Genomic DNA, 144,179 nt, shown 5'->3' with positions numbered 1-144,179 from the left:
ACTAGTTCAGGTGTTGTGTCTGCTGCTACAAACTAATTAGGAAGCTACTTGTACTATTGTGCTGGGTTTGAGGCTATTATTCTAGGCATGGAGCTGTAGGATTTTCTGTACTTGAGGCTATATAAAATGCTGGAGAGTTGGGTGCACTATGGACAATGTTTCTCTTTTAACCACACCATCGCAAATTATAGCAGATAAATATATTCTTTTTTTTTTTCTCCATACCATGATAAGAATCGACTTATTTGTCATATAGTGAGGCATTCTGAGACTATACGAAGTCTCAATCATCATCATCAGCAGCAGATGCTATTTATATAGCGCCACTAATTCCGCACTACTGTACACAGAACTCCCTTACATCAGTCCCTGCCCCTTTGGCGCTTACAGTCTAATTTTCCTAACATACACACAGACTGAGAGAGACTAAGGTCAATTTAAAAGCAGCCAATTAACCTACTAGTATGTTTGTGGCTTGTGGGAGCACCTGGAGGAAACCCACACAAACACGAGGAGAACATACAAACTCCACACAGATAAGGCCATGGTCAGGAATCAAACTCGCAGAAGTGCTAACCACTAAGCCACCGTGATGCCCACCAATGTCACATCTTCTTTATAAAGCTACAAATGTCCAAGGGCACTTTAACACACTTACTATTTTCGGCTGCTGGTATTCTATTCTGTGTAATATGTGTGTACAATAAATAAGTGTGTAATTGATACTGAAATGCTGATGATATTATTGTATCTGTTACTCATCTAATCTATTCTAATAATGTAAACCAGGACCCGTTTATGACACAAAGCTTGCTTGGTCCATTGAAGACACTTACACTTTAAAGACTATTTTATATCTAGTAATGTAAATGTTACAAGCAAAATGGCGTTTCCACGTTTAAGATGGGTTTACCCAAGACATAATTTCCCATAACTAGTAGACCCTTTGCATAAAAACTTCCTCCCCCACAAACAGGGGAGGGCTGACAAATTTTAGCCCAGGCAGCAAGACTAGACGCAGCAGCCTATTAGGAACATTTTAAAGGAAAAACAATGCAGGTGGCCCAGTGACCCATCCCAAGGTAGCTCTCTATGGTACCGGCCCGGGGAGCAGATGCCCCCGTCCCCAGCCCAGCCTGCCCCTGCCCACAAAGCATCTGTCCGGACAACATCAAAGGAAGTTTTTATATCCAGCACACGTTGTGAAATGACTGGTGGCATTAGACTGGTTGACACAACTCTCCAGACAGCTGCCCGTAGAAGAGGTTTGTGAGGTGGAGATTATGCATGAAGGTAATGGCTCCCAGAAGAGCTCACAGAGACTACTAACAAGGATGAGACGGGACAGTCTGATATTCCCAAGTATTTCATGCCTGTAATTTTTCCAAAATCAACTGACTATATTTTTGCACTTAGATTTACACTGGATTCTTTTTCACCCTGTGTATTCTCAGAAGATCTCTCCAAAGTTGCATGTTCTCTTCACTGAATTCAGCAAAGCAATGTACTGTGGGAAAAGTACTGTCCTTAGAGCTATCAATCACACCCCTAAAGAAATCTTCCAGCTTTTCCTGTTTCCAGCAAATTACTCTTCACTCATATTAAAATGCTAATACATAGCATTCAAACTCTGTGTCTTACCTGGATACTGATACTCCTAAAGATCTAGGCCTTCAACAACTTCACAGGCCATGCTTACTTCACACTCTGGTTTTGAGAACTCACCACAGGAACAGACTTTCTCATCTCAACAAGAAGGGAATTTTACACCTCATCCCAGACCTGGAAAATAAAGATGTTTAGAAGGAACATTGGTGGAGGGGTCAGGCCCTTTATATAGCAATATTGCTTTCCTAAAACTTTTTTTAGGAAGAGTATACAAGGTCAATGTGTTGTTTTAGGGGCAATGGACAAAACAAATATTAGCAATGCAGCTGCTATCGCACAACACTGTCCCTTGAGGTACTCTCAAACCATGGTTCCCATATTTGAGTGAATTTATCTTCTTTGTCATATACAAGACATGTAGGGCTAGATTTACTAATCTGCGGTTTTGGAAAAGTGGAGATGTTGTCTATAGCAACCAATCAGATTCTAGCTTTCATATATTTAGTGCATTCTACAAAATGACAGCTGGAATCTGATTGGTTGCTATATGCAACATCTCCACTTTTTCAAATCCGCAGTTTAGTAAATATACCTCTTAATCTTTCCCATAGAAGCTATAAACCTGTTGTTAACAGCTTGAATAGGACTACTTCTACTTTTTTTCAAAAATGACTTTTAACGATAATGGAATTAAGGCCATTTCAACATCATTTGTTCTTTTTTCAGATAATGTGATCTTTACAATTATTTAAAAAAAAACACTTAGAAAAATGGATTCATTTTTTTACCCTATAAACTTGTCTTATTATATGCTGTGAGCTTTAGTAGACCATAACATTTTTTACTCCACTTTTAAATTACACAACGGTCAGAAATACTTCCAATAAACAAGCCAAGTAAGCGACAAGATATCAGAGCAATTATCAACAATAACAAAGCGAGAACATAGAGTTGTGTGACTGCATGGCAGCACACGCATTCTGCAGGTACATTTACACAGCGAGAGCAATAACATGCATGACTATTCACAGTGGGAAGCTCTTACAGGCATTGACAAACAGGGGGAGGCGAAAATATGACAATTATTACAAATATGTCATTTACTCAACATTATTACATTATTCACGTTGGGGACTATGACATGGAGACTTATTATGGGTCTACATCCCTGCCTGGAAGGGTGCTAGAAAATGTTTCACATTCTAAGGTTATTGTTATTATCAAGCTGTCTTTTTTGCCAGCATCAGGATATTAGAAGTTTGTTTGTGGCGTACCATAAACAAAGATTGCTGTTTAATTGCAGGTGTCTTATTACCCATTGCTTTTTTCATTATATGTATAAACATTTTATTACCTGATGCACACAATTCTTGCTTTATTATTGTTTCACAAGCACAAAAAAGTCTTGCTTGGCTGAAATAAACCCTCTAAACTTTATGACATGGATTAGTATGGCGAATGGATAGCTCAAATGAAGTCAGTTTAAAAAGTTAAATATATTTTCTGCATTAAACATTTAAGTCATACTATAAAGTTGATACTTGTTCCTTCCAAGACTTTAGCAAAGACGAGACAATTTTATTTTAGGCAGATAATGCAAAGGCTTAGAGAAAACAGTACGTGCATTCTACACAAAGTATTGTCTTCCATTGTATTGTCTAAAATAGTATGGTTTACAAAACAAAATGCAGATAATAAAAATTACATAATTAAATTAAAATATGATACATTTATATTAAGGAACCAGATACTTTTGAAAGCCAGTTGTGGAGTCCATAGAGTTCTAGATATCAGACCCAGAAGACAATTTAAAAAATGAAAGGTAAGATTGTGGTTTCCCGAAAAGTCAAGAGCCACAGAAAAAGCCTTTACTAGTCAATGGACTGTTTTCTGGACCGAACAGTTATCTGGATTGGATTACTGTCAGGACTGGACTACTATAAGGACTGCACAGTTATCTGGATTGGATTGCTATGAGGTCTGGACTACTATAAGGACTGCACAGTTATCTGGATTGGATTGCTATGAGGACAGGACTACTATCAGGACGGCACAGTTATCTGGATTGGATTGCTATCAGGACTGGACTACTATCAGGACTGCACAGTTATCTGGATTGGATTACTGACAGGACTGGACTACTATCAGGATGGCACAGTTATCTGGATTGGATTGCTATGAGGACTGGACTACTATCAGGACTGCACAGTTATCTGGATTGGATTGCTATCAGGACTGGACTGCTATCAGGTCTGCACAGTTATCTGGACTGGATTGCTATAAGGACTGGACTGCTATCAGGTCTGCACAGTTATCTGGATTGGATTGCTATAAGGACTGGACTGCTATCAGGTCTGCACAGTTATCTGGATTGGATTGCTATCAGGACTGGACTGCTATCAGGTCTGCACAGTTATCTGGATTGGATTGCTATAAGGACTGGACTGCTATGAGGTCTGCACAGTTATCTGGACTGGACTGCTATCTGGATAGCTCTGGTCCAGTTTAAATTGCTTGCTTGTGACAATGCCATTAAGTCATAACTATTGTTAAAAGAATAGATTGACAGCTCTCTACAAGATTGTATTACTTATAAGCTTCATACCTTTCATTCATTTAGTATTTATAGTAAATCATTTCACAAATGCATTGCTATAAATTCAAGACTTTTCTGAATATTTGTATTCTTGTATCTTTTTGATCAATATTTAAAAAAAACATGTAAGGTTATTAATAGACTCACTGCACAGCAGCTTCATGTTTGCAACAAGTCAAAATATTTGGGATGTGGTAACTATGGCAACAACAACTCCACATCTGCCTTCTAACTTCAGGCAGTTGTTAGATATTTCCTGTGCCAAATACAGAGTCACTCAATCACTGTTTTCCAAGGCACTGGAAAAGTTCTTGAAAAATACTATTGTGGTAACATTGACAACTGATACTTCTGTGTCTCTATTTCTACTTTGGAAAAAAGTTTAAAGTTTACATGAAAATGAAGATGACATTTTCATTTGTATGTCGATATACAGTTTACATTTGCTTGCCAAATTTACCACACAGTGTTAACTGATCATTTTACAGGAGTGATGCCTTATTGGTGGCCCTGGGGAAGAATGAAGGAGCTTAGTCTATAAGTGGATGCTGATGTCTCCTCGACAGATTAAGTCCTTCTTTATTTTTAATGTCACATCTGTCACTGCCGCACTGCATGGTGGCGTATAAAAACATATTTGAAGAGATTTTAGATCACACTCCTGCACAAACCCCATCTATAAACTGTGGCTGTCAAAGACAGTCAGTGGATCCAGTAATGAGACCAGCAGCAACTATTTATATAATTCTGCAGAGCTGTACAGAGAACTCACTCACATCAGTCTCTGTCCCATTGGAGCTTACAGTCTAAATTCCCTAATATACACAATAACAGACCGAGAGAGACTAAGGTAAATTTTAGTACCAGCCAATTAACCTACCAGAATGTTTTTGAAAAGTGGAAGGAAACTGGCGCACCTGGAGGAAACCCCACGCAAACACGGGGAGAAGATACAAACTCCACACAGATAAGGCCATGGTCGGGAATCACACTCATGACCCCAGTGATGTGAGGTGCTAACAAATAAGCCACCGTGCTGACCAAGAATCGTGTTGTTCCTAGTGATCTATAGAATCATTATTTAAAGTGCAATAATGTTTATACAATGCAGAAACACCAGTATGAATTGTCATGGGAAGTCCCAGTGAAGTCACTATATAACATCATCAGGGACTTTCTTCTAAATGGCAGGCTGTTGATCTTGGATGGCTAAACCAAATTCAATTGCTTTGGATCTATCAGTAGCACAAATAGGCAACAACTATGTGAGTCTAAGATAACTGAAAGTTTTCCCTAGTTACAAAAATAATGGGGGAAAAAGCTAAACGTAAAACCCAAAAAATAAAATAGATGTCCCAGTTCTGTCCCTGTACCATCTACAATCTTGATTAATTGTACATACATATATTTGGTATCCCTATATTTGAAAGTGATACCTTACTCTGACATGGATAATACGGCTATACTTTGTCACGTTATGCTCTTTATTATGGTACACTGCTCCACATTACTCTGCAATGTTCTGTATAACTGTTTACTCTCTCTGAAATAGTTCTTTTAGCTCACTCCCTATTTACCACTGACCATTACCACTTGGATGAAATCACATACATTTCATGCCTCATACCACCTCTCCATATATTTGCTAATTTTCCCTTATTCTTTCTCCAACTTACTTCCTCCTCACCTCTCTATGAGGTTGCCCTTACTCTCCAACCTCCTTTTTCCCAACATCGCCTGAGGCTTAACATGTCCAAAGCTGAGTTTATTACCTTTTTTCAACCTCATCAACTATGTTACTATAAGAAGGGAGATGGGTGAATTGATAAATGATACTAAGGAAAAAGCAGAGGTATTAAACACTTTCTTTTCTTCAGTATTTACCAGAGAGAAACAAATGGTAGGAGTAATAGATAAAAATGGAAATGAAACCATGCCATTAATTAATACTTGGTTGTCAGAGGAAGAAGTCCAAAGGCGACTGAAAAATATTAAGATAAATAAAGCTCCAGGTCCAGATGGCATACACCCAAGGGTCATTATGGAGTTAAACTCGGAAATAGCTAGACCGTTATTCTTAATTTTCAGAGATTCAATCTCATCAGGCTCAGTACCAAGGGATTGGCGAATAGCAGATGTGGTGTCATTGTTTAAAAAGGGGACGAGATCACAACCAGGGAATTATAGACCTGTAAGCCTGACATCAATAGTGTGGAAACTACTGGAATGTATTTTAAGGGACAGTATTCAGGATTACTTGTTACGCAATAAAATTATTAGTGGGAATCAACATGGATTTGTGAGGGATAGGTCATGTCAAACTAATCTAATTAGTTTCTACAAGGAAGTTAGTGGGAACTTAGACCAGGGCAGCAAAGTAGATGTGGTCTACTTAGATTTTGCAAAGGCCTTTGATACAGTGCCACACAAGAGGTTGGTTTACAAAATAAGGGAACTGGGTCTAGGAAACAACATTTGTACTTGGATCGAAAACTGGTTAGAGAATAGGGAACAGAGAGTTGTGATAAATGGAACATTTTCTAATTGATCAAAAGTCTTAAGTGGAGTACCTCAAGGTTCCGTGCTGGGGCCACTCCTTTTTAATATATTTATTAATGACCTTGGTGATGGTTTAGAGAGTAAAGTTTCTTTCATCCTCTCTCTCATTAAATACCACAATCTCCTCCTCTCACCCATCAACACCAGCTGAAATCCAGCCAAAATTCCATGCTGGGGCTGATCTTCCTCAGTTGCCACTCCACTACCATTACACCATTCTATCAATCACTACACAGGCTCCCCATAATCTCCAGAATTAAAATAAATTACTAATCTAGAAAATATCCTTAACAACACCTTCCCTTCATAGATCTCAAAACTCAACTTGATATACTATCCCTTTAAAATCTGCCTCCAACCTGCACCTCAACTCCTCTCTGATTACCACCTCTCACTCCTGCCTCTAAGATATCTCCCATGCTGCTTCCCCCTTATGGAACTACCTACTACACCTGATCAGTCTCTGCTCCAAACTTCAAACTTTCAACTGCTCTTTCAACATCTACTTCTACACTAAGGTTTATCCCAGTCCCACCTGACACCACTCACACTGGGTACAACTTGCTACTATCCCACTATCCATTCTGAGTTCCACTCACGCTGCTTGTCTCCACACTGCCTTCTCCCTCAAGATTGTAAGCTCTATAAATAGGACCCTCTCTATGTTTTTTTAAAGACCTTTTTGTCAAACTTGTACAGTATATCCTCATCGTCATCATCAGTTATTTATATAGCGCCACTAATTCCGCAGCGCTGTACAGAGAATTCATTCACATCAGTCCTTACCCCATTGGAGCTTACAGTCTAAATTCCCTAACACACACACACGCACATGCACACACACAGACTGGGTCAATATTGTCTGGCATTGCAGTGTTTAGTACACGTATAGTATGATAATGATAATTATGATAACATATGATAAATGAAAATATATATTTCTGATTTTTTTTCTGTTTATCTCTAGCTAACAGCCATAAAAAAGCTGTTTATTTGAGTATATTACTGAAAGGAACCCCTACACATATAAAATTTGCTTAAATATATTACAATACCAATGCAAAATAAATGTAAAAATAAATTGATATATTTTTAAATAGTTGTAGCTTATGAGGATGAATTTACTGAGCCAAGGTGCCCTTACATCGATATTGGCAAACACATATGGAATTGTGATTTCATTATTATGCTCACGCCACTGGTTTCCTACACTAGTCTTATCATACCCATAGGGAGTTATTAAGAGTTGGACTTTATTAGCTCGTTGCAATAATGCATGGCATGTAAAATTTGTAGTACTGCACATGCATTATTATGAGCTGCACGTATCACATAAGGACGTGCAGACACAAGTTAAACACATCCCTTTCAGATGTTTCTTATTTTAGTTTACACATGTCTTTGAAATATGTCCCATACCAAGCGTAAATTTAGTGCCTATAAAAAGAGGGAGTTTACAAGTTGTTAATGAAGATTTCCCCATATTTACTCTGGACACATGTGCAGGACTTAAGGTTGCATATATAACGCAAAATACAGACGTGAAAACATCACTCTGCAGACACATATCTGCACAAATACAAACAGGCAATTTATGCATCCATCTGTATTTCACGACCTTAGTAGTCACTTTTGCCAGCATATAACACTTTCATTTATTAGCATGAGCAAACAGCTCACAAGTGATATAACCTATAGCAACCAGGAAAACATTTACAATTGATATTAGTCTGATCAAATCAAATATCTGGTTGCTGCGGATTACAGCACATTTGGAAGTAAAGAGCATGTCTTCAAATGATTAAATATAGATTTACTACAATGTAATGCATCAATGAAACATTACAAATAAGGTAATAATCCCATTGCTATGTCTGAAAGATATTTAGAGTTTCTTAAATGTAATGCTTTAATGTAGGTCATTATTTTATTTTGAAAATGATCTGTTATTAACTTGTATTTGTGATTAGTGGATACTTGTGATAGCTAAGTAAAGTACTTCAAATTGTCTTATTAAAATTTGAGTATATTAGACACGCTCACATATTTGTACAAGCAATATAATGAATAGTTTTGCTCCGGGCAAACAGTATGAGCAGTTTTCCTTTGGTGAAATATAACTCACATATTTGTGCACAATGAAACTGAGAGGGCAATTTTGTTGGAATATGTGCTACCATGCAGGAGTAACGATTACTAGCACCCTTGTCAGAGAAGTCACAAGTAGATTCATAGAAAGATCTGGAAAGAGCCTGCCTCTTTGTTTTTGGAACCCAATCAGTAGGTCAAAATGAAGTTGAATCTAGGGAAGAATGAAATCCATACAGCCTGGAATAGTAAAACAAATATTTGGCATCCTGAAAGTACTCAAAATGTTTATGATCTATGAAGACTGTTAATGGAGTAATGTCTCCATTCTTCCAAAACCAACCTCATTGCTTGTAGCTCACAGTTGCTGATATCATAATTGCGGCAGAAGAGAAGTATGTGCTGGGTGAACCTTGCCAGAAGATTCTTTGTGCTATAGATACATCAGGGGTGTCTACTTCTACTGTATTTAAATGTAGAATAACAGGGGTAGATTGAAGGGCACCTTTTTAATGAGAAAAAAGCATCCTTGCCTTCAATAGGCCACGCTTTGGGATTGGAATTCTTCTATGTCAAATTAACTAGGTGTGGTGTAACGGTAAGGTATTAATTGTCTAAAATGGGTATCAAAATCATGAAAAATAATACATTTTGGCAGAGAAGAATAAATAAAATAGCCCAGAGAGGGTCCTGAAAGATCTTTTACTATAGAAGTCGCTAAAGACAAAGAGCTCTTAAGGCAGTTGGAGTAGCAGTGTTACCCATTCTGATACCCAATCCCCTTGAGGGTTATGGAGATACAACCAGGGTAGGCTAAGAATTATAGGAGAAGATGGAACGACAATGAGCTAATGAGAGATCTCAAATATAGTATGTGTCACGCGAAGGACAGGCAAGAAAATATTTTAACAGACAAATAATATAAAGATTGGCCCAGCTAAGACTCTTCATTCCTCCCTATGCTTCTGCTTGTATTTTGGCCATTTTCACCAAAATACAAGCAGAAGCATAGTTACTGATGATGAGGTAACACCCAAAAATAAAGCATAGTTTTACTCAATTGCATCGGCTTCTCAGGTCTGGAGGTTGAGGGAAGGTAAAGCATTCCAAAAAACTCTGAAGTTAAAGTGGCTGAGGAAGGTATAAAGTCTGATTGCTCCTTTTTTCATAATTTTCTCCCTGTCATGGAGGTCAGTTTTGATACACAGAACTATTAGGTGTTTCAATCATTCTGATAAGTCCCAGCTAACTAGATCCTACTTGATTTAGTCTCTAATGTCTTAGCAGAAGTCTGATGTGAGAGTTATTCCATTCAGTCTTCAGGGGTAAAGATCTGAATTTATTGGCCATCACTGTGGGTACCCTGGGTAAAAGTGAATAACCTAATTAGAAGCTGAAGTCACCCTCCAAAGATGAAGAGCTTCTTTTTTCCATATAGGACTGTACCGCCAACCCCCATGACACAGTGTAGCAGGAACTCAGCAAGTGGGTAATACAGTCGGCTGAACTTAGCATTTTTTTAGTGCTGGTGATACTCAATGGTTTCGTTTTCCTGTTTTATCTTCTCATCCAACAAATAGTGTATTTTACAATACAAATTGCACTGAACACAAATACTGGTATGAATAGCAATTTTATTGTCCAGGTAGTAGTGAGTGGATCCCAGTGGCTGGTAGCCAGGAACATGGCCGCCATCATGGGGTTACAGGGAGTACAGCAGTATAGGGCCCAACAGCAGAGTGTTGCCCCACCAGCCCTGGACCCAAATTTATTAAGAGAGGGGGCCTGCACAGTGAGATAAAGGAGGTAGTGGGCGCAATTTCTAGGCAGCAGCTGCTCCTGAGATGTAAGGGGTGGTGTGGGGAGAGACCTCTGTGTATAATTAAGTATGCGGCAGCGGGCCCCCTTGTAGGCAGCATGTCTGCCACCACTACCAAGATGTCAGGGCCCTACAGCTGCTGCCATTTGCTCCAGTCCCAGCCCCCTGGGTCCCCAGCTCCCAAGCAGAGAGACTCCCTGCAGCATCGCTGATGTCATGTAATTAATAATGTCACAGAGCTACCAATTGAGAAGAGACAAAAGGATACAGCAAGAAGACGTAGAGAGGTATGTAAACTACTGCAGGGGTTAGATGGAACCGGGGATGGCCAGGAACATCAGGTAAACTGGAGAGGCTCAGATACAGGGAGCAGTACAGGCTAGTAACAGGCTTGAGGAGAAGTAGGGTGCTGTGGTAGCTGTAGTGCGGGCTGAGATGCAGGGGACAGCAGAAGTTGGACACAGGTAAAAAGGTACAATGGGATGGATGCTGTGGTAGCTGTAGTATGGGCTGAGATGCAGGGAACAGCAGAAGGTTACAGGTTTGAGGTGCAGCAGAGTGCTGCGTTTGCTGCAGTGCTATTGGAGACCCAGGGGACTGCAGTAAAGGGAGAGACCCAAAGAACTGTGGAAGCTGGTTACAGGTTTGAGGTACAGCAGAATGCTGCATTTGCGGCAGTGCTAGTGGAGACCCAGGGGACTGTGGAAGCTGGTCACAGGCTGAAGGTGCAGCAAACTGCTTTGGTAGCTACAGTGCAGTTGGAGATCCAGCGGGTTCAGTAGACAATATAGTCAGGGACAAAGCAGAGGTCTGCAATCCAAAACACAGAATATTCAATATACAAGCCGCATTCAGGGGTGCCAGAAATTAATGTAGTTTAATTAAGCTGGGGGTCAACTACAAGAGGAAGGTCAGCAGATATCAGAAAACAGGAATTGAATATGTTGGTACATATTGTGTATAGACCACTCAATTACAGAGCATTGAATGTGAACAGGGTAGCTCCCTAAATAGGACTATAATTATAGAAAACCAGGGACAGCTGGAATAAGGGAGGAGTATGGTAAAAATACTGAGCATGCTCAGGGACTTAGTTGCTGGAAACTTTGGGCCTCATTTAGAGTCGGACGCAAAGTCCGATTTAGGCGCATCAAACCAAAAAACACTACCACGCATGTGCAGAAAGCTCCAAATCCGCCTGCATCTTGGACGCAATTAACACTTGCGACTCACTACGAGAGAATGGGAGGAACGCGGAATTGTGAAGGCGTGACCATGTAAATGCATCCTAGTCGCAGTGAGGCGCAGACGCAACACACGTCAAAACAGGGCTAAAGCTGTGCAGCATGAATTAGGTGGCACAAGCTTTAGCTAGCTGCAGGAACTGCTTGCAGCTCCATAGGGTATTACGAGTGGGACGTAACTGGGGTTTGCTTGCAACTCGTAATACCCTACCAAGCTGCAGCACACTCCCACTTCTACACTCCTTACACAGACTTTGCATCCGACTCTAAATGAGGTCCTATATCTTCATCTTGCAGGATTTTGTTTTGCAATGAATATTCGCAGAGGGGATGGCCTTTGACAGTATAGCAGGTTAAAATGACCATGTTCATTTGGGCCTAAGTAGAATGCTACAAACTTCTGGAATAAACATTCAAAAACTAGGGAGAGACCATAGTCTTGCTAGCGTAAAAAACAAAAATAAAATGGAACTTGTTATGTGGCCTTACGCATTCCAATATAAGACAAAGATGAGGCATGTGACACAAATGGGGAGTGCACTCCTTGAGAACCAATGAAAAAAAATCAAGCAAGACAAAAAAACCTGCTTCTTGCATTAAGTAAGTCAGCAATTTTTTCCAAGAAAAAACATTATAGTACATAGAGGAATATCAGCAGGGAAAACAGAATGATTGTGACAAAATTGTCTTCTATTATCACCTCTGTGATCCTGTTTTCTTTGTTGTGGATAACATAGCCTGAGCCTTTTTAGATGAAGAGCATTGAGATTTTGTCAGCCAAACAATAGTCTGTCACCCATTTTATTTTTCACCAAATAATTAGTCAAGCATTGTGGTGGATTGATTATAGCGCACACCTCCCAGTAACAGAAGAAACAATATGACAGTGACAACCTTTCATGCTCATTTCTCCTATTTTGATTTATTATGCATGCAACGTTCCCATCTTAGCGGTTAAGTGGTACACTGACAGGAAAGATGAAAGGATTGCTGTTATCCACTTGACCCAGAAGCAGAATCACAAAGTGCTTTGTGAGTCCTTGTTTTTTCCCCCCCTCCATATTTATGACACAGAGGAGATGGTACAGATCATATTAATCTACAGCTTTATTAAGATGAGCAATTAATTTAATTATATAACACAGACTGACTTTTAAAATATGCAGATATTATACTGCAGGCTGTAATGATTAATAGCATCTGACCATAATGTGATGATTCGGGTTTGCCTACATCAATTCATCTTGTCAACAATTCTTGTAACCAATTTTCTTTTTTATATAAAACCTGCTCAAATGCCTTTGACCTCTCAAGATTGCACAGGTCATTAAAGCAGACTTGTTAGATCCGATCTCTCTGTGGATTCTGTCTAATTCTGTAAAAATGTTTTGTTCCACAGGGATACCATTTTTGTATGCACTGCAGACTTCTTATTTAGAAGTTCTGTTACGAGGCTATTGAAAGTAACCTGGGAATAAAAGCTGGTAAAGTTAATTTTACAAAGAAAGCTGCTCGCAATGGGCTAGTAATTGTAAATGATTTCCTTATTTATATGCTCCTACAAAGTGACTGGTCCATGCAGCTATATTTCACAGATCCTTCCTGTTTTCGATTTCACAACAGTAGAATTTCACTGTCTTATTGATTTTGAATCACCCATGTGTACTCAAGTCACTTGTATTGTTGGAATTCTTACAAGAGATTGTATGTGTAGCTATATTAGAGGACATTGTTGAGTGATTTATACAGGAAATGTATCTGATCACTATATCGGGGTCAGAAAGCAATGATTTCACCCTCTGAGGCTAAATCGACAACTGCCACACTAGGGGTTTTGTTTTGCCATCCTTTGGATCAGCAAAATTAGAATAAATGAAGGGTTGAACTTGATGGACCAGTGTCTTTTTTTGACCTTGCTATGTATGTAGCAGACTTGCACACAGGGGCTGGCTGAGCTGGGGGGCAGGGGGCATATGCCCCCCGGGCTGGTCCCATTATGGACTGCTGTCAGGACCATGTGCCCTGGTGGGTTCTTTGAATATCACCTAGGCGAATTGTTGCAATCACAGTGTAGTTTATCCAGCAGATGACAGAACAAGTGAGTCGCTGTACAGATACGAGGCAGAAGAATGACAGAAGCGAAGCTCCTGGTCACCACAAAAGCAAGATCTCTCTCTACAGCCCAAAGGCACAGATTATATAACCCTTATTATTCCCACAGGGATGGAACTAACAGGGAGGGGGGAGTGTTAGGGCGGTAACTAACTTCTGATAGGTGGTAAGATGAATATGGCTAATCACAGAGTGTTCTACCCTTGCTGGCTGGGGACTCGAAGTCTGGGCTAGGGTACTAATATGCAATGACCTTGCTGGCCAGATGACAAAGTGAATGAGTGTTTATTTTCATTGTTTAACCCAGACTTCTTGTTCTTGTAACTATTCTACCTGGCGACATTTAAGAACCAATCTGTTGAACATATAACTGACAGCTTAAAGTACGCATGGAAAATAATAGCGTATGTTAGCAAGCACATATGAACACAAATTACAATAAACTAACACAGCAAGATGAGGGCAGTTCAGTCTGCAGAAAGAGGCTATGGGACGCAAATGTCCTTTTGTCTTATTTGCTCGAGCCCAAACTCTCAAAGTGGTTTACACAGCTACCTTGGGCTGGATTGCTGGGCTAACTGCTTTTTTTTCTTTAAAATGTTCATAAAAAGCTGCCGAGATTCGCCCCCTGGGCTAAAAATTTCCAACCAGCCCCTGCTTGCACAACAGATTATTCTCACTTTATGATATCTCAGGCTCCAATCGCAAATGAAGCCAGGTTAAGGCTGGGTACACAGTACAGAAAATTTCTGCTGATATGATATCATTAACATTTTTATCAATGACTAAAGGTCCAGATCAGTATGCCGATTCACACTATACAAGTTTTACAACATTTACCTACAGATCTGTGCTCTGCATCTCTCATAACCATGAGCTGAAAAGATTGTGACTCTGTAAACTCTATGGAGATCTGCCTACACTGCTGGTAGTGAGTGCATACACACTGCAGAATTGCCATGACTTTGTTCCATCGTTTGTAGAGATATTTATTCCATTTATAAAATCAAACTAAACAATACGATGTACTTTGGAATGATGATCATTTATTGTGGTAGCATACACACTAATGTGATATCGGGCCAAACGGTCGTTTATTTTATGATTGGCCCGATAATGGGGTGATAAACCAGTATTTGGTACCCATCCTAAAGTTTACTACATTATAGACTATTAGCACTGTCAGTTAATTAGTGATAACACTAATGGGCTGATGCTAAGTTGGGTGTATGCCCACATGATTATCCTAAATTCCGCAATTTGCCACTGAGTAAGTCCACACACAATAGTGGATGCGCATGTCTGTATACAGAGTTGGCACTTGCCCATTTTTATGACAGGGGAGACGGAATGGGGGAGGAAATGGGCATGCAAACACAGGCCAAGTACAGTAAAGACTTGTTCACCTAATTGCTAATGATGCTGATCCGTAGGGACATGCAGATAATCCTGTCTCTCCCCTAATCTCAATGATCTATATTGTATCAATGTATCAACTCCATTGATACAGTATAGCTCATGACAGTTGGAGGTGAGACCCACATGGAATCTCACCACTGTTAACCAATACACTACAGCTTTCCCATGATCAGACCAATCAGTGCAAAGCCACTTGGTATTGATTAGAAATGGACAGTCTTCCATGCCTATCAGTTGCGTTTCTAGACCTGCAAGAAGAATGAATGTCTTCATCGCTCCACATAGCTTTTTATTTATTCCAATTGTATTGCAAGCAGAAAGAAAGAAGATCCCCGTGGATTTATTTGAACAATAAATTGGAAAAAGAGGGTTTTTGGGGGAGTTTTTATCTTTAATAAACTATTTTTTTCATGGTGTCTGTGTGTTATTTTACATTATTTATTTACAGGTGCACTACAGCCCAGTCTGCCTTAGTCTGGTGCTTGTAGCAGCTTTTTTCAGAGAGCCTCATACTTATTGTCCCCCCAATTTTGCCATTACCAGCCCTTGCTATGAGCGCTAGTGCTGGAAACAATTAGGAGGGGCACACAGTAATTACATGCTTAATAGCGTATCATCATGCTTTACACATACACATGCTTTCTTAAGATGTATTGGCCTCAGCAAATCAGTGTAGATACTATTTTTGTGCAACTTTTTAAGCAGAAATTACGTTCACAATGCGTACAAGCCCTGTGTCTACTGTTTGCAATGAGAAACGTGATTTATGATTGAGAGAAAGCAACATTAACAGCAGCAGCTCTACTAATAAAAGCAGTAAAGATTGAGATTTTTCATTCAACACACAGTAGCTATCAACTATTTATTTCTGGTTTCTGTGCCCACATACGAAAATAAATGATACAGTTTTGATGATACATTGTTGCTGAAATAACTTATCTGCAACACAACTCATTTTCTAGCAGGGAATAAAAACTGATGGATGAATGTGTATTGATGAATTTCGGTGTCACTCCAAAACACAGATGTCTAGATTAAATATTGTTTTTTTAATGTACAGAGAATCAAAATATGACAACCACTTTTTAACAAAATCATGATTCCTCTCTAACCCTATGGAGACTTATTGGGTGTGGGAATATATATATATATATATGCTTGCGAACTAGAGAAGAAAATGTCTCAGTCTGCTCTTGATTCCTTTCACATACTTTAGAGTTCATGTTACGGTTATCGGAAGGAATCTATGAAAAATGAAACTGCATACAACTGTGTATCATCAGCATGGCTTAACCTTGTCAAGTTTGCTTGAAACAGGAAGTGCTCTGTGACACTCACTGCTACAAACACAAGCTGATGGGGAAAACACACCAGAAATCTGTAGTAAAGACAGTGTCATGGTGCCGATAATGTAAAATGAAGTCAAGTATTTAACCTGATGTTAAATCCCAGCCATTTATCATCATCTTGTTGTTCCAAAATAATTTCCTATGTAACAGCTTTCAACTTGCAAATAATTTTCTCTATGGCAAAATCGGTTAAAACGTAAAGTGTATAGCAATACTTGTATGAGTGTCTTACATATAAAACCTACATGATAAAGTTTTAGTGTAATTTACTTCTCTCTTACATAGTTGTATTAAAGATCTTCCAGGCATGTGATGCTGGTGAGTGGATGCGTCTATGTGATACTTTTTCGGGAGAACCATAGTTTTTTTGAATTTCAAAATCATCTCAAAATAATTATTTACGCAATAAGGTAAGAAGAAGTGAAAAAAGAATTGGACCAAACATCTAGAAAAAGATGGAGTTTTATGATTACATTTGCTACTACTGGAAAATGGAGACATTTTCAGGGATACATCTTTAAGATCCGGAACTGTCCTTGGCAATGTGATAGATTCGGGAGCTGTGCATTTAGATAAGGTTCTCCTACAATGGGTATTTTCAATGCTCATAGAAAGATGTTATACAGTTGTGGATGTTACAAAAATGTTAACTTGTATTTACCTATAGTTTTACATACAGAAATATAGTTTTACATACTGTACAAATCTAGACACTCTAAGTATTAAGCATTAAAAGCCAATATTATGCCAAAGGAAATGTTAATGAAAAAAGTTCTGCGATGTAGACCACAGCAACCATGTACACCTGGATAGAGGGTAAGTGAACTTACATTGATGTATCTGCTGTACTGTATTTGGTTATGCAATAAGGACAGTATAACAAGGTAAGTAGTTTAGATGTTAGTACAAGTTCTTTAACACCTTTTACTATGATATCCACTTAGATTTGCTTGTGTTTGGGTTTGTGTATAGAGCAATATGGTGTTGTGGAAAGAGTTTTCTCACATTACTGTACAGCTCAAAATCAGCTTTAGGATCACCCACACTTACACATGAATGGACTGATACAGAATGAGTACTATGTCTGTTTTCAGTGGCGTATTTAAGCGTATTCATTGTCATTAGTTTTTAGCGCCCTGCTCCCTCCTCCCTCCTTCTCACTGACTGTTGAACGGGACGTCAGTGAGGAACCATGCAAAGAGGAGGCGCTGCCAGAAGACAAGAAGACAAAAAAAATTAGACCATAGGAAGATAAGCTGAGAACTGGATTAGGAAGGGGGCACAATGTGGTAATGAAGAAGGAGGTACTGTGTTGTGATGAATCAGGGTCCCACAGTGATGAAGAAAGGGGCATACTTTGTTGATGACGAAGGGGCACAGTGTGGTGATAAACAAGGGGGCACAGTGTGGTGATAAAGAAGGGGGCACAGTGTGGTGATGACAAATGAGGCTGTCATGGTCACTAGAGTTCTTGACCCAGCGTTCTGCTAGTTGTTATCACTACTCTCGAGGTGCGGAGTCTAACGCAGCGGCTGGTCTTCTCCAGGAACCCCCGCGAGAGGGTTTGGTTTGGGAGGCAGGTTTTGCCACGGATATTGCTGAGAAGTATCCGGCCAACAGGTGAGAAGCAGCGGTCACTACAGCATTCAGCGGGAGGCAGGTTTTACCACGGATGTGGCTGAGAAGTATCCGGCCAACAGGTGAGAAGCAGCAGTCACTACAGCGTTCAGCAGGAGACAGGTTTTACCACGGATGAGGGAATGAGGCTAAGAAGTATCTGGCCAACAGGTGAGTAGCAGTAGAAAGTAGTCAGAAACCAGTGCAGCGGTGCTGGAGCGCTGAGAGTAAACGAAGCCACAGGAACGGAGTACACAGCTGACACAAGGAGATGAGAATCAAGAACAGACAATCAAGGAGAGATCAGAGGTGCTTAAAATAGGGAGAAGGCTAATAGATAGCCAATACCAACAAAGGAAAGGTTATAAAAGACCCTCTTGGTCTGCACATGCGCAGAAGCACAGTCAAGATGGTTGACAGCCACGGCGCAGCACAGGCGCTGGCAGAGGGGTGAGTGGCCCGACTCTAGGTCTAGAAGTCTGGTGAGTGACAGGGCACAGTGATGAAGGGGAGGACGGTGTGATGAAGAAGGTGAGCAGTGTGATGAAGAAGGGGCAAAGAGATGAAGAAGTGGGCACAGTGTGATAAAGAAGAAGATGTCACAGTGTGGTTATGACAAAATGGGCACAGTGTAGTAATGAAGAAGGTGGCACAGTGATGATGGGGGGTATAGTGTGATAAAGGAGGGGAGCAGTGGGATGGAGAAGGGAGAACACTGATGAAGAAGGGGGCACAGCGATGAATAGGGGAAGAGTGTGATGAAGGAAGGGAGCAGTGTGGTGAAGGAGGGGAGCAGTTGGATGAAGGAGAAGAATAGTGTGATAGATGGTTCCTATTGAACAAAATAAAAGTTTACAAAATAAGGTGCTGATTTAAGATGCTGATGACATGTTAACATCTACTGTGGTCTGTGATCATAATAGTACCCTGTAATGGCAATACATATGAGCTTTTAATAAACTGTGTCTATCACCTATATATTGTGGGCAGCCATTTTATGGGATGAGCTAATATTGCAGCCTCTCTGTTCATGGCCTGATTTCCCTTGCTGCGCCGGACTCTCAGCTCTTCCTTTGCCTGCGCCGGACTCTCTGCTCTTCCTTTGCCTGCGCCGGACTCTCTGCTCTTCCCTTGCCTGCGCCGGACTCCCTGCTCTTCCCTTGCCAGCACCAGACTCTCTGCTCTTCCGTTGCCTGCACCTAGACTCTCTGCTCTTCCATTGCCTGCGCAGGACTCTCTGCTCTTCCCTTGCCAGCACCAGACTCTCTGCTTTTCCCTTGCCTGCACCAGACTCTCTGCTCTTCCCTTGCCTGCGCCGGACTCTCTGCTCTTCCCTTGCCTGCGCCGGACTCTCTGCTCCTCCCTTGCCTGCGCCGGACACTCAGCTCTTCCCTTGCCTGCGCTGGACTCTCTGCTCTTCCCTTGCCTGCGCCAGACTCTCTGCTCCTCCCTTGCGCGGATGAGCTAATATTGCAGCCTCTCTGTTCATGGCCTGATTTCCCTTGCTGCGCCGAACTCTCTGCTCTTCCCTAGCCTGCGCCAGACTCTCTGCTCTTCCCTTGCCTGCGCCGGAATCTCTGCTCTTCCATTGCCTGCGCCGGACTCTCTGCTCTTCCCTTGCCTGCGCCAGACTCCCTGCTCTTCCCTTGCCAGCACCAGACTCTCTGCTCTTCCCTTGCCTGCACCAGACTCTCTGCTCTTCCCTTGCCTGCGCCGGACTCTCTGCTCCTCCCTTGCCTGCGCCGGACTCAGCTCTTCCCTTGCCTGCGCTGGACTCTCTGCTCTTCCCTTGCCTGCGCCAGACTCTCTGCTCCTCCCTTGCGCGGATGAGCTAATATTGCAGCCTCTCTGTTCATGGCCTGATTTCCCTTGCTGCACTGGACTCTCTGCTCTTCCCTTGCCTGCGCCAGACTCTCTGCTCTTCCCTTGCCTGCGCCGGACTCTCTGCTCTTCCATTGCCTGCGCCGGACTCTCTGCTCTTCCCTTGCCTGCGCCGGACTCCCTGCTCTTCCCTTGCCAGCACCAGACTCTCTGCTCTTCCCTTGCCTGCACCAGACTCTCTGCTCTTCCCTTGGCTGCGCCGGACTCTCTGCTCTTCCCTTGCCTGCGCCGGACTCTCTGCTCCTCCCTTGCCTGCGCCGGACACTCAGCTCTTCCCTTGCCTGCGCTGGACTCTCTGCTCTTCCCTTGCCTGCGCTGGACTCTCTGCTCTTTCACTGATATGCTTACAAATAAAACAGATGCATATGCGTGAATGCAGATTTGAACACATCTGACACTAGATAAGTGGACCAGGGGAAGGAATAGGTTAAGTACAGTAAAGGCAACACAAGTGGGGCTCATGCTCAGAAGCACATATATGAGGCATATCTTTTGCACCTGCTTTAGGGCTGGTGGAAATATACATTGATGATGATGGTCGCAAGCACTACCTAGCTGCTTCTGATTGTCTGATTGTGAATTCAACACTAACATTGCTTTCTGCATTGATCACGCATGTATTATAAGATTTTGTGGGAGTATTTAAAAAAAAAAATTTAATTCATATGGGAGAATAGATATTATATCTGCTGCATTATATCAAGCCTAATAGTGAATGCATTTATCGCTTTCAAAACAATTGTTAACAAACTTTCCATGAGCTTATGACCTGGTTGTGTGCTTGTGTATTTGATGGTATGTAAGCCTGAAGTAAACCTCTAATACCCTATTTTTATGTGCACTTGTTACTAGTGTAAATTATGTCCATTTTGCTACCAACTCAGCATTAGACCCAAAAGTCTCATAGCTGCTCACACTCAGTAGTTGATTATAATAATAAATAATATTTGTGTAAATAATTTATCAAGCCTCAAGGTTTGAATATATTAGTTAGTATTACTTTTTATACACAAGTATAGGATGAATTTTCCATACTTAAAACTTATGGTGTTCCAGATTACTACTGTAATTTCTGTTACCATCTCTAAAATCTGCTATAAAACTTAGTAGTCAGTGTGGATATTTAGGTCTATAAAATAAAGACTAAAGTATGTTAAACTAGATCTCACTTAAAGTCAGTTATTGTGTGTCTTCTATGAACTTGCAGTGTTACCGACGCTGTCTCATATACCACCTGTTTCTTCCTTTGTGGACACATCAAGAACCAAGCTATAAAACCGAGTAGTTATTCAAAGTGTTAACCTTTGAAGTTATTAACCAAGTATTATAGATTAGCAGCCGAAAGCCGTGAGCCCTGCTGTGGTTAAATAAGGGAGTAGACTGTTGGCTTTAGTTTACTGAATTATAAGAGTGGATTGAGGTACATAAAAAGTGATTTTGCAGCTTCCTGCTTTGTACCATGCAGTTTAATAAATGATTTTTTCAGTTTCTCAAGCTCAGCCCTGTACTAATAAAAGGAAAAGCCTCTTCTAAGAAACTAGATTCTATTGTAAATACATCAAAACCAGGAATAGTAGAGCGTTATTTGCTGTACTACACAGATGGCTATGCAGTTTTATTGGTTAGACATAAAAAGTCCTAAATTGACACAGAGATTTTTTTACAAACAATATGAAATACAAAAGATATTTTATAAGCTAAAAAGACTTACACTCTATTTCTGAAACAATAATGGCTGAAAAAATGTAAAAGAGTAAAAGCTGAATGATTAAAAAATCATTTGGTGTTAATTATGTTTTGGCCATTAGGTTTAGATAGACTACAGCTCAGCTTGGACAAGAAATTTGTATTTCAACTAATATTATCACTGTGCTATAAACTGAAATTTATTATTGTAGAGTTTAAAATTTTATGCAACATTTTCTTTCACAATCTCCAAATTAATCAAGATTTAATCAGATTTTATTGCCCAAGGGAAAGAGGGACATATGGTGACTCGTCCACAGTCACAAGCTGTCTCCAGCAAGTCTCTTGTCATGACTTAACGCTGAGTGCTTTTAGCCGCTGTGTGTTCTGCATTCCTTTTCCAACACTTTACCCTTTAAATCTAATTTCCATGTTTCCGCTCAACAAATATTAAAATCTATTTGAACAGATCGTATTATCTGATTGTTTCTCTATCCTTCTGGCCAGCTAAGCTTCAAATCTCCTTCAATGCTCTCATATTTGTCTTTTCCATTTTGTGTTTTAGCTCTTATGTCTTATTTAAGCATAGTAAATACCTTGATCCTTGATTATTGACTTGTATAATCAATAGTGATACAGAGGGACTGCTTCATTAAGGATGCCGATACGTTTCAGATTTTGTGTTAAATTGCACTGTGCATGCCCAGAAGTGAACTATTCACCAGAGAATGCAAGTGTATGCCATTCATCTTTGAGAGCAATGGACAGTTTAAACAGCTACAATTTCATGTGCAGAACAGAGAGGGGAATGGGGGTTTGCAAGTAGTCAATGTACAGTAAGGGCTCGAGCACAAACAGCAGCGCCCGAATCAAGCTTTGAGTATCTTTAAGGTATGTGATTTTCAGTCGTATCACTTGCACCAGCTACAGGTCTTGTGTAAGTGCTGAGTTAAAGTGATGATGATCGTGTATGCATGCTAGATCATGTGTTTGCAATCAAGACCAACTGTAGAAATGTATTTTATGTACAGGAGACATTAATAACATCCTGATTAATGTATTCCATGGGGGGTAAGGGGGGAGACTTTTTAAAAAAATTCATTAATGACTATATTATAGGGCAGCACGGTGGCCTAGTGGTTAGCACTTCTGCCTCACAGCGCTGGGGTCATGAGTTCAATTCCCGACCATGGCCTTATCAGTGTGGAGTTTGTATATTCTCCCTGTGTTTGCATGGGTTTCCTCCGGGTGCTCCGGTTTCCTCCCACACTCCAAAAACATACTGGTAGGTTAATTGGCTGCTATTAAAATTGACCCTAGTCTCACTCTGTCCATCTGTCTGTGTGTGTGTGTATATGTTAGGGAATTTAGACTGTAAGCTCCAATGGGGCAGGGACTGATGTGAGTGAGTTCTCTGTACAGCGCTGCGGAATCAGTGGCGCTATATAAATAAATGGTGATGATGATGATAGGTGACCATAATTTAATTTTTTTTCCTGTGCGTTCTGCTGGGGCTATTCCACATATGTATTGTACATATTCTGCAGTGAATTGAGTCTGTCAGTGTAGAACATGCCTAGATCCGTATTCCACAAGAGTTGTTTCTTCAGGTCCACTTGTAGTTGAATACGGACGTGTGTCCGGCCGATTTATGTGCATTTTTACAAAAAATGCATATTACCTTTGTTTTGCGTTCCTTAATGAGTCAGGGCCAGAACGGTAATAGCACTATAAAAATGTTGGAATTGGGTTTTAGCTTGATAGGCTGAAGTTCTGTTATAACTTTACTTTACTTGGATTATTATTATTATGTACAGCTGTAAGGTGGGGTTATGAATGGGGGCCTGGGGCGGAAAAGGAACTCACACTTACACTACACACCGCGCCGGTCTCTGTTCGTCCTCGGGAGAGTCTCCCTTCTCCTCAACAGCGTCTGCATGGAAGAGGGGAGGATGTCCGAGTACCCAAACGCAACAGGGGAGAGAGCCCCTTGTCTCATATGCCAGGCACTGGTTTTGCTGTAAAGGGGTGGGGTGAAAGGCGGGGAGGACAGTTCCGCAAGGTGAGTGCACCGCGGGGAACAGCCCTTGCCAGACTATACTCACGGAAGCTGGTCCACTACGGCGACTCCCTCTGTCCCTGCTACTCCAGGGGGTTCTCACTGCCTAGGGTTTTACAGTGTCCTTGTCTGCTGACCGATGCCTGTCAACGGAGCACAGACTCCCTACCTAGACTGTCCCTATTTTACGTTTCTAAACTCGCTCGCACACCAGACTCTGACAACTATCTGGCATGCACAAATCGCAAAAAGAGATACACAACACAGCAATGATACAGCCAAGAGGACAATAGGGATAGAGGGAGAGGGTACAGTATGCAGTTACAATACAGGGTATAAACACTAGGCGATGCAATAAAACACACTCACTATAGGCGTTAGGCTAGGAGTGGCCTACTAAGGTGTTCCTGGGCTAGGGGGTACAGGCCGAGAGACCTGTGGAGGCCAAGGGGCTGAGGTTGAGGCCTAGGGGTAGTGGTGGTGACCTGTGGCTGTGAATCAGGCCTGTGAGCAGTGGCTCTGGCCTAGGACTAAGCTTAAGGGAGAGAAGAACAGGGATGGCCGGTCTTAGGCTTAAAAGGCCAGGGATGGGAGTTGGAGGTGGAGGCCTGAAACTACACTGGGGCACACACACAAAGAGCACTTACCTGTTTCTTCCTGGTCACTGAAAGTCCTTCTGCAGCTGCGCTCCCCTGTGGACCGGCTGTACAGTCTTTTTCCTTCCCTTGTGGCTGATGCTAGTGAGGCACTCCTTCAATGCTGTTTTTTAATTCTTGAACTTACCTTTGCCTGGAGCAGCTGACTTCTGCATCACATGGCCATCTCTACATCATGTGACCTCCTCCACACAATGCAGTAAGTCACTCAGCAGACCTGAGATCAGAGAAGAGAAGAGGGGAGGTACATCCTGCACCATGTGGACTACTTTCTTCCTCCATAAGAAAGAGATATGTGAATTCTGCTTACTTTATTAAAGAAAGGCAAGGACTCTTTTTGGCAGGTCCCATTATGTACCAGTGTGCTGCAAAGTGTTACTCTATTTTTGGTTTCACTTATAATGTGAACAGACATATTCTATCAACGTGCACATTAAAAACAACAAGATAACGGCTGGAAACCTCTCTACAGAGTTGCATAGTGTTTGTTCCAACCTTACACCTAACTTTCAAAAGCTGAAGCAAAACCTGGTTCCCCAGAAGTCAAATTGAATTGTCAGATTTGCTAGCTTGTATTATAACTTTATCTTGCATTAAAATGTCTGATGATATGTGTGACAGGATGGACCGCCTATGCCACCATGTCTGTTGTTGCTGGGAACCTGCTGGGCTTACTTTGCCACCGCTCCCTGTCGTTATCCCATATGTGGACTCTAACTGCAGTAGGAGGGGCTTACAAATTCTGCCACCCCTGGACTTCAGTACCGGGCTACTTCTGGGTAACTGTCACTGCTAGGGTACCACCTCGCTGGTACACCTGTGCTGGTACCCCTGACCGCCGCTTACTATGGATCAGGGTTGCTGTGGATGGATCCTCCCTAGCCTATCACACTGGCCAGAGCTGCTGGGTGGTGCTTGGAAAGCTGGGTCCAAACCACAGACAGACGGAAACGGATTAGATTTTGTGTCTAAGCTGTAGGTCACAGGATTTTCAGCATGGAAGATGTTTTCAAGCAGGTCTTTGAAGCAGGTGATGTTTATTTGCAGTCACACTGATTGAAAGTACCAGTGATCAGGTCAGATGGAACAAGAATGATGATACATTTCAGTGTACAAGGTCTCTCTTTTTAAACAGTTTGGACACAGCCTCAAAGGGTAAGCCAGCCCCCTAAGGTCTGAGTTATTTTTAGTGTCAGGATACGATATATGTTTCCCAAACATGGATTTACCTGTAGTGCAAAGCTAACAATATTTACACGACTCTGTTATGTGCTAAAACTTGATGCTTGCATTATCTGAGATGCAGCCATGCCAGATAGCCAGGCAGCGCCCCCCTGCTGGGTATACAGGCTAAACAGGTGTTTGTCACTTCACATAAAGACTAACTTAGCATTTCCTGCTATTAGCAAACAGACTTTCTCTAGCAAAGTTACAAACCCAAATAATGACATTTCCATACAAAACACCTCCCAATGTAACATAATAAGTGCATTTCAAATTATACATTGGTGCCTGCACCTCTGATTGAAATACGTTTCTACAACAAATTATTTCTACATGATCCAGTCACAAATAAGTTATTTATAAGTGATCCATTCACAATATATTATTACAGAATGGTGTCTCTTCTTTAATTGAATGTAACTTTAAGTCATTACTGAGATTAAGGGTGAAGTGTTGCCCTTTTGAAGGTTAAGGGCTACACATATGGAATTTGAAGTGTATTGTTTTGCCTATCACTGTACTACAGGGAAGGACTGCATAGTTGCCTACTCTCCTGGAATGTTCGGGAGACTCTCGAATTTCTGGGAGTCCTCCAGGTGCTTTTGAGTGACAATAAACTGAATAAACTAATTATAGAGAATTGTTTGCTAAAAAATAAAGTGTCAGCAAATCAGCAAGTAGCTTTAATTCATCTAGTGAAAATTAAAGTAACTACTTAACTGGTTACTGCACAGTCAAATAATATGTTGGACATCAATAATTTAAGTGTTATGGTTAATTCACATGAGTGATTTGTAAGTGTTTTTCATATTTTCTCCGGACACTTTCCCTGATTGAACACCAATGCAAGGAATATCACAATTCTGCTGACGTGAGGCTCATTGATAGGTATGCTGCAACATGAATGCTGCTCACAGGAGATTAAAAGTGTTGACATAAAAACTATGCATGTACTATTATTCTTTTGTCCATGGCGTGTTTAACATTGCCATATGTGTGCACAATACATGTGTGCACTTTCCTTGTGTCATCATTCCATCTGGAATAGGAAGCAAGAAAATTAGGGGCAGAACTTGCAAAGCTCTTATTTAAATGAACTCTTATTTTGCTGTTTGTCAGAGACCTACACATAACTGTGTCTAGGGACCATTACTAATAACCAATTAAAAGTATCTACTGACAACATTGCTCATGATTCATTCTTTTTCACACATTTCAGCTGTAATGATGCATTAAATAAACAGCTGCTTTGATTAGTTTCTGTAATTACACCTTGTACCAAAACACATAAGTTGTTCCTAAATGATGATTTTTATACATTGAGTACAATGCGTTACACATTATAACATAACATACAACACCTCATCAGAAGAGACCTAATTGTGAAGCTATCTTCAGGCTATACATATATCATAGGAATGCGAAAAATGTTGTTTTGGAACCTTCGTCGAGGATTAATTAAGAAGTAACAGAACGTTTGAGAAGTTGCTAGAGAAAGCAGACAAACTATAAGAGTAGTCAAAGTGGGGGGGTATATACTCAGGGCAGCACGGTGGCGTAGTGGTTAGCACTTCTGCCTTACAGCACTGGGGTCATGAGTTCAATTCCCGACCATGGCCTTAACTGTAAGGAGTTTGTATGTTCTGCCTGTGTGCTAACAAATTGATGTGTGTGTGTGTGTGTGTGTGTGTGTGTGTGTGTGTGTGTGTGTGTGTGTGTGTGTGTGTATATCAAAAGGGCCTATTTAATCTGTATATCTATAAAGGGTGTGTTTAATTATATAGCTATACACACATGATATATATATTTATATAGTACAACTAATTCCACAGCACTGTACTCATTCACATCCGTCCCTGCCCCATTAGAGTTTACTATCTAAATTCCCAAACATACAGACAGAGACTAGGGTCAATTTTGATAGCAGCCAATTCACCTACCAGTATGTTTTTGGAGTATGGGAGGAAACCGGAGCACCCGGAGGAAACCCATGCAAACACAGGGAGAACATACAAACTCCACACAGATAAGGCCATTGTCGGGAATTGAACTCATGACCCCAGTGCTGTGAGGCAGAACTGTTAACCACTAGGCCACTGTGCTGCCCACACAGTATACATATTATATATACACACACACATATATAGATGTATATATAAGTATATATGTATATACACACACACACACATATATATATATATATATATATATATATATATTGATTGATTGATTGATTGATTGATTGCTGCATTTCTCATTAGATTATTGATCTACAAAACTCCTCAAAAGTTCAGATTCTTAGTCAGCGCGGTCATATCAGCCTTTGCAGCCTTGTTGCTGCTGCACATGCAGAGAAAGCCTAGATATTGTCAGTTTACAACATGTGAGTGTGAAATGGAAAAGAAATGTGTTCTGGCATATACTCAAGCTGAGTGGCAGAGACAGACAAATGGAATACATGAGATCACAGAGCAGCATACAACAGCACAAGTCATCGCTATAGGATAGCATTAGGTGCGGTATACAGTGTCATATCACAGTAAGTAAATAATATGATATACACCTCTTCTGAGGCTTTCTCATTCTCCCACATCCCACTTTAATGCTTATTTATTACCCCATACCTAATTTCAGCTGATTTAATACCTTACATGCTTCAATTTAACTGCCTCTATCCATCCCCCCCAACTATAATAACACTAACGCACCTACCTTAAATGATAGTGTCAGTCAACATTTTTACTCCATTTGATCCAGTCGCTACAAATAAACAGAATATATTTTATTTAAGTTCCTTCTGCTTAAAAGTATTATGAAAGCTTTGTTTTGGTTTCAGTTTGGTAAATCTTGGTCTTGGTGCATCTCTAATTTTTTTGCCTTGTTTGCTCTTTAAATTTCATTTAAAATGTGATATAGAATATAAAATATGACTTCGTATATAATGTCAAACAAGGCGTTGACTGGGAATGAAAACTTTCATACAAAACTTCCATAGCAGGAACACAGATGGGACAGTGGGATCGCTGGATGTGCTTTGATTGACAAAAGACAAGTAGAAGTAAAGGGACAAAACCCTCCCCAGCAGGCACTGTGATAAAGAATAATAAAGGGAAGGGGATTTCTCTCCAGAAGAGCAAGGTCATCCAAATGATAGGAATAAAATAAACAATGTTTGTGAAGTGCGCTTTTCAAAAGCATTCTGGGCCTCCTGCTTCCATGGTGTGTGCAGTGTTAGGAATGTTTGATATCACGCTCTTTGAAATTATGATATATTCATCAGTTTCTCCTGTATACTCATGAACAAACTTTCTAAACAGCATCAAAGACCGAATCAAAGGGCCAGATCGGAGGCTTTTAAAGGTAATAAGGGATGTTCAAACACAGTACCGAGTTTAGATATTTTCAGGCGTCCATAGAATCGAACTCTGCAGGAAATAGCGTGAGAAAGGATTTCAGTGTTGGATTGCTTGCTGCTTATTATGAATGATGCTGCCTAACTCATTATGTGCTTTTTTTTACTGGTTTGCAAGGACACTGAGCTGTACATGAAAGGACTGTAAGCTGAGAAACATGTCATTCTTCTCATCAGTGAAGCAAAGTACAAAATGAGCTAATTTTCTTTCTTTTCCTTTTGTGGCAGAGGTAGCTCTAAATACCTCTGAATAGCTAAAAAGACTGGTTGTTTTCTGAAACAGGGTCAAGATGTCTCTGAACCCTAGGTACCGGTTTGGTTTTCATCCAATGCATCTGCATGTGGCACACATCAAGGCCAGAGAGGCCTTATACGTTGTGTTTGGTTTGTTGTGTTTTGTTTTCTTTTAGTCTCTGGTGTCCTTTTTATTAGTGAAACCAGAACAGCAAAGACGAACAAATCAACTCAGCAGGAATATATGCAGCATATTATAGAGATATTTTATGTTGAACATATATTTTAGTACAGATCTATACATATCTCCTAAAACAGATATGCAAATAACCCTGCTATAAAATAGTAGGAGCATGGGAATGCCATCTGCTTTTAGAGGGCTATTACTCTATGTTATGTACTGTGGATTTTGTTGTCCCTTTAAGCCTAATTCTCTGTAGCCTTAAAGAGCACATATTTCTCAATTTTAAAAAAAATATTTTATGCAACGATCAAACTAGGCACAATATTAATCATATGATTTGAGTTTTGATTAAGTGGAATTAACAATCTCATTGGTAAAATCTGCTGATGATTTTTCCCTGCTAATGTCACTGCCTTTCCCCACATGTCATCACGGGTACATTACCCTTTTCCCTGTTCCCCATGCCCACTGCCTTGGTGTTATCCTTCAATCCACCCTCACCTTCAATTCTCACATCCAGTCCCTCTAACAGTCCTATCGCTTCCTCCGACAATACAAAAATAAGTCCCTTCCTCACTCAGGAATTAACTAAAACCCTGGTCTACTCGCTTATAATTTCCCACCTTGAATACTGTAACATCCTCCTCACAGGTAAATTGTGTAATGCATTATTTACCATAAGACAAGTAAAAAAAAAAGGTACATATAGGGCCTAATTCATTAAGGAAAATAAAGCAAAAATAATGAGTAACTTTGAACCTTGGCAAAACCATGTTGTTTTGGAGGAGGAGGTCAATTTAAAATGTGAGGATAGATTTATAATTGGGGTAGAGCATGTCCTAGATCAACTTTTAATGTCAGTGTAAAAATAAAGCTATCAAGTATGTGTGTCCTACATGAAAAAACAGCCTGTATTTTCCTTATGTGCAAAATAATAAACTCATTTGCACCCCTTGCATTGTTAAATGGATTTTCCAAGGTTCAAAGTTACTCATTTTTTGCTTTCCATTCCTCAATGTATCAGGCCCATAGAGTATAGGGTTTTTAACACAAGAACAAAGCTTGACAGTGTGATAAATAATAAGCTTTACTTGACAGAACAAACTGTGCAATGTACAATGTACTCCCAAGTATGCATAATTATTTCACATTCATCAACAAGTGGATGACACATAAAAGTAGTTGGTGCAATAAAATGAAACTCCAGGGTGTACACATACGCAATACAACATAATACTAGAGCACCCTAAATGGTAATGATTCAGGTCATGCAGCTTATCCATCAAGAAATGCAGCGCCATACTCTCCAGACAAGTAATATGCTACATACACTTCCTATATCATGGACAACATGAGAAAGGCTAATGAGATTAGGTACGTGAAGTTTAATGGTGCAAAATCACAATTAGCCCATATTCATATTTATATTGTGGGGGTTTTCCTCTGTGACTCACAGCATCAAAACTGGGCTTATAGCCATGAGACGGAATGGGAAAGAGACCTTGGACTCCTCCAGATAAATCCTGTTGGGAAGAAGTAAGAGAAGGGATTGCCATAAGCTTTATTTCCACACAATTTAAGGAAACGGCATACAAGCTTTACTATAGGTGGTAATATACCCTAGATGATTCTCTAAAAGAGTGTTTCTCAAATCCAGTCCTCAGGACCCACTAACAGTGCAGGATTGCCAGGTGACCAGTGAAATAATTATACCACCTGCTACACTGTGTCAGTCAGTAATGAATACACCTGTGCTCCAGCAAGGAGATATGGAAAACATGTACTGCCTGGGGGTCCTGAGAACTGGATTTGAGAAACACTGCTCTAAAAGGTTCCCTAACTCCACTCCAAGTACATAGGCACACTCTTTCCCATTTGGTAGACTTGCCACCGCATCACCTCCTTCCGGAACAAGGTCTTATCCATTCTTAACTCTTTCTGACCAACAGGTTTCCATGGACCTTCCTTCTCTCCTGTCTCCTATGGGGTGAGAGTACACAGACAAACAAATTGATCTCTCACGTCCTTGCCGCCACTATTTGACCCTACTACAAAATCTCTCAAAAACTGTGTTCGGCACATAGCAAGCATGGAGAGTATCACATATTATCTACATGATACACAACACAAATTCAATGCTATATAGGGCCCCTGGTATATGAGGGAGTGCCATAACCATCAGCTTTCATTCAGGACCCTTTCTCCACCTTAACTAACCACTCCTCTTTTTGAGCGCACTTAGTGGTGGTTCTGGTTCCCCCGTGGAGGAGGCAGCACTGTCTCACTTTCTGAGATTTGGATACCATTGTTACTCTTTATGCATTACTGATTTATATTCCTAACTGCACTGCCTTGTAATTCTTTGCGTGTTATTTATAATATAAAAGTAAAGCATTTAGATTGCCTGTTAAGTACTGTTTAATGTAACCGTTTACATTCTTTTATTTTATAAATAAAACATTTAAAAAAAAAGGGCTTTCAGCGCACTTCAAAGTCTATTGCTCTTCAGCCTCAGAGAGGTCGCCGGAAAGAATAAGAGGATCTCCCACTCAGTCACATCTTAAGGGAAACTGGAGTGTCCTTGCTTAAACAGAAGTACCAGCCAATTTTTCCCAGCAGGCCATGTTCACATTTTCTGCAAAATGTCCTTTATGTAGAATCTAGCATATGTGAAATCTCACTTCAATGTTTTATCCTTGTGCTGCAGTCATGATCGTGGTGCGTCCAGGATGATCAACCTAAAGCTCCATTTATAGGCATAACATTTAAATGACTTACATTTCCAGGATTTAGGACTTCAAAGTGAAGAAAAGATGTTCTCCAATAAACAATCTTTCCGCTTAATTTTAGATTGATGTTAGAGTTGAGTCATGGATGATGAGAGCTCTGTAACTCATATTAAGTAATATTTTGGGCTAAGGTACTGCAAATTATTTTCATGTTATTAAACTCTACCTGTTACCTACACATGATGTGAGCTGAACAAATATTCAAGAAAATGCAGGCAATAAATTCCCCAGGAAGCAGTGACATCACTGTTTCCAGGCTTGTTCAAGAAGATTGAAGCATAATGTAGATGGAGTAAACTATTTAATCAGGTCATAAGTTCACGCGTTGTTCAACAATGTAAGTTGGGATGCACTTGGCTCACAAGTAAATGGCGATCAGGTGTCCTGTTGAGCCCCTGATTACTAATTAGACACATAAGGGCTGATGCAGAGTTGGGTGCAAAATGAGAGTAATTTACTCTTGAAAAAGAGCAGGGACAATGGGCATATTTCCGCCCATATGCAAAGCTGTACACATCGTGAAATGTGTCAGCCTCTGCATCATCAGCACAAAGCCCTATAGCAGGTGCAAAAGATATGCCTGCTATATCTGCAGGTCTGCATGAGCCGCATTTGTGGGAACACACCTTAACTGCAGTTGGCCAATGTTAGAATGTCCTTTCCCTGTCTCTCCCTGTTCCACCTCTCCAGGGCAGGCATGCATAAGTGCCAGATACACGCAAGTCTGTATAGGAGTGCACCCACTTTCTGGGCATGCAAACTGGTGTATGTCCCACTCTACATCTTTCCCATAATGTAAGTAATTTCATAAATATTGCTATCATTAGGGAACACAATGCACTCTTGGTGACAGACAGGAAACACCCATGATGTGACCACTGGTGTTTCCTAAATGATAAAGATGCTCTTGGCTTGACAGTGTTTGTAGTAAATGCGAAATCCGCATTACCTTATTTGTACACAATATAATATTGTAATAAGGTGTCAGATACATAAGAGAGAAGAGTGTTTGGACAGTGTTATTAGTAAATGCAAAAGTCGCATTTTTCATGTAAAATATAATTAAATACAGACATATAAAATAAAATTACAAATTAAATCCAATAAAATAAAAACAAAGGTATTACAGATGGTGGGTATGCCCTAAGGTGTCCACCTTCTGGGCTGCAGTCAGAGCTTTCATAGATGAAGTCACCGGGCTCACTCTTAACCTGACTCTTTCTAACCTACTCTTATGTGCCCCCACCCCCCGCTTAGACAAAGCTATAGACAAAATGATTCTCCATATTTCCTGTGCAGCAAAGTTTCAAATGGCCCGCAATTGAAAAGAAGCAGCCCTCCCTCACACTAGGAGGTTATTAACCGTATCTGGTTCATACCCCAGGTGGAATACCTTACCAGTCTCCAGAACAACAAGGTGATCTCCTTTCACAGAATTTGGGATGCTTGGTACTCGCACTACACATCATACCTGCCCGGCATACTGTAAAGCTACTCCTTATCCTACCGCAGTAACCCCCCCCCCCACCCACCCGGCACATTCCCCTCCCAATATTCCCTAAACACCCCATATACTTGCACCATGACAATGGCTCCTTGATTTTGGGTACAGACCTGAACCCTTTCATGGCTCTTCTCTGCACCGGCCTGTAGGACTAGTCTGGAATACTTCCTTTTGCTGGCGGTCTGTTATGACGCCGCAGCCTATGTTAACTGTGCTACATGTACCCTGACTGTAAAATTTTTGCAATGCTATACCCTGCTTGCCTGTTTTATCCATATGTTACCTTAAAACTTTTACAAATATAGAGATTTAAAACAAAACAAAGGTCTTATTTCCTGGCACAGTCTGAACGGAAATAATTAAATAATGCAAACGCAGTATAATTTAGCAGTCACACCAATGGATTAAGTGGAAAGACACAAGACAGAAATGCGTACTCAGCAATTGTTCAACTTTTGACCACCAATATTGTAACTTGAATCACAATATAGTGGTCAAGAACACACAGGAGAATAGTGAATCCAATGTGTTTTTTTCCTCCTACCCACAACGGAGGCTCAGAGTCTAACATGGCACAGATGTTCACCAGGGACACCAGCAAGGAAGTATGGGCTTTACTCAGGGCCGGTGCTAGGTTCCGTGGCGCCCTAGGCACATTTACAAAATCGGCGCCCCCCGCCCGGCACATTTCAAAATCGGCGCCCCCCACCCTGCACACTTACAAAATAGTGTGTAAGTGTGCAGGGTGGGGGCGCCGATTTTGAAAATGTGCGTCTTTTCTTACCTGCTTCTAACTTGCCTCCTCTCTGCTCCGCCTGCTCCCCTCCACTCACTGACACTGTCGGGCCGTGATGATGATGTCACGCCCGACAGTCAGTCAGTGAGTGGAGGGGAGGAGACGGAGCAGAGAGGTGGCAGTGGTGGTGAGCAATAGTCCCTCCCCCCCTCCGTGAAAGGTATGGTCAGCGGTCACCGCACAGTTTTAAAGAAATTTTTAATCTGTGGCGCCCTTCAGAGCCCTAGGCAAGTGCCTAACCCTGCCTAATGGGAACGCCGGGCCTGGCTTTACTGCTAAAGCCACACAGGTCATGGCCACTTGTGCAGGCACCAGAAGTGACCAGCAGGTATGTACTGGCGGTAGCAGGCACTAGCGTAATGTCGTAAAAATTAACTGACTGGGATAAACAGAGGTAGGACTGGAACTCCAGGTACAAACAGACTGGAAGAGGACAGTCGGAATTCCCATGTAAGAATGGGGACACCAATGGAGCTGGAAACAGAGGAAAGTAACAGAACACCAGAAGTTTCAGAGCATGACAAAAGTAATCAAACTTAAAGAAGATAAATGTTCCAAGGAATAGAGATCAAGTAAGCATCAATTTAATGAATTACCACTAAAAAAAAGTTTGATTTGACAGCATTTAGCAATTGCAATTGGCAACCTGAGGCCTTTAACAAATTGAGGCTCTTCAGGAACAAGCTGGGATTTGACAAAATATTTAGTTGAGAGAAGTAAGAAGATCAAGGCAGCATTGCTGTCTCACAGCACAGTGGTCATGGGTTTAATTCCAACTAGGGCACTACCTGTTTGGAGTTTGTATGTTCTCCCCTTGTTTGAGTGGGTTTCTTCCAGGTGCTCTAGTTTTCTCCCACTGTCCCAAAACATACTGTTAGGTTAATTGACCAACAAAAATGGACCCTAATTTGTGTGTATGTATGTGGTAGGGAATTTAGACTGTAGGCTGCAGTGGGGCAGGGGCTGTTGTGAATGATTACCTAGGACTATGACTAAATAACATGCTCAAGCTGACTGCCTCACCTTCTGCAAAACTGTGAAGTGCTTTGAGACCTGTTGTGAGTGCTATATAAATAATTATTAATATTAGGAGATTCCTAAATAATTTTGAAGTTTAATTTTCAAAGATTAAAGATATATTATAAACTCACTGTCATGTCTTTATTGATGACCTTATTCTAAGCAATTGCCACTCCAACCATAGTGGTAAGGAGAGCTTATAACTTGAAAATGACGCTTTCAGCATATGTATTTCAGAGGTATTCCCCAGAAACATGGTGACGAAAACAACATAACAAAATAAGAGGACTTTTTAAATGCGGTTATTGATCGGCACATTCTCTTATCGTGAAATTCAAAGAATGTCCAATTTCTGATGGGACAAACATTCTTTAAGACTAATAAATGTGTTTTGTCAGACAGTCGGGGTAGTTTATTGCCTATCCTTTCCATGTCATACAGCTTATGTTGGGAAAACCAAATGTGCATTACAAAGCAGATACAAGAACACAGACATGATGTTATTACTAAAGGCTGTGAAAGTTGTATTACTAGACCTTTTTGAACTGTATATGGAACATATCCAGTAGGTCTTTGTTTCAGTGGAATCACACATGTGAGACAAAGTCCAAGGAGAGAAAATGTAAATAAGAAATTCTTACAGTTGGAAACAGGCTGCATTTACATAATAAATACTTTGTCTCCTCAAGGACTTAATGAGGAAATAAAGTATTAGTTGTTCGTTTCACAGGAAAGCCATGGACGTAAATCAACATTTTGTATGATAGAAAATAACATGTATAAGATTAAGCTGTGTCTGGTTTATTCTATTTGCCAATTACATTGTTCAGGTTCAGTCTGAAAGTGCTGTATTATACGAACTTCGTGATATTTTTCAATACATAGTACTATGTATGAAACCTGTCGTACATTTGGCGCTTACAGGGTTAATAGACTTATTATGAAACGATGAGGGGTAGAAGTCTATTTACACTGTGGTTCTGTCTGGCATGAACACAGCCCTGATGAATCCCGCAGAGGAGGAAAGGCTTCAACTTGCCAGCTTCAATTTATAAACCTTTAAATTAAATGTTGTGAAATGTTGGTGCCTTTTTGAGTGAAAGTTCAGCAAATCAATTATTTCTCACTTGATCTCTATCCATGCAATATTCACTTTCTTTCAAGTTAGTTACTATGTTGCCTTATGATATAAGACACAATATTCTAGCAAGCAATAATTAATATTACATCAAAAAGTCATAACTTCTTAAAGGTTGGCCAAAAGTTGTCTGTCTGAACAATGGCGAAGTGTTTCCAACATGTACAGTTTGTGCTCACAGACTTAGACCTGAATAGTATGTTTCCCAATAGGAGCCGTAACAATTTGATCATCTAGTTAACATGATCGTTTTAATAACGGACTCGCTGTTTTTGTTCTCTGCATGAACATTTATAACGTTTCAGATCCGGGCACTTTATTACATTCATACACTGATGACAATTCCTACAGACATTCTTTAGATATGCTGCCACAGAGGTTTATTTATTCACTTGCTTTTATTTGTTTTTGTTGTTCTTGTCATTGTTCAATGCATTTTACCTGTCTAATGAAGCCAATCTTACCATCATTTTCTTTTTTACATACATACATTTAGATTCAGGTACATAACGAAAACAATTATTTGTATTATTATAATGTGACCTTTCAATGCCATTTGGTTTCTGTATTGTGATTCTTGCATTTATTATGTGCTAGATGCACAAACATGTTTTACATATAAATTTTATTGGCTGAAAATCACAGTTCTCAACTGTTCTATAATTTCAAGGGACAGTCCCAGGTTTGAATTATCTTTTCCTTGAATTTTATTTCCAATGGAAATTTCCAAATTTTTAGTTTTAACTAACTGTGCAATAAAATTCATATTTTCTGCATGAAAGATGCAATTCTTACCCTCTACGTGTAGGCTGTAGCCTTTTTTAAGCTGATGTTATTGAAGACAAGTATATAAAATGCAATAAAAGTAAGTTATCATCGATTACAGTAAACAGGACGATGCCAAGAAAAAAGTGTCCCTGGAAAGGATTTTAAAATGTTGGCAACTTGGTATACACCAAACCTCCAAAAAAGTGTACATATTTCATAACCCTGTAAATGCTACAGTGACAGAATAAAACAAAGGGTATGTTGAATTACATTAATTTTCAGAAATAAGTTAAGGGAAGAATCCCGAAAGGAATAGAGATACGTGCCAGGCATCACGTATGAAGAATAAGTCCATCTGGCGTCCCCTCTCAGTCAGCAATGTATCTGTGAATGTATATTACTGGATGGTGTTATCCTATGTTGCTTCACTGTTCTTAAATGTTATCAGATGGGTTCCTTAGATGCTGGTAGATCCTTGAATATGTCATTCGTCACATACAGCCATTGTCACTGTGGGGTTATCATTGCTTCCAGCCACCCAGAGGTATTCTGAGAAGTTGCACCAACCATCCTTTAGACAACTGCTCTCTTTACTTACATGGACTGCAAGTAAATGTATTGGGGTCAGACCACCATGACGGCATATGCAAGCACTGGTTACCACTGTATGCAATGTTACTGGTGATTTCTTTAACCTCCCATCAGCAACATATACACTATATGGACAAAAGTATTTGGCCACACCTGTTAATTATTGAATTGAGGTGTTTCAATCAGACCCGTTGCCAGAGGTGTATAAAATCAAGTACCTAGCCATGCAGTCTCCATTTGCAAATATTTGTGTTACAAAATGGGTTGTTTGGAAGAGCTCAGTGACTTCAAGTGTGGTACTGTGATGCCATATTTGCAGTAAGACGATTCATGAAATTTCATCCCTACTGGATATTCCACGGTCAACTGTAAGTGATATTATCAGAAAGTGGAAGCGTTTAGGAACAACAGCAACTCAGTCATGAAGCGGAAGACCAGGTAAAAATCACAATTAAATGAATGAGTTTCCATAGCCGAGCAGCTGCATGCAAGCCTCACATCACCAAGACCAATGCCAAGCATCGGATGGAGTGGTGTAAAGCACACTGACACTGGACTCACTGGTGTCACTTACCGGACTATGAGTGCCTCTAGTTTTAGACATGGGTCTCTCGCTCTCTTGCCGGCGCCTGTCTTGCGCCGCGGCCGTCCGCCATCTTGACCAAAGGATTGAATTGAGGTGAATTGAGATTGAATTGTGCAAGACCCACGGACGGTTAAAACCTTGTTCCTAGTCTCATTGGATAATTAATCACCCCTCACTATTTAAGGCACCTGTTGCCCTATTACCTTTGCCTGTTCTTGGTCCTCATTCTATTGAGACACCGAAGAGTTTCCTGTTCCTGATTGTGCTATCTGTTTGCTGTGGACGCTACCTGCACCTGGACAAGTTCTTCTCTCCACATCAGTGGTAATACCTGCCAGCCGCAGACCGCTCCATGCTACCTTGTATCGTGTCTGCGCCTGGACAAGTCTTCTCTCCACATCAGTGGTAATACCTGCCAGCCACAGACCGCTCCATGCTACATTGTATCGTATCTGCACCTGGACAAGTCTTCTCTCCACATCAGTGGTAATACCTGCCAGTCGCAGACCGCTCCATGCTACATTGTATCGTATTTGCACCTGGACAAGTCTTCTCTCCACATCAGTGGTAATACCTGCCAGCTGCAGACCGCTCCATGCTACATTGTATCGTACCTGCACCTGGACAAGTCTTCTCACCACATCAGTGGTAATACCTGCCAGCCGCAGACCCCTCCATGCTACATTGTATTTTACCTGCACCTGGACAAGTCTTCTCTCCACATCAGTGGTAATACCTGCCAGCCGCAGACCGCTTCAGGCTACCTTGTACTCTACCTATCTCTGGACAAGTCTTTACTTCATACTAGCGGTAACACCGGTCAGGAGCAGCTTACTCTACTACTTTGCATGTTGCCTATTTTTGGGACTAAAGTCTATAGTTTCTCGGGAGTATAGCTGCGAGTTGCTGACTCTCCTATTACGTTGTTGATTGACTGTTTGCATAGACTTTCTCCAGTTGTCTAGTATTTGCCTGCTGTATGCTACCTGCATGCTAAGCACTTTGGAACTCTCTTCTCCTTTTATCACTACTCATCATTCTGCCGTGCTACCATTGTTTCCACTGCTCAGAGACTATGCATATATATCATTGACATTCCTTCTTCCATCCAGTTTGTATAGTTCCGTATATTCACCACACTCCCCAGAGGGCCGCGACCTGCACAGTGGCAGCCGCTAAACCAATACTTCCTTGCGGGAGTTCCTGGAGAAGACTAGCCACTGTGTTAGACTCCACGTCTCTGGTGAGTAAAGCTACACCTGGTGAATTCTGGGTAAAACTCCTAGTGCCCGTGACAACTGGACTGTGGAGCAGTGTAAACGTGTCCTGTGAAGTAACAAATCAGGCTTCTCTGATTGGCAGATTGATGAGTCTGGCTTTGGCGGATGCCAGGAGAATGTTACCAGCCTGACTGCATTATGCCAACTATGAAGTTTGGTGGAGGAGAGATAATGGTATGGGACTGGTTTTCAGGGTTTGGGCTAGATCCCTTATCTCCAGTGAAGGGCAATCTTAATCCTTCAGCATACCAAGTCATTTTGGATAATGCTGTGCTTCCAACTTGGTGGCAACAGTTTGGGGAGGGCCCTTTTATATTCCAACATGACTGTGCCCCAGTGAGATGAGATCAGTGTCGATGAGTTCAGTGTGGGAGAACTTGACTGGCCTGCACAAAGTCCTGACCTCAAGCCCATCAAACACCTTTGGGATAAACTGAAACGGAGATTGCGAGACAGGTCTTCTCGTTCAATCTCAGTGCCTAACCTCATAAAGGCTATACAGAACGAATGGGCACAAATTCCCACAGAAACACTCCAACATCTTGTGAAAAGCCTTCCAACAAGAGTGGACCCTATTATCATTGCAAAAGGGGGTCCATCTCCTTATTAAAATATATGTATTTGAATACAATGTCATTACAGTCCCTGTTGGTGTAATGGTCAAGCGTCCGAATACCTTTGTCCATATAGTGTATGTAAAGAAAATGTACAAACCTAGAGCGATAGTTAGTTCTATAGCACATTAGGGTGCAGCTAAACACTAAGAACAAAGCAGAATGCTGCAGTACTTGATAACTTTCATACATGAACAATATATTGTATTGCACTAAAAAGAACAGTAGTAGAAATAATTATGTATGTGTTAATGGTCTGCCATAAAGAGAGAATGGAATTAAATGCATACATTTAAATGTCTGACTATCTAGGACACAACAATGATTGAGTTTTTAAACCTTGGTAAGCTTTGCAGGTTTAGTAAATAAAGATTTCTAGCAAATGCATGCTTCAAGCCAGCTTCTAACGTTAAATTATTCTGTGTTAACCCTATGTCATTTGTTGGAGCTTCTGAACAAGGATTTATTGTGAGACAACCCCCTGTAAAAGGCAGTTGTGGGAAGATCACCAATTAATTGCATAGCAGGAGTGTCTTCAAATGTTCTGCCACAGCCTGCTCACAGCAGTGGATTAATTTCATTAATGATTTCCTGTAGAATGAAGATAAACTAGATGAATGCAAACAAAGCTGAAACTCATTTACAAGGATGTGACAGCCTGAAATACAAAGTTTTACACCAAACTGCTAAATATCTTTCATTACTAATTACGTTTTATCTGCATTACATTCTTTCTTCCGTTAAGCACAAAAGTAATGGTGCATTTTAGAAGTGGAGATTGATTTAAACGAATACTTTCATGAAGGGATATTTATGTTTGTCAATATAATCAGCTTTCAAAGCTGTTAGAAATATTTAGAACAACAGCACTTGAGGAGAGGATGAAAGTTGTTCTTTTATTAAGCATCACATCAGCTAAACATTTTATTGCAGCTGATCTTTAATAATTACATTAAATGAGAAACCTTCATTGGAAATATTTTAAGTAAGGTAATTTATCATTGTTGTTTTCAGGCTAAACATTAGTGAAAAATGATACAAAACTATAACAGAATATAACTGTTTAGTACACTATGGTAGCATTAGTTGTACAATAAACTTGTGACAGTGTCTACTTTGCCTCCATTGTCCGAGGCACCGGCTGCTTTATGTGGTTTATCGTACATCAAATGAAGAATTTTTAAAAATATATAAATTTGTGTCTATTCTATCTCCCCCGCTAATAAAGTTAATAATTTGACACTTGTACCAAATCTTAACCTATATTGTTTATGTTTTCTTTGTATAAAAGTTTGCAGGATAACCTACAATCTCACAACAAACGTATGAGAATTGGTTGGACATACAAGGTCACACATATCCTAAACAGATCAAGCCACCTAGGCTGGGTACACACTAGATAACTTTTCAACCAATTTGTTATCTATGACTAACGAATGAAGTTCAGATCAGCATGTGATTCATACGTACACACTATACATATTTTAAACAAATTTTACACGATTTAGCATCCGGACTGTGATTTTTGTCAGTCTTAACATTGTCTGAAAAGATTGTGACTCTGTACACATTGTGCAGATATATAACCTCCCAGCAGCAGTATTCTAAATACATTTAAATAAAAGGCTTAACAATACACAGAAGTATCGGAAAAAAACATGTAATTATGTTAATAATACAGAACTGAAAAGATGGACACGTCATATCAGTAAATAAATTATAGTTTAATGAGAATATGTATTTTCTCCATACTCAACACTGCAGCCCGACTTATCTTCCTTTCCCGCTGTACTACATCTGCCTCCCCTTTCTGTCAAGCACTGCACTGGCTCCTCCTCCACTTCAGAATCCTCTTCAAACTCCACACTTTCACTTACAAAGTCCTCTCCAACTCCACTGCTTACGTGTCTGACCTTATCTCCATTCATACTCCCTCTAGCCGACCTCGGTCAGCTAACGACCGCTGCCTGACCTCCCATCTGGTTACCTCGTCTCATACCTGCATTCACGACTTTTCTCGTGCTGCCCCCATTCTCTGGAATGATCTCCTTGGCTCTATCAGACTATATCCTAGCTATACTCCCTAAAACATAGCTGTTCAGGGAAGCCTACCCTTTTTCTGTCTATCCTAGCCCCTGCCCTTCACTACCTATTCCTTCATGACTCCTCACCCTCTCCGCTTTCCCCCCTCTGTTCACCTCACTACCTGCTTTTTCATCCTCCAGACCTCTACTTCCCTCACAATACTCCCTGCTTTGTGTCCGTTAGTCTGCCCCTCCCTTTTAGATGGTAAACTCTTGTGAGCAGGGCCCTCTTGTCATCATGTCCTCCTCCTTTTGTTATCTTTCCCCTCAGCTCCCCTACTTGAATTCCTCATCTCTAGGCCCTTTGTCTCATCTTCCCACCTTACTGGCTTTAATCCTGTTAATTGTGCCCACACTCCGGGGGCACAAGTTAAGCTTTCTTTATTTCTCTCTCCCCCTTCCTCTCTCTAGCTTTAGTATCATAACCCCCCACTTTTATCTTCTTAGTACTAGTGGACTGTTAAGTTACTGCACTTTATTTGTATTGCTCTGTATGCCATATTCTGTTTTGTCCTATGCTCTACTGCGCTGCAGACACTTTGCGGCACCTTAGAAACGAGAATAATAATATTTTCATGTGTTAAAAATGCATGTTTTATACATTTGCATATAGGAACATGTAAATAACATATGGGACATATAAAACAGGTTGATTATTGGTTCTTCATTAAAAGAACACTATTCCCATTGCTTGACGTTTTGACAGCGCACCAAGTGACAGACATAGAGATAACATCAAAAATGTAAACATACTGTTATGATCGGCCTTATATCTTTGTGTGCATTTTACCCTGTGTTATTATTTGCCTTGTTTTCCTGTGTGCATATTACCCTGCAGTACATGTGATCCTCCAGAGGTGCTGTTGTTTGGCCTTCCTATCAGGGGTTAACCAGCACTGCTTATTAATCATCCACACCTGTCTGTGGCCTATATATGCCTGCATTTTCCTGTATCCTTTGCTGGTCATTGAAGTTCCTGGCCTGCTCATGTGGCTCTGTTCCTGAATTACCTGCATGTATCTCTTTTCCTGGTTTCAGTTAAGTTATTGGCTGCATTTCTTTATCATTTACTGTTGTCTGCCAAGATCTGGAAATCCATTGTTTCATTCAACTTGAACTATTTACTGTTTATTTGCCTTCCCTGGACTATACCTTTACTGCAATAAACAGTTTAAACATTTATATCATGTGTCTAGCTCCATGGCTGTAATCAAGGAATGGGTTTTGAACAGAACCATAACACATACATGTCCAGAAAAGCGATGCAGTTGAAGGGACTATCGTCAAAGCGCTACGGATTTTGCTGGCGCTATATAAATAAATGATGATGATGCGCACCTGTCTCTTTTGTTGGAGCCGACACGCTTTCAGCACTGGTCAAGGAGGAGTGAAATCGGGACTTGATTCAACAAAGCGGACCCAGTGGGGAGATTGTAAGTTCGAGTCATCTAGGCTAAACCTCCTCTATGTAACAAAAGGTCCCGAGATATATCCTTTACTCCATATATTTGGCTGTTCCATCTACAACTGACTGTCATACTGCTCATATGTCTAAGTTATCAGTATGATCCTATGTGGGACACTTACCGGACATGGTATTTAAGTTATATACATTAAAAAATTTTCCATCAATACTGCAGTAGTGTTTTGAATTTATTAACTAGTCAATATTCATTTGACTATTTTATCATTTGGATATGATAATTGCCATTTTGGGTTTTTTTAAGTGAATTTTGTATTATTGCCTTGAATATCTATTTAGGATTCATCAATTGTTATTTATATCAATTGATATACACTTCTGTGAGTCTCCCTTCAGCACTGTATGATTTTTATACTGATTATCTATTTTATGGGATGCAACACAATCCTTTATACAGCTGCGGGTGGTGACTCATTTAAGTATGAAGTTATTTTCAGCGCCAGGTGATATCAGTTTGAGAATTGGAACAAGGTTGTTAGTCCGTTTTAAAAATTAAATGAAACAATATTTGCTTTGGAACAATTCTTGTTCATTGTTGGAGCGTATACACTAATGCGACATTGGGTCGAGCACTCGATTATCCAGTGATTGGCCTGACAATTGGTTGACAACACAGGAGTGTGTACCCAGCCTCTTAAGTACAGATTTAAGTTACAAAGAATCAACAATATATCAATGTGAAATGAGAGTTTTTTCTGGCGATTTGAAAAAGGATGAACTGACAGCAAACCGTCATTTTCAAGTCTCTGTCCACATTTTTAGCCATTGTAAGACGGTCACAAACTTCAATAAGTTTGTGAGCATCTTGCCCAATTTATTCCAATGCTTATGAAAGCAAAGTTTTAATGTCCTAACAGTAGTCTTGTCCATCTGAGAAGCTACTGCACGGAACTTTGCGCTTATTCACATAACACTTTTTGTTTCTCCCTTCTGATATGCTAGGATCTTTACGTTATTTTTACCAACATCAGAAATTAGATTTTAACACTTCTTCAGCGTCTTCCCAGAAAATGTGTAGGTGTTCTAGATGTGGTGGACTATAAAATTCCATAATCCTACCAGGATCACTCTAGCATTTTTTTTGAAAGGAGAGGGAGTTACTCTCCCATGTCTAAACTCTCTCCACGGGCCAACTATATTTAATACAAACCAGATTATTGGTCAGACATTGTTATAAGATCAATTTCTGTTCTGTCCCCATTTATTGACAAGGATATAAGAAAATGATCAATCCTTGACAAAGTATTATGTGTGGAAAACAAACAGGTATATTCTCAGTCTGTAGGATGACAGGAGCTACTTATCGGTTTCCCATCAATGATCAGTGCCACCAATAGATTGAAATCTCCCCCTACTATCAATGGACTGTCCTCAAAAGGATAAAATTTAGCCGTTACATTGGGAAAAACGTTTGTCATAAATATTAAGGACATAAGACTACACAGTACCTACTTCGAATTACCTACTGACAACTTAACAATTACCTATCTCCCATTTCTATCTATATTTAATGACCAGTTTCAAAAGCATTTCCTTTTCTGATTAACATACCAACTCCCTGTGCATTGGAGTCGAAAAAGGCATATGCAGTTAGTCACCTTGTAATTGTTCATGTTCTTTGGAGGTCTGTGTGTTTCCTGTAAAAATATATATACTCAATGTTTACTTAAGTGTGAAATTATTTTCTTTGTGCTTGGCAAGAGAAATGAATCCTCCCCGCCCAACACTCAATGAAACAAATTTCAGAGCGGACAACTCGGCAGTAATATTGAGATGAAAGAACGTCTCCATGCAATCTGGACGCCTCTTTTTAATCAACAGTGTAAAAATACATGCAACCTTTTTTGATAGCTATTCCCAGAAAGAAAGCAAAAAAAAACCCCAAACAACAAACAAACCTATGCACATGCAACAAAAGACATAGCATTTGGTTCAATGAGGTCTTCTGTGGGCAAATGTTATAATTATTTATATCTTTGGGCTGACACTGTACCTATAAGGAATATTTTTAAACATGTTTTACCTGTGCAACTCAAACTTTAGTACTTTTCAAAAACATTTAAAACACTTATGTGGCCATCACCCCCCCCCCCACCCCACTTAGAACTTGTACCTTTAGAAGGATAAGTCGCATTATAGCTAATCAAGAAAATTCCCTTTTAGTAACTTTTTAAAAACTCTGGGTTTGACCCTATCTACACAATGTTCTTATGATAGAGAACAAAACGTATAACATAGAAAATGTGACTTATTTGATTGGGTAACAATGCATTAATCCTTTAATATTGTATTTTCAAATTGTAGTGCTTTAGGTGTAAAGAATGGCATGTAGTTTTTTGCATTGCACCTTTGATAACTTGAACCCAAGCTCTAGTTCCACCTATCACCTATGTGCATACATAGACTGGACTACTTAAACAACTTACCATCCTCAGATATGCTTTCAGACTGGTCTAAAGAGTTGTGCTCAGAGGAATATTGGCAGAGTGGCACTGAAGTGCTCTATTCCGATTATAGCCCTTGTGTGTTCATAGGCTTTGACTGCTTTTTATCAGACCACGTTCTGTGACAGTGCAACCACCCATAGGAAAAGGCCAAGAGAAATGTCAGACATTGGCTCTTGCTGTGAGTGTATTTGTTTCCATAACAGTAAGAAGGTAATTTATCCCCCACTAAAATCACAGTGTATTCAGAGATTTCCTTATGATTTCTAAAAAGTGTTTAGAGGAATCACATTGAAGACTTATGATGTGAGTATGCAGTTGAGTTTAACAGAGTTGCCTCGGCAGGTACAAAAGTCTTGCAACAAGAATGAGAGCAGTTAATGAGAGAGGAAGATAGGTTCATGCCAGGCACAAGCACCTAGGGTCACTGTTGATTGCTTATTATATAAACATTGCTGTGAAAAGGAAGTGAATTAGGTGGCAGAGGTTTCATAATCTTGGCTTTAACACGGCCATCCCAGTAGAATCATTACTGCATTAATCACTAGTATAGGAGTAATATGGAGCTCTCAGAATTTGACAGCGGAGAATTATTATGAACTAGAGGTGCCAATATAACACCACAAAAATGTAATGCTGACCATGCAGCCATTTATACTGTATATAGTGTGGCAAAGTGATTCAGTTTTTTAAGGTAATTGACAGATTGTTGCTTCTGCATTTCATTACTACTGTGGTATAAATACACCAATGCTTTGAGCTAAGCACCCGATAGACAAATACGAGTTTTTGCGGCACAGGAAACTGAAAAGAACAGGAAATGGTGAAGAATGCACATAAGTAGCAGTGCTCTTGATATTGTAGGGCGCCAAAGGTTTATATAGCTGTACAAATGGGCCATAGACAATATACCATACCAGAGGTAGTGGATACCAGGTCTAATCCAATCATTTCAACAGTCCCTTGCTTCATCTCGGTGCACGTAAGATATTATTCACATTTAAAGCAATGGATTGAAAAAGGAGATTAAAATATTTGGAATTTGAAATAAAGATAACCCCAGTGCCCCATTCATTACCTTCAGGTATGACACATTAATGAAAACGGAAAAGTTTAAATTAATAATTGGGGAGTGAAAATACATCATAGTAGGCCATGGTTATGTCTAATCATTTTGAAGATAGGGCTTAAAAGTGCATGTCATATTACTTAGAGCATGATCAATGGTTAATTTGCCAATAACTATGAGGAACACATTCTCATACTCAATACTTGACCAACAAATGTAGTTAGTCATTTAAAAACATTATAAAAAGAAAGTAGTTTTATTAGAGTGTGCATGTTGTATTTTCATTTATCTGTTACAAGGGATATTCAAAGTACTAAATAGAGTGAACAGTGGAGTCCTAAGGAGGGATCAGCACCAAAGAACTATTACTTCTATTATATTCACTTCTATCCATTACATTTTCCTTTTGATTAACAATTCTATGTGTTTATCTATCTATCCATCTATATTGTGTCTGTGATTAACTCTCAGCCTACCAGACTAGTTTACTGTATCAGATGAAGAATGCCTAGATGATCAAATAAAGAAACAATATTTGCAGCAACGATGTTTCAACAAAACAATGTTTTATTGAATTTTTACTTAGCACATACAATGAAAATAGAAAAATAAAACTGCAGATGAGTTTCAGAAAAAAAGAAAAAAAAAAAAAAGTGCAAATCAACTGTTAAGCATTTTTTTGCAGTCCAAAATAAGTAATTAAGTAAGTCTGGTCATCTTAGTTTTTTTAAACAGTAAAAATGATATAGCTTGAAAATGTGCATCGCATTCAACAATGTTTTAAATATTTCCTGATCTGATATTTTGTGTGTGTAAAACAAACTGAAGAAAAAGCACAAATAGGCGATATTTATTTTTTGCCCTTTCATATTAACAGAAACATCTGTCTAACTGGAATAGCAGACAAACACCAGGCAGTAATAAATTATGTCTGAATCACATTAATCACGGAATCATCCACTTATGACAACTAGATCATTTTTACAAAATCATGTGATCTGCAATCTCTCCAACACACAGGCAAATGTATGGATATAGCTGGAAAGTAGCTCCTAAATTTTTACTGATATAATCAATCTTTTTGGAGGTATATAGTACAGTGTTTTACCTCTTATCAAATAACGGTGTTTATCTTAGGCTATAACTGAAAGAAAAGCAATTAAAATATGTTTTTTTTAAAAAGATGTGGTGTGAGATTAATCTAATCTCACTTTGCAATTAATGAAATCATTTTTCAACAATCATTATAATTAAGGTTTGTCATGTTGTTCCTCCCTCTTAGTATTTTTGCTTGTATATTTTGACAGTCTGTGGAAACAGCAACATCTGCAGACTCTCAACAGACAGTAGCTTAATAAGAAGGAATCCTAACAGAATAGGTCTTATTATAACACCGATACAATCATGATGTACGTTTTTATACAACACATCGTAACATTTTATTATAATCACTGAGAAAAACAAACAATTCTCTCCCTGTGCATGTGACAGGTACTCTTTAGTAAAGTAGAACTACAGTTTTCATCTAAAATGGTAAAATGGACATATTGCACAAAAGACAAACAAAACATGGCCACATAAACGTGGTTATTCCTACCACTGAGAAACGTCTGCCTAGTTTTTTTTCCGGTTAGGTGATTAATTCTGATTACGTACTGTACTTCTCACTTACAAAATACTTTCATTGCAGGTTAGAGATGATATTACATGTAGCACTCTAAAACAAAGAAGGTTCCTGTGCAGTATTACTTCTAGACTATTATGAGTGTACACAAATGAAGTGACAAATCCTACAGCAAGTATTTTCCATTTAAGAAGTTATGGCTATTTTATTTTGTGAAAGGAAGACCAGCGCCATACAAATTGTAGAAACGGCTTACAATGTGACTGCATTTACACATTATTAACGGCTTGTCATTTTTTTAATTAAAAAAAAAAAAAAAAAAAGCCAGATAAACATGGCACGAGTATCAGAAAAACATATTGCAAATAAATTCCTCAGAAATTAATCATACAAAAGCTGTGTGCATTGGACTTCAGTGCATATATACGAGTGTTGTTTATAGGCTATATATTACACTATGTGACAATGCATAGCTTTGGTACTACCTGTTGCCTTTCTTGGTAACACAAAGAAACAGATACATATTGGTTATTTTAAAAAGGTCTGCAGAGAGGAAACACTCTTTAAAAGGAACCTGCTGCTTTTTAAAGTCACTTTTAAACACTACCTTTTGCACCATCAATGTGATAAACGATAAAAAAAAAGAAGAAGTTATTTTTATGCTCTCTACACGTGGCAAATGTCCTTGGAAAGCCCAGCGTGCTCCGGGGCAGGTTCCTTAGCACAGTTCTTCTGACCTGCCAGTGTATGAGAGTTCTGACGTTGGTGGACAAATATTTTTCAGATTGTTGTCAAACATACATAGTCAGATGACAGTGCTACATTAGCACAGACACATGCTGAATGCATGCATACATACATACATATATGTAGTCATCATCTAAACGCATCTGCCATATGTCCCATTAGACATCTAAATAGCAATGTGGAGCAGAGGTCTGTTTGTGCCCATACAGGTGGCAATATATGGTTTATTAAACACAGCCTAATTGGGTTCTAAATATAACAATTTGGGGGAAGAATCTTATAACAGTATATGGACAATATTCAGATAACACCATGAATTAAAGAATATATATGTATATCCCACCAGCAGCTAACTACAGAGATCATTCAATTAAAAAAAAGCTTTATTTAGCATTCACAAAGGTTAGATTGTGGGGCATATTCAACTGTTGTGTTACAGCCAAAAGTAACGCACCCCGCGCACTATTACTGTCATTATGGTAATATTGCGCGTAAATACCGGTACTTTTCTCGCTGGATTTCAGCTCGCGGCTCAGGGAGCTGCGAGCTGAAATTCGGCTTACTATTACCGTAATGCCGGTAACAGTTTTTCCGTGGCAGAAACCACTGACACATGAATATGCCCCTTAGGGGCATATTACCGTAATATGCCCCTAAGGGGCATAACGGTAATCGTGCGTGGACCGCGGGATTTTCGGCAATCCTGCCGACAATTGAATATGCCCCCTTAGTGTCATAATATTTATAAAAAAAATTTTTTTAAACATTCTCCTCCTTTCACAGATAATAAAGTGCTCATTACAAAAGGATAAAACATAAAAGAGCAGTAAGACTCCAGATAATTGTCATCATATTCCAGACCAGACCAAAAAAAATAGGATAGGATGCAATATATATTCCAGTTGCAATACATTGTTTACCCACTTCACACCCTACCAAATTCTCGGCACATCATTAGGAGGCAAATTCTAATTCTTATGACTCCTTTACAAAGCCCTAAAGACGCTGTTTCTACAGAGCACAGAACAGTCATTTCTAATCATGTGCAAATTAGCTCTTGGTGTGCAAGGGATTAGGAGATGATATTAAGTTTTCCAGCAATAATCCGTGAAACCGCTTAATTCACATTAATGAAAATATTTTTTTTATAATTAAAGACTGCACAGGAAAATCTAAAACTTTACCAGATTAAAATAATGTAAATGTGTTTATCCTTTACAGAAGACAAACCACCTAGCTCCTTTCTACTGTCTATTGGACTACATAGCAGAGCTATGTATATAGACTATTATCCCCTGTAAACTACTAAACACAAGCATTACAATTTGATCTTTCTGTCTCAGGATTTTAATATGGAAAAAAGGGATTTAGATCATTTATTAGGTTAAGAGATTGGAGAGCTTACTTACAGTTAGTGAATGTTCTAACTTTTAAACTCTCCTTGTATAGAGATGCTCACTGTTGTTTTTTTTTTTGATCCTTGGGATTCCCCTCAAAGCACTATATAATTTATTTAATGTGATTTTCAAAGATTTGGGAAACCAAAACTACCTACATGGCACTTGGAAAAGTATTTTAATAGCACTAAATAGTGAGATTATTGGTTAAACAGGTAAATGACAGGCAAGAAGGTAATTTGGTTAGCAGAATGAACGGCTATTAATGTTTTAAGCAAGTCTGGTAAACACACTGTCTACAGTTTAGCAATGAGGTATTCTAAAGATCTATGCACTTCGGTAGGAAGAGAATGTTATAAATCACTGTGTGGAACATGAAGATGTTTCTGATACTTTGTGAAAGTCTTTTGGGGAAGAATATTTGTTCAATCATTGTTCAAACTGACAGATCACGAGATGATTTGAAGATGATAAAATTATATTGAGACCACAAATGATTGTATGGCACATATTAAACAGTATCAAGTACCTTTGTTCTATTCATACAAAAAAAGGCTAATGTTAGTAAAAAATAGACATATTATTCATATTTAAATTAACTTAATTGAGCTAGTGCTTGGACACAACAACATTGACACATGGTCATACGAAGATGCATATTTACAATGGATTAAGTTTTTGTATTTTGTCTGCAAAATTATTGTACTCTTTTAGGGAAACTCTACTCATGCTGAAGCCGTATACACAATGGGAAAAGCATGATGCCGTCTAATCCAGCAAAATGGGTTAACACTTCAAACATTTGCTAATGAGAAATAAGAATGTGGGCAGTACAATAAAAACTTGCATCGACCCACTGATGTGTCGGAATGGGAACAGGTCATGTCTAACATGCTACACGTCTATTTTTGCTTCAAAAACCGTCGGTCTTGTACAGGATTTGGAAAGTCTTCCATTCGCCAAATGTGCAATCTTAAAAGGAGATATTTACACATATATTTAATTACTAAACCCAACAACGAGAGCTGCTGGAAACCAATCTTCTTGTTTAGTAGTCTTCTAGTCTATTAATCTGGAGTGTTGAACACCTTGTTGATTCACATTGGTAAAATAAAGGAATGTCTGCTTGCTTGTGCCTGAAAGAAGAAAAATGTGGTCACTTAAAAGCACACTGAACAGGTGACAATATGTTATACAAAATGATTAACAATCTAGTATTTACCCAAGTCTGGGCAACGGTCATAAAAACATAAGTGATCAGCCTTTAATCCAATTCTGTGATACTGAGCATATGCATATCCTGATGTTCCTCAAGCAGTGAAGTATTCAGCATAATGTTACTAGCTAGAACAAAGTATGTGAGATAATCTTCTGCTACTCTTAGCATTGCAAAGAATCAATTCTACTCTTAGGAGATCACATACAGAGCGAGATGACCCCAGTGAATAATGGGGTCACAAAGTCTTTAAAAAAATGACAATAAAACTTTTGAAAGACTATCAAACGTAAAATACAGTGAGATTTATATGAATAAGAGCTACTGCCGACACTCACATGGATGTCTATAGAAATTTCAAGACCTTATAAAAGAAAATATTTCAACTACATAGAACATTTTTCAACGCAACGGGTCTAAAAATGACAAGTAGTTTGCTTTCCGTTACAATCATCTTAAATTGGGATGTCTACCTTCAAAAGTGAAGGACCCTATTCATTTACATTATTACTAAAGGCCTTGGGTCACCAATTATATACCTTAAGTATAGAAATGGCCTATATTCAGCTAAACCTGTACCATACACTGCCTGTTATACTTCCTATCCAACACTTCCCATCCTTAGAGAACTTAGGAGTGAGGAGCTCCTCTACTTTGCATCCATCTCAGGCACCACAGAAGAGTCTGGCTTTCTCTCTCCCAGATAAAAACCACTAATCTAAAATATAAATAAAAGTAGAGTAAAATCCCTTCTGTGGCAAACATGTCTACTCTGATCAAAGGATTATATCAAATATTCCAGTCCTGATAACAGTTACAATTTACATTTTTGGATTAGTGCTCCTTTAACAGAAGTGTTCTGTAGAGAATTATGGATTCAATGAGATCACAAACACAACAGTGTAAAAAAGAAATAGCATGCATTACTTTACGATTTAAACTTTTTGTCCTATATCAGCAGACTTTTAGCTATAACCTTAGAATTGTGGGATGTGTATTTTGTGGTTTGTGGCTAAATGTGTGCAATGCACTCAACCACAGATCTGTACTTTACCACAACCGCAGAGAAAAATCAAGGTTAGACAGAACAGGTGAACGATGGGTGCCACACTCTTTCCTCACCTATGTATTTTTCTAATTTATGCAGTTTAGGAAACCCTTTTTATTATGCCAATGTCAGGGATGTTAAAATAATGTGGAATTCAGAAGACAGGCTGTCAAGTAGGCGGCCACGGGATCTTTTAAGGAGGAAGGGGAGATGAGCATCCATTGGTATAAACAGAAATTACTCCCATTGGTGCACTGCATTTGTCCAGTCCTGGATTATGTTATGAGGGCCATATAAAATGTATAAGTAACTTCGATACCCCGTACTCGAATATAAGCCGACTTTTTCAGCACATTTTTTATGCTGAAAAAGCCCCCCTCGGTTTAAACTCGAGTGAGTCCCTGGTCTCCGGTCCCTCAGCCCTTAAATTCCGCCGTGGAACGCATGTGCGTTCCACTGACAGGAAGTTCGGCATTTGGACCGCAAACTTGTGTTCGAAATGCCGAACTTCCTGTTAGTGGAACGTACAAGTTAAGGACTGGAGAAAATCCCTCCCTCCCAGGCACAGAGGAGAGTAAGCATAGGGGGACATATCCAGAGCTCCTCGTCAATGAGAAAGAGATGCAATATCTGTGTACTGTCCTAAAGACAGCCTAGTAGGAGACGGGCGCAGTACCTGGGGTGAGCAGTTTATCTAGTAATTATTAATGACAAACATATCCTCTCCAATATTTTCCAAATTGTGGCATCTGCAATCCCATGTGAACGCTATATACACACACCTTACTAATATGGTTGCTGGTTGCTGATTTTTTGGTACATTTGGAGACATTTTGGGAGCCTGAGTATATTAAAAGAAGCAAGTCATTTTCCACCCTAGGCTTATACTCGAGTCAATAAGTTTTACCAGTTTTTTGGGGGCAAAATTAGGTGCTTCGGCTTATATTCGAGTATATACGGTGTATATATATATTATATATTTAGTTGTAGCTTCACTATAAACAACTTTGCAGAGTACAAGTATTAATACTTATAATGAACCTCATCCTTATATTTGCCAGCTTTACCTATTTCCATTGACAAAGTATTTATTAACATTTGTTAATTTACTTGCTAACATATATTTATATAGTGCAGGCATATGGGAATAAACACAGTAATAAAACCAAGGCTGAGTAATCACAGACAAAGAAGTAGGAGGGCCCAATCTACGAGCAGAGTTTGCCCCCTTTGATTACATTACATGGTAGGTGCTACATTTGCAGACAAGGCACTCGCTGTCAGGGAAGATGAGCCCTTGGACACAGCTCAGGACTGGATGTGGCTGGTATTATGGTAATTGTACAGTAAAAGAAATTGTAAAACTTTTGCAAAATCATGGATTAGGTGTTTATTATGCTAGCATTTTTATTAATAAATGTGAAATCAATGTAATGTATGTAAAATCAATATAAAATGCAGCATTTAAATTGCTGTTCCTGGTCACCTTCCAGAATAATCAGTGGAGAAGCACACAGCCTTCATCACTTATGATTTGTAGTCTCAAGTGATTATGCAGTAGCCTAGCATACAAAGCAGCATGGGCCATCACTGCAGGGGGTGAGGATGCATGCTGTAAAGTGCTATCCTCTAGATATATAGATTTAATAGCACGTCTGGTAGTGTCATTTCTAAAACATTTTATGACACTTAACACATGTTCATTATATATTTGAATGGCGAGGCTCAATATGAAGGAAAATCAGTTGATGAATAGTTATTGAAGGACAAATTGCCTTCTACTTCACATAAATGGTAATTCAAATAAATGTCAGTATTTTGACTATTTCAAGCATTTTCCCAAGAGACAGTGGTTTTTAGTTTGTATATAACTTCAGATGTAACTGTGTTTTAGTGCTTAAATGCATACGAAGAGATCAGGTGTATTTAGTGTCTTCTAAATTGCACACAAAATCATAGTGCTGCAAGTTTGGTAAAAAATAAATAAATGGGGATTTCATGCAAATAGAATCTGAAGGAACTGCACAAAATTGAGGGTATTATGTTTTTGTGAAACGGAGGTTAACAATTAGATTTTTAGATTTTAGAAAAAGGCAGTTTAAATGCGCTTATGTCAGGCAATAAAAGTGGAAGAGGCCAATGTGAATATCGTGCACTGGTGAGATTTAGAAAGATCAAAACAGCTACCTGCAAGTTGGACTGATATTCGTCTCAACTATCTGGCTGTATCTCTGCTATTGAGCTATAGGTTCAGGCAGCATTACTATAGTTAACCAGAAGGGACATATAAAAGAGACATTGGTATTTTTAAATAAAAGATCTTCAAATACCATATGCTGCAAATATACTTTCTAAAAAGACAGAATTGAATTATGCAAGAGTAAATATTCTCAGGTTGTTTCTGTGGCCGGAATAGTATTAGTGCAGTAGAATATTTGCCATTATTGCGCAGAAAACAACCACCCACATTTATTTATAGCCCCTATTTACATACACTGTCTGGTCTTTTCAAGTGCATTTGGTAAGACGCAGCTGTGAACAAGCCATTTTGAAATGCTGAGACTGCAGCAATTATTTACTCGTTTTCACAATATGCAGAAATATTTAGAAAAACGAAGAGTGCAAAGAAACAATTCCAAGACAAATGAAGCCATGGGTACTTACCTCTAGTACAAGAAGAAAAATCTTGTTCTGTGAGCAGCTGCCATACTTTCAGACATGTTTCGCACTTTGAGGTAATTTACAAACCCTCTAAAGAACAGCAACAGCCCTAAAATAGTGCAAGAAAAAGAACCAAACTATTGTTAACTGAACATTTCACCCAAACAAACAAAAATAAGCCAACTGCGTTTTGGCCAAGAGAGGTGATAAATGAGGGGTTAATCATTGGCCAGTAAAAGTAATATATATTACTGATAAAAACTCTCTGGGAAGATATAACACAATATAGGACTATTAGACCAAAACATTGTTCTACAACTTTTCCCTTTTAAAGGGGAACTAATAGTGAAGAAATAAAATGGTATATATTAAAGACTAACAAACTATTTCAACACCTCTCAGTGCTGCTAAAACAGTCTGACAAAAGTATAAGTTGCCACGAGAATCTATGAGAAAGGTTGGACGGTCTAGCAGTACGAGCAAGGCAGTTTCCAAATATACAGTAATACTTGATGTAAAAGTGTATATCAGTGGTGGGAAGCACAAAAGATTTTCAAGGCTATAAAGACTGACTGCCTTGACCTCTCCAAAGGTCCACCTACATTTTGTGCTCCATGTGCTGATGGTGATCTTCTGAGTATACCATATCTAACCTGATCTGTGCTGTTCACCCATAAAGTCTTATTCAGTACTTCACACCCCCTGGGCTCACTCATTATTGATCCAGTTCTCACCCTCCTCTGCTGCTGCTATCTCCTTTCTCCCCTCCCGCTAGCTCACCCTCCTTCTTTTCCTTCACTCCGGTATCTGCAGATGAAGTCCATACCCTTCGCTCTTCCTCTCCCCCCTCCACTTGTACACAGGACCCAATCCCCTACCACCTCCTCCGCTCCCTCTCTCTTGAAGCCTGCTCCCACCTTGTACACCTCCTCAACCTATCCATCTCCTCTGGAATCTTCCCCTTCTCTTTTAAACATGCTCTTGTCTCCCCCATACTCAAGAAACCGTCCCTTTATCCCGTATCTCTCTCTAATTACCGCTCTATTTCGCTTCTTCTTTTTGCCTCAAAACTCCTTGAACGGGTTGTCTACAACCGTCTCACCTTCTTTCTCTCCTCTCACTCACTTCTTGACCTGCTCCAATCTGGTTTTTGCCCCTTCCACTCTACTGAAACTGCTCTCACTAAGGGTCACTAATGACCTTCTCCTCGATAAATCCAATAGACACTACTCCCTTATTATCTTTCTTGACCTCTCTGCTGCCTTCGATACTATTGACCACGCACTCCTTTTGCAAACTCTCAAATCTATAGGCCTATGTAACACTGTCCTCTCCTGGATTTCCTCTTACCACCCCAACCGCTACTTCTCAGTCTCTAATCATGATTCTACATCACCCCCTCTTCCCCTACCTGTTGGCGTTCCTCAAGGCTTCGTTCTTGGCCCCCTGCTTTTCTCCCTCTACACCTCCTCCCTTGGTGTCCTCATCCACTCCTTTGGCCTCCAGTACCACCTCTATGCTGATGATACCCAAATTTATCTTTCATCCCCTGACCTCTCCCCTTCCCTTCTGTCTCGTGTCTCCTCCTGCCTCTCGGCCATATCATCGTGGATGTCTCAACGCTTCCTTAAACTCAATATTTCCAAGACCGAGCTTATAGTCTCCCCCCCTATTTCTGTTAATAACACTACCCTTGTTTCTGACCCCCAAGTCCGATGCCTTGGGGTCATCCTTGATTCCTCCCTCTCATTCAAGCCTCCCATTCTGTCCCTCTCAAAATCCTGCTACTTCCACCTTTGGAATATATCTAAGATACGTCCCTTTCTCACCACGGAAGCTACGAAAACCCTTGCTCACTCGCTTGTAATCTCTCGTCTTGACTACTGTAACCTCCTCTCTCGCCTACCTGATTCTCGCCTTGACCCTTTTAAGTCTATCCTCAATGCTGCTGCCCACCTCATTTTTCTCTCCCGACGCTCTGTCTCTGCAGTATCCCTCCAGCAGTCTCTACATTGGCTCCCCATACCCTACAGAATTAAATTTAAACTCCTCTCACTACTTCACTGATCACCTCCTCTCACTCTCGTCTTCAGGATTTTGCCCGGGCTGCTCCCCTGCTGTGGAACGATCTTCCATGTTCCATCAGGTTAGCATCTACTCTCAAAGGTTTCAAGTGTGCCCTTAAGACTCATTTCTCTATTGAAGTCTATCAGTCCTCCTCATAACTTCCTTGTCCTGGCTCTCTTCCCCAGTTAGTTCCACCCTATTTGTGTCTCCCCCTTCCCTTTAGTATGTAAGCTCTCATGAGCAGGGCCCTCTTTCCTTGTGTGCTCCTTCTACTTTTCCATCACTCTCTGTACCTCTTGGTCTGCTTCGCTAGCCCTGTTTTCTTAAACTTCGGCCTTCTTGTCGCCGATTTCTACCTTCCCTTTCACTATCTGTCCCAGAAATAATCTGATTTGCTTTACCCTGTCATCTGTGTTTGTATATATTTTTGTATCATGTTGTGTCTTGGTTCTGTTTTCTGTATATGTAATGTACGGCGCTGCGGACCCTTTGTGGTGCCTTATAAGTCAAAGATAATAATAATAAGGTTTCCACCTCCCCCCAAATCTCCTATTCTCAGCTCTATTTCTTACTCCTCAATCAATGGCTCATTCCCCATCAACTTTTTTATTAATTCAAAGGCAAACAATCCATAGTAGTTCTTATAAGGGTGTTGCCAATATTTCCATGTACTAGGGACCAAGTGTTCCATAATGCTTGTATCTCCTTCTGAAGCCCTTCTCCATCTATTTCATATGTAATAATCCACTTCTAATAAAACAGCTTGGTGTTGGTCCAAGCAGTATATGGGGACTGCATGATGTTAGAGGGAGCATATAGCTATGTCAAACAACTAAATGACAGGACAGCAGGCAAGAGGAGACAAACGTAGCTCCCTAAGCTTGCTCTTAGACTGCACAGAGGGACAACATAAGGCAAAATATATGTCTTCCGCTAAGCATAATTAAGCTAACAACAGTTCCAAGATTAGGGTAACTTTAAAAGAAAAAAAAAACATAATAGGTCTCCCAAATTACATACAACAAACATAACCTTGTACTTGTGTATAAACAGAGTATTTTCTAAAAAGTATTTTTCCATTTCCACTTTTTTTACTACAAATTTTGTAACAAGAATGTCGTCTTATCTGATTACTGCTTTATTCGTAAGCTACTGCTTGCTCAAGCCAAACATATACTTATTTTTAAATGCAATCCACCCACTAGGTGGCACTATATTCTAGAGTATATTTAAACTAATTTGTACTATTCTAAGGAAACAGCATATCAGCACCCAATATATTTAAATAATATCATCATCATTTATTTATATAGCACCACTAATTCCGCAGCGCTGTACAGAGAACACACTCACATCAGTCCCTGCCTCGTTGAGGCTTACAGTCTAAATTCCCTAACATATACACACACACACACACACACACACACAGACAGAGGGAGAGACTAGGGTCAATTTGTTAGCAGCCAATTAACCTACCAGTATGTTTTTAGAGTGTGGGAGGAAACCAGAGTGCCCGGAGGAAACCCACGCAAATACGGGGAGAACAAACAAACTCCTCACAGATAAAGCCATAATCCTCTTATGAATGATAAATATAATTACATCCAAGATTAAATTAAGTGACAACACACCTTACTTATAGTCAAATATATTTTCTTTGCAAATACATATATTTATCTTAAAAACAAATGCATTAAATTTTAAGAGGTCCTCAAAATGATGACAAAAAAGGACATGGCAAAAGCACTGGTGAGATTTCCCTTATTTTGGCTGTATTACAAAAACGGCACTTGGTCAGTACAAACTATTTCAAATTATGGAAGGAAGACAGGAACATCTTAAGAGCTGTTATTCTCTTACTGTATCTATACCAATATAATATTAAATATACTAGCTATATGCTGTCAGTAATAACTTGATGAGAAACATTCTCTGAAAGTTATATTCACATTAAATAAATAAAAACACACATTGTCAACGCAGCAAATGGAGATTACCATAACAAGAGTGGGTGCTTCTGTAATTCAGATGCAGATTGCACATGTTTAGAAACGGAAAAAAAAAAAAAAATGAATCCATCCTTTCAATGTAATGAGCGTGCACCAGATTAGAAACAGGTGTTGGTCAGACAGCAGATTAAGAAGGTTAATACAATATTTCCCAAGTCATCATTATGTGGGGTAGATAACTTTGTAAAAAGTAATCTTGTTAAGTGCAAAGGATTGAGAACCATTATTGCTAAGTAAATATTCCACAATATATTATTGAAGTAAAGCTGATACAACGGATGTGCTGTGATCTGGAAGCATGAAGGCTTTTTCTATGCCTGGCTGAGCATGGCATAATGTACTATGCATTTCAAAGAACAGTTTCCTGACTCGCAGACACACCATACAGCCTTAGGGGTCTGTGACTGTCTTACATTCCCATGAATGCTGTTTTTGGAAACAGCCCTGTATGAGCAGAAATAATCTAAAGTTTAAATGAAGGAATGCTGCAAGCAATATGTGTCAAAGAGAAAAGTTATCGTTCTAGAAAAGTTTAAAACTGAGATTGCCTAACAAATGTATTTGGCCTCTGGCAGTTTGTATTATACATAAGCTACGGATAAAGCAGCACATTAGTTGATTCTTTAGTTATAAGTAAAAGAAAAACACCACATTTTAGTGAGTAATACCTATACAAGTAGAACTCCAGTGCACCGTCTAATATAAAAACACCCCCACATTTTCCCCAAAGTTCTTCCAGAATGGAAACATGCAAAGAACGCCCCAGTGAAGTTTATACATTGGTAAGGAGCACACAAGCCCACTATACTGGCAGTGTATGCTTTCTGTGTTACCACATAGATGGAAATTCTGGGGATATTTTAGTTAAGCACTACTAAGTTTTAACATTCATTATTTGTTCAGGAAAACAATTAGACAAGTGCATTCTAATTCGATTTCGCATAGCCACGCTCCTCCTTCACTCTGGTTGGCTCCGACTGGCCCCGCCCTCTTTCTTCCCGATGCTCTGACCTCTCAGCAGCAATTTTAAGGTATGAAGATTGCTATAGCCGGATGGGCAGGGAAGGGGGGGCACTGCCCCCCTCTGAAATCTGCCAGTGTATAGAACGGACTACTGAGGAGGGTAAAAAATAGAGAGTACCATAGTGTAGTGTAGTCTGTGTTAAGCACAGACTTTGTTGGGGATCCTGTCCTGACAATAATAAAAATTGTTGTTCACCTTTTGAAAGCCCTTACCATATAGTGTGACAATTCACATGTAAGCACCAAGAGAGGAGCCCTTTTTATGTTATTGTCTCTTGATCACTTGTGATGACCAAACTTGCCAATTATAGATTGTAACAATTATTTTTTTTCATATAGTTTATTATAAATGTATTTAAACAGTTTAAAAATCACCTGTCATACAATGAAAGTGTTACTATAGGCAAACATGCCCTACTTGGGTCCACTATGGCACATAAGCCATAGTGGGGCAATCAGTGCATAAACCCATAGTTCTCATTGTACAGTGTTGTGGTAAATAAAATAAATGGATAATAGTTTGTTGGATCAGAGTAATTATTGCTACAGTTAAACCACTAAAAGGTGGCCTTTAACCTAAAAAAAAAGTTGCAAATAAAAGGGCAAAATGCATTAACAAGGCCCCTTGATGTGTATTTGAGAGAGTATTGAATAAAACTGTTTTTTATTAAAGAATTGCATTTTTACTAATTCACATCCACTTACAGTGAAAGCTCAGAGGGTTCAACAATTACTAGCTAGTTTTCCTAATTATAACAAATTATTAGTAAGAACTTGGAATATTATGTTATTTTCTGCTTTCAAATTGCAAGAACATCCACAATAATACATTAGAGATGTGGAGACTGGAGCCAAGCTTCAGTATCTGCTATAGGTTATCCTCTAACAAAGAAGGAAAAGTGGCAGAATATGTGTAAAAACATTTCATTTTTCATTTTAACAGCATTTCAAAATTCACTGCATGCTGTACGTTTTCCTGGCAAAAGCAAGTTTTACAACTTGCTTAAAACATATAAAAGGTCTCATAAATGTGTTTTAGTGTTACTGAACTATGACTGCTGTAAAGACGTTCTCTCTTTTCCTGCTTTAAGTATAAGATATGTTGTATTCATCCTTGATTGGGAGAGAATACTAGAATCCCCACATTGATAATGCTAACAATGTCAAAGTAGACCACAGCTAGGCGCACACAAACAATGCATTTCCCCGCTCGCTATGTGTTGCCCTTATACAGGCTTGGACAACTTTATCCAAAGGCTAGAAGCCAAGGACAAAAGTTATGCAACAGTTAGTATACTATGCACAGGAGCGCATTGGCCATGTAACCTACCAAGACGCCGATGGCCACAAGCATGTTTTTAGAGGTTTTGTTTTTTTTAAAAAAAAATAATAATAATGTTTCATAGTAGGTAAACTTATTAAACAAAGTCAGATATTTTTCTATGAAAGGAATTTTGGAAGGATGTGTTAGTAGGTAACTAAACAAGTTTGAGCACAGAGGCATAAACCAGTCGCAGATAATGTAAAAGGATTCATGTATTTTTATAGCACAGGACTGGAGGCTATTTCCCTGCTTTGCTTTAGAGATGCCCCACTGTGTCTTAAGTCATCACATCCAGGTTTTCCTAAATGTTACTACAACCAAATTCCAGTAGTTCTAAACCCTGTCTACTTTTGTTTTGGCCCCACCCACAGTTAATTTGGACCCGCCCACATGAGGCAGCTTCAAGAATTTTTTCCAGGCCCACTTAAAGTTCCCAATCCACCACCGCCTATGCACAAGATTTATTTTTCCTAACAGTAAAGATTAGGGCTATTATGAAAAATTGTTGCTCCTGCGCACCTTATAGCGGTCTGTGTTCCCTTGCGCACAGCACAGTATGACAGCCAAGGTCCCACTCACAGTATAATTATCAGGGTCCCTTCTCCACTCACAGTATAGCCACTAGTGAATCTCCAAACAATGTCCTTCATACACTGCTGCATGCCATTCTGGGACAGATCTTTTTACATAACTGGCTGGTGCCTCGTCAACTTTCACCATACAACCCACTAGTAGGGGCCTAGCTTTCCAAAGCAGGCATAGCCAGTTGGCAGTTACATGTCAGCACAAGTGTGCAGCCTTGCCTACATGCCCACAGTTTTGGTCACCAGGGAACACTTTTCAGACTCCATGGTGACCTGGAAACAGACATCCTTTAAATAGTGGGGGACAATATGGATCTCTGTGATTTTTGCAATAGTAAAATGAGGATAGTAAAATGAGGATCACACAATACCTGGAATGGGTAAAGTATATGCTGCCTCCTTACATGGAATCCACTAGCACAATTCTATTGTGAGATAATAGGTTATATTACAAAGTTATAAAAGCTTGGGCAGTTTCCTCCTAGAGATTTTTTCCATGATTTCCTACATCAGATTAAGGCAGTCTGTGCCTCTCCACCTGTCATTCTACAACAAGCTTCCAGCTGATGAGCCACATCTTGACTTCCTTTGCAAGTACAAGCTAGAAAAATATAAAAAAAATGCAACCACCACCTAACAGTATGAAAGTTAGATATGATATAGTGCGAATATGCACGAAAATATACACCTTAAATGCAAATAATTAAATGTAATGTATGTGAATATGTGATTCCAATTGCAAAAGAACTTACCAAGCACCAGGAATATCCACCAAAGCCAATATTGTCCATTGAAATAACCAGTAAAATAGTCCGAAAACTGAAAGAAAGTATAAGAGTCATAAGCAAAAATGAATGTAAATGTTACGGCTTGCAGCAATTCACAGTTTAACGCCAGAGCTGCATATGAATGTGCAGTCATCTGTTCTAAAAACTTCCATATCCAATAAGGAGATGCCTACAGAAGGTTTTTTTTTTATCAACAGGGCTTGCAAAAACCTTAGTACCCGCATAAGCACAACATATTATGTTCTTTAAATGGAAGCAAACTGGAATCGTATTGTTATTTGCTGTATATTTTGAACAGCACTTGTTGTCTTCTGAATTCCTGACTTGTCATTACACAGACTTTACAACACTGTTCTGTATTAGACATCAGCAACAGTCGCACTACTTTAACTTTATCAGAATGTTATGCTCAGCTGACCCCGTAAAAGAGCAACGTCTGACCTTTGTTAAATCCCCCTTGCTAACTGCTATCATCTTGAATAACCTCAGACTTATTAAAGCCTTTTCATTTTCAAACTAGATGCTCCTGTATTTGGTTCCCAGCAGGGAGCAGAACATGGCTAAAATCACCTTGAAGTGGCGGTTCAGCTCCGTCACTGGCCACGGTAGATAGCCGTGTCCTCTGGCGATAAGGGAATATGAATAGGCACACTTTGATTGCTCCTGCATGAGGCTGTATGCTTCACTGATAAAACCAACCATCAAACGTCTTTAGTATTCATCGTTCTCACACATCTTGCAAGACTTGCTCAAACATCCAATTTGTGGATGGGTTTTGTTCTCTGTCTACAAATTTGCTTTAAATGAAATATATGCAGTACAGAACAGAACAGATTGTATAATCTGCCTTTGTGGATAAGGTTTGATAGGAGTTTTATCAATATGGCTGGATATCTGTTGTAGCTTAAATTGAAGTGCATTGACGTTTCAGAATGTCCTTGGTACCATACTGTTTTAGTTGCAACTTGGGTGATGAGAAATAGAATAGACGAATAGTTCCTGCATTGCTTAAGGTTTTCAATGCCTGCAGCATCTTTAGTTTACAGTTAGGAGCAAATCCAGCTAAGGAAGCCAACTCGCACTAGGACAAAGGAAGCTGCAATGGTAAAGGGTACAAATGCAGCTGGGAATACTGTCTTATTATATATAGAACATACAAATACCAGGATTTACACTTGAGTTAGGACACAACCACCTTTCAATTCCAAATCTGTCCGCACATTTTATACTTGTCCCGATGCAGCGTAAAACGCAATATTGCACATTCTAGCTGAATATATCCAGAAAGACACACAAATGCACATACACAGTTACTGAATCCATGTTGGTTATTTAATTCAGGTATAATGTTACATTTCAAGTATGCATCTATTTTGTTGGCTTTAACTTAGTGGGACTCCATTAGTGAAGTATTCGTTAGATCAGGGGTCAGGGAACTTTTTTACCTTTTACCCCCAAATTTATTTAGATACGCCGACATTACCCCTTGATTTGAAAGGAAGGAAAATCATGTTATTAATTATTGGAATTCAAAATTTTAATGAATCTATTCAAAATTTCTTTGAAAGCTTCAACTTCAAAACTTCAGGTTTTGGAGAAATGATGTTGCTTCATTTTTAATACGAGAGCATCAATATTGGGGCATTTTGATGTCAGAGCAATTTGGGTACAGTCTTCAGCGTCCAATCGATTTCTCTGCTTTGTATTTATGTTCGTTAGAGTGGAAAATCCTTGTTCGCAAAAGGTAGGTTGTTGCAAAAGGCAGCAACTTTTTGACTGCCTCCTCATGTGCAATTTTGATGCCTTTGCAGCTGTTGACATCCAAAAATATGACAGATCTGCTTTGTTTTCAAATGCAATACGTGCTTCATTATTGCATCAAAGCTCAAGAAGTGCCTCTGCCAACCCTTAAGGCTCTTCTGATACAACAACAATTTCACACTTAAAGGGATCTACAATCCAACTGACAGCATGTGAGTCTGCAGCATTACCCCCAGGACTTTCATTTTTACCCAATTTGGGGTAATTTAGCCCTGTTCCCTGACCACTGCGTTAGATGAAAGAGAATTACCACATCAGCTAAATAGAGTAAATATTTATTACTACTGATGGAATACTCTTCCAATCTCTATTTACTTCTAGATTTAGGCTGACACATTCTCCTTAAATAGAAAACTGAACAGAGTACAGATAATGGACACAAGACTAGGGCTCCCAGGCCACCCCACCCTAACAACACAGATCTCCAATGCAGTATTTATGCTTCTGGATTATCTGGTTTAATGTTTTCTCAAGTCACGTCACTCTATGCTTTCTAATGTGTAACAAACTGCACATCCATGAGGTGCTAGAGTTTCTCATTTCAAAATTATGGGAGGCCTATGGAGGACGTAGTGCAGTATAAACATTATCTTCCAGTTTGCAGACTTGTCAGTATTAATACAACAATTGTAGTTACCTCCGTTACAGGTTTCTTATTTCCCATTGAGTAATTACACTCCATATGTTATTCATTATCACTACTCCACTCTTTCAGAACTCTTATTTCTGTTCTTTCCTAATCATCACAGACCATTTAATCTTTGCTCCCAATATTGTGACACTGTGTCAGTAGATATGACAGGTTAGTACAGAAGGAGCGGTATTAGGCCACCTAATAGGCACATGAATATTCAAGGCTTAGAGCATAAGACTAGTATGTGGTCTGTGGTAGAAACGGACTGCAGCTATCAGTCAAGACTGCGTTAGCTTTTATATCCAGTTTTCAGCTTTGCTGAAAAGTGAACATTGATTTAGAAAAGTCGACACCAACACTCACTAAACGCTCCCTGTCTTATCTCTGCAGAGAAATGTGGCAAGAAATTCATATTCTAATAATGAGTGAAGAACATAAACATAGGGGATGGCTCCTTTTCACTGGAGTATAACAAATGTATCATCGTTTGATCAAAATAAAAATAAACTCAGTCTCACATTTTGGAATTACTGCCTGGTATGTGTTTTAGACACAGTTGGATTTTGCTTGTAACCTTCATATAATACACATGCAGCTGATAGTATGCTATAAGCAATACACTTCAGTAATAACACATTACAGAATGAATCATTATATAGAAAAAACACAAACAAATGGCATGAGAGTCACTTGTCTATATAATCAAGAAATGCTTTGACAACAACGGCAATTACATTTGTGCATTGTGGGTAAGAAAAAACACAGTTTTGCTGCAAAACAGTTCAATAGGTTTCTTAATCAAAAAATGTAAACCATATTACATGGATACATTCTGTAAGGACAGTGCATACATGCCTCGTCCCTAGGTAAAACCCTGCCATTTTTGTGCCTAAGTACAGATGTTTCCAGAACACTAAAGAGAAATAAAAAAAACCAAAAAAAAACCAAAAAAAAAAAACCTGTTTGATAATTAGAGCAACAGCGACACACAGTGGTCATATAGATGTATAGCTGTAGCTTTATGAAGCAGCTTTTCAGAACTTTCTGACAAAAAGACAAGCAAGTGGTATATAACACAATCAATAGTGTACCGTATGATTAAGATATGCATCTTGGGTTCCAAAACGGGTGAATATATAAAGATACAGAACTTAATTTCACAATTACAGCAAATTAAGAAATTAATCTAAGGAAGTGCTGTGAAATATGTTGTCTCTTTATATAATTAAATGTTCATAAATAAACATATATGCTATTGTCCTCCATGCACAAAAAACACTTACCCTCACAATTAAAATCCATTTGATTAGTGATAATCCAAATCCACAGATTGCTCCATAGCGTCCAGCAATTGTGTTGGTTATACAAAACGATAAACAGAACCCAATCCAGTTGAAAATGAATGCCACTAGAATGAGATTAATACAAGAAACAAAGATGAATTAAATGAACAGGTGGCTAATAGAGCACATCCGGTCATATACAATGCAAAATGTACAAATTACAATTTTTTAGGACATTGTTAAAATAATTGTAATAAAATGTAAAATGGCCCACATTATATTGGGCTTCTCAACTAGCTTTAACCGTTTTAACAAAAGGTTTAGGTGACCATGTCTGATATGGCTTCTACATCAAGTAAATCAAAAATTTCATCCCACCCCTGATTGCAGCACACACAAAATGCTGCTTTTTAGGTTTATAAACGGTGGTGGGTATTCAGTGCAACAGGGGGTGGCATGGCATGTGATTGTTAAGAGCCATTATTAACCACTGTAACCCAAGAAAAAGATTTTTTATTTTTTTTTACATATTATAGCATTACCAAGATTAACCATTGTCTAACTAGATTCCAAAATATTTAACTTATTCAGGCCATTTCCACAGAAAAGTTGATGGCTTATGTGTCAAATAATGTCTATGAAAGTAAACTCATATTACAACCTCAGGTTTCCTTTTTAAACGCCGACAGTTCTGATATACAGATTTTACATCCCATAGCATCATTAATTGCATTGGGAAAATGATGAGGTGCGTGTATGTATGTATGTATGTATGTATGCGTGTATGTATGTATGTATGTATGGCTTTTGACTATACTAAGAGGAGGAATATGACTATCAAGTAACCAATAGACCCACTCTTCTAGAAAGTGACTTCAACAATATTAACCAGCTACACAGGAGCACCAACATATAGTATGTAGGAACTTGATCTCAAATACTGCAGGGACGATTTTTCACAAGGGCCTCATTACTACTCTGTACTGTAGGTACTGCTTCTTCCTCTAACTCCCATGTAACTCCAATCATTTTCACATGTCATGGTACCGTTCCAGTCATTTACAGTCCTAGCCAAAAGTTTTGAGAATAACAGGAATATTAAAGTTTCACAAAGTCTGCTGCCTCAGTTTTTATGATGGCAATTTTCATATCTAATATATAAATGCTTAGTGGCGTCTGTCTGTCTGTGTGTAAAAAAAAAAAACAAGTTGCAGCGCCACCTGCTGGGCGGAGTTATACACTGACCTACTAAATTCTTAGTGTGTGTGGGAAAAAAAATTCAAAAAGGGCTGAAATTTGGTAGGGCTCAAACTCATTTTCGTGAGGTAATTTTACCTCATGAACACACATTAAAAAGGGCGCTTGCGTCGGGAAGTAACGCTCTTCCCCTGAGGAGGCCTGGGCTAGGCCCAAATGCATGACAAGAACCTTTTTAAGACCTTAAGTAGCTTGATTTGACTAGAATGCATGAGTATCATGAACGAGTTAACTTGTCTATAATATAAATGCTTAGTGGCGTGTGTTAGTCTGTCTGTGTGTGGAAAAAATAAAACCAAGCTGCAGCGCCACCTGCTGGGCGGAGTTATACACTGACCTACTAAATTCTTAGTGTGTGTGGGAAAAAAAATTCAGAAAGGGCTGAAATTTGGTATACTAAGATGTTTTTAATTTGTTAATTTAATTTAATTGTTAAAAGTGTTTATAAAGATTTAAAATATATATATATATATATATATATATATATATATATATATATATATATATATATATTTATATTTCTTGAAGGAGAAGTGACAGTTGGGAGTGGTTGGTGGTTGCCGGGGTGACAGTGGGGAGTGGTTGGTGGTTGCTTGGGGGTGACAGAGTGAGAGGGGTGTGATACTCAGGACTGCTGAGAGAGATCCCTGTGTCTGGATAGACATCTGGATAGATGTGGCGATGAAAATGAAGGATGAGGTGATGGAGAAGAATGATGAGGTGGTGACATGTGGACAAAACCACGTTAAAAAAGGGCGCTTGCGTCGGGAAGTAACGCTCTTCCCCTGAGGAGGCCTGGGCTAGGCCCAAATGCATGACAAGAACCTTTTTAACACCTTAAGTAGCTTGATTTGACTAGAATGCATGAGTATCATGCACGGGTTAACTTGTGATACATAAGTGTCATGAAGAGTAATCAGATAAATTGCAATTAATTTCAAAGTCCCTCTTTAACATGACAATGAACTTTATCTCAAAAGCAACCATTCCACTGCATTTCAGCCCTGCCACAAAAGGACCAGGTCAGTTATTCTCTCATTAACAAGAGAGAGGTGAGAGTGTTGATGAGGACAAGGCTGGAGATCACTCTGTCATTCTGATTGCGTTAGAATAACAGTCTGAAAGCTTTAAAAGGAGGGTGGTACTTGAAATTATTGTTCTTCCTCTGTTAATCATGGCTACCAACAAAGAAACATCTGCTGTCATCATTGCTTTGGCCAAAAAGGGTTTACAAACAAGAATATTGTTGCTAGTAAGATTGCACCTAAATCAACCATTTATTGGATCATCAAGAAATTCAAGGAGAGAGGTTCAAAAGTTGTGTAGAAGGCTTCAGGGCAGCCAAGAACGTCCAGAAAGCACCAGGATCGTCTCATAAAGTTGATTCAACTGTGGGATCGGTGCACCACCAGTGCAGAGCTTACTCAGGAATGGCAGCATGTAGGTGTGAGTGCATCTGCACGCACAGTGAGACAAAGACTTTTGGAAGATGGCTTGGTGTTAAGAAGGCCAGCAAAGAGCCACATCTCTCCAGGAAAAACCATCAGGCACAGACTGATATTCTGCAAAAGGTACAAGGATTGGACTGCTGAAGACTGGGGCTAAAGTCATTTTCTCTGATGAATCCCCTTTCAGATTGTTTGGGGCATCTAGAAAAACACTTGTCCAGAGAAGGAAAGGTGAGTGCTACCATCAGTCCTGTGTCATGCCAACAGTAAAGCATCCTGAGGCCATTCATGTGTGGGGTTGCTTCTCAGCCAAGGGAGTGGGCTCACTCACAATTTTGCCTAAGAACACAGCCATGAATAAAGAATGGTACCAAAACATCCTCCAAGAGCAACTTCCCCCAACCATCCAAAAACAATTTGGTGATGAACAATGCCTTTTCCAGCATGATGGAGCACCTTGCCATAAGGCAAAAGTGATAACTAAGTGGCTCGGGCATCAAAACATCGAAAATTTTGGGTCCATGGCCAGGAAACTCCCCAGACCTTAATCCCATTCAGAACTTGTGGTCAATCCTCAAGAGGCGGATGGACAACCAAAAACCCACAAATTCTGACAAACTCCAAGCATTGATTAGGCAAGGATGGGCAGCCGTCAGTATGTGGCCCAGAAGTTGATTGACAGCATGTCAGGGTGAATTACTTTGCATAAACTTAATGTAATTGTCAATAAAAGTCTTTGACACTTATGAAATGCTTGTCATTTTAACTTCAGTATACCATAGCAACATCTGACAAAAAGGTCTAAAAACACTGAGGCAGCAAACTTTGTGAAAACAAATACTTGTGTCATTCTCAAAACTTTTGCCCATGACTGTACACCCCTGTCCTCACACAAAGGACAAACAAGTAGACAGGTTTAGTAATCATGAGAGGCAGTGACCTATCTCATGCAATATTCTGTTCCGATATGAACATTCTGACAAAATTGGCTACAGGTTGTTCTATCCTCTCACCCCACAGTTTTATTGGACAAATACCAGTTGCATTTCCTTAACACTATGTAAAATGTAAAAAACTTAAATGACATAACATTCTAAAGTGTGCACGCAGCAAGCATGAAATTTAAATATATATTGGCCACAGCACGATGGGGGCATGGCCACAACCCCGAGGGCGTGCCAAGTGTTTTTCAAGTGCTAGGCTGCCCATTCTCTCCTCCACCCTACAACCATTCACTGAGCAGCAGTGAACAGAATACCTCCCAAATTTTCCACTAATCGGGACAAAGCAGTCCCGGTCAGGATGGCAAGACAGAGCCCTCAAATCGGGACTGTGCTGCCTAAATCGGGATGGTTGGTAGGTACAGTAAAAGGATGATTTTAACTGCAATCTAAATGAAAGGTCATATGTCCATGTTAGAATGTAATAAGGATACTGCTACTGTGGAAACAATCCTGTAAGCTTGTTTACTAGGTCAGGATACATATACACAACACTAGTGCACACAGTTCACATTTTTTGTTATGCAGAACTTGTAATGTACAAAAGCACCACTAGAAGGTAATTTTACACTAACGCATAGGCATACACGTGTCTTAAAATGAAAACATTTTCAATATAAATATTACAATTTAAGGAAAAAATCAAAGTTATTTGTCACCATATAGTTTGTGAATGTGCACTATACTTTAAGAGCAGACTATTCCTTTCTATTTATATATTTACCATACTAAAATGATAATCTTTGTTGATTCAATTTCAAACTTTTCTTCTGTATAAGCTTCAACCGGTGAAAATAATTGGTGAAGGCGGTGGGAAATGACATGTTAGTGTCCAGGAGTGTCATCACACCAAGGACAAGGTTGTTTAGAACCATCTCAGTTCAGCTGCTGACTCTGTGAATTTAACTGTCATTGCTATTTCTATTCCTCCTTTGGTGATCTCCGCTGCCGCCTTGGTGACAAAAGCCACCATCGAACAGCATGAAAGTGAGAGCCGCAGAGGAAGGACGCTCCGGTCCGATAATGGTGAACGACTGTTATGGTTGTCAGCAGGTTATTGTTGGAAGATTTCTACAGTGACTTCTTGTTTCTGCCTTCTGCTCTCTCCCCTCATTCCAAACCTAGCTGCACATAAATGTCAGTCTGCTTTATTATTGGAGGCTAATAATGCTGCTGCCTAACAACTGTATCAAGAGTTCCCCCACACCTCATACTGTAAGGTTGTTTGGACAATTACCTTCTGGTTCATGTAATTGCATATAATTTATTTGCATCATATTCATTTTATTATACTGCGCCAAGTTATAAATAAAATAGTATAAGAATACCATACAAATATACAGCTATAGTATATAAAAGGGCATTTCATTTTTTTTTTACTACCAGATATACTTCACTTCCAGATTTTAAATGAAAAGCTTAAATATATCCCTCTATAAAATTTAAAATGTGAAATGTATGACAAATACACCATAACAGATTTTTTGTCATTATTTAGTCAACTTGCCTGGAGTTTCTGAAATACTGGTATTTTTTTTATTGTTTTGTGCTGTTTCACCCTGTATGGTGTACTGTTTGTATGGTGTACGGCGCAGCGGAAACCTTGTGGCGCCTAACAAATAAAGGATAATAATAATAATAATAACTAAAAAACATGTCCATATAAAGAAGCCATATGGGAAAAGTAAGTGCATCCCAACTGCTTCGCTACCAATAAAGAGGGTAGTTTGAGGCAGGAACACCTCATTATCTGATCACCAGGAAATAAACCACTTCTATAAAAATCAAGCACCTTTAGCAGTTCTGCATTAGGATCATTCAGATTTGTTTTAACAGCAGCCCATGTAGAGAAAACATCTGCAGTCATATCAGAGAAGCAATTGTTGCTGCTTCTCAGTCTGGAAAGGATGAGAAGACCATATCTAAACAATCTAAAGTCAATCATTATACAGTGAGAAAGAGAATTTACAAACAGATAATACTGAAGACAGTTGCTAATCTTTCCACAAGTAGTAATACCAGAAAATTCAGCTAAAATCAAAACATATGACCATCAGAAAAATTGGAAAGGTCCCAAAAGCTACATCCATGGATCTACAGGCCTCTGTCAACATGGTAAATGTTACAGTTCATGACTGTACATCAGAAAAAGTAAGGCTTTCATGGAAGAGTAGCCAGAAGAAAGTTATTTCTTTCTCCCTCTCCCGTCCCAAAAAAAGAATAATTTGAAGTACTGCTTATAATTTCAAGGTTGCATCTGAAAGAAAAAACAAGATTTCTGGACAGATAAGATAAAAGTGAAGTTGTTTGGCCTCATTAGTCAACAAATAACAGCTTATACACCATGAGAATCTCATACTAACTGTCACGCACAATGGTGGAGGGGTGGTGATTGGGGGGTTGCTTTGTAGTCGTAGCAAAGCAATCATTGAGACCACCATTTGTCCAACAATTAAAACTTTTCTCCATGTTCCAGCTCCAGCACTCACGTGTCCATTACAGATGCTTTTCGGCGGTGGATAAGGGTCAGCATGGGCCCTCTGAGCGGCCCACAGGCAGCACGCTGTCATGACAGTTTTCTATCACAGCCAGCATTAACTTTTTCAGCAATATGTGCTACAGTAGCTCTTCTGTGAGACTGGACCAAACGGGCAACCTGCGCTTGCCACAAGCATTGGGCGCCCATGACCTTGTCACCGTTTCACTGGTTGCATTTCCTTGGATGAACTACTGCATACTGGGAACACCCCACGATACCTGCCGTTTTGGAGATGCTCTGACCCAGTCGCTTAACCATCACAATTTGGCACCTATCAGCCACCCAGATCCTTACGCTCCATTTTCCTCCTTTCAACACATCAACTTCAATAACTGACTGTTCACTTGCTGCCTAATAATTCCCACACTTTGACAGGTGCAATTGTAGTGAGATAAGTGACGTGAATAACATGGTCAGTGGTTTTAATGTTGTGGCTGATCAGTGTAAATATATACATTAAAATAGTAAAGGATTATGAAGATCTATCTAGATCTTGGAAATCACACACATTGCTTTCTGGCCTTATTTGACACTGAAAAGACTCAGCGATTACGAACGTGTTCATATCACTATGATACATACATGTGTAAGTGCCATGTTAGTATGTGGTTACAATTTGAAAATTTCCAGCTGCACCGGAGGCAGATCATTAAAACTGCTGAAAGTAAACAGTGAGATTCTCCCTACTAGAATTCCCACTATTGTAAAACCATAGCATACAGAAACTTAAGTCACCAAACTGTTACATAACATATGTATTTTACACACTGTACAAGATACAACTCTTTGCTGTCACTGTAAGTTAAATAAAAATGATGCACAAGGGATTCTGGGAACTGTTCTTAGGAATTATTTGTGAAATAAATACAGACTACTGAAGACTTACTGAAGAAAGCCAGCATGAAGATACCATCATTCCCCACTCTCAGCTGGTCCGCATCACTGAAGTCATCTCTCGGTGGATATTCTTCTTCCTAAGTTGCAAAAAAATTTGTCACATATGGGAAAAGATCACTTTCTAATAAAGTTGATAATCTTATTGAACAGATTTAAGGTGTATGCACACTGGTATTTATCATCCATAAGACCTGGCCCCAGATTGTCCAGCATATTGTGAGGGAGCAGAACAATTTGCTTGTATATTGTACTTATTATTTATATTTAACATGTATCATAGATCGAACAATCAGAGTCAGGGAGGGAGGTCTACATTTGAAAAGTAGGACATTAAAAAATGGTTGTGTGACAGTTCTTGGGCTTTAAAAAACAAAAACAAACCCAAAAAAACCCTTTCATTTTGCTAAAGTAAGGGAGGCATATATAACCCACTTTTACAAATAGAGAATACATGGTTCTAATCCAACACATTCATTCCACATAAACCAGTTATGATGTGAGAGTGGGACCTTCCCAACCAACTGCTTCCCATCTATACAAATATACTATGTCAAAGTAAAAATCGACACAGCCCTGTTTTATTAGTGGTATGCTAATTAGTGATAATCCTTTCCATTATGTGTAACAGTGTGCATTATGTCCATATAGCGTACATAACACTTAAATCATATAAGCAGTGACTTACATACATATATTACATGAAGGCCAATATGTTGTTTTTAACTACCAAAAACTAAGGATAATATACTAGTGCTACAGGGTTTACATACAGGAAAGAGAGCTTGGATTCACACACTGTGTGACCCCACAACTAGTGATTGTTTAAAAAAGGAGATAAGTAAAATAAACAAAACAGTTTTATTACAATAAATGTTAAAACATTACAATACAAAAAAGGAAGAAATTGAAACAAAAAAAGGGGGGGGGGGGCTCTGCTAATCTACCAAACCAAATATATAACGGATGAGCATACCTTAATATTACATACAGTGCTGTGATTAGAGATTAGCTAACAATATTGCAAGTAATATATAACCATAGCCACGCAAAGAACCAACGTGTAATGAATCACAAAGTAGCAGTCCCTAGAAGTTCCCTCCAACATAGTGACTTTATCGAGTTGCCTCTGTCCTTCAGAGCCTTGGAGGACTCTAAGCTGATTGTGTACCTGTGTCGGTGTACTGCATATCAAGTTGGATAGTGCATCACTGGTCTTACCCCCTCTAAATTGGTTTCTATTTCTCCCAAGCAAATTATCAGTTACAACTGTTTCTTGTTAATGTAGTTAAAATTCTATTTCCATTAAGACACAGCCTTCCAGGTCTTGGTCAATTAAATAAAATGGTGGCTTTATCAAAAAGAGCTACACTATATGAGCTTTACAACAACCAAGGAAGAAATCCTGCAAGACACTGGTATATTGAAAAGATGGTTTATTAAAACATGACTTCACTTTTTCCAAAAAACTGTTTTGTAGTGTGGCCTCAAAATGATGGTAATGCCCGATAATGATTCTATTTAAATTTATAAGAGGATTACTGAGCACAGTTATAAGTGCAGTTGGAAAAGGACTACCATCAGTTTGTGTGCATTTTCATCCTTATAACCGACAGATAGCAGGTAATCTCTATATGTGGCCTAATTGAATGATGGTCCAGTCCTCTAATTCCAGACTTCAAATTTTCAGTGAAGATTGCTTAGAAGGGCTGGGTGCTATTGTTTATGAGCAGCTCACAACCAATTAAACACAAAGACATGCAGCATCTGTGGTACTACTGAACGCTTTCCCCTCTTCAAAGCACTTTTGCTGTATTTGTCCAGAAATGTGAATTATCAGTTTCATCTTTTTGCTGAGAAATGGCCTGAAACGTCATGCACGAAATAAGTAACTTGTATACATACAGGGCACTTTTAGAGCCTTGTGGCACTTCAATTGTTAGTGCTCAGACAACTATAGGTTTCCAATAATGTTACTTTAATAACACTAAGAAGTATCTAGCAAGGGTGTGACATTGGCAATGTATGGAGTTCAAAGAAAAAGTAGTGGGTGAACTGTAAGATCTTGAACACCAACTATAATAAAATGTTTCTAATGACTGATATTTTACTTTAGCTAAAGCAACATGCATAGAGCACAGTCTAAATTTGATAAAAAGCCTCAGTGGAGAGAAACAGCCTGCAAGTGCCCAGCGCTGAGAGCATAATAACATGGAAACTACAAGTCACTTATGTGTAGGCATGAGCAGAGATTATGAATGTACAGCAATTTTCACAATATGAAATGCGCTGAGGGAAACAGCTAGAAGAGTCAGCTGATCAAATGTATTACTTTAATAACTATTTGGCAAATGAGGGATTTGGGTAGAGCACAGAGCTCACACAATGTATGATTACTTTACAATCATTTCCTAGAAGATCTTAGGAGCTATGTGTATTTAAATATAGCCTATGGTATTTGTGCTTTCATAAACTCCCATACATACTATGCATTTTGGACAGTGCTCTAGAATATGCTTGTAATGTGTATATGTTTGCATAGGTTACCCGAAATGAAAGCGTTTAGAATCTAAACAGACAGGTTTGGCAGTTGCTGAGAAGTTTTTACTTATCTACGTTTATCTTATATGTATGTGGTTACACATTGCTTGTTTAGTCATAAATTGCAAACTATTTCTTACTAAAATATAAAATAGAATAAAAAGTTATCATATACCTTAGATGAAGCATGTACCCAACAGTCGATGAAAAAAAACTAGCGTTCAAAGAGCTCAAACCACTCCATGCTAGTAACATGTTAAAGTAAATGAGAGACACTCCTACAGGAACATTTACACTTTGAAAACATTGCTTACAGCATTTTCTGAGTGTAAGTGCTCCAATGTGAGTGAAGGGTATGGATGTGAGGACTGAATGGAATGGAGGTGGCTATTGAACAAGATGAATGTGGTTACTGGGATTAGGAAAATAAATAGGACAGATATGGGAATTAATATTGTGAAGTATATACTATAAGTTATGAGGGTGGATTCTATAGATGTAGGACTATGAGAGTAATGAACAAGGAACGTGCTTGATATAGGTGCATGACGAATGTGGGGACTCAACGGGATGAATACAGAATATTAGGGGAGATATTATTGGTTATGATGTAGGATATGGATAAGATATGGGATTAAATGTGGAAAGTGGGCATATAAAAGGGTGCTTAGACCTTCAGCTGCAAAGACTGAATACCCAAATCTCTTGAGTCAGTATTGTCCAGTGTTGTTTGAGTGACCGCAAATAGTGCTGAATCTGCAGCTAATCACAGCATGTGACACACACCATGCCTGGACTGTGCAAGGAACGCGAGCATTGAGGCCTTTTCCATAACCGATGTAGTTTCCTGACTTTTTGGAGCTTGAACCTGAAAATGTTATTAGGTATAATCTGTGTAATTTCCTAAAGTGTTTGAGCTGTGCAAGTGTAAGTATCCTTAAGCAGACATGGTAAACCTTGAGGTTTTCTGTCTATGGATCGTGGCTTTTGTTTAATAGGTTGATCAGTTTTATAAATACAAGTATGTTGCCTATCTTTCAAAGGTCCTTGAAGTCTAATCTTGCAGTCATGGTGACCATAACTTAATCATTACTGCAAACGGGAAAAAAATCCAAATGCATATAAAACTTTAAAACTATAAATAAAATATAAGTGAAAGTTTTATTCAATTAAACACTCCCCCAAGGTCTTGTTCACCACTACATTAACTTACAAAGAAAGAAAAACAAAACATTCTTTCTAATGTAGCACATGTGAAAAAAAAAATCACAACTGGTATAGAAGACTGTTTCCAAATCATAAAATGCAGTACAGAAGAACTGTTGGCCTGAAACAAACCACCAAAATATAGTTACAAAGTTTTTACTTGTGTAGCATTGGGGTGGTCAATCTTTGGTTGACTAGTAAATATGGGGAGCAGAGGAACACTGTCCCTATGCAATTTTTCTTCAGATAAATGTGAGTGCAATAATCAATAATATATATTTGAAATGGTGATTGTTTTGTACAAATGCACTTGGTGTATTGAACATTTTTATCCCTACGCCCAGTCCACGTTACTAAAATACATATATATTTAAATACATAGAAAATAAATGGTTACAATTACAGCTTTTCACATCTCCTGATGAGACGCATCGTCAGCCAGGAATCCATGAGTGGGAAAAAGCAATCCAGTAATAACATCTTAAAGACTGCCCTTTGGGAATAAGGATATATGGTATACCAGGGGTCAGGGAACTTTTTTGCCTTTTACCCCAAAATATATTTAGATACGCCAACATTACCCCCTTGATTTGAAAGGAAGGAAATCATATATTATTAATTATTGGAATTCAAAATTTTATTGAATCTTTTCAATTTTTTTTTGAACGCTTCAACTTTAAAATTTCAGGTTTTGGAGAAATGATGTTGCTTCATTTTTGATACGAGAGCATCAATATCGGGGCATTTTGATGTCAGAGCAATTTGGATACAGTCTTCAGCGTCCAATCGATTTCTCTGCTTTGTTTTTATGTTCGTTAGAGTGGAAAATCCTTGTTCGCAATGGTAGGTTGTTGCAGAAGGCAGCAACTTTTTGACTGCCTCCTCATGTGCAATTTTGAATACCTTTGCAGCTGTTGACATCCAAAAATATGACAGATCTGCTTTGTTTTCAAATGCAATACGTGCTTCATTATTGCATCAAAGCTCAAGAAGTGCCTCTACCAACCCTTGAGGCTCTTCTGGTACAACAGCAATTTCACATTTAAAGGGGTCTACAATCCAACTAACAGAATGTGAATCGGCAGCATTACCCCCAGGAATTTCATTTTTACCCCATTTGGGGTAATTTACCCCTGTTCCCTGACCACTGTGGTATACACACCGTACTCTAAAGTATAATTAAGCTATCAAATGAACACATGATAGGTAATGTGATAAAATGGTATAGACAAACAGTAACATAAGCACTATTAAGTACACTTGTACATTAAAATGCACAGAGCTTCTTTACTGTATGAAATACAGATAACAGATCAGGATTCATTTTTTGGGTAACACCTGGAACATTCATATTAAAAATGTGTTGCTCAGGGGACATATTTTCAAATTTGTAATTTGACAACTCACTTTATAGCCCATATATTCCATTACATTGAAGGAACAATACTGAATATGCTATGAGACTGGTATGATAAAGTACAGCGGTACCATGCAGCAATGGTATAGAGCACAAATTTATCAACCAGGATTTTAATAACAGAGGGAAACAGAAAGAAAGTTCACAACTCAGCATGAAACACATTGATATCAAAGTCTAAAATTGTTCCATACCTCTGAAGGACTGAGGAATATTTCATCAAACAGACTTCTAGACTCTCTAATTTGGCCGTGCTTAGCATGGAAAACAAAGACACAAGACAAAGAACTGAGGCAGAGGTGTTAGGTCATCGACTTAGAAGAAAAACATTTTTACCAGTTTCTCAGCCTTCAAATATATTCACAGTAAAGTTTTATTGCAGTAATGGAACAAGCTCTATAGTATATGTGAAAATAGTCAAAGAAAGAAGGTTATATTGGAGACACAAGATATCCTCTAAGTGCATATATACTGCATAGCAACTGCACATTAGTATCATCATAGGGAATGAATAAGCACTTGTGATGCTGGACTGCATCACCCATGAGGTTCACCTAGGGGAAAGGAGTACCCTTCAATAAAGCATGTTATTATCAATATGAAAGCTGCAACTTGGACACGGTGGAACCAATGTCAGACACACAGAAAGATCAAGTCAGCTCAACAGATCACTAAGTGACCAGATCAGCAGCCAGATTAATGGAAAAGATTATAGCGCTGATCACAGACAGCACCAGACAGGGTGGATAGCTGGTGACCATGCACACATTCGCATGCAGTTCATGACTTATGGTGCAGTGTTCGTTACAAAACAAATATTGTCCTCAAGATCTGCCTATTGTGTCAGCAGTTTCACGTTTCAGTCTTTTAAGTTGAAAGGGTCACATTATAGAGCTGACCTAAAACATCAGCCTGTGGAATAGGTCAGGAACATGTATAGTTAGCTAACAGGGTTGAAAAAGTATCTCAAAGACAGGAGACAAAGAAATAGCCCAGAGGAGCCAATTAAAAAAAAATGAAAAGGGAGAAGCTATAAAAAGTCCTGTGCAAAAAAATGAAAAGACATTACAGAGGACATTGTATACTCTAGGAAGCCTGCTTTTGGTATGATTCAATATATGATTTGTCTTCATTCACCAATGCCATAACAAAATTGAATGCACCAAAGCAAAGAAAAAAAAATCTTGAAAGCATATCGCTAGTGAATGTGTTTAAGTTAAATTCAGACTGAACAAAATTTACTTTAGCAGCTTTGATTGTACATTTGTAGAAGCTCTTAAGCACGAGGGCTCATCAAATACTGCTCTATGTCTCACACTAGAGACAACTATCTCATACTGTGTAATTGAGCTGGGCTGACATACTGAAACTGTGGAAAACAACTCCTTGTGTGCTGAAATGGGCTCCTATAACCAGATAGCACTAAGTACGGTTCTCTCCCAACATAAACCAACATTACTAGAGAACAGTCTTAGGTGATGCACAACACCAAATTAGGATAGAACTGCTGGAAAAAAAAAACACACACACAAGAGGATAACAATCTGAGTTCTAGAATCTATATGGTTACTTAAAGATTTGCTCTATTGATCACTACCAAATGTAATAAAAATTAAATAAGAAAAAGAAAAAAAAAAAAAAACAAAAGAAAAATTAAGCTAAAATTATCTTTAAAAAGTACCATAAATCATGACAATTTTAGGTTTTCCTGACTTGCTTATACTACTTGTGCCAACTAAGTACCCAATAATAAAGTATAGTTTTTCTGAAGCACAGCTTTTACTATTGATATTGATTTTTTCAGGCACAAGACTTAATGATTTCTAGTGAATACAAAACTGACCTATCAGCAATATATAGAAGTATGCTTAATAAAATACACATAATAACCAAAAATATCAAATACATACATATGCAGCAATAGTGGCGGTTATTTCTATCCCTTCTACAATCTTTATGTTTATTGAAAGAAACCCTTTCCAACTCATCATAACCATTATATAATTTGATAGGAAACCAATAACATATTATGCTAACATCACTCTTATTTAGGCAAACATATTTCTACACTACTAAAAATTGGAGAACTTATTAGAAATCCTGTAATTATTTATTTAAAATAGGATGTTCTCTAACCTCCATCTAAATATTACAAAATATAAAAAAGATATCCAATAAGAAATGATGCAAAGACAAAAAAAAGTACTCGTTGATAATTAAAAAGCAGATATACAAGACACGTTGAGGAAGGGATGTATATGTACCATACCAGAAATTGGCTCACATATGAATTATAAAAATTAATATCTTGCTTATCAGACACCTGTTGCCTACATGCAGGGGAGACAGCCATTTCTATGGCTACTCCAATACCCACAGCATAGGTATTCCGGTGCAGGCAATAACACGGCTATGGAAAATCCTACATGGTTTTAGACGATGCGAGAATAACGATGGGTATAACCTCGACAATAATAAAATCACTTAAGTATTGGTGCTTTCACTGTGTCCATAGTAAATTACATCATTTGGTACTGTACTGTTTAGCCCATTCAGATTTTACAGTGGACGGTGTTTTCAAGCTCCGGCAAAAACGTCTTGCCTGTTATATGGTAAGTAGTGATTTTATTATTATCGCACTTATACCCATCGTTATTTTCCTGTTTAAAACTATATCGGATTTGACATAGCCGTTCTCCCGTACCCCATCCACTAATTCAATAGGAATCAGTGACGTGAAGAGACACTTCATCACTGGTTCCTAGTACACTGATGCATTCTCAGGAGTACTCAGCTCCTGCCTCCTCTGTGTTTGGGCAATAAAAAACACTTTATGTAAAAAAAAAAAAAAAAAAATGTACAACTCTTCAATCTTTATTACACGATTACAAATACAAAAGAAAATTCATAAAATCGGATCTGTTTAAACCAGCAGTTTCCAAAGTGTGCACCGCGGCTCTCACTGAATGTCGGGCGTGACGTCATCACGTCTGACATATTCAGTGAGTAGCTCTGCAAGAGAGAGGAGGATGCTGGGTCCCGAGCAAAGGATGAAGGGGGGGGGGCAAAAGGATGAAGGGGGGGGGCAAAAGGATGAAGGGGGGGGGCAAAAGGATGAAGGGGGGGGGCAAAAGGATGAAGGGGGGGGCAAAAGGATGAAGGGGGGGGGCAAAAGGATGAAGGGGGGGGGCAAAAGGATGAAGGGGGGGGCAAAAGGATGAAGGGGGGGGCAAAAGGATGAAGGGGGGGCAAAAGGATGAAGGGGGGGGGGCACACAGTCTGTGGATGAAGGGGGGGGGGCACACAGTCTGTGGATGAAGGGGGGGGGCACACAGTCTGTGGATGAAGGGGGGGGGCACACAGTCTGTGGATGAAGGGGGGGGGCACACAGTCTGTGGATGAAGGGGGGGGGGCACACAGTCTGTGGATGAAGGGGGGGGGGCACACAGTCTGTGGATGAAGGGGGGGGGGCACACAGTCTGTGGATGAAGGGGGGGGGGCACACAGTCTGTGGATGAAGGGGGGGGGGCACACAGTCTGTGGATGAAGGGGGGGGGGCACACAGTCTGTGGATGAAGGGGGGGGGGCACACAGTCTGTGGATGAAGGGGGGGGGCACACAGTCTGTGGATGAAGGGGGGGGGCACACAGTCTGTGGATGAAGGGGGGGGGGCACACAGTCTGTGGATGAAGGGGGGGGGGGCACACAGTCTGTGGATGAAGGGGGGGGGGCACACAGTCTGTGGATGAAGGGGGGGGGGCACACAGTCTGTGGATGAAGGGGGGGGGGGGCACACAGTCTGTGGATGAAGGGGGGGGGGCCACACAGTCTGTGGATGAAGGGGGGGGGCCACACAGTCTGTGGATGAAGGGGGGGGGGCCACACAGTCTGTGGATGAAGGGGGGGGGGGGCCACACAGTCTGTGGATGAAGGGGGGGGGGCCACACAGTCTGTGGATGAAGGGGGGGGGGGCCACACAGTCTGTGGATGAAGGGGGGGGGGGGGCACACAGTCTGTGGATGAAGGGGGGGGGCACACAGTCTGTGGATGAAGGGGGGGGGGCACACAGTCTGTGGATGAAGGGGGGGGGGCACACAGTCTGTGGATGAAGGGGGGGGGGGCACACAGTCTGTGGATGAAGGGGGGGGGGGCACACAGTCTGTGGATGAAGGGGGGGGGGGGCACACAGTCTGTGGATGAAGGGGGGGGGGCACACAGTCTGTGGATGAAGGGGGGGGGGCACACAGTCTGTGGATGAAGGGGGGGGGGCACACAGTCTGTGGATGAAGGGGGGGGCACACAGTCTGTGGATGAAGGGGGGGCACACAGTCTGTGGATGAAGGGGGGGCACACAGTCTGTGGATGAAGGGGGGGCACACAGTCTGTGGATGAAGGGGGGGCACACAGTCTGTGGATGAAGGGGGGGCACACAGTCTGTGGATGAAGGGGGGGCACACAGTCTGTGGATGAAGGGGGGGCACACAGTCTGTGGATGAAGGGGGGGCACACAGTCTGTGGATGAAGGGGGGGCACACAGTCTGTGGATGAAGGGGGGGCACACAGTCTGTGGATGAAGGGGGGGCACACAGTCTGTGGATGAAGGGGGGGCACACAGTCTGTGGATGAAGGGGGGGCACACAGTCTGTGGATGAAGGGGGGGCACACAGTCTGTGGATGAAGGGGGGGCACACAGTCTGTGGATGAAGGGGGGGCACACAGTCTGTGGATGAAGGGGGGGCACACAGTCTGTGGATGAAGGGGGGGCACACAGTCTGTGGATGAAGGGGGGGCACACAGTCTGTGGATGAAGGGGGGGCACACAGTCTGTGGATGAAGGGGGGGCACACAGTCTGTGGATGAAGGGGGGGCACACAGTCTGTGGATGAAGGGGGGGCACACAGTCTGTGGATGAAGGGGGGGCACACAGTCTGTGGATGAAGGGGGGGCACACAGTCTGTGGATGAAGGGGGGGCACACAGTCTGTGGATGAAGGGGGGGCACACAGTCTGTGGATGAAGGGGGGGCACACAGTCTGTGGATGAAGGGGGGGCACACAGTCTGTGGATGAAGGGGGGGCACACAGTCTGTGGATGAAGGGGGGGCACACAGTCTGTGGATGAAGGGGGGGCACACAGTCTGTGGATGAAGGGGGGGCACACAGTCTGTGGATGAAGGGGGGGCACACAGTCTGTGGATGAAGGGGGGGCACACAGTCTGTGGATGAAGGGGGGGCACACAGTCTGTGGATGAAGGGGGGGCACACAGTCTGTGGATGAAGGGGGGGCACACAGTCTGTGGATGAAGGGGGGGCACACAGTCTGTGGATGAAGGGGGGGCACACAGTCTGTGGATGAAGGGGGGGCACACAGTCTGTGGATGAAGGGGGGGCACACAGTCTGTGGATGAAGGGGGGGCACACAGTCTGTGGATGAAGGGGGGGCACACAGTCTGTGGATGAAGGGGGGGCACACAGTCTGTGGATGAAGGGGGGGCACACAGTCTGTGGATGAAGGGGGGGCACACAGTCTGTGGATGAAGGGGGGGCACACAGTCTGTGGATGAAGGGGGGGCACACAGTCTGTGGATGAAGGGGGGGCACACAGTCTGTGGATGAAGGGGGGGCACACAGTCTGTGGATGAAGGGGGGGCACACAGTCTGTGGATGAAGGGGGGGCACACAGTCTGTGGATGAAGGGGGGGCACACAGTCTGTGGATGAAGGGGGGGCACACAGTCTGTGGATGAAGGGGGGGCACACAGTCTGTGGATGAAGGGGGGGCACACAGTCTGTGGATGAAGGGGGGGCACACAGTCTGTGGATGAAGGGGGGGCACACAGTCTGTGGATGAAGGGGGGGCACACAGTCTGTGGATGAAGGGGGGGCACACAGTCTGTGGATGAAGGGGGGGCACACAGTCTGTGGATGAAGGGGGGGCACACAGTCTGTGGATGAAGGGGGGGCACACAGTCTGTGGATGAAGGGGGGGCACACAGTCTGTGGATGAAGGGGGGGCACACAGTCTGTGGATGAAGGGGGGGCACACAGTCTGTGGATGAAGGGGGGGCACACAGTCTGTGGATGAAGGGGGGGCACACAGTCTGTGGATGAAGGGGGGGCACACAGTCTGTGGATGAAGGGGGGGCACACAGTCTGTGGATGAAGGGGGGGCACACAGTCTGTGGATGAAGGGGGGGCACACAGTCTGTGGATGAAGGGGGGGCACACAGTCTGTGGATGAAGGGGGGGCACACAGTCTGTGGATGAAGGGGGGGCACACAGTCTGTGGATGAAGGGGGGGCACACAGTCTGTGGATGAAGGGGGGGCACACAGTCTGTGGATGAAGGGGGGGCACACAGTCTGTGGATGAAGGGGGGGCACACAGTCTGTGGATGAAGGGGGGGCACACAGTCTGTGGATGAAGGGGGGGCACACAGTCTGTGGATGAAGGGGGGGCACACAGTCTGTGGATGAAGGGGGGGCACACAGTCTGTGGATGAAGGGGGGGCACACAGTCTGTGGATGAAGGGGGGGCACACAGTCTGTGGATGAAGGGGGGGCACACAGTCTGTGGATGAAGGGGGGGCACACAGTCTGTGGATGAAGGGGGGGCACACAGTCTGTGGATGAAGGGGGGGCACACAGTCTGTGGATGAAGGGGGGGCACACAGTCTGTGGATGAAGGGGGGGCACACAGTCTGTGGATGAAGGGGGGGCACACAGTCTGTGGATGAAGGGGGGGCACACAGTCTGTGGATGAAGGGGGGGCACACAGTCTGTGGATGAAGGGGGGGCACACAGTCTGTGGATGAAGGGGGGGCACACAGTCTGTGGATGAAGGGGGGGCACACAGTCTGTGGATGAAGGGGGGGGCACACAGTCTGTGGATGAAGGGGGGGGCACACAGTCTGTGGATGAAGGGGGGGGCACACAGTCTGTGGATGAAGGGGGGGGCACACAGTCTGTGGATGAAGGGGGGGGCACAGTCTGTGGATGAAGGGGGGGCACACAGTCTGTGGATGAAGGGGGGGCACACAGTCTGTGGATGAAGGGGGGGCACACAGTCTGTGGATGAAGGGGGGGCACACAGTCTGTGGATGAAGGGGGGCACACAGTCTGTGGATGAAGGGGGGGCACACAGTCTGTGGATGAAGGGGGGGCACACAGTCTGTGGATGAAGGGGGGGCACACAGTCTGTGGATGAAGGGGGGGCACACAGTCTGTGGATGAAGGGGGGGCACACAGTCTGTGGATGAAGGGGGGGCACACAGTCTGTGGATGAAGGGGGGGCACACAGTCTGTGGATGAAGGGGGGGCACACAGTCTGTGGATGAAGGGGGGGCACACAGTCTGTGGATGAAGGGGGGGCACACAGTCTGTGGATGAAGGGGGGGCACACAGTCTGTGGATGAAGGGGGGGCACACAGTCTGTGGATGAAGGGGGGGCACACAGTCTGTGGATGAAGGGGGGGCACACAGTCTGTGGATGAAGGGGGGGCACACAGTCTGTGGATGAAGGGGGGGCACACAGTCTGTGGATGAAGGGGGGGCACACAGTCTGTGGATGAAGGGGGGGCACACAGTCTGTGGATGAAGGGGGGGCACACAGTCTGTGGATGAAGGGGGGGCACACAGTCTGTGGATGAAGGGGGGGCACACAGTCTGTGGATGAAGGGGGGGCACACAGTCTGTGGATGAAGGGGGGGCACACAGTCTGTGGATGAAGGGGGGGCACACAGTCTGTGGATGAAGGGGGGGCACACAGTCTGTGGATGAAGGGGGGGCACACAGTCTGTGGATGAAGGGGGGGCACACAGTCTGTGGATGAAGGGGGGGCACACAGTCTGTGGATGAAGGGGGGGCACACAGTCTGTGGATGAAGGGGGCACAGTGTGATGATTTTTGTACATGTTTTATTTTGTTTGATCTTATTCCTCTTACTATTAGCTGTAAATTATTCTTTGACAGAAATATAATTGAAAAAAAAAATATAAAAATATTATTTTCCTTTGGATTTATGTGTATTATTTTTGCAAACAACTTACTAAGTATTTCTGTCCTGACCTAAATACTTATTACGTTATTTTGACCCAACTACTTATAAAATGGGACTGCTTATTTGGAGGGGTGCCTTGAAAAAATTATGGAGACTAATTGTGCCGCGAACTGAAAAAGTTTGGAAACCACTGGTTTAAACTATATAATCTATTAACAGGTACGCTTCAAATCAAACAGTGCAATAATTATATTCAAGTGCGTGTGTGAGCAGCTGTGAGGGAGAGAATTATCTATTTAGGAAAGAAATTGTGATGTCTGCAATTTTTAAACCCTCACTCACCCTCCCCCAAACTAGCAAAATCTTCAGTTCTATAATCCTATACTCCCGGATTGCAATAAGGGATGAGTTTGAGAATCTGTTTTGTAGAAAAAAATCCAAATCGTTGGTTGTAACTATATAAATCTGGTCTTTTAAGCAGTCTTGTGGAAGTCAAAAACCAATCATACTCTAATGAAGAAATTTTGTTTACGAGTTCTGTGCCAATGAGGGGGGAAAAAGGGCTTCAAAATCACTGCTAATCAATTTGGCCTCCATATATCCATAGCCTGGTATGGTCAGTACAACAATAATCTGTTTTTAAAAAAAGCTGTAACATCAACACCAATATTTTAAACAATGTCTGGACAGATGAGATGAAAGCGGCACAAGGGATACATTACACAGCCAACTCATAATAATGTGTACATTTTATTAGCAAATTCTACTAAAGAACGGTAGTATTAGTCAGTAAGTTATAACTTAAATGGAAAACATGACTTTGGGTATTTTACTCTATATTCTACTTTTGTCAAGGAGCAAGGCAAACATACAACCTGCGTTGTAAGAAGCAAATCAATAATAATAATAATAATAATAATAATAATAATAATAGTATTAATATTATTATCAACAAAAAGGTACAGAGAATATTACTACCTACAAAAGTCCAAAGTTGAAATTCACATTTAGTACTAACTCATATTTTGGGTAAAACTAAAAATTAAGGTTTTAAATCTAAAGAATTCACAAACTTGTTACCACCGTTTCTTTAAAAGACAATAAAACCCACATTTGAATTATTTCAATATATTAAGCAATGTTTTACAGCCATTATTTAGCTATTGACTTTCCTATAACATAAGTAATAGTATGGATATATTCACAACTGATCTATATCTCAGATGTCAGACTACATGGAAGCCAATATTTACCTCTTGATATGGCACTTCATGAAAGCATTCACAAAAAAGGACACCAAATGTCAATACTAGTTATAAAACACATGCTAATACCTTTATTTCTCAGTATTGTAACTTGTAGCTCAATTTTAATATACTCTGGCTTCAAGCAAAATAAGTCAGACACAAATGTCATTTCAGATATCATTTAGAAGATCTGCTAAATTCCCATGCTCGTCGTTAGACAATTGGTACCACTCGATTCCCATGATTCAGTGCTGACTAGGCTTGTGTAAAGCAGTATTTCTCAAAAATGTTGTTCTCAAGGTAGAAAGTCATTAATTGTGGCTTTGATGCATAATCAAACTAGACATAACAATGCAACTGGTTATAAAGTGCTGTATTCCTCTATCAGCATTTTTATATGTAATTTACATTGGCATTGGGATTTTTTTGTTTGCTCCCTCTGTCTTACAAACTACTGAAAAATTCTACTGCCTTCTGCTCACAACTCAGCCCACTCTACTCTGTCCTCATGGCCACCAATACCATTTGACTGAGAAGTGTAGCTCTTCTACAGAAGGAAGGTTGTATTGATATGGGACCTATTGTATGCAATAAAATGCTGTGGCTATTAAGTATTAGGTCAATGTGTATGAATCACACTTAACCATTTGACTGACACAGGAAGGACTTTATATAGCACTGGTATTCAGTTTTTCAATCAATGTTAAAGTTTCCAGATATGATATATGTTACATCTTAGGAATGTATCACATACTCGCCTACTTTGGAGATCTCCTGTCCAGTAGGGGAGAATTCCATGCAGCATTCTGGAGGCGTGTCCACACGAATCAAGCATTTAGGCCCCACCACTATGCTAAACCATATAAATTTTGTCCAATTACAACAGGAGACGTGGCCAGATGGCACAATTAGCTCCGCCCCACCCACTTCACAAACAAACAGGGCAGGATGTGGGAGGCTGCCCTGCTCTCCCAGGAGAACTCCAAAAAAATTCTGGAGTTTCCCAGACATTCCAGGAGAATAGGCATCTTTGATGGATCATAACAAGTCTAAACTTGTGTCCCTGTCTCTTCTAATATATGTGAAAGTGTATTCTCAACGTTTCTCATGTAAGCCTAGCTCTAGGACTATTGTTTTGTAGATCAGGGGTGTCAAACTGGTGGCCCTAACCCCTAAATTTTGCAGCCTCACCAGAACCATTATCCCAGAATAAAATACTTACCTCCTCCTCCCTTCGCATTGAATGTTGGGTGTGACGTAATCACGCCCGACATTTTCAGTGAGGAGCGCACAGAGAGAAGTCGCGACAGGCAAGACATAAGAAAAGAGATCAGAAGAAAGAAGGCAATAGAGAGGTAAGTGAAGGGGAGCAAAAGCAGCATGGAGGGCACAGTGTGAAACAGGGGAAACCTGAGGGGGCGCAAAAGCAGCATGAAGGGCACAGTGTGATGAAGGGTTCACAATGTGATGACAGGGTGACAAAATTGCATAGGAAACATTCTTCTTCAATCTTAGACTTTGATTATTTGGCCCAATTGGGGTTGAGAGTTTGACAAGCCTGTTGTAGGTAATTTTGCTTCAGAATTCAGGTTAGTCTAGGGTTTCTCCACATTTGAATTGACCTCCTCAAAACCACAATTAAACCTCACATGCATGAACTGTTGACTTGGATTATGTAACATATTGATAACATAGTATCAGAATAAGTGATCCCTATGATGACTAGAATAAAATAATCCACTGGAAAACATTAAATGCAACAAAACTGGTGACGTGTTCTTTCACAGCCGAGCATAAAAGTGGTTTCACTGACCTACATATCCACCTGATCCCCTGATGTATAATATTTACATTTGGTCTGTGGTGAATGCATGTCAACAAAACACAGACAAAATATATTTAGAGGAGGTTGCCACAGGCTGTATCCTCCAGACATGTGCCAAGACACACAGAGAAAAGGGAGATTGCACTCATGACATGAGGCAAAATGACAAATGCACAAATCACTGCTGTATATATTTATGCATATTTTTCACCCAACTTAAACAGGTGAGGAATAAAAGGAAGACAGATGGGGAGGACAATTCGTAAACAAAAAAAACAACAACTTTTAAACAGAAGTCGAAGGGATTGATTGATTAATCAGTGAATAAAGCAAAATTATGTAACTTATTGTGACTTTACAGCGATATCTTCCATGTATACAAATCACAAATTGTGTAGACTTAAAAGCAACCTTCTGGTGTTTCAGACAAATTGCCTCTATATCATAGAAATGTGTCTTTATAAAACTTCAAAAGGTTACATAACATCCATAAAATGTCCTATATACATTTATATTTCACTGCTCCTAAAGTTAACATCATTTTACTTTATTACTTGATGTAACACAGACAAAATATACCCTGAATGCAATGTCGTGAAACCTTCCACAGGCACTTAAGTTTGCATTTAGTTCCCAAGGTAGGACTGAGCCTTCATTACTCCTTTGTCCTAAATACAGATTATATGTAATATCAGAATGGCAGAAGTACTTTATTTACTAACTTACTAAAGTAACTAAAAGCTTAACGTATAGAGAGGACATAATCACTTTTTTAAATCTGTCATAAAATGTAGACTAATTTTGTCATAAATAGGATTATTTTAATTAGACTATAAGCTCTCTGAGGCAAATACCTCAATTAAGGGTCTTCAATTGCCCATAAATAAAAAACATCTCTTAGCCCAGTCTCTCTCCAGCTACCGCCCTATTTCTCTCCCACCCCTTTACCTCCAACCGACGACTCGCACACAACTACCCATCTCACTTTCTCCCATTCTCGTCAATCGGGCTTACACTCACAATACTCCACTAAAAGCGCACTCACAACAGTGATCAATGATAAACTTACAGCAAAGTCTAAGGGTCACCTCTCCATACTCATTATTCTGGACCTCTCTGCTGCTTTCAACCCTGTTGATCACCCTCTTCACACCGGCCTTCATGACACTGTCTTTTCATGGTTTATTTCCTATTGAACCACTCCTTTCCTGTCTCTACCTCCAGGACATCCTCCACTCTACTTTCTCCATCTATCGGGGTGCCTCAGGACTCTGTCCCTGGCAATCTGCTTTTCATAATGCACACTTCTCTGGGAAACTAGTTTGCTTATGTGGCCTCCAGTACCTCTACATTGACGACACCCAAATCTACCTCTCCCCCCTCCTTCTGTACTATGTCCTCTAACTAACTGTCTTTCTTTTACACTACATGGCCAAAAATATGAGGGCACCTCTTGTAATTAGTATGTTTGGGCATTCCTACCACACCCATTGCCAACAGTTGCAGAAAATCAAACAGATGGCGAGGCATTCTCAATAATCAAACATCAGCAGTAGAATGGGTCGTACTGAAGAGATCAGTGACTTTCAATGCCACCTTTCCAACAAGTCAGTCTATCAAATTTCTGCCCAGCTAGATCTGCCCCGAGTCAACGGTAAGTGCTGTCATTGTGAAGTGGAAACATCTAGGAGCAACAAAAACGTAGCCGTTACAGGCCACACCAGTTCACAGAACGGGACCATTGAGCAATGAAGAGCGCTGTCTGTCCTTGATTGCAACACTCACTACAGAGTTCTAAAATGAAAGCAACACTGCAAAATAACTTTTAATTAGAAGCTTCATGGATTGGGTTTCCATGGCTGAGCAGCTACACTAAATCATGAAATCAACATGTGCAATTCCAAATGTTGACTGGAGCGGTGTAAAGCACACCTCCGTTGGACTCTAGAGCAGTGGATATGCTTTCTCAGGAGTGATGACTCACGTTTCACTATCTGGCAATGTGAAGTATGAATGGTACAGCGTACAATGACAGAGAATTGTGTGCTTCGAACTTTGTGTCAACAGTTTGGGGAAGGTCCCTTCCTGTTTCAGCATGACTATGTCCCTGTGCACAAAGAGAGGTCCAAACATTTTTGGTGTGTAATAACATGAGTGGGTTGCTCTAAGTCCTGTCTCCAGCTCCAAACACCTCTTGGATGAACTGAAATTCCAACTGCGAGTCAGGCCTTATTATTCAACATCGGGTACATCAATTATGCTCTTGTGGAAGAATGGATGTGAATGTTGCAGCCATGTACTAAGATCTAGTGAAAAGTCTTCCCAGAAGAGTGGAAGCTGTTATTATTATAGCAGTAAAGGTGGGACCAACACCATATTAAAACCCATCATTTTGGAATGAGATGTTCAACAAGCATATATGGATGTGAAGTTCAGGTGTCCACATACTTTTGGCCATGTATATCCACATAGATGTCCCAATGTTACCCAAGTTCAAAATTTAAAAAGGAGACCATATTCCCTCCTTGAAGAGCCACCAACTCCATCACAGTCAATAACATGACAACAAGATGCTACCAAAACTATTGTCAACACTCATCATTTCCCGCCTTGACTACTGCAATCTTCTCCTATTGGGCATTCATCTCACCCATTTATCCCAACTTCAAACCATCTTAAATGCCGCAGCAAGATCTTCATCTCTTGCCAGTCTACATCTGGCCCACCACTTGATAATCCAGAATCCAAATTACCATTACCTACAAAGCCATCAACAACTACACCCCTTCATACATCTCAAATCTCATCTCTACTTCTCACCCTCTTCGATCTGGTTCTGACCTGTGCCTTGTCTCACCTCTGGTAAGAACCATACATTTCCGCCTGTAAGACATCCCCTCTTATGGAATTCCCTACAATGCCCGATCAGATTCTCCACAGCTTTCAAATACTTAAAACGTCCACTCAAAACCCATGTCTTTATTAGACCTTACACTACTCCCACCTAAAGCACCGTCACAACTGTCTCAAACTCCACGCTGAGCCACACCCATTCATCTTGAATCAGCTGTGTCCACTTCCAACTAGAATGTATTCATTACATGAGCAGTGAACCCCCTACACTTTGTTTTCATGTCTGCAGTTATTTTGTCCTTGTACGTCCTGTTTTTTCCACTGTCTGCGGTGGAACACTGTGGCACTTTACAAATTATTAATAATAATAATAATAATAATAAAATGTCCTAGTGTTTATTTTCTTGTATTGTATATTGTTCCATGTACTGTACTATTGTCCATTTTTTAAGTTGCTCTGTACTAATCTGCATTTTATACATACAAGGAACTTAAAGAAGGAATTCAATTTGTACAAATCTCATTTAAACTGCACTATACCTAGAAGGAGTTGACACTATGAAAAAACTTCACATTTAAAATCATGTACGTACACATTTTTAATTCATGACAAAACTTCATAACTTGTGATATATCTTGTCCCCATATCAGACAAGTCCTGGGTGAAAACGTGTTGAATAGAATAGGAGCTCACACTGCAGTGATAGAAAATCTAAAAATTAAATTAAAAGCCCCCCAAACCTAAATGTAAGTAGATTTCTTATAAAAGGATACCTAGTAATAAAAGTTCCAGTTTAGGAAATTAAGGATTTTTGCCTCGGACTTCACAAGTTAGTGTCCTCTCATATCAGTCATTTTAGTCTTAGATAGGTGAAAGTGCAATGCCCTACAATGATCTCACTGACCAAAGTCTAACATGCCAGGTTTATACATGCAAGGGACCTACATCTAATGACGGTAAACGTGCAACATAATAGTTCAGAGGTTGCTCATCTCTGCTCTGACAACTACCACTGTGGATCAAGAAACAAGTGCATGTTCACATTCACAACTTTTCATTCTTCAGCATCAGGGTACTTATGTCCATGCAACTTTTCAAAGAAACTAATAGAGTATATTTATTTTGAACCATAGACACTACTGCCATCTTGTGGTTCCATCATATATTATTTCTGAATCTGATTAAATTATAAGCTAATTCATCTTCTGTCATCTACAAGCTGTGTACGACAAGGCGCTCTACTTGAATTTACTTTGTGCTGCTTTGCTGTCAACACAAGGCTGTTTACTTCACCCTCCCCTATTCTACTCTGTATATTTTTGCCAAGATAGGGAACTAATACAGCCACAGTAATGAAATTGGAAAACTTTGCCTGCTCTTTCTGATCCAGCACCCCCTTCGACTCTCATGGCTCTACTAGGTCCTCCACAGTGTCAACTGATCCACTAGCTCAGGCCTCAGATGACGCTCCTACCCTCACCTTCTAAAAAAAAAAAAAAGGAGCGACAGACAGGATTGGAGAAGTGCAACTGAATTTATCTTTTATTTGCCAATATTTGCAAAAGACGAGGGAGAGGTTTGGAGAGGCTAAACACCACATATCCTATCTTGAGGATATTACAAATACCATGAAAAGTGACATTTCCGATTTAGTGACTTTTAACATTATTTGCAAGTAAAAAATGTCTGATATGGAGGGCAGACTTCAAAGGAATAATCTAAGACGTGTGGGTCTATCTGTAAGTCGAGAGCTCTATTCCAAACATTTTTGGAAAATTGGCACACATGAATCCGGGGAAGACGCTTTCACTCCATAATTTTCTATCGAGAGAGCTTGTATTCCATCTCAACCTCCCCAAACAGGAGCGCCGGCTAGTACTGTACATTTATTGCCAAAACACTTCATTACAGAGACCATGACACTATCCTTCGACTAGCCAGAGTTAAGGGCCCTCTTAAATTTAAGAACCATATAGTATCTATAGTATGCTATCTTGCTTGACTTTGCTGTAGAGGTTCAGAAGAGTTGGGCTCACATTATCCAAGTAATAAAAAGAGATTCCAAAATTTACAGTCATGGCCAAACGTTTTGAGAATGACACAAATATTATTTTTCACAAAGTCGGCTGCCACAGTTTTCATGATGGCAATTTGCATATACTCCAGAATGTCATGAAGAGTGATCAGATGAATTGCAATTAATTTCAAAGTCCCTCTTTGCCACGGCTAGATTGATTTTCCTTACAAACCGTTATTCCTCTGCTGAGCCACTCTGTCAGTCTCTACATTGGCTGCCTGTATTTCAACAAATCCAATATAAAATTCTTCTATTAACATACAAGGCCATCAACAAAATTGCACCGACATACATTTCCTCACTTGTCTCGAAATATCTCCCTACTCGACACCTCCGTTCTGCACAAGATCTACGTCTCTCCTCCACTCTCATCACATCCTCCCATTCTCGGTTACAGGATTTTTTCCGGGCTGCACCCACTTTGTGGAATTCCCTCCCTCGCACAGTAAGACTTTCCTCTAGTCTTCAAACCTTCAAGCGTTCACTGAAAACCCACCTCTTCAGACAAGGTTATGATATTCCTCAACCATCATCTTAATTTCTCTAGATTACCCTATTGCCATCCTCTACACTGCTAACTCAAGACAACAACCTTCTGACCAACATTGCTACACACACAGCACACTCAATACTTTTACCTTTGCAGTCTAGCTGCTCCATTGTGCAATATGATGTAGCACATGCCCTTGTGTTTCTAACTCCCATTGTCCCATAGATTGTAAGCTTTCGAGCAGGGTTCTCTTACATCTCTGTCTGTATGTATTACACAGTATTGTCTTATCAATGTTTGCTCCCAATTGTAAAGCGCTACGGAATTTGCTGGCGCTATATAAATGTTGATGATGATGATGATGACAATGAACTTTATCCCAAAAACAACATTTCCACTGCATTTCAGCCCTGCCGCAAAAAGACCAGCTGACATCAGGTCAGTGATTCTCTCGTTAACACAAGTGAGAGTTTTGACGAGGCTAGAGATAACTGTCATGCTGATTGAGTTAGAGTAACAGACAGGAAGCTTAAAGGAGGGTGGTGCTTGAAATCATTGTTCTTCCTCTGTTAACCATGGTTATCTGCAAGGAAACACCTGGAGTCATCATTGCTTTGGACAAAAAGGGCTTCATGGTCAAAGATATTGCTATTACTAAGATTGCACCTAAATCAACCATTTATTGGATCATCAAGAACTTCAATGTTGAACGTGGCAAAGAGGTAGTGGAGATTGAAGGACTGAGAAAAAATGAGGGACCTAAACAAAGATTGTTTAGCAAGTGAGAACGGAGCTGTAAGAGGAGGGGATAAATCTGAAGTGAAGGAAGTCAGCTAGGGAGTGAGTTTTCCTTCAGAGTCGCTCAGCATCCCTAGTGCGCTGGTGAGCAGGTGAATTTGGAGTGCCAGAGTTAGGGTATCAAATGGTGGCGGCGGTGGACAGAAGAAGCGGGAGCAAAGGCATCCAGGGCAGTGGTGAGGGAGCAGTTGTAGAGGGAGGTTGCCTGGTCAGGGCATGACAGGGAGGGCAGAGGGGAGAAGAGTGTTTCAAGAGAGGACAAGAATGAAGTAGGGTCAAGAGCATCAAGATTACACCTGGTGAGGGTGGTTTTAGGTGGGGGCAGGGGAGGAGGAAAGGGAGAAGGAGTGGATATGGTGGTCAGAGAGTGGGAATGGAGAGTTAGAGAAGTCAGAGAGATCACAAAGATGAGAGAAAACTAGATCAAGGGAGTGACCAAGACAGTGGGTGGGGGAAGAGGTCCACTGAGCGAGGCCAAAGGAGAAAGAAAGGGAAAGAAGTTTGATGGAGGCAGGGTGAGTGGGGTTGTCAATAGGGATGTTAAAGTCGCCAAGTATGATGGAGGGGAGGTCAGAGGAAAGGTAGTGGGGAAGCCAGGCTGCAATGTTATCGAGAAAGAGGGAGGTGGGGCCAGGGGGGCAGTAAATGACAGACACGGAGGTGGATGGGGGAGAAAAAAAAAGTGATGGAGAGAATGGACTTCAAAGGAGGATAAAGAGAGAGGGTACAGTGTGAATAACCTGAATTGTACAGTTAGGGGAAAGGAGGAGGCCCACACACCCTCCTGGACAGTCATCCAGTCTGGTGGCGTGGGTGAAGGAGAGGTCCAAATGGGAAAGAGCAGCGGTGGAAGCAGTGTCAGTAGAAGAGAGACAGGTTTCAGTTATAGCAAGAAGGTTAAAAGAGTTGGAGATGAAGAGATTGTGAATAGAGTGTAGTTTATTGCGCATGAATCTGGAGTTCCAGAGGGCACAGGAGAAGGGGAGGGAGTTAAGTTGGGAGATGTGGATAAGATTTGTAGGGTTGCTGGAGCATGGGGGAGAGTGGTAAGAAGAACGAGAGGCAGGGACCCAGTGAGGTACTGCAGGAGGCGGGGGAGAGAGAGGGGAGAGGGAGGCGACCAGTGAGAGAGGCCAGGATGAAGAACATTAGGCATAGGAAGGCAGCGAGAGCAACGGATGAGGCTTCAGGCAGCAGAAAGGCAAGGAAGATGTGGAAGAGGGCCCAAGCCGGGACCTGGGTTAACTATGCATGGGGTCAAGCAGATCAGGTCAGGAGGAGATAGGCAGAGCGTGGGGGTGAAAGGAGGCAGATTGAGGGCATCAGAACAGGAGACGACCGGAGCAGAAGAGAACAGGACCAGCGGGAGGAGTGGAAAACAGGCCCAAGCTGTGACCTAGAGTATAGGCGGTGGCCGGGAACCGGAGCAGCAAGGCAGCATTAGGTGACATCCAAGGAAAGAAAACAGCAGGAACGAGCATCCGACAGGCAGAGAGGCATCAGGTAGGAGGTGCTTGGCGGTAGGATCCGGAAAATACAGGGCCAGAGGTAGATACTGTATAGGTCTAAAGACTCTGGTGGCCTGGCCCTTCCTAATCTAAGGGTTTATATCATTGCCACCCAATTGGCACATTTTTGAAAATGGATTGAACTCTCCTCGACAGATTCCTTGTGTGGGTTCCTTCATAAGCAGACGGGGTCATCTTATCCTCCTCTTCAAGTCTTGTTGAGTGTGAAAGCCTCCAGAAGCACTGCACCACTCCTTAGAGAAGCAATTTAATATGTAAATTAATGCACGACGAGTTAGACAGTTCAGGTATTGAACTAGACTCACCTATATGGGGCAGTTCCAACCTTAATTAACTTTGTAAACTTCAAAAGAGTGACATTTGGTGTCCAGTTCACTGGTCAATTATATGGACATATTTTTTTTAAAAAAAAATGAGCAAATAATAAGAGAATTCTCAGTTCCAAACCATTTATTTTATAGCTACCTGCAGCGATGACACACTCTAAAATCTAAATTTGGGAGTCTTTCCATTCAACTTGATCCTTTCCCGATTAAAGTGTTACTCGAACAGGTGGGCACCACCAAAACATTATCCATTTTATATACCAATATCCTTCCTCACCTTGTTCCTGATGATTTAAATCACCTCAACATTAAATGGGAAGTTGATCTTGGCCCATTAGTGAGGAGGAGGAGGAGTGGATTTCTATGTTGGGTAGTCCCAAAGAGTCAACATCCTGTACTAGACATTGTCAAATCCAACTATATATTTTGCATATAGTGTACTACACCCTTAGAAAAAAGACTTTTTTTAATAGGTAGCAGGCATAACTCGAAATGTCCTAAGTGTGGCTCAGATTCTGCTTCCTTTTTGCATCTCCTGTGGGAATGTCCTGGAGTCACTATCCCTTACTGTTTCCTAAAATATGTATATTTGGATTAACACTAGATCTTCTGTTAAATCAAAGTACAATCCAATATGTCATCAATATGTTTATCCTTTCCAAGGTCATTATTGCTCGATCGTGGATGGCATGTGACTACCCCAGCTTTCATAACTGGATTACCTTGGTAAATAATACGAAAGGCCATGAAAGATTAATTTACCATTCAAGAAATACCACTCAGAAGTATTATAAAATATGGTCCAGATGGATAAGATACAAATGTGCGATAAAATCGTTGTCGGACAATCTTGTCTAAATTTGTCACCTAATCACCCAAACCAGTCAATTAGGGTTTGTTCAATCTTCTGTAATGTGGGAGTATGTGCCTGGAGGGTTACCGTTATATACACTTATATACCTACATTACTGCTGGTTATTTACACATCTTGGTGATATTACAAATTGGAACTAGTCATAGGCTATTTCTTGTTTATGAAATCTTCCATATTTAATTGCTAATGTAATTCAATGTTCAATATCCAATTAATGTTGATATTTATAAAACTCTATATACCTTAGACAAATATTTTATTATTATAGATTACTTAAGGAACTATTTTTTATGTTACTATTTGTTGTATTCAATAAAAAAATGACTAATAAATAGCAGATATAACATATTACATTTCATATATACAATATTATTTTATATTCTGTGCTACAAAACTATAGCAGATTACTGAAAGACAGCTGTACAGCCAGGAAGTCAAATGTAGGACTGACTCTTTACCTGTTTGTACCAGGTATATTATTAACTAGGTTTATCTCTAGAACACACAGTTCAAGGGTGCGTGATAGCTAAAAGGTAGATAACATTACATAACTGCTTGCAGATCTATAATTTAAGGACATTCTATACCAGTCATTGTTTTTGTTTTGTTTTGGGAGGGGGGGTTAGGAGATGCATGCTGGCATTTCACACGTTATCTTAGGTAGTCTGTTTCAATATTTAACTTGACAACTGGTATAATTTCTTCCCCTTTTATAAAATTGCAGTGTAATTATGAAATCCCACAAAGAATGGACAGAGCATCACAAAGAAACCTTTGTTCACGTGGATAAACATGATGCAACGCTTGAAATCACATTCCCTCACAAAGATTATGCTTATTCAAAATAAACTAGAATGGGCATTCATCTTCTGAACATCAACTCCCATGATGCTTTGCTGGCCACTAACCAGCAACTGGATGTTTGGGCATCACAGGAATTTTAATTCAGAGACAATGTTTGTTTAGATGAATGACTAACTTTGATTGATAAAAATGTAGGCTCTGACAAACTAATTTTAAAAACACAGCGTCACTTCAAATGACCTCTATGCTTATATGATGTTGGGTACTAGGTTTACTAAAAGTCTATGACCACTTGTAATTTTATTTTGAATCATTTAATGTAAAGGACCTGTAGAATATTTTTTTTTTAAATTACACATCCCAACTATCTACAATCATTTCTGGTCCAATATACTGTATATATTAGGAGATTACTGTATAAAATTATTATCTGGTCAGGTGAAAAAAAGGGGGGTAACACATGACTCCCTAAATTTGCTTGTAGCCTGTGTGTTAAGATAATTTATACATACATATAGCTGTATGTACATTTTCCTGTACTAGGCACAACCAAGCCATGACATTTTCTGGAGCTAGACTGACTCGTTTATGCTACAAATCTCTACTATTCCCACTACCTACAGGGCCTGATCAACCACTAGGCTAATCAGGCTGCAGCCTGGGGCGCTGAGTCCTGGGGGGGCGCAGCGCGGAACACTGACAAGCTATTGGTTTTTTTTTGGGGGGGGGGGGTTTTCTTCAAGTGCCGATGATCGGCTTCTTTCTCCTCTAATGGGGCCGCCCCTGGCCTCAAGGGGGCGGTCCCGCATGTTCCTGTACCCAATCACGCAGCTAACAGCATCCAACGCTGTTAGCTGCCCTATCAGTGTATTGCTTAGTGTCTCACATCTCACGTGACCACACTAATCACACAGAGCGCGCCCGCAGCTAACAGCGTCGGATGCTGTTAACTGCGTGTGAAGATGACAGAAGCGCCGGCGTCTGGTCAGAGGAGAACAGAAGACAGCAAGGTAAGTGCTTGTTAAATATCAAGGGGGTGACACATCGGATGTGGAGGGGGGGGGGATCTTATAAATTGGATATGGGGGGATTAATGATCTGCTAGTATGGATTGGATAGGGGGGGTTAATGGAGTGAAAATGGGGAGGTAATGAACTGGCTGGAGGGGGGGGGGGCTTATGAATTTGATGGGGAAGTTAATGAAATGGCTAGAGGGGGGATTAATTAAGTGAAAATGGGGATTAATGAACTGGCTAGAAGGGGGGGCTTATGAATTGGATAGAGGGGGCATATGAAGAAGGGGGGGCTTATGAATTGGATAGAGGGGGCATATGAATTGGATGGGGGAGTTAATGAAATGGCTAGAGGGGGGGATTAATGAAGTGAAAATGGGGATTAATGAAGTGAAAATGGGGAGGTAATGAACTGGCTAGAGGGGGGGTTAATGAATTGGATAGGGGAGATTAATGAAAAAGCAGTGGGGAGGTAAGGAACTGGCTACTTTGGTTAATGAATCGGATAGGGGGGGTCATAAACTGTCTGGTGCGGGTTGATAATAATGACAGGGGGGATGAATTGGTGGGGAGGTGATGAAATAGCTTGTAGAGGGCAGGATTTCTGTATTGTGTGGCGGTGATGTGGATGCTGACTGTGGTTTCAGCGGTCACTAGAATGCTAAATACTAGATAGACAGGGCTGGTAGATGTTACTATAGGAGTGTAAATAATTTTCATATATTTTATTGTCTGTCTGTACTAGGGGGTTGTTTTGTATCATTCAGGGTTTGTTAAAATTTTGCACTATAATACAATTTTTGCAATATTTTTTGCAATTTTTTTTTTAAATACAGGACTCCCAAGTTTCCAGAAGCCAACGGACAACACTCCAAGAACATGCAAAAGAGAACACCAGGCAGTCTACACTGCAAGATCAGGTAAGAGAGGAAGTGCATAATGAAGTGTGTTTAATGTATTACTATTTTATTTACAGATATATATCTATATATATAAAAAATTTATTTACACACACACTGGGGGGTGGAACTAGTGTAGTAGCCAGGGGCAGCTGTGACCCTTAATCAGGCCCTAACTACCTATAACACTGTATTGTGATGTATAAATAAAAAATTATACACACTTTTCAGTCTGAAACAGTTGTGATTTGTTCAGCTGTAAAAAATGAATAGAAAAAGGTGTGAAATACAGTAAATAATCATTACTTACCCTCTGTGCTGCTTCAGCGGCTGCCGCAGCCATTGCTGCGGCCTTAGCCTTCTCAGCTTCATCATAAGTTGGCAGAGTGGTGGCTACACTATAGGGAGGTGGTACAGGGTAGAATTCATTGTGCGTTTCTATTAAGAAAAGAACACAGTAAATTTAGATTAAAATAAAATATGCAGCACATCTATATTGCAAACATAAAAAAGCATTAATCAAAGAAATAAAATCATGTGATGTATTGGATGCTTCATATTACTGTCGACAGTTTGTCAAGGAGGTCACTGAATAAATGGAACTATTCCATGGCTTGAACAGAGTATATGAAACACCCGCTAGAAACAGAGACTGTATAGACAGATTTTTGCAGGTGAGAAATTTAAAAACTAAAAGAGAAGGAGTATTTACTACTCATAAGAGTATCCTTGTTATAATAAAATGAAATGGTTAGATGCCAAGTACAGAAACAATGTAGATAGTCTTCTATAACTGGAATGCAAACTAAACAAAACACGTTATCTACATCAACTGAATCAGACTTTTATGAAGCTTTCTTGGAACAGACCAACAGGAGCTGAAGAATTCTCTGTTAACTAACGGTGAGAACATTCACAAACGCCAGCCTAGATCTGCCAGTATCATTTATGTATCGTTAGGCATTACGGGACAACCTGTATCCAAATAAAAACAGCATGTATGGAAAAAAACAGCCTTTTTTCCACAAGTAGCATCCCATAGTAATAATCTGATTATAGATGTTCTCAGAGTAGTATGATTCTTTTACTTTGCTCTAAGATTCTCCATCAGGACAAGCTTAGTGACAGAGTTTACAAATGTTGCTATGTTTCTGTTAAATGACGAAAACTGTATCCAGTGTTTTTGTTTATTACATTTTTTAATGAATAAAGGAATATCATTTTCTAATGGTATGGGCAGTACAGTGGCTTAGTGGTTAGCACTTCTGTCTCACAGCACATGAGTTTGATTCCCGACCTTGGCATTATCTGTGTGGAGTTTGTATTTTCTCTTCGTGTTTGCATAGTTTTCCTTGGGTGCCTCGGTTTCCTCCCACACGCCAAACATTCTAGTAGGTTAATTGGCTGCTTTTGACCCTAGTCTCTCTCTCTCTCTGTATGTTAGGTAATTTAGACTGTAAGCACCAATGGGACAGTGACTGATGTGAGTCATGTGAGTGTACAGGACTGCGGAATTATTGTCACTATATAAATAGCTGATGATGATGTTTGGTAGTTATTCCAAATTTTATAATAATAATAAACATGAAAATCTCAATGTATGATACTGAACTGGTTATTTTCATAGAAATTGTGCAATCCCAAACGTACATCTAAGTTTACTTTACCAATTTCTTTGTTTCATAGTGCAAAACATGTATCCATTATAGCATTAAGGCTCTACTTATGAGACTGGAATATGTTATTTTCACATATTTTCAACACAATTTTTTCCCTCAAATGAAATTTTAACTTTGTCACAGCTGCATTCATGACCATACAATACTGTCAGTTTAGCTTTCAAAGACACTTGATAAAGCATGCATGATAATGGGTAGCTCAAGTCTTGGGGGAACAGCAGGCTCAGAAACCCAGAGGAAGATGCAGTCACAATATGGATAGCAAGTTTTAACGGCTCATTAGCTCACCTATTGCAGGACCCAGGACCCAAGTAATTTTGATATTTTATGTTTGATTTGGTTGCCTACATGTGCTTTAAGCTTCTAAAACACAAATCTTTCTACACTCCAATACATGGTAACCATAATTTACTGCAAATGCAATTACCTGACCTGCACTCAGGGGTGTTAATTCCACATTTATTGACTTGGTAATTTGTTGGATGTTTTAAAACACCAACTTCCTGCACATAACATATTATATGCCTATTTATCGCTATTAAATCTGTTTGTCCCATAATAACTTTTATATAAAATGTTTTTGAACTCCTCTACGTGATTTTATGATATAGCCATATATTTTAATTATTTGGGGAATAAGTGACTTTATTTTATTTATTTTGAACTAAATCTTTCTTGAGCACAGTTTCCTTGCTCTGCCTACTTCCAACTTTTAACGCCGACATCCGTCACAATCTCCCGAGACTCTCTACCTCGGGTTTATAGAACCCATTTCATCAATTATCCAAATTTAAGTACGCTTAAGAGAGCGTGAGATAAAGTGTATCAAATCAGAGCATTGGAATGTTAGCAGCAGCGTATTTGGTCCCAGCCAAGTTCTGCATGGCCATGTGTGGGATGGTGTGGCAGCATGTAAGTAATCTGATCATTGAAACATTACTGGCAAAATAGAGTAGAAATGTAAGGTACCTGACAGGATGAGATGGGAAGATTGTGGTGTGAAACATGTCTAATTCAAACAAAATTCAGAAGCCAATCTATTGACCTTTAATGTCAATGAAGTACTCCCATTCCATATGTAGAGAAATATTGAAAAATATTAGCCATGTCCTTGGGTTTGCCAATTCATTAGGAGGTTATATTTACAGATCTCCTTTGTGGCTCTTTTTCCATGCTGGACTAAATCTCATTGATTGCCAGAAAAGGTTCTTCATGCTAATAGCAGTGCATGATAATATGACAGATGAGCAGCATATGGTCGTAGATTGTTGATCTCTTCTTCTGTTATTTTGTGACTGATTGGCGAGGTTTTAAAGATTTTAGAATCACCTAAACTGTAATAAGACTCCTACATCAAAAGCAATAAAATTAATCAAGCTATCAACAATTGGCATTAAAAACAATGGAAAATAAATTCATTCTTTTAACTTACAACTCTGGCCTTTCATTTGCAAAGCAAATATGCTTCACTTCTCTAAAATCCAGTCTTCTAACTCCCGATGTCTCTGATACAACTCCTTTCTCTGCTCATCTGCACCAGTTCCCCCCTCCTCCCTCACCACCAATGGGTTTGTCACCTACTTCAGCCAAAATCTACATCACTCAATGATAGATCTCCTTATGTCACTCAACCACACACACACACACACACAGTCTGATCCGCTCTCAAGTCATTCTCCCCCATAACCTAGAACAAAGTCTCTACATTCAATGTCTCACTCCTCATCCCAATTCCCTCTCCCCGACCACAACATCCAAATTAATATTTCCTTCTTCTAAGCTCTCCTCTTTGCTACTATCTCATGTGATCAACTGTCTCTCCCCACATGGGTGTACCTGCTTCAAAGACTTCTCCTGTGCTAGTACACACCTATGGAATTCCTTAGCACAACTCAGACGACTCTCACAGCCTTTTTAAACCCACCTCTCAACTATAGCCTACACTACTCTCACCTATACTACCACCACTGGAGCGCTCTCGCTGCTGTCCCAATCTCCACACTTGCTCTACATGTCTCAGCTCTGCCCTTTTTCCACTAGATCGTATAAGCAAGACCCTCCCTTACACTTTGTTTGCATGACTACATTTTTATCTAACTTGTATTCCGTTTAATGTATTACTGACTTACAAATTAACAACAATAATAACAGTCAGATCCTGCAACTGTTGGACAGAAACTATAGGCACAGTATGTGTTCTTTGTGAGTATTTCCTGAATGAATTGCCGTTGAACATGACTACCCTTAATTTGCTGAGTATTGCTACACATACCTGTGTCTGTGGTGGTGTCCACAACAATGCTGCTGTACGGAGGTGGAGAGGCATCTACTGCAGATGTTGCTAATGTCTGGGCAGCCTGAGATGCTTGGGTGGAGGTTGATGGCTGTTCTATAGTTGATGTTTCGGAGGAGTCATCCTCATTCTGAAGCTAATAAAAATAAAAATGTGGAGGGAAAAAAAGTAAAATACACATTGACTTAATCTTACAAAATTAAAGGCCCGTTACAACAATATACATTAAAAAGACCTTACACTGAAAAATTACAGCAGTGTATGTTTTTCACTACTTAACACAATTCAGCAACTAGAGTATATGGATAACATTTAATTTTACTATGACAGGGCACACAAATGACAGCCATTTATGCCTGTACTTACTGCAATATTTATTTATTTTTTGTAAAAAAAAAAACTAAAAAAAAAAAAACTATGAACAACTAACTGCATGAGTGAAAAGTATAGTGTATTATGTAAAACTGAGGGACTAAATTATACGCAAAACTTATACCAAACAGAATGAAGTCACTTCTACCTAAAATTATTCACTCAGATCAGGAAAGATTTGTCCCAGGGTGTGAGGCGTGTGACAATACCACTAAAATAATTGATTTAATCCAGCATGTCACTTCTACCAGTACTCCAACCGTTTTACTATCCACAGATGCGGAAAAGGAATTCAACAGAGTTGACTGGGATTTTATGCAGGGGACACTTAGCCATTTGGGTTTGGGGTTGGTGGGACTGGCAAGAATTCAAACATTAAACACACACCCAACGGCCAGAGTTAGGGTCAATGGAGATCTATCAGAACCCATTAATATAGCCGATGGAACAAGGCAGGGCTGCCCCCTCTCTCCCTTGATTTTCATCTTATGTATGGAGGCACTTGCGCGGTCTATTAGAGCAAACCCGGATATCTCCGGAGTCCGGATGTGAGAAAGAGAATTTAAATTAGGACTCTTTGCGGATGATCTTCTTGCAATCCTCACAAACCCAATTGTCTCTATTCCGCACTTAGTATCGGAATTGCGTGTTTTTGGAGAGCTATCTAATTTTAAAATAAATTTCTCAAAGTCAGTGGCCCTCAATATTTCCTCTCCACCTAATGTAATTGAAGGCTTGAAGTTGGCTTTCCCCTTTGCCTGGCACCCCACACATATTAAGTATTTGGGGCTGATAATAAATAAAGTGTCGAAGTCAGCAAATTGGATAAAGTCATTTAAATTAAAATCGAGCAAACTTGGTTGCCTTTGTCTGAAAAGATGCTACGGTACGCTACAGCATAAAAGGGCACGCTACGGCGTAAAAGGGCGTACGCAGCTGCAACATGTGGCAGCAACAGTATTTAGCCTTTTACATACATTCGCACAAACAGGCATACTTGTAAAATAGTACACATTAATGGTAGTTGCAACACAGTCGAAATATAGTAGTATTTATGTTTTATATTATAAGTTATATGCACATTAGTGAAATATATGGAACAGGTTGAAGGAATCATATCATATGTGGTATCATAATAAACCTCTTAACATTTTCTACTGTTCGGTTCACTCTGCGAAGGAATCGCAGAGTGCATACACAAGTTATGAATGATAGGGAATTATGAACTACTTAAGACTAAGGAATCTTGGCGGGAAGAGCAGAGCATACCCCCTGGAGAGATGACCCCCTCCTTTGGATTCTTTAGGATGAACTAGCCAATGATTGACAACCCCTTGGACCTTCCTGAAACCTGGACCAATAGAAGCAAGCTATACCATCTTCATTGTTTTACTGTATTCCTGTGTGCATATAAGCAGCAGCTTCTCATCTAGTGTTCAGACATCTTGTCCCCAGACTTCAGGATTGAATGACTGTACACTGGATCCAGAGCGCCTGCGATAAGTAACGGCTGTACTTATTATAGTTTTCGCTTGAATATCTACTGCTACTTTAAGAGAATAAATCTTTGTGCGTTGGAAACACAACTCGAGATTCGACAATCGTTATTGGTTAGCCACAATACGCACTTAACAAAAGACAATTCAAAGATTCATACGGATTACTTCCTACCCATCACTGCCACTATACGTTCCAACTTAAGGGACTGGCTTCAGAAGGACTTTTCCCTGATAGGTAGAGTTAACATTGTAAAAATGAACCTACTCCCAAGAGTTCTATATCTCCTTCACACACTTCCACTCCATGTCCCCACTTCATGGTTTAATGAGCTACATAAGGCTATTAGACATTTTGTCTGGAGGGACAGGAAATCTCGTTTCAAGCATGACATACTATATAAGCGCAAATGTGACGGTGGTCTTCAGTTGCCACATTTTTCAACATATTATGATGCTGTTATGCTGAACAGGGTTCTTGACTGGACAGGAGGAGGAGGAGACAGGCAATGGGTTTGGAAGAACATGTATTAGATACAGCTATTGATCCGGTCCCATGGCGGTCTTCTCTTCCCAGGATTAAACACCCGACTATCTCCCCCACCCTGGCTAGATGGTCAAAGCTGCGTACTACTCCAAACATTTCCACAAAACACTCTCCCTTGACGGCACTTTTCGACAATCCAGACCTTTTTGGGACGCGGTTATCCTTAACTCCAAATCAATCGTGGGAACCGAATTACCAAATTGCCCGAGATTTTGGCTACTCAATTATACTAATATGCCAATCTCACAATACAAAAAGTCCTTGGTAAAATTTCTCAATAGCGCTGCTAAGGCTGTGATACCGGTCCACTGGAGATCACCGATAGCCCCCACTATAAAAGAATGGTTTACACGAATAGACTTTTATATAGTAATGGATGAAGTAATTTATTCGGCAGAGGACAAAAATAGAGCATTCTACATACTGTGGTCGGAATGGATCGAATTTAAGGACACAGTGTTGTTTGCTCAGTGGAATGTATGAGGCCCAATTCCCCCTGCCCCCCAATGCCTTCCCTCCCAGCCTTCCCCTTCTATCTCTCTGTCCCCTATCCCCCTTACTTTCTTTTATTATCTTTTATAAGAAGGTTTAAGCAGACATACACCACTGTGGGTGAATCTGCAATTGTTGTTGTGTAACGGAATGCTTGAAGTACCATATTTATGTGTTAATACTGTTGCACACATATGTATAAGCTGTTTCACTTCAATAAAAACTAGATTATATAAAAAAAAAAAACTGAGAGCCTTACGTGCATGGAGGTTACAAAAAGCAGATGACTGCCCATAGGCACTTAATGCACTATTGTTCTTCAGTAATCCTTAGATCACACTCTGATAGTGCTCAGCTTTCTTCACAGGAAAGCAAAACAAAAAAACAAAAATAACAGCTGAGCAATATAACAAAATAATTGTGTAACCCACATCTAATGTTGTTACTCAAAATACATGTTTGTCTTTATAAGAACACAATAAATACAAATAATACATAAATGACTCAAGTCTATAAGTGGGACTATATTGTTGTTTTTGGGGAGCCCGAGACCTCCTGCAACTATGTTTATTTTGCAAGTGGATCATTCTTTCTCTGAAGAGAAATAAAAAGAAATATTTGAAACCAGATCGCAATACAATACATCACTCAGCATCATACCCCCTTGCGCATTTTAGCAGAACGTTAAGAGTCGGATAGGGTAGGCATCTTCCAGGCGTCATTACAAAAAAAAAAAAAAGGATTTAAGAGGCGCTCCACATACTCTGCTAGTTGGGGTGAGAGGGAGGTGGTAGGGGTTAACATATCATTAAGGCTGACATCTACTTTGAGGTTGAATGGATTCTCCATATTTTGCAGTTGCCAATATGACTGGCAGCATTTGACGCCCTGTCCCTTCTTAACGTGGCTTCAATTGTATTATAGAAGGTACATTCAGAGTCGATGAGACATCAGATGTCGACAGGAGCCATATTAGGAAAGGCAGCCCTCATCTTTATACAAGGCTAGTAGGTTAATTGGCTGCTATCAAATTGACCCAAGTGTGTGTGTGTCAGGGAATTCAGACTGTAAGCTCCAATGAGGCAAGGACTGATGCGAGTGAGTTCTCTGTACAGCGATGTGGAATTAGTGGCGCATATATATATATATATATATATATATACACATATACACATACATACATATACATACATATATATATACATACATATACATACATATATATATACATACATATACATATATATATATATATATATATATATATATATACACACACACACACAGATATACATACGTACAAACACATACATACACACATATATGATGAATTCTGCCACTGTTTTTGCTTTTTTTTACAGGCTCATAGGCGGAGTTACTAGGGTGGTAACTATTACATATTACCCACAGGCAGTACAGCAGCATTTTTGTTATTGTGAGTTCTAAATTTGAATATTCTAAAAGGTCAAGGTGAGACCTGTAGTTCCAATAGTTACCGACCCCTGCTATATACGTACTTCAGAGTGACCTTGAGCAATATGTGATTCTCCATTTCCCATAATCTTATAGTTTTAACATTTTTCATTTCATGTTGTTCAAACAGCATATAACATGCAATAACCAGATACAACCACCTCTCTAAATCTGTCCTATTCTTGACAACATCCAGTGCAGCGCAGTCATTGCTCTCACACACACAACAATATCAGTGTTTTACAAAGCATAACCTCTTTACAAGACCAGTAAAACTGGAAAAGTCCTGCTTATTTGTACACAAAGAAATGTTACTTACCACTACCCATAACAGTCATGAATAAGATAGAACTTCTATCTGTTGCCGTCAACAGACTACAGAAGGATTCTTACATTTTTGCAACAGAGTAAATAGGACGGTGTGGTGGTGATATATGTGCTTCAGAAAAGTCTGGATTGCTGAAAAGCTCTAAATAACATTTATTTTATACAAAACTGCTAAATAGATTGTATGAAAGGCAAAAATAATGCATGTATTGAGTTCACCTCACATTAGTAGGATGCAACTTGCTGAATGTGCTACAAACTGATGTGAATGGACTATTTGTGCTTAGGGGTTAATTATTTCTGTTTCTCCACATGCAATTAGTTAAAAAAATGTGCCAGAGCAACACTCCACACTATCCATGTAAGAGAGACTACAGCCTGGATTTGCAGGAGTGATGAGATAACTCCCTCCCTTGGTGACCTCACATCCTCCGTCTCCTCCAAACAATGACCAGTGTAGGTGTGCTATGACTAAGCAGGTAGACTGACCTTGTTCTTGACTGACTATAATGCCTTGCAAAGCTTTTAGTTTCCCATGCTTGGATGTCTTTGCAGAGTCTCCCTGGCAAAGTTTCAATAAATAATGGGACTTTGTTCTTGTGTGCTCTGAAAATACTGAAAAAGTTTCTGCATTTATAGCACATATACTACATCATGTTAAAGGAGGAGGAAGTGCTGTGTGTCTACTGCAGACAATTACTCTGTCAGGTGTCAGAGCAAAAAACATTTAGTGTTCATGCAGCCTATGCAGTAGGTTAACCCAGCGGTTCCCAAACTTGGTGCCGCGGCTCCCTGGGGTGCCGTGGCCAGGGGCGCTGGTAAGCAATGCGGGGGGGGGGGGGAGGGGGGGGGGGGTTGCTTGGTAATTATTTTGGCTTAAGGGTGCCTTGAAAAAATTATGGAGACCCTAAGGGTGCCTCGAACTGAGAAAGTTTGGGATCCACTGGGATAACCTATGGCTGACTAGTCAAACTGGAAGGAAGACCTCAGCAGTCAATCACAGGCAAACTTGCTACACAAACATTGTAAATGCATAGTAATCACAACATGGCCTTATCTGTGAGGAGTTTGTATGTTCTCCCAGTGTTTGCGTGGGTTTCCTCCGGGTGTTTCCTCCCAGACTCCAAAAACATACTAGTAGGTTAATTGGCTGCTAAGAATTTGACCCTAGTCTGTGTGTCTGTCTGTGTGTGTATGTATGTTAGGGAATTTAGACTGTAAGCCCCAATGGGGCAGGGACTGATGTCAATGAGTTATCTGTACAGCGCTGCAGAATCAGTGGCGCTATATAAATAAATGATGATGATGATGATATCATCAAACCACTAAGAAGATGAGCATGTGACATCTTTGGGGGCCACGTGTAATCCCAAGACTGCTCACCATGACCTATATATTGTGTACATTACTTTGAGAGCAGACCTGTGAATGGTGACCAGTTTGCCTTCACAAGGATAGCGAATGAAGTTTTGCACTAGCTCATACCACAATGACAGTACCAACAGCAGACATTCCATCTTTTCTCTATAACAGCTATTTGTTCCATTCTATCTAAAAGAGCCATCCTCTTCTAAGGAAAATACACCATTCAGAAATATGGTTTACATTTGCTTAAATATTTTAACAAATATTAAAAATAAAAACATACGGGGCAGGAAGATGTTCAACAGTAAACCTCCTCTCGCTACATATTTCTATTTTGCATTGCTTTGTAAACAAAAGCTAACTCTTGAACAAAGGGTTTAAAGTTTACAAAATAAAGAACCTTTCAGTGTAATGTAATATGTCTTTAAATGATACTAAACTACCAATATAAAAATTAAACCTAGGAGAGAACCAAATTAAAAAAAAAGGTTGTTATGTACAAGAATTAAAAGATTACGGAAAGCCTCAACTACTTATGAAAACAAAACACCACACAGACTTGTGCCAGAACTTTACAGCTCCAGAACTCTACTGTAACATGAATTAAGGTAACAGCCCATTAGCGTAACAAACAGAACCAGTTCCAAAATACACATTACAAGCAAGCTTTGTACTCAAAGACTTTAGCAATGTATGTATTTATCCAATTTACTTCACTATCAAAAGTGTTTTCATGATAAACACATGCACCTTTTAAATGATATATATTTAACATTTTAAATAAAACATTAACAATGTAACACTAATCGTTTAGTAGCTTAGCATTGATTCAACTGTATGTCACTCTCACTGTATAAGATCTGTAAACGCTGTTCGTACTGGGAACAGGGAAGACCAATATCTTGTGAGATCTTTTTGTTTTACAATCAAAATAAATAAAATGATCACATTTCTAGCACGGTAACTAGGAACGTTTCCATATTTGGTATCCCTAAATTGTATCTCAAATTTCAGTGTGAAGTCAGCATGCCTACTTATCACTTTATATAATATCCCATTCACACTGACTCAAAAATCTGGGTTATTTCCGGGGGGGGGGGGGGGGGGGGGTTGGGGGTGCCCGCGACGACCCGGGTCGAGGCTCAGTGTGAACAGGTCCAGGGGCATGTTTTGGAGGGTTATTCCCGGGTCTGACCCGGGTAGCCTCCAGTCTGAATGGAAAGACTGGGTATCAACAAAAGATATTGAAAAGTTAAAGAAAGAAAAAAACATTACAAGAGGAGACAATCAAAGCACCTCTTGGATTGTTCCATGGAGACCCGGGCAGACCCATGTTCAGTGTGAACATTCAGCAATATCCTGGATTAATAAACCCAGCAGTGTGAAAGTGGAAGAACATAATAACGTTCCATTAAATTTATATCAATATGAGAAAAGTATTACCAATGGGGCAGGGACTGATGTGAATGATTACATATTCTCTGTACAGTGCTGTGTAATATGGTTGACCAAAAGGCACAGACTTTCCCCCATTCCATCTATATTAAAGTAGTAAGTAATGATAAAAATATAATAAAATAAAAATAAGCAGCCAACATTAGCAATAGTACTAGTAATTAAATTGGTCATTGAAATCTGGCAGGCATACATCAGAAGCAGTACCTCAAATTCTGACACTATGCAGTCTTTTCAACCAATCCTGGCTTTAATGTACCCAGTAAAGTCTCAATAAATGAATGTAATTCACATGAAATGTGAATTTCTACATTTGCTTCCCTTTCAGTTATTAGTGGTTTTATGTATATGTAGATGACATTTTGTTAGCAGCAAAAAAAGACGCTTAGTCTAAAAATATGAAAATATTTTAAAAAAACACAACAAGCAGTTTCACATAGTATAAATAGCATGGGTGTAGACGATTTAGAAAATCTCCAAAAATAGCAAGATTTTATTTTTATTATTATATGAGTCAACATTAAACACCTTATCATTCCATTTTGGAATCCCCTTCCCCACATCCACTTTGCATGTTGTGAAATGACCTCCAGATGGGCAATAAATACAAATGGTGATTATGTGTTATAAACTTTATGTAGAAACTAAATTACAGTTCATATGAGGTGTTTAAACTTTATACAATAATAAAATCATATTAATCATAACCATTATCCGAATGCTCCTCACGCTCATCACTTAGAAAAGATAATCATAGAAGTCTTCCTTGTTAAAATATTTCCATCATTGTAGGGCTACAAGGTGACTTAATGGTTAGCACTTCTGGTTCACAGCACTGGGGTTCGATTCCTGACCATGGCTTTAGCTGCACTGTATGTTCTCTCCAAGTTCGCTTGGGATTCCACCGGGTGCTCCGGTTTCCTCCCACACTCCAAAGACATACCTGCACGTTAATTGGGTGCTATCAAATTGACCCTAGTCTGTCTGTCAGTGTGTGTGTGTGTGTGTGTGTGTTATGGAATTTAGAATGTAAGCTCTATTGGGGCACGGACTGATCTGGGTTCTCTGTACAGCGCTGAGGAATTAGTGGCGCTATGTAAATAGCTGATGATGATGATTGTAGCTAGTTCTTGTGTGTATCTAGTGTCTGCTAGTCCCTGTTGGTTCAGGTAGGCAACTGTGTGCCCAGGGAGACAATGTCCCTGTTTTGAGTCTCTATAGTGCACTGGAATATATGTCTCCAGCAATGTGGAACAAACCAACTGTGTGGGAGTCACATCTGAAATGAAACATCTGTATTTCATGTCTTACATGGACTAAAAAGTCTGTGTTAGAGAATGGAAGTGAGCTTGCATAGATCTAATAGTAAGCGCTCGGGCATTCAGACTTTAGCCTAGAAAATACGCGGCCCTCCCAGCCTTCAACCACGGCACCCAGCTTCTCACTTTACTGTCATATTAGTTTGTAACACTTTTTTGCTTTTCACGTTTCAAATGTCTGCTAATGTGTTATTACATATAGGTGTCTCTTTCTTTGATTAAATGTATTGTTTCATCTTATTACTGAGATTAATGGAATGTGCAATCCTTTTGAAGATTAGAGGGGCACCCATGCGGCCCCTGAAGTATGTTCAGGTTACCTGTCACTGTAGTATATAGCATACCATTGTAGTGTAAGATACAACAGCAAATTAGCAATAGGCCATTCGTGAGAGTAGGAGTTAAGACTTAAGTAGAAAATAGGCAGAGGAAGATTCTAATAAACATGCAGCAAGTTAAGGGCTTGTCCTCACATACACATGCAGTATGTGCCAATGGTAAATTCACCACTGGGAAATCATTCCTAGGTCAGAATAAAAGTGCAGCTGTAAACTGGGAAGGTAAGTCCAGTGTGACTTTCAGGCAGCATACTTTGAAGAAATAAATGCATCTTTGTACATAAATTAGCTGCTGGTTTATCTGACCAAAAAGAGTCAATATGAGGTTTACAGAAAATGTTCTTGATAAATACAAATCAAATGAAGACCACCAGCAGGGGTTGGGGATGGGGCTTTCAGTAAATATTCACACCTCAGTAAGCACGAAGGGCCTGAGTCATTAAGGAGACCAAAGCAAAAAAAAAATAGTATAGTATGATCCTGGACAAACCATGTTACAAAGCAAGGGGTGCAAATGAGTTTATTATTTTGCACTTAAGATAAATACTGACTGTTTTTTCATGTAGCACACAAATACTTGATAGCTTTATTTATACACTGAAATCTTAAGTTGATCTAGGACATGCTCTATTCCAACTATAAATCTGCCCCCACATTTTAAATTTATCTCCCTTTCCACTGCCAACCATATTACACAGCAACATACAGAGAATGTGTAATCGTTCACATCAGTCCCTGCCCCATTGGAGCTTACAGTAGATTATGACTGCTCCCAAAAGACTGCTTTACAGGCCTATCACCAAAAGCTATTTACCTCTATGTCAGGTCTGAATAAATCATGGTCACCAGGTCATCATAGTGATTAAACAAATGTGTTCTGGCTACCAGATAAGTCCCCCTCTCTTGCCAGTGCTCTATAATTAGCATGACACCCAGTATTTAGCTCTATAGGTTAGAGAGTGGTAATTGGCTCAGCATAAGCAATAGCGTTCAGCTGAACAGTGGGTACGTTTGCAAAAAAGAGATACCGTGTAAAGGTATAGCCTCACATTTATAAATACGGCACTGAAATTTTTTGAAAGGTTCCCTCCCTTGTGCTTTCTCTATGCCAGGTCCGATTTGTGACAAAAAACAGTTTCTTTTCCTTGGAATGGACACTGTAGGTTCTCCACATCATCATCATTTATTTATATAGCTCTTCTCTCCTCTCTGTGATCTCTCTGACTTCTCCAACTCTCCCTTCCCACTATCTGACCACCACCTCCTCTCCTTCACTCTGTCCTCCTCCCCTGCTCCTGCCTCGCCCAAAGCCACCCTCACTAGACGTAACCTGGATGCTATTGACCCCACCTCCTTCTCCTCCTCTCTCGAAACTCTCCTTTCATCCTTTCCCTCCCTGGCCTGTCCAGACCAGGCCTCCTCTCTCTACAATCACTCCCTCACCACTGCCCTGGACGCTATTGCCCCGGCCTCTTCTATCCGCCGATGCCGCATTATTCCCCAACCCTGGCACTCAAAACTCACCTGCTTCCTCCAAAGATGCTCTCGCACTGCTGAACGCCTCTGGAGGAAATCTCGCTCCCTGGCTGACTTCCTCCACTTTAAATTCATACTCTCTTCTTTCGCCTCTGCCCTCTCCCTCGCTAAACAATCCTTCTTTAAGTCCCTCATTTCTTCTCAGTCCTCCAATCCCTGCCGCCTCTTCGCCACCTTCAGCTTTCTCCTCTCCCCCCCCCCTTCCCCCCTCTGTCCCACCTTCCCTCTCCGCTTCTGACTTTGCCACTTTCTTCTCTTCCAAAATTGAGGCCATCAGACTGAACATCGCCTCACCTCCCCCCATCAACCAACTCTGGTGCTCCTTCAGCCCTACAACCGGTGAAGAAGTTCGCTCCCTTATTCTTTCCTCTCCACCCTCTACCTGCCCTCTCGATCCCATCCCCTCACACCTCCTTCGCTCTCTCTCTCCAACGGCCTGCTCTTACCTAGCACTCTCCTCTGGTGTAGTACCCTCCTCTTTTAAACACGCTCTTATCTCTCCTATCCTCAAAAAACCCAATCTTGACCCCACCTCTCTTGCTAATTATCGCCCTGTCTCTCTTCTCCCCTTTGCCTCCAAATTACTTGAGCGGATTGTCTGCAGCCGCTTAACCAGGCACCTCACGGACAATTCCCTCCTTGACCCTCTCCAATCTGGCTACCGCCCCCTCCATTCTACCGAAACTGCCCTGGCCAAGGTCACTAATGATCTCCTATCAGCCAAATCCAAGGGTCACTTCTCCGTACTCATCCTCCTTGACCTCTCTGCAGCCTTTGACACCGTGGACCACCCCCTCCTGCTGCAAACTCTTCTCTCTCTCTGCCTCTCTGGTTCTGTCCATGCCTGGTTCGCCTCATACCTCGCTAATCGCTCCTTCTCTGTATCCACGTCTGTTTCTTCCTCCTCCCCCTACCCTCAGGAGTCCCGCAGGGCTCTGTTCTTGGCCCTCTACTCTTTTCGCTCTACACTTCCTCCCTTGGTGCTCTCATCTCCTCCTTCGGTCTTCAGTATCCCCTTTATGCTGACGACATTCAACTCTATATCTCCTCTCCTGATCTTTCCTCCTCGCTCGGGTATCCGACTGCCTCTCCGCCATCTCCTCCTGGATGTCCGAGCGCTTTCTCAAAATCAATATCTCTAAAACTAAACTCATTGCCTTTCCTCCGCCCAGACTCCCATCCCACCATGACCTCTCTATTGTCGTCAACAACACCACCATCTCCTCTGTCACCCAACTTCGCTGCCTGGGTGTCACCCTCGACTCCTCTCTCTCTTTTGCCCCCCACATTCATTCCCTTGCCAAAGCCTGTCGCTTCCAACTACGCAACATCGCCCGCATTCGTCCTTTTCTCTCTCAGGATGCCACCAAAACTATCATCCATGCACTCATCATCCCCCACCTTGATTATTGTAACCTCCTCTTCACTGGCCACCCCACTCCCGTCTCTCCCCCCTCCGCTCTATACTCAATGCGGCCGCAAGACTCATCTTCCTCTCACGCCGCTCTTCATCTGCCTCGCCTTACACTGGCTCACCTTCCCCTACAGAGTCCTTTTCAAACTCCTCACCACCACTTACAAGGCTCTCTCCAACTCTACTGCCCCTTATATCTCTAACCTCCTCTCCATTCCCACTCCTGCCGGCTCCCTGCGCTCAGCCAACGACCGCCGCCTCTCCTCCACCCTTATCACCTCTTCCCACTCCAGAATCCAAGACTTTTCCCGTGCAGCCCCCCTTCTCTGGAACGACCTCCCTCATTCCATCCGTCTCTCTCCTACTCTGTGCTCCTTCAAACGTGCACTCAAAACTCACCTCTTCCTCAAAGCCTACCAACCATCTACTTAACCCCCATCTCCTCCCTTTGCTCGTCCTCCCTTCTCGCCTCTTGCCTCAACTGGCTCCTCTTGTGCCTGGTCAGTTTACCCTCCCTTAGGATGTAAGCTCGTATGAACAGGGCCCCCTCCCCTCCTGTCTCCATACCTGTTCTTCCGCTCCGTCTTTACTGCATATGACTAGCCGGAGTTTCTGAAGTATTGGTACTTTTTTTTCATTGTTCTGTATGGTTTCACCCTGTATGGTCTACTGTTAGTACTGTGTGCGGCGCTGCGGATACCTTGTGGCGCCTAACAAATAAATGATAATAATAATAATATAGCGCCACTGATTCTGCAGCGCTGTACAGAGAACTCATTCACATCAGTCAGTGTGAGTTTCTTTTGGGGTGCTTTGGTTTCCTCCCACAGTTACATCTTAATGTCTATGTCCCAGTATATTAGATAATTTAGACAGTAAGCTAGGGTAGAGAGTGATTAAACATTCTCTGTAAAAAGGTGCTTAAAACATGTTGGTGCTATATGAACTAAAGGTTAATAATAATACTAATAATACTAATAATAATAATAACGAAATGCAGAGCACCGCACAGGGGTATGACAGACATCGGTATGGATTGAAGAATTGAATAACTGTCTAATTTGTCACTACACAAACATACAAACAACTATTTGGGTGTTGATACATTACACTGCACAACAAATCTCTTCTCATTCCGGTTTCTGGTTACCGTTTCTTAGCTTTGACTGACTGATAATCTCTCGTCCTACACATGCTGAAAACTGCTTTTACAGCTGTTATTATGCAAGTTGTTTATAGATAAACAACTCTTCAAATAATATGACACAAAGCATTGCATACCAGTGAGTTGGCCTTTCCGGAGAAATATACAAGACGACAAAATAACATAATTACTGTTTACATCTAATTGCCCATATATTAAAACTTAATTGTAGCAGTGAGTATTAGATGTCAATAGTTAAAAGGTGCCAATAAAAACTGACCTATAACAAACAGAGAAAAATGGGAAACAACAGGTTGTTACTGGGGTGCAAAGACCTTAGCAATATTAAAGTCACAACTTCATTAATAAATGTTAATATTACAATGATGTTTGTTTTTTATGTCCTGCATTATCTTTTTCTTTTTTTAAGGCAGTGAAATAAAAATAAATCTAATTGGAAAAAAAAACGACTTTTATAGAAATGTGGGGCGTTTATATAAATGTATTGATATCAGTCAACCTTTTAATAATATTCTTCAGGTACTTCTAAGGGATAACTACAGGGGCGGGCTGGGCCAGGGGGGCATCGGCCCCCCGGGCCTCTCAGACTCATCGCTGTTAGGGCCGGCCAGGAGGCCAGCCGGCCGCCCCCCGATGCAATTTCTCCGGATTTTTACCTGCGGCCGCATCTCATGACACGGGATGTGGCCACATCATCAATGACGCGGCTGCATCCTGTGTCATGTGATGCGGCCACCTGTGCACCCCCCGTCTAAAATCTGCCAGCCCGCGCCTGGATAACTACTTCATTCTCACATAGGTATCTAGTTAATCTAAGAGACAAATCAAAGAACTGCATAAAGTCACTGACATTGGATAATTTATCTGTGCCTGTATCATGATCAGTTTACCAATTTTTTTTTTTTTTTTAAATGTTTCTTTCTTTTGACTGCCCTTACACAATAACATTAACTGTCTCTGAATATCTATTTAAAAATCCCATTCAGGGGGGTATATTCAATTGTCCGGAAGTCCCGCCAAGTAAAAACTACTATCGTTATAACAGTAGTAGTTAGCTGGATTTCAGCTCGTGGCTCAGGGAGCTGCGAGCTGAAATCCAGCGAGAATATTATATATATATATATATATATTAGTTAACATTTATTAAAGAACTCTATGGAGTAAGGGATTTAATTTCCCCGCGATGTTCTAAAGAAGCTTTCTGCTTACGACTCAGGGAGCTGCGAGCAAAAATCAACGTTGAAATTACCGTACTAACTGTGCGCACTCCGTGTTGTTCTTTAGAACAGTTCTGGCAATTCCCCCTATGTTTAGTATGAAAACAATGATACAATCACATGTATAAAAGATTCTTCCAACACAATGAACTTGGCAGGCACATAAATGATCAAATGACCAAAATAATATTCTCTGTCCATCCAGCTCAACAACATTCATATATGTGTAAACACTGGAAATGTCCAATAACTATATTGGTCCTTATGGGGAACAGTGATCCACTTGTTTAATCCAAATATAAATGTTATAAAGTTTCCAATTTCACCTCTTGAAAAAGCTCAAAATAAATTGGTAGAATTCATATCTTCCACAAATGCTCATAAACACGCAGATGGTACTCAATTCAATCCTTTATAGCCAACAACCCACTGCAAGGGCTCACAATTAAACTCCAATTCAATTCTCTTTTAAGCAACCATAGAAGCCATTAGGGAAGTCTGTTCCATGTTATCATTTCAATTATATAGTAGCTGTACCTTAAGATCCAGATAATAGTTCCTAGAACGCAATAGAGGCAGGAATTTCAGAAAGGACACTGTTCCCAAACAAATGTTGATTAGCAAGATAGGAGTATAAGCAGAAAGTTATAGACAGGAACCTGCTCAAGCGATAAAACACTATCTCTAATTTATTGTAATTGTGGTTGAGAGTAGCATCTCCTAGAATTATAAATGAAGACATGCTAATATTAAAAAGGGAGTGACCTTTACTTTAAGGACAAACATTTTTCGATGTGGCTAGTAATCTAGTAAGAATCTACTTCCACCAGGTTTTCCAAGTTGGAATTTCCAAAATGTATTGCAAACAGTGTGCATCATTAGGTTACATAACATAAGCAATGATAATACTATAAGCCAGATACATATCGTACTGAACTGAGTAATTCCTCTGATTTAATTAGTGACTAAAGACAATCATTTTTTCTTAATCCAAAAGAGTACAATAACTGTACTAGAAGGACAAAATATACACTATATAGAGAAAAGTATTGGGACGCTTGATCATTACACCAACAAGGACTGTAATGACATTATATTCAAATACATATACTTTAATACGGAGTTGGTCCCACTTTTGCAGTGATAACTTACACTCTTCTTGGAAGGCTTTCCACAAGAGGTTGGAATGTTTCTGTGGGAATTTGTGCCCAATCATTCTGTAGAGCATTTATGAGGTCAGGCATTGAAGTTGGCCCGTTCTAGTTCATCCCAAAGGTGTTCAATGGGGCTGAGCTCAGGGCTCTGTGCAGGCCAGTCAAACACACCAAGTTTATCAAACCATGTATTTGTAGCCCTTGCTTTGTGCACAGTCATGTTGGTATGGAAAAGGGCCTTCCCAAAACTGTTTCTACAAAGTTGGAAGCATAGCATTGTCCAAAATGACTTGCTATGCCGAAGCATTAAGATTGCTCTTCACTGAAGATAAGGGCCCTAGCCCAACCACTGAAGATAAGGGCCCTAGCCCAACCCCTGAAAAACAGCCCCATACCATTGTCTCTTCTCCACCAAACTTCACAGTTGGCATAATGCAGTCAGGCAGGTAATGTTCTCTCGGTATCCGACAAACTCAGACTCTTTAAACCACTCCATCTGATGCTTGGTTTTGGTGATGTGAGGCGTACATGCAGCTGCTCGGTCATGGAACCCCATTCCATTAAGCTCCCGCTCACAGTTTTTGTGCTTACATTAATGCAGAGTGGAAGTTCGGAGCTCTTCAGCTATGGAATCAGCAGTGCATTGGCGACTTTTACGCACCATGCGCCTTAGTAGTTGTTGACCCCGCTCTGTGATTTTACGTGGTCTTCCGTTTCGTGGCTGAGCTGCTATTGTTCCTAAATGCTTCCACTTTCTAATAATATCACTTACAATTGACCGTGGAATATCCAGCAGGGATGAAACTTCATGAACCGTCTTACTGTAAAGGTGGCATCCTATAACAGTACCATGCTTGAAGTCACTAAGCTCTTTAAAACAACCCATTTTGTATAACAAATGTTTGCAAATGGAGACTGCATGGATGGGTGCTTGATTTTATATACCTTTGGCAATGGGTCTGATTGAAACACATCAATTCAATAATTAACAGGTGTGACCTAATACTTTTGTCTATATAGTGTATTTATGACAATATTGTACCAGGTCTATTATCTGTGTGGTTGTTGTAACACCTCAGCCAGTACTTCTAAGAGTCATAAATATTTTCCACACAAGCATGTAAGAACCAAGACCGTGGCTTCTTTTTACTAACACAATAACTTGCCACTAATAGGTATAGAACTATTCTATATTTTAGAAGAAAAGGAGATAAAACAGATCAGGAAGTTGTACAGTTAGTATGAGATATACTACTTTATAGAAGTTTCAAGAGGTACAGAGGAGTTTACTATATGTACCAGGATCAGTAATCCTTATGCAATATGCTAGTTGCTATTTGAGTCTGTTTACAGCATGCTCATCTATACATTTGCTATTTTTAAGTTTTGCACATGTTCGGTTATGCTTCTTCCTGTGTGTATAGTCGGGTTTCGATGATCATTAGGCATATAAGAAAATCCACCAAGGAAGCTCTGTTTAGATTCCATGAGGATCACAGAAATTTGGTTTTTTTCTATTTCATTTTCTTTTAAAAAACAACTGATTTTTCCAAGGAAACACCCATTATGATTTAGTATTTTAAAATTGAAGCACTCTCAACAGAATAATAAAACCCATCAGTACAGTCAATATTACAGAACACATATTTTAGCAGTGCATCAAATGTAAGAGCACTGGCTCAATACCAAATGCACCACAGAACTAACCTGTCCTGATTTGTTAATGGGCCATCCTGCTCCTGCTATGCTCAGAGAGAATGTGTGATTGTATCTTTAAAATTGGCCAGACCATGTGCAAGGTATTCTGGGTTGTCAATTTGCTTAATGTGTCTTCGGTCAAGCCGTCTGACCTCTCTAAGAGGCGAATGCTGCAGCCCTGTTAGCCTCATGAAGCTAATCTGGTAAAACTGTACATTAGGTGAACTCATGTCTATTTAATGCTCTCCATTCCCACAGAGAGCAATACGATAGCAGTGCCAGGGTAGGGGACACACAGCTTAGATAACAGTGGATAGCTCTATACAATATGCTCCATGTGTGAATGGAAAGAGAAGGATGCCCACTTACCTCCAGGTATCATGGCCAACAGCAGCAGAGTGCTCCCTAAGACCGAAGGCATCTTGCTCACTGTCAGGAATTTGCATCCTAGCAACCAGGTGTCCAGCTCCTCCCATGGTGCAGTAAGGAGCATGGGCACCTGGGGTGAGCATCTACCAAGTTATCCCCTTCCTGTGGCCTGTGTCCAGCGCAAGGCTCATGCCTAGTGTACTAGAAGTGCTAGGCCTGCCTCCAACCACCTCCTACTGTCATGCATAGGATTCCTAAGAAATGATGATATGATATTAATTGATGGTGGGGAAAGCTTAATCTCTTGAGCCTATTAAATAGCACATCACATTTAATTATTGTCTTACTCTAGTAAGCAGTAAGATAACTACATATGACGTCTGCTACTGGTTTGTCATTTATCTCTTATTTTAACCCGTTTATTCTCCTTCCTGCCCAAATCAAGCTGTTCCATGCACAAGAAGGGTTTAAAGAGCAAGTTAAGTACCTTTTAAAAAAATCATCATCTAGGTTCCAAAATCTCTCCAGAGAGCAGCCAAGTGTGGCTTCCAAGCACACACATATTCAAAGTTTTCAGTATGCCATGAGATGGCAGAGGAGGGAGAAGCAGGGTGCGGATTTTACAGTGCAGACAGAGTTCAAAGGGGCATTCCAAAGCCTCTCAGCTCTCTACATCACGTACTATGTGACTGTGGTTGCCATGGTAGTCAATGCAGAATTGTAAATTATTTATAGCGGCTTGAAGAAACAAACAAAGGAAAATTGTAATTACCAAGCTTCTTTTTATAACCTTATAACTTATCATAAAAAAATGTAACAAATAAACATTTTTTCATGGCATTTCTAAATCAATCACATCAGTCCCTGGCCCAGCGGAGCCAATGATCTATGTTCACTATCACACAGACATTAGGATTAAATTTGTCAACAGTCAGTTAACCTATCATTATTTCCTATATTATATAATGTGTATGTTCTGCCATCAGGACATGACCGCTATATAAATATTTAGAATATTGTCCATGGACTCACTGCTCACTTTATTAGGTACACCTACTGATTAATGCAAATATCTAATCAGCCAATCATGTGGAAGTGACTCATAAAAGCATGCAGAGATGGTCAATCGATTCAGTCGTTATTCAGACCAAACACCAGAATGGGAGAAGAAATGTGATCTAAGGGACTTTGACTGTGGAATGATTGTTGGCGCCAGACGGTCTGGTTTGTGTATCTACAAAACTGCAGCGATATTTACATACAACAATCTGTAGAGTTTACAGAGCATAGTGAGCAAAAGAAACAACAACCAGTGAACGGTAGTTCTGTAGGCAAAAATATCTTGCCAGTAAGAGAAGTCAGAGATGGCCAGACTGATTCAAGCCGACAAGAAGATGACAGTAACTCAAATAACCGTGGTGTGCAAAAGAGCACCTTTAAATGCACAACACGTCGAGCCTTAAAGTGGATGAACTACAGTAGCAAAAGATCACATCAGGTTCCACTTCTATCAACTAAGAACAAGAAACTGAGCCAACAGTAGGAACAGGCACACCTAAGCCAGACAGATGAAGACTGGAAACATTGCCTGGTCTGACAAATCTTGATTTTTTTCTGTGACATACAGATGCTACGGTCGGAATTTGGCATAAGCAACTTGAATCCATGGATCCATCCTGCCTTGTGTCAATGGTGCAGGCTTGTGGTAGTGGTGCAATGGGATGGAATGTGTTCATGGCACACATTAGGCCCCTTAGTACCAAGTGAGCATTGTTTAAATGCCACATCCTACCTTTGTATTGTTGCTGACCATGTGCATTTATGGCCACAGTCTACATATCTTCTAATGGCTACTTCCAGCAGGATAACATGCCATGTCACAAAGTACACGTCATCTTAAGCAGGTTCCATGAACAATGACAATGAGTTCAGTGCACTCCAAAAGCCCCCAACAATCACCAGATCTCAATCCAATAGAGCACTTAAGAGATGTTGTGGAACGAGAGATTAGGAGCAAGAATGTGCAGCTATGTCAACATGGACCATGTGCCACCATGTCAACATGAACCATGTGCCAACATGTCAACATGAACCATGTGCCAACATGTCAACATGGACCACAGTCTCTAAAGAACATTTCTAGCACTTTGTTGAATCCATGTCACAAATAGTTCAGGGGGCCTACTCAATACTAGAAATGTGCACATATTAAAGTGGCAACTGAGTGTGTATATATTGATGTCATATCCACACTACTACAGGAACAACCCTTCACATTTGACCATAAACACTCTGGGAAATATGAAATCAACACAAGCAATGCTCTCCAGTCTACAATGTTAGTTCATTTACCGGTACATGAAACTATGTAGACATATCATTTATTTTAAAAACAAGTTATTGTAGGGATTTCCTGGCTCATTCAACAAGCAGAAAGTATGATCCAGGAAGATGAGATTTGTTAAAATCATATTATGAACGTGGTAATGCGAAGCATGTATTCTACAAGTTTCTCTGATACTTAGGCCACTAGATAGCACCATCCCATTGGAGTCTGTGAAAATATTTTAAATTATAAAAAAAATAAGTTTCTCTGATGACAACTTATACCCACAGGTTTGACTGAAATGTTATAAAAATAACATTTATTTTTTTTTGCTCTATTGATGCAATCTAGGTTTTTTTATATTAAAAATACATTTATCATCTTTTATATGCAATGCAATATCTGTGTTTAAGAAAAAAAATGAAGAAAATTTAGAAAGAAGGTTAAAAAAAAAAATATTGTAAAAAGCTGTTATTTTATAATGTAAGGCAAAGATTCTAAAAGAAGTTGCATTATAGATAATCCATTAAAACCAAAATACTTCTCTTCTGACTTATCAGATATAAAAAAACACAGGTCAAAGTATAACACAAATAATCTGTGTTGCAATGCATATAACTATAATTTACTGAGTAATACAAAGTTATTACAGATTCACTTATTCATGCTGAACATAATTAATGTGAAACCCACAACTGAAACTCTTGAAGAGAAGTCAAAACATGACCAAGCTTAATGAGCAAATAAGGATTACAAAATAGAATATATTTTCATACCTAATAGATATATTCCCAGATATAAAACTGAATAGAAAATGATGGTCTTACAAGCATTAAGTTGTAGCCTGCATGTTGTGGCACAGAGAAGAACATAGTCTAACATACCATGGTCAGACTTCTAACCAAGGGCAGGGGGTAAGGAGGAGGGGCAGGGGGGGGGGGCATCTGCCCCTGAGTCAGTCCCATAGTGGTCTATTTTGGGCTAGGTCACTAGGCCACCCACATTTTTTTTTCTTCTGAAATGTTCCTAACAGACTACTGAATGGAGTCTTGCCACCCCCCCCCCCCCCTTTCAGAGGGCTAAAATTCTCCAGCCCTCCCCTGCTTCTAACCCATGAACAAGACAGAAAGATAAATATAAAATACTAAAGATGTGAAGAATACACGAATGCAGCAAAAATTAGTCATTTAAACATCTGAAAGGGGCAGAGTGGGCTTGATAGGAGAAATGAAATAAAAAAAGGAAACATTGATTACATCATAATTTACACACAATACATAAAATTAAGTGGATGTTTTTCTTAATAAAAAGCACCAGTTAGAACACTACAGAAAAAAAAGAGCATAGCAATAACTGATAATGGCACATAAATCTAATCCAGTGGCAGACATTGGTTAGGATACATGATGCACTAATACAATGTCATCATAGCCTCAGTCACACAAGGGGGAAGGCTGCTGTCACTGACTGTATACAGACAATAGTAACGCATTGCAGCGGGCCCACTGCAGTGTCTCCGCACATCTACCTGTGTGACATCACATACTACGTCACCATGCCTACAGCACTCACCACTTGGTATCGGTTGGCAGCCTGAAGGTACTGATGATCCATGACCCACGGGAAAGCTCCCAACACGTCTGCCCCGGCCTGGCTGGTTGTCCCTATGGGAGACTCCGCTTCCTGTATCTTGTACAGCAGTTTCCTGTGTGACTGAATCTAGCGCTTCCTCTGTCTGTGTCCCCGGTGATCCACAAAACACAGCGCTGTCTCCCTGCTGCTAGCCTTCGCTAGGGACTGCGCCGCCTCCAACTCCCGTGGTTACACCCGCACTGCACTTAGGCGTGGTCAACTCCAGGAGGGGCGTGGCTTCCAGCACCCGGGATGCCCTGTGGTTGTCATGGATTCAGGAGAACGCCAGTGATCCCCTGGGTGACATTACTGCGTAGGGGTTCCGGGGAGTAACTAAAAGTAGTCACATACAGGAATGCCTCGCGTTTACATGTCCTGCGCTGCCTGCAGGCTGATGATACAGTAAATTGCACGAATGCAATAGCGCTAAATAATTTATAACGCTAAATACTTTAAATGATGACTCCGAAACAAATTTACCGCATTCTAAGGTAGTGTGTGTGGGGGAGGGGGGGTCTATGCATCAATAAGTTACAGTTCTACTAAATATGCATTACTGCACATCACAGTGATGCATATTTATGCACTGCTTGAATGCATCATGCTGGGGCTACACTGGGAGCTCCGGACAGATCCGTAACTTAGAATTCTAGCGCCTGGGGAGAGAAAGACAAATGCCGCCCCCCTAACCCTCAATTTTAACCAAATTAACCCAAAATATTCCTAAATTGCGCCCCCCCCCCCCCCTTTAGCGTTGTGCCCTGGGCAGTCGCCCCTGTCGCACAGCCCTAGTTACGACCCTGGCTCTGGCAAAGTGACCCCTCTCCTGCACTCTTAATTTTCCTGCTTACTGCCAGCCTAGCGCTGCTGTTGAAAGGAGGATGCGCACAGCACTTCCACGGTAGTGGATTCTACAAAGCTGAAGAGGCTTCAGCAAAATCCATAGGAAATTATAGGTAATGCCATCCTTAGATGGTGTTACCTGTATGCGCTATGCAAAGCATGTCAAAGATTCATGCATTGTAGAACATCACAGTCCCCATAGTAATCTATGGGGACTGTGATGGTGCACGATATTTGCCTAAACGGAGGAGATTTCTGTGAAATCTCCGTTAGGTGGTTAATGCATAGCAAGCATACTTAAAAGATGCGCAAACAGTATTTTCTGCATCTTTTAAGTGTCATATAAGCTTGATGCATAGACCCCTGGGAAAGATATGTTACTGAATTATTGTGGTATAGTAATATATATGTGTGCTTCAAAGAAATTAAAACAGACCCAGTAGGAGAACAAGAGTAGGCCGCCCTATTAATGCTATAAACACCCTCATTATCACAGGGAACCCTGCAATGTGGATCCTTCTGTCATAATGGGAATCAGTTCCAACTGTTCATCATAGGACTGGAGCCTCTTGGAGTGGTGGTGTCACAAAAATGAGTCAATGAGCCCCCAACCTAAAACCAACCAGCCCTACACTGAATAGCACTTGGGCTCTTCCTTGCACCCCTGGGATGGTAATTGCCAGGGTAATGGTATTTTTAAAAAGCAGGTACTACTGGATTAGCAAATATACTGCCAAAGTGGTTCCACTTCATGTCCCAGAAATTTATTGCAGCCATTGACTGCGCATGCAGGTGCTTGTGGAACTACAAAAAAACAGCATTCCTAGGATTGCTAGTGGCAATTGTGGGACAAGTAACATAAAATTTTGACAGCAGATAAGAATCACTGGGCCCATTTAGTCTGCCCATTTTTTTAATCTATGGTAACCTTGAACCCTTTATGAACCTTAATTCTTAGTAAGGATATCCATATGTCTATCAAATAGACTCTATCCCAAGCGTGTTTAAGTTGCTTTACTATATTAACCTTTACGACCTTTGATGGGAGGTTATTCCACTTATCCACTACCCTTTATGTGAAGTAATTTTTCCTCAAATTTCCTCTAAACCTACTTTCCTCTAGTTTCAGTGCATGTCCTCGTGTTCTAATACCCTTGATATTAATGTGGATGCTATACTATATAAGACTTGGCCATCTATTCGTATGACTTAATTGATATTTCCATGTGAACTGCGTAGGGAAAGAAGAGTCCCATATAATTTTTTTAATAGGGGAAAATAAGAGATGTTTGTGTTTATTTATGTTTATGTTTTATTATGTTTTAAGTGCTAAATGCAACCCATATTTATTAATAACACTATTCTCTTATGTATATGAAAGTCAAACTTCATCTCTATACTTTCTCTACACTATATTGGTGCATAAATATACACACTTGATGCTCCAGCACATATGCTACCGTTGTAGAGCTGGATGCATTGTGAGATGCATCCAAATATTCATATAAATGCAGCTTTTCATGTGTGCGACTTTTTCCCGGTTACAATTCAGGGTGCATAGACGTCCAACTCTAAAAATGATAAGTTTATAAGTGAATGGTACACATCCAAGAGTTTTAAAGCAACTTAGAGTAGAGCTTGTAGCTCCATTAACTAAACTTTTGAATTAGTCGCAACTGACAGATAAAATTCAAGATTGGAGAGTGACAAATATAAGTTCATTGTCAGGAAACTCTGAAATTAGTTGCGACAATGTATTTTATATGAAATGTAATCTTCCTTTAAGAATGCTTCACATTTTAATATGCTCAGGGATATATGTATATATTTAGAATTTGTAAGAAGTTTTGCAGAGGATGTTAGAAGCAGAAGTAAAGATGGCATTTGCAGAAGTAGCTGCTTACAAATACTTTTAAGCTTCTTGGAAAATTGCACCATAAAGCTAATACAAGTACAATCGCAGGCATGTCAGGAAACTGATCTTGTGATTCATCAACTGTTTTTGCACTTCAACAGGTTCTTTAGAAGTACTATAAAAATGTGTAACCTGGTATGCATTAAACAGAACGGTTTCTATACACACGAGATGATGCTGTGTTTATTCTGTTCTCTGATCGATCGTAATGCATGCATGCAGGAAGATTTCCTTTGATTGTGTATAAGCTTGGCATCAATCCACGAATTGCATACGTTGGATTTGACAGTTGAATTTTGGAGGAGTCTGAGTACAATAGTACACTGGCGTGGATTACAAGGGCTGGTTCTCCAAGAAGACACTAGTGTCATAACTTATGCTTAGAGTACCTGCTAACATTGGTGCAACTCGAGTAGGAGGTGCGGAATCTAACATGTCCCTGGTTTTCACCAAGAACCCCTGCAAGGAAGTATGGGCTTCGCTGCAGGAGGCACGCAGATTGCGGTCATTTACTGAGTCGTATAGCGAGGCACAGAATGAGAGTAGTAAAGTGAGCCGGTTTGGTAACGTGCTGGCAGCGAGGTACAAGGAAGAATCCAGATGAGAGGTTAAACAATGCCGAGTCGGTAACTTTTGGGAGCGAACAATACACAGGGGAAATCCAAAGGAGTAGTCAAACAATCCGGGTAGTAAGGACACTGGAGATCAGAGGGTAGTCAGACAAGCCAAAAACACACTAGGACGCTGGAGCAGGAAAAGAACTGATACTCTGGCACAGGCATGGGGACAAGGGCTGCCATAAATAGTGCTGACAGCCAATGGAGAGAGGCCCTGTCATCACAGCCGCTTAGATTAGCATCCCATTGCCTAGTAACGAGATGTGCACACGCAGATGAACCGGAGGTCCGGCCGGAAGTATTGCGTATGGTTGCCTGGCAACCAGACGCGACGGGAGCAGATACAGGCAGCCGTCCCAAAGGAGCAGCGGGGTGGCGCCTGACAACTAGCAAGAAAGTCAAGGATGTCATAAGTCATAAGGTTCCATGGGTTAAATCAGAAGCATATTAATATAAGACAAACTATCACAGCTACTAGAAGAGCAAGATCAGGCTGAAGTTAAAATCAAAAACAGGACAGAAACATGGTGAAACACTGGAATATTGGCAAGTATCAAAATAATCTGGTAAAGTGTCTATCAGTAGCCACCTTAAAAAGTTTCTCCAAACAAATGAGAAACAAGAAACTGGTTCATGCCCTTGGTCTGCCTGCTAGCCTGATGGTGAGCTGTAGAGAGATGGAGTTTGATGTTAAGCACATTACAAAAATATTTCCACAATCTAGATATAAATTGAGAACCTTATACTGAGATAATTTCTTCAGGGTAGCCATGTAGACAGAAAGGTTTGTCTATTTGGAGGGCCAGAGCCAGACTCTCTGGGTCTGATTCAGCTTTGGACGTAAGTCCCGTTGCGTGCTATATTTTGCTTAAAATTGCCCTGCGCATGCTGACAGACTTTATACCAATGAACGCAACTGCATGCAGTTCATGTTCGAACGGAAATAACTCTGCTGCCTATAGCTTGAAGGGCTCAACGTGGGAGGGAAGGGGCGAACCAACGTAGCCAAGGTACAGTAGGGACGCTCCCAAGCAGGTGTGGGCGATTCAATTTCAGCCATACGCAGAAGTACACTTGTTTTCAGACTTCTGCTCAATGGCAAGTGTAACTTTCGGATGATAGGGATACCCAAAGACGGCACTCTATCTCACAATCTAATGGGATGACTGACAAATCAACTGCACACCTCATACCACTCTTCTCAACAAACAATATTATAAGATCATGTCAGGGTGGACGTCATTGTGCCATTTTCACTTCCAAAAAAATGGAAAATATGCCGATTTGTATTGCAGTATATTGTTTAGACATAATTGCGTACATTAGGCAATGCAGTTTTATATTTTAAAATGTTAGGACCATGTTGCCTATGTAATGCAGTTTATGCATAGTAGCATATATTTTTGTTTTGTTTTGTATTTCATGCTCCAAAAATGACAGTTTATGCATTTTTATATGGACTTTTTTTTTTTTTTAAGTGTTTTGGACACAGAACATTGAAAATTTTACATATTTGGTTGAACCAAGCTTTGTTACCTTTAAGTATGTTTTGTCTATGATGGGTAATTTAAAGGGGACCCCAAAATCTGCAATGCATAAAGGAAATTTTAACATGATTGCAATCTGGAGTGGGTTCCCAACAGGGCCGCCAAGAGAAATTTGGGGCCCCGCTTCTGCAACTTTCTGCCCCCACATACACACACACACATTAGGAGAAGGGATGTGTGCAGACGTGGCGCCTTCGAAGAGGGCGTGGTCACATAGTGCTGGGGCGTGGCTAACATGAAGTGTGGCTGCGCCTCTTTACACATGACATATTACTTATTAAATAATGTTGCTCCCCTACCTGTTATTGCTGTTTTCACAACCTGGTACTGGATTCTTATCTGGATCCTGGAATGTTGAGACTTGAGCAATAAGTGACCACAGAAAATATAGAGAATAAGGAGAGCACACTTGTCTCCGTCACACAGTACAGAGGGCACCCTTATGTCCGTCACACAATACAGAGGGCAACCTGGTGACCACCTTCTCAAGTACTTAAAACCAGATCTAGATAAAATTGCAGCATAGATTATGAGAACACGGTAAAAATAAAATTTGGCATGCCGCAGGTATATTGCTTTTTCTAAAGAAAGTTTTGGAGGCATTGGAAGGTTTTTATTAACTGGATTTCCAGCCCTATCAATCTGCAGTCAAAAGGACAGATTGAGAAAACTTGAAATTACAAACAGAGAACATCACTTTATCACTATAGTTGAAAACAGAAATACAGCTGATTGCACTGTATGCTGCCAATTACAACTTAAATAGATTCTGTCCGTCGCATCCCACAATACCATATACCTATATACACAATGCCATATGTACACACACATACATATATATATATATATATATATATATATATATATATAGATACGTGTATATATATATATATATATATATAGATACGTGTATATATATATATATATATATATATACACATGCACTCTGCCAGATATAAATACACACATGCGCATACTGCTATATATATATATATATATATATATATATATATATATATACACTGCAGAAGCACACGCGTACAACTTCTTCCTTTTTATGGTTCTTTATTGTCAGGATGGTAATAATGTTTTGACACCGTATACAGCAATTATGGAGACCCTCAACGCTTACTATACATAGTCCAGCTCTCTGTCCAGATCAGCCAGCTAGCCCAGCGTTGATCTCCCTAAACAATGAAACAAGCAGGGTTTTATACCTGACACTCCTCCCACAGGCCTAGCTTGATGGACAGGTGACACACCCACCTTCTCTTTAAAAGGAAACGCCCATCCCTGGCTCTGTTTAGACTATCAGACCCACCCTGTATGTTTGCTGAGAGGAAGCAGCTTTTAAATTATGTAAGTAAACCAATTTTAAACTACACATATGTTTTTACCTGGTTTAATCTCCACCTAGGTACATGACTGTGCCAATGTTTTACTCTACTTCCCTGCTTTCTCTGCATATTGCCAGCTAAATGCCTCCTTTTGTTACATATCCCTCCCCCTAGCGTCTCCAAGTAGGGGAACGCGGACTTCGCGAGGAGCGCATATTTTCGTGACAACGCATCTGCATTTTTGTGTAGAATCCCAGGCCTATGTTCTACTGAGAACTTGAAAGGTTGTAGTGCCAAGAACCAGCGGGTTACCTTGGCATTTACCTCCCGGTTGTTCTGCATCCATCTAAATGGTGCATGGTCTGTTATTAGGGTGAACCCTCTGCCTAGGAGATAATAGCGCAGAGCTTCTGTAGCCCATTTTATGGCGAGACATTCTTTCTCCACAATGGCATATTTTTAATCCCTTGGAAGCAACTTACGACTTAGGTACAGGACAGGATTTTCTACTCCATTCTTCTCCTGTGACAAGACTGCACCTAAGCCAACACCAGAAGCATCAGTTTGGAGGAAGAACCTCCGGGTAAAATCTGGTGCTTGTAGAACTGGAGAGGAACAAAGAGCTAACCGAAGATCAGACCAGGCGGTTTCTGCAGAGTCAGACCAGGTTAATCTATCTGGACAACTTTTTTTTAACATGTCCGTAAGTGGAACAGCTCTAGTGGCGAAGTGGCTTACAAACCGCCTGTAGTAACCTACTAAGCCTAAAAAGGTTCTTAACTGTGACTTTTTCTCTGGTCTTGTCCAATTTTTGACTGCCTCCACTTTGTCTAGCTGGGGTTTTACATGCCCTCGACCAACAACGTACCCCAAATATTTGGCTTCTCTCATGGCTATGGCACATTTCTCTGGGTTAGCTGTTAACCCTGCGGACCGTAATAAATGCTAAGACCGCCTCAACTTTGGCTAAATGTGATCCCCAGTCTGGAGTATAAATCACTATATCGTCCAAGTAAGCAGCTGCATAAGCTGTGTGAAGTCATAGCAATTTATTCATAGCCCTTTGGAAGGTGGCAGGTGCCCCATGCAACCCAAAGGGTAGGACTTTATATTGATAGAGACCATCAGGGTTGGAAAATGCAGTCTTTCGGGTAAAGCAGAGCTGGAAACCAATGAGAGTTCACTCCCCGAGTCAACCAAGGCCAGAACAAGGTTTTGGTTGATTAGCACAGTCACCCGGAACAAACAAGGACTTCCTGATGTGAGCCAAATCTAGTACAATTTGTGTCCCAAATGTATGAGAGGCTAGGAAAGATAGGGCCCATTGTGCAGCAACATGTAAAAGAGGCTCAGAAATGACAAAGAAAAAGTTATGATAAAAGTGCTGTTGTTCGATCTTTCAAGCCTGGGGACAAGGTCCTAGTCCTGGTTCCCACCCAGGAAAGCAAATTTTTCGCCCATTGGCAGGGTCCATATGAAGTTCTAGAGGCTGTCGGTCCTGTCAATTACAGAGTTCGCCAGTTAGGTAGAAGGGAGGAGCAAATATATCATGTTAACCTCCTTAAACCTTGACATGATGAGGAAACCTCTCCTCAGGTAGTGAGTACTGCCATTGAAAAGTCTGAAGTGCCCATAGAGCCAGCTTTGTCCATTCAGCAGAGACAACAGACTGAAGAAATGATTCGCCGGAACAGGGATGTCTTCTCTTCCATTCCTGGGCGCACTAGCTTAATCGAACACGACATTGTCACTGCGCCAGGAGTCATTGTAAAGCAGAAGCCGTATCGTATTCCAGAAGCCAGACGGGTGGACGTGAGAAAGGAGGTCGAGAAGATGCTCCAGTTAGATGTGATTGAAGAGTCCACTAGTGAGTGGAATAGTCCCATTGTGCTTGTCCCGAAACCCAATGGGACAATTAGGTTCTGCAATGACTTTAGGCGCCTAAACAGTATGTCGCAGTTAGATGCCTATCCGATGTCACGTGTGGATGAACTAGTGGAAAATCTTGCTGGTAGCAATTATTTAACAACCCTTGATCTAACAAAGGGTTATTGGCAAGTTCCCCTGACTTCCACGGCTAAGCCAAAGACTGCATTTTCCACCCCTGATGGTCTCTATAAATATAAAGTCCTACCCTTTGGGTTGCATGGGGCACCTGCCACCTTCCAAAGGGCTATGAATAAATTGCTACGACCTCACACAGCTTATGCAGCCGCTTACTTGGACGATATAGTGATTTATACGCCAGACGGGGGATCACATTTAGCCAAAGTTGAGGCGGTCTTAGCTTCATTAAGGTCAGCATGGTTAACAGCTAACCCAGAGAAATGTGCCATAGCCATGAGAGAAGCCAAATATTTGGGGTACGTTGTTGGTCGAGGGCATGTAAAACCCCAGCTAGACAAAGTGGAGGCAGTCAAAAATTGGGCAAGACCAGAGAAAAAGTCGCAGTTAAGAACCTTTTTAGGCTTAGTAGGTTACTACAGGCGGTTTGTAAGCCACTTCGCCACTAGAGCTGCTCCACTAACGGACATGTTAAAAAAAAGTTGTCCGGATAGATTAACCTGGTCTGACTTTGCAGAAACCGCCTGGTCTGATCTTCGGTTAGCTCTGTGTTCCTCTCCAGTTCTGCAAGCACCAGATTTCTTCCTCCAAACTGATGCTTCTGGTGTTGGCTTAGGTCCAGTCTTGTCAAAGGAGAAGAATGGAGTAGAAAACCCTGTCCTGTACTTAAGTCGTAAGTTGCTTCCAAGGGAACAAAAATATGCCACTGTGGAGAAAGAATGTCTCGCCATAAAATGGGCTACAGAAGCTCTGCGCTATTATCTCCTAGGCAGAGAGTTCACCTTAATAACAGACCATGCACCATTAAGATGGATGCAGAACAACCGGGAGGTAAATGCCAAGGTAACCCGCTGGTTCTTGGCACTGGAACCTTTCAAGTTCTCAGTAGAACATAGGCCTGGGATTCTACACAAACATGCAGATGCGTTGTCACAAAAATATGCGCTCCTCGCGAAGTCCGCGTCCCTCCACTTGGAGACGCTAGGGGGAGGGATATGTAACAAAAGGAGGCATTTAGCTGGCAATATGCAGAGAAAGCAGGGAAGTGGAGTAAAACATTTGTGCAGTAATGCACCGAGATGGAATGTGAAGACTTATGTATTAATAGCAATAGTTTAAGTTTAGTTAAACTTACATGATTTGAAATCCTTCCTCTCAGCAAACAGACAGGGTGTGTCTGTTAGTCCAAACAGAACCAGGGATGGGCGTTTCCTTTTAAAGAGAAGGTGGGTGTGTCACCTGTCCATCAAGCTAAAGCTGGGGGAGGAGTATCAGGTATAAAAGCATGTTTGTATCATTTGTTCACTGAGACCAACCCTGGGGTAGCTGGCTGGTCTTGAGAGAGAGCTGGTCTATGTATAGCAAGCGTTTAGGGTCTCCATAATTGCTGTGAAAGTATACAGTGCATCGGTGCACGGAGGATTGTCGGGGGGGGGGGGTTTCCCCCTGTCGACCCAAAAAAACCCAAAAAAACCCGAGAGAGAGCTGCTGCGCATGCGCAGCAGCTCCGTTTCGCCAGCGCTGTCCTATACAGCAGCCGCAGCGCTGTCTAAGAAGCGTCTGCGGCGGTGCTGTATACAATACAGCACCGCCGCGGACGCTTCTTTAACAGCGCCACGGCTGCTGTATTGGACAGTGGCCACTTAGTTAGCGCAGGGGGGGGTTTCTAGAGACTCAGAAACCCCCTCTGCGTGCGCCACTGCGGTGTCAAAACATTTATCACCCTGTCAATAAAGCTACATAAAAAGGAAGAAGTTGTTTGCGTGTGCTTGTGCAGTAGCGGGCTCTGCAACAATATATATATATTTATATAAACCTACACTGCCATATATACACACACACACACTGTAATATATAGACATATACTTACATACACACACAATTCAACATATACATTGACAGGCATATAACACCCCCACCCCTCGACCCCTTGTATTTATCATTTACCTACTGCCATCCGTTCTCTCCATTAGTGACAGGGCAGGTCCGATTACTTCCGCCCCTCTCGACAAGTTAAAGGAGAGAAAAAAAAAAGCTGCTAGTCTGCCTGCAGTGCGGACCCGTCCCCCTGGAACACCTGGGGCCCAGTAATTAATACCCGCCCTCACCCTTTCAGTGCCCCTGCCTTCAAATGAACAAGATTATTTGGCCTTCAAGGCATATGTGATTTCATTTTACTTTACATATAAGTTTGCTTTTGGGTTTGCTTAAAATGTATTTAGTGGAACAAACATCAAAAATAGTGACACACAAACACGTGAAACAAATTAATTTTGATTTGCGCCCTGGTTCAACATTCCCTGTGCTGCTTGATCATAGCTCCCTACGAGTCACCCGAACAACAGATGACACGGGCAGGTGGGGCAAGAGGTGGCACAGGAGCAGGAGGGGCAACTTTTACTATGCATCGATTTATTACTTATTCTCCAAGGGATCATCACAGAAAATACATAGTTATCTTGACTACATGGCCAGACTGTCCAATAGGCTGACTAGATTGCAGTCTAGAGCGCTAGCCCTTGGTGGTATTTGTAAAATGGCAAATGGAGATTAATTTAGAAAACACTGGAATATTTACAATGTTGGTGTAGGTGTTAAGACTTATTTAGTGAATAGTTAATGCATGATCAATTTTTTCCAGTCTTTTCCAATACCCCCTGCACCATAAATATTATTTTCTATGGATTTGATCCCAGAACGTCCTTCTTCTTCCACCCTATTTGTGTCTTCCCGTTCCCTTTAGGATGTAAGCTATCACTAGTAGGGCCCTCTTTCCTCGTGTTCTCATTTTACAATCTATCACCCTCAGTACCTTTAGGCATGCTTCCCAAACCCTGTTTTCTTGACCCAGGCCTACTTCACATTGGACATTACCATCACTGTCCCATAAATAACTTGATCTGCATTACCAAGTTGTCTGTGTTTTATTGTTGGTAGATGTGTGTTCTTTATTTTATTTTGTTTTTTATGTATTATGTACTGTGTTATGGATCGTTGCTCTTTGTTTATTGTATACTAGGGGTGTGCACCGGCCACTTTTGGTGTTTTGGGTTTTGGGTTCTGATTAGCTTGAGGTTTTGGGTTCTGATTTGTTTTGCCAAAACACCCCACGAAAGGTTTTGGTTCTGGTTTTGGGCTCTGATTTTTTTTAAAAAAAGCATAAAAAGTGCTAAAATCCACATTTTTTTTTTTCACTCCTACATTATTATTAACCTCAATAACATTCATTTCCACTACTTTCCAGTCTATTCTGAACACCTCACACCTCACAATATTGTTTTTAGTCCAAAAGGTTGCACCGAGGTAGCTGGATGTCTAAGCCTAGTGACACAAGTGGGCGGCACAAACACGTGGCCCATCTAGGAGTGGCACTGCAGTAGCAGACAGGATGGCAGTTTCCAAGAGTTTGCTAGAGGTGCAAGATGGAATTGTCCTTGGGAGTGATGTTGTTGAAATAGGACATTCGCACTGTAACAAACCAATCAGGAACAGTGAACGTAGTTTAATCTCTGGTACTAATATTTCTGGACTGCAGGAACAGTGAACGTAGTTTAATCTCTGGTACTAATATTTCTGGACTGCAGGAACGTAGTTTAATCTCTGGTACTAATATTTCTGGACTGCAAGAACAGTGAACGTATTTTAATTTAGCAGTACTAATATTTCTGGACTGCAAGAACAGCGAACGTAGGTAAATATTGCAGTACTAATATTTCTGGACTGCAAGAACAGTGAACGTATTTTATCTTAGCAGTACTAATATTTCTGGACTGCAAAAACAGTGAACGTAGGTAAATATTGCAGTACTAATATTTCTGGACTGCAAGAACAGGGAACGTAGGTAAATATTGCAGTACTAATATTTCTGGACTGCAAGAACAGTGAACGTAGGTAAATATTGCAGTACTAATATTTCTGGACTGCAAGAACAGTGAACGTATTTTAATATTGCAGTACTAATATTTCTGGACTGCAAGAACAGTGAACGTATTTTTATTTTGCAGTACTAATATTTCTGGCCTGCAGGAACAGTGAACGTAGGTAAATATTGCAGTAGTAATATTTCTGGACTGCAAGAACAGTGAACGTAGGTAAATATTGCAGTACTAATATTTCTGGCCTGCAAGAACAGTGAACATAGGTAAATATTGCAGTACTAATATTTGTGGATTGCAAGAATATATTGCACTAGAATTTTTTTTATACTTTTAAAAAAAAAAAAATTTTGTATAATTTTTTTATATTTTTTTTTAAATTATTTTTGTATCATTTTTTTGTTATTTTTTTAAATTTTTTATGATTGTTTAAAATTTTAAAATAACTATGGACTTAGCAGAACAAAGCACAGGACACAGCACCACTGGACTCAGCAGGACAGAGCACTGGACAAAAGCACCACTGGACTCAGCAGGACAGAGCACTGGCCAAAGCACCACTGGACTCAGCAGGACAGAGCACAGGACAAAAGCACCACTGGACTGATCAGCAGGACAGAGCACCACTACAAACTCCAACCTCCCTCTTCCCTGATCTGAGCCCGAATGAAGATGGCGGGCGCAAGCGGCGAATTTATGCAATACCAGTCTCGCAAGATCCGACGCGAGACTTGGACATCAGAGCCTCTGTTTCGGTTTTTTTGCCGCCGTAAATACCCGAACAGTGCTCGGATCCCGTCGGATCCGGCGCAATCCGAGCCCGCTCATGCCTATTGTATACTAGTGCCTTATAAATAAAAGATAATAATAATAAACATTATATTTGTGGTGGTAGACCATTATACCATAATGTCATACGTCATCCAATTAGAGGGCCTGATTCATCAAGCAATGCAATATGAACGTAATTTGCAGATTTTTTTAAACCGCATGTAACCCATGCATTTGCACGTCCTTCAAAGACAAGCGCTCATAAGAAATAAGTTTATAGAATAATAGGGTAGTAACTCGCGTGACGTAAAATCTAATGCAAATGTCATTGCATTTCTATTTGCTCTTCTATGTGATTTGGAGCAATTGCACCTTACATCACTACATGCTTCTTTACTCCTAGTTCACTTCTGAATGCACATATGTGCAATTCCATAAGTACACTTATTCACCTTATTACTTCTGAACACTCAAGTTTCATGACAATTATTACATATTAATCATTTCACTGCATTACAGCATTAAACTGCACTATTCCATGATAACAAAAACCCCATTATGACATACTTTACTAACAAATATGTTTCATTATTTCACATTTACTTAGAAAAAAAAACACACAAAGGTTTTTTTAAATACCAAGCTTTTTATTAACAATAAACTATGAAAACAAAGTAAACATTTTAAACATGTTAATAAAAAAATATAAGAATAATATTTTATAATGACTTCTCAATATTCTGTGATTTATTTTTTTGTATTTTGGCCAACAAAACCTGCAGGGGTGGGATATATTCTGCACCTTGAAAAAAGAAAAATATTATTACAGGTTACACACATACACTATAGGGACAAAAGTATTCGGACGCTTGACCATTATACCAACAGGGAATGCAACGACATTGTATTCAAATACATATACTTTAATATGGAGTTGATCCCCCTTTTGCAGCGATAACAGCTTCCAATCTTCTTGGAAGGCTTTCCACAAGATGTTGGAGTGTTTCTGTGGGAATTTGTGCCCGCTCATTCTGTAGAGTATTTATGAGGTCAGGCACTGATGTTGGATGAGAAGGTCTGGCTCGCAATTTCCATTCCAGTTCATCTCAAAGGTGTTCAATGGGGTTGAAGTCAAGGCTCTGTGTGGGCGAGTCAAGTTCTCCCACAACAAACTCATCAAACCATGTCTTTGTAGTCCTTGCTTTGTGCACTGGGGCACAGTCATGATGGAATAGAAAAAGGCCTTCCCCAAACTGTTGCCATAAAGTTGGAAGCATAGCATTGTCCAAAATGACTTGATGTGCTGAAGCATTAGGACTGCCCTTCACTGAAGATAAGGGGCCTAGCCCAAACCCTGAAAAGCAGCCCCATACCATTATCCCTCCCCCACCAAACTTCACAGTTGGCATAATGCAGTCAGGCAGGTAACGTTCTCCTGGCATCCGCCAAAACCAGACTTGCCCATCTGACTGTCAAACAGAGAAGTAAGATTCATCACTCCACAGAACACGTTTCCACTGCTCCACAATTCAGTGTCGGTGTGCTTCACGCCACTCCATCTGACGCCTGACATTAGTCTTGGTGATGTGAGGCTTACATGCCGCTATTCGACCAGGTAAACCCATAATTAACAGGTGTAGCCAAATTCTTTTGTTCATATAGTGTGTATACTGTACATACTGTGCTATCCTGCGCTTGCCCCTAAATAACCACCATAATCTGAAATAATAAATTAAAAGATCAACAAACTATTTTAGAGCTGGACGCAAGGTCCATTTTTAAGTGTAAAAAACTCTGGATTTATGCATTGTTATATTAAGAAAACAAAAATAAATATTATATCAGTAAGTTTGCTTAGGTGACCTCCAGTCTTCAAAAGGGTACAATGCACTGACTCCTTCTTTGGGAATACCTCCCGACACTCTGCATAGGCGGTCATGCAATTCGGAAGTCAGTTGCCCCCATTCTGTCTTATTCAGATCTGGAGCAGCCAGCTGAGGGGTCGCAGGTGAAGGCTTGGCGGATCGACTGTTGCCCACAACTGATATATATTGTTACACTGATTACTTGGCATCTTCTCATACACAGGTGCTGGAGACAGTGATACTGAAAAGGAGTTAGAGAAAGAAGAGGACCAGAAAGATTTGCGTGGCCCTGCAGAAACATCTCACTACTTTGGTAGTGAGATAGGTAATTTTATAGATGATGTTTTGAATTGCATGATGTGTATATAAATGCAGCATCACAGTAAAAGTTGCTTACCGACCAAGTTTGGAGAGATTTGTATAGTAACATTGCAATTGATTGAGAATTCTATACAGAACATAACTGGAGATGGAGAGTATTCCTCAAGTGGGCAATAATTGTATAC

General features: G+C 40.5%; 1 protein-coding gene across 2 annotated transcripts; it reads right to left on the bottom strand.

The window, feature by feature from the left end:
• Nucleotides 1-48,458: 48,458 nt before the first annotated feature.
• NDFIP2 (Nedd4 family interacting protein 2) lies at nt 48,459-129,050 on the bottom strand. Of its 2 annotated transcripts, XM_075199882.1 has the most exons (9): nt 128,780-129,050; nt 107,124-107,280; nt 103,483-103,610; nt 80,637-80,696; nt 75,271-75,358; nt 68,140-68,264; nt 64,366-64,432; nt 56,610-56,715; nt 48,459-52,817 (listed from the first exon to the last, which is right to left on the bottom strand). In XM_075199882.1, the coding sequence occupies exons 1-8, from the start codon at nt 128,819-128,821 to the stop codon at nt 56,612-56,614; spliced, it is 771 nt and encodes a 256-aa protein (XP_075055983.1). In that variant the 5' UTR covers nt 128,822-129,050; the 3' UTR covers nt 48,459-52,817; nt 56,610-56,611. The 2 variants fall into 2 exon arrangements, with proteins under 2 accessions (XP_075055983.1, XP_075055984.1); XM_075199883.1 differs by lacking the exon at nt 80,637-80,696 and having other exon boundaries at nt 128,780-129,046.
• Nucleotides 129,051-144,179: the final 15,129 nt, after the last annotated feature.

The sequence above is a fragment of the Mixophyes fleayi genome, chromosome 2 (genome assembly GCF_038048845.1).
Source record: "Mixophyes fleayi isolate aMixFle1 chromosome 2, aMixFle1.hap1, whole genome shotgun sequence".
Taxonomy (NCBI): domain Eukaryota; kingdom Metazoa; phylum Chordata; class Amphibia; order Anura; family Limnodynastidae; genus Mixophyes; species Mixophyes fleayi.
The sequence above is the reverse complement of the archived record's forward strand: the minus strand, read 5'-3'. Positions and strand labels throughout refer to the sequence as shown.

What these genes read in the sequence shown, in the direction of transcription:
- NDFIP2 (XM_075199882.1), bottom strand. Translation starts at nt 128,821, where the DNA reads ATGGATCATCAGTACCTTCAGGCTGCCAACCGATACCAAGTG. An exon ending in GGACACCACCACAGACACAG is followed by an intron (nt 103,611 to 107,123) that starts GTATGTGTAGCA and finishes TTTTCTTAATAG; the next exon opens with AAACGCACAATGAATTCTAC. An exon ending in CCGCTGAAGCAGCACAGAGG is followed by an intron (nt 80,697 to 103,482) that starts GTAAGTAATGAT and finishes TTCCATGCTAAG; the next exon opens with CACGGCCAAATTAGAGAGTC.